The sequence below is a fragment of the Cherax quadricarinatus genome, chromosome 83 (genome assembly GCF_038502225.1).
Source record: "Cherax quadricarinatus isolate ZL_2023a chromosome 83, ASM3850222v1, whole genome shotgun sequence".
Lineage (NCBI taxonomy): Eukaryota > Metazoa > Arthropoda > Malacostraca > Decapoda > Parastacidae > Cherax > Cherax quadricarinatus.
Window position 1 is genome coordinate 3,362,549 of NC_091374.1, and position 144,179 is coordinate 3,506,727.

The following is a 144,179-nucleotide window of genomic DNA, read 5'->3' on the forward strand; positions in this document are numbered from 1 at the left end:
GGAGAACAAGCTTTTCCAAACCTGTTTAATAGCGACTTGAAAAAGTTTAGTCCCCCAGCGAAACGTTATATCAGTAAATATTTCCATTCTGGCGTATTCTTTTTATCAGGCTATCTCTTGTTTGTGGATTAAATTACCACGGGATAAACTAAGAGTTATTCCATTTATGAAATTTGATAACACAGTCCTGACACAGTCCAACGACCCGTTTTTATTACATGAGAAACCAGGAGAGGAAGAGAGATGTTGATCATTTTAAATACATACTGACTCATTTGATGTTGATTTAAAACTTGATTGGCACTAGTTATAATTTGTGTATATACTGCGTGTGGGCGCACACAAGAGAGCTGTCACTATTAATATGCATCCAGGCATGACGTGTGCATGACGTACTCACGGAATAAGAGTGTAATGAGGACGATTTAACCGAGATATGGCAGGCACTTCTTAATTCGCCGGTATTCTCCCGGCCCGGGTCTTTTCCAGATGGTGACCCGGCCTTGGCTCCCTATTTTGGGAGTGTCTGAGACCTATGTATGCCATGGGAGGAAGTACAAGTACCTCTTCATCTTCCGTGGCCAACTGTCCCCAGGCCTAGCCCTATTCCCTGCCCTCATGGGGCTCATAGGGAGAAGCTAGGCCTCTCTGGTATGCCATCTTCCCCGCCCCAGGTGGACTCGTGGGAATGGCAATCTTGTGAACTACAGGTGACAGCAAGCTCTGGCTCTGGCACCTTCCCCGCCCTAGAAAGGCTCATGGGAATGGTGTCCACCGTGATGATGGCAGGCACTGGTGTCAAGGCGGATATTTCTTAGCCACTAATGACATGCCGGAGAGCCCTTGAACGATACTACATTACGCTCTTTCTGCTGGTGAAGGGTCTTTTGCTCCACAAAAAGAAATTGAGCTACCCTTCCTCTTCCTTGGATCAAGTCTGATTATATTCCTTTCCTCAAACGTTGTATGATTCCTGCGGATTTAGCGCTTTCCTATGATGATAAGAATGATAATCTGCTCTCTCACTGTGGCTTTCTTCCAAGTAATGTACATCTTACCGTCATCCTGGAGACGTGAGTACAACACAGTATGACGACAGGCTTGCACATCCTATATAATAGCAAGGCCGGAAAGGGTAGTGCAGGAAAACACAACTCAGAATATAATTCCAACTGGCTTTATCTCACCACAAGAATAAATAAAATTCACCCATAGCAGACTGCATTATCACGGATTCATTCCAATTCGAGTTTTGGATAAGCGGACATAAGGCTGAGTCGTATTTTTGCGTTGTGGTGGGGGTTTGGGTAGCTTATATATACCGATAATTAAAAGAAAAGCATTTATTGAGGTGATAAAGTGAGTTAAACATAAACTCTTGCCAAGAGTATTGAAGCTTAAGATAGTAACGAGGAAGTCCAGAGATATATTGAACAGTGTTGTAGTTGTGGAAGTGTAGACCAGCGACCCAAGTCCGGACCTGTGGAAAAAAAGATATATTTCAGAATAAACTTTTATTAGTACAAAGTTTTATTCAATGTAGAGCTCTATTACTTAATAATAAAGCTCTATATTAAGTAGAACATTCTCCCAGTAAACGTTTGTCCTGTAACGTTTTTCATATATATATATATATATATATATATATATATATATATATATATATATATATATATATGTATGTATGTATATATGTATATGCAATAAGATCACAGTAAACAGGTGATTTCAGAATATGCAAAACAACCACTGTGAAAGAGCAGTGAAATTCCAAGCGCTTTCGTGACTACTCACATTGTCAAGGAACTGTGAAAGTAATACATCAAAGGAAGGCAATCAAAGGGCTTAGACTACACCTCACAGTCAACTCCCACAACAAAGAAACACCTGATGCGCGACAATACCGGACTCATAAGAAAAGAGGAACACTGCAGTAGGTCCGCTGGTCCAACTAGACAGGTCCTCACGACATCCCACTAACAAATTATTCTACCCAAGAAATAAGGTTTATTATTTGTCCAATGTATTATTAAACTCTAACCAAATTTTATGGCAATGGGAAATCCACTTTCACCTGTTCTTAGTAATCTATACATGGATTTTTTTGAAACAAGGTTGCTTAACACAATCCTCCCTAATAGAGCTAAATGGTTCAGATATGTTGATGATATTTTGTGTCTTATGCCCAAAAATGTAGATATACACCATTTCCTTGGAAAATTAAATAGCTTAGCCCATTCTATAAACTTTACTGTTGAGTTTGAAGAAAATAACTCATTGCCTTTTCTAGATGTTTTAATTATTAAGGGTAATAATGAATTCAAATTTAAAATTTACAGAAAACCTACAAATAACTGTTCCTATGTCCACTATTATTCCTCGCATCAAGATAGAGTCAAACTGTCTGTTTTCTTATCAATGTTTTTGAGAGCTTTACGAATTTGTAGTCCTGAGTTCATAGATGAGGAAATATCCAAAATTTATGAAATAGGTAATGATTTAAAATACCCAAGAAATGTAATTGATAAATCTTTTAAAGTTGCTAGAAATACTTTTTACAATCCAAAAAGGGACAACCAGCCTTATTCAACTAAAAATATGTTGGTTCTCCCTTACCATGAAAACTTGGTTGATATGCCTTCTCTTCTTAAGACTTTTAATATTAAAGTTGTATTCAAAAATCTTGATACAGTAAAAAAAACTTTTGATAAAGAATTCCCCCCAAAATGCTGATGGATGTGTCTATAAGATTCCTTGTAAAATTTGCGATAAAGTTTATTACGGTCAAACTGGTAAAAATCTCGAACTAAGATTAAAACAACATAAATATAGCATTAGAACTGGACAAGATTCCAATGCTCTATTTATTCATGTAAGAGATTTTAACCATCCAATTGATTTACAAAAAGTTGAGAAAGTAGTATCAAGCAAGTCCATGGTCGACACGAATCTAATTGAATCTTGTTTCATAAAAAGCAGTTTTGACAATAATATGAATATTTCCTTTGGTTTGTATAAATTAGATTCATTTATAATTAATAAAATTTGGTTAGAGTTTGCCTGTTTGCCTCCAGTGTCCTGTTTGCCTCCTGTGTCCTGTTTGCCTCCTGTGTCCTGTTGGTCTCCTGTGTCCTGTTTGCCTCCTGTGTCCTGTTTGCCTCCTATGTCCTGTTGGTCTCCTGTGTCCTGTTTGCCTCCTGTGTCCTGTTTGCCTCCTGTGACCTGTTTGCCTCCTGTGTCCTGTTGGTCTCCTGTGTCCTGTTTGCCTCCTGTGTCCTGTTTGCCTCCTATGTCCTGTTGGTCTCCTGTGTCCTGTTTGCCTCCTGTGTCCTGTTTGCCTCCTGTGTCCTGTTTGCCTCCTATGTCCTGTTGGTCTTCTGTGTCCTGTTTGCCTCATGTGTCCTATTTGTTTCCTGTGTCCTGTTTGCCTCCTGTGTCCTGTTTGCCTCCTATATCCTGTTGGTCTTCTGTGTCCTGTTTGCCTCCTGTGTCCTGTTTGCTTCCCGTGTCCTGTTGGTCTCCTGTGTCCTGTTTGCCTCCTGTGTCCTGTTTGCCTCCTGTGTCCTGTTTGCCTCCTGTGTCCTGTTTGCCTCCTGTGTCCTGTTTGCCTCCTGTGTCCTATTTGCTTCCTGTGTCCTGTTGGTCTTCTGTGTCCTGTTTGCCTCCTGTATCCTGTTTGCTTCCCGTGTTCTGTTTGCCTCCTGTGTCCTGTTTGCCTCCTGTGTCCTGTTTGCCTCCTGTGTCCTGTTTGCCTCCTATGTCCTGTTGGTCTCCTGTGTCCTGTTTGCCTCCTGTGTCCTGTTTGCCTCCTGTGTCCTGTTTGCCTCCTGTGTCCTGTTTGCCTCCCGTGTCCTGTTTGCCTCCTGTGTCCTGTTTGCCTCCTGTGTCCTGTTTGCCTCCCGTGTCCTGTTTGCCTCCTGTGTCCTGTTTGCTTCCTGTGTCCTGTTTTCCTCCTGTGTCCTGTTTACCTCCTGTGTCCTGTTTGCCTCCCGTGTCCTGTTTGCCTCCTGTGTCCTGTTTGCCTCCTATGTCCTGTTGGTCTCCTGTGTCCTGTTTGCCTCCTGTGTCCTGTTTGCCTCCTGTTTCCTGTTTGCCTCCTGTGTCATGTTTGCCTCCCGTGTCCTGTTTGCCTCCCGTGTCCTGTTTACCTCCTGTGTCCTGTTTGCCTCCTGTGTCCTGTTTGCCTCCTGTGTCCTGTTTGCTTCCTGTGTCCTGTTTGCCTCCTGTGTCCTGTTTGCCTCCCGTGTCCTGTTTGCCTCCTGTGTCATGTTTGCCTCCTGTGTCCTGTTTGCCTCCTGTGTCCTGTTTGCCTCCTGTGTCCTGTTTGCCTCCTGTGTCCTGTTTGCTTCCTGTGTCCTGTTTGCCTCCCGTGTCCTGTTTGCCTCCTGTGTCCTGTTTGCCTCCTGTCTCCTGTTTGCCTCCTGTGTCCTGTTTGCCTCCTGTGTCCTGTTTGCCTCCCGTGTCCTGTTTGCCTCCTGTGTCCTGTTTGCCTCCTGTGTCCCGTTTGCCTCCCGTGTCCTGTTTGCCTCCTGTGTCCTGTTTGCCTCCTGTGTCCTGTTTGCCTCCCGTGTCCTGTTTGCCTCCTGTGTCCTGTCTGCCTCCTGTGTCCTGTTTGCCTCCTATGTCCTGTTTGCCTCCTGTGTCCTGTTTGCCTCCTGTGTCCTGTTTGCCTCCCGTGTCCTGTTTCCCTCCTGTGTCCTGTTTGCCTCCTGTGTCCTGTTTGCCTCCTGTGTCCTGTTTTCCTCCCGTGTCCTGTTTGCCTCCCGTGTCCTGTTTGCCTCCCGTGTCCTGTTTGCCTCCCGTGTCCTGTTTGCCTCCTGTGTCCTGTTTGCCTCCTGTGTCCTGTTTGCCTCCCGTGTCCTGTTTGCCTCCTGTGTCCTGTTTGCCTCCTATGTCCTGTTGGTCTCCTGTGTCCTGTTGGTCTCCTGTGTCCTGTTTGCCTCCTGTGTCCTGTTTGCCTCCTATGTCCTGTTGGTCTCCTGTGTCCTGTTTGCCTCCTGTGTCCTGTTTGCCTCCTGTGTCCTGTTTGCCTCCTGTGTCCTGTTTGCCTCCCGTGTCCTGTTTGCCTCCCGTGTCCTGTTTACCTCCTGTGTCCTGTTTGCCTCCTGTGTCCTGTTTGCTTCCTGTGTCCTGTTTGCCTCCTGTGTCCTGTTTGCCTCCCGTGTCCTGTTTGCCTCCTGTGTCCTGTTTGCCTCCTGTGTCCTGTTTGCCTCATGTGTCCTCTTTGCCTCCTGTGTCCTGTTTGCCTCCTGTGTCCTGTTTGCTTCCTGTGTCCTGTTTGCCTCCCGTGTCCTGTTTGCCTCCCGTGTCCTGTTTGCCTCCTTTGTCCTGTTTGCCTCCTGTGTCCTGTTTGCCTCTCGTGTCCTGTTTGCCTCCTGTGTCCTGTTTGCCTCCCGTGTCCTGTTTGCCTCCCGTGTCCTGTTTGCCTCCTGTGTCCTGTTTGCCTCCTGTGTCCTGTTTGCCTCCTGTGTCCTGTTTGCTTCCTGTGTCCTGTTTGCCTCCCGTGTCCTGTTTGCCTCCTGTGTCCTGTTTGCCTCCTGTGTCCTGTTTGCCTCCCGTGTCCTGTTTGCCTCCTGTGTCCTGTTTGCCTCCTGTGTCCTGTTTGCCTCCTGTGTCCTGTTTGCCTCCTGTGTCCTGTTTGCCTCCTGTGTCCTGTTTGCCTCCTATGTCCTGTTTGCCTCCTGTGTCCTGTTTGCCTCCTGTGTCCTGTTTGCCTCCCGTGTCCTGTTTGCCTCCTGTGTCCTGTTTGCCTCCTGTGTCCTGTTGGTCTCCTGTGTCCTGTTTGCCTCCTGTGTCCTGTTTGCCTCCTGTATCCTGTTTGCCTCCTGTGTCCTGTTTGCCTCCCGTGTCCTGTTTGCCTCCTGTGTCCTGTTTGCCTCCTGTGTCCTGTTTGCCTCCTGTGTCCTGTTTGCCTCCTGTGTCCTGTTTGCCTCCTATGTCCTGTTTGCCTCCTGTGTCCTGTTTGCCTCCTGTGTCCTGTTTGCCTCCTGTGTCCTGTTTGCCTCCTGTGTCCTGTTTGCCTCCTGTGTCCTGTTTGCCTCCCGTGTCCTGTTTGCCTCCTGTGTCCTGTTTGCCTCCTGTGTCCTGTTTTCCTCCCGTGTCCTGTTTGCCTCCTGTGTCCTGTTTGCCTCCCGTGTCCTGTTTGCCTCCCGTGTCCTGTTTGCCTCCTGTGTCCTGTTTGCCTCCTATGTCCTGTTGGTCTCCTGTGTCCTGTTTGCCTCCTGTGTCCTGTTTGCCTCCTGTGTCCTGTTTCCCTCCTGTGTCCTGTTTGCTTCCTGTGTCCTGTTTGCCTCCCGTGTCCTGTTTGCCTCCTGTGTCCTGTTTGCCTCCTGTGTCCTGTTTGCCTCCTGTGTCCTGTTTGCCTCCCGTGTCCTGTTTGCCTCCTGTGTCCTGTTTTCCTCCCGTGTCCTGTTTGCCTCCTGTGTCCTGTTTGCCTCCCGTGTCCTGTTTGCCTCCGGTGTCCTGTTTGCCTCCTGTGTCCTGTTTCCCTCCTGGGTCCTGTTTGCCTCCTGTGTCCTGTTTGCCTCCTGTGTCCTGTTTGCCTCCTGTGTCCTGTTTGCCTCCTGTGTCCTGTTTGCCTCCTGTGTCCTGTTTTCCTCCAGTGTCCTGTATGCCTCCTGTGTCCTGTTAGCCTCCCGTGTCCTGTTTGCCTCCCGTGTCCTGTTTGCCTCCTGTGTCCTGTTTGCCTCCTATGTCCTGTTGGTCTCCTGTGTCCTGTTTGCCTCCTGTGTCCTGTTTGCCTCCTGTGTCCTGTTTGCCTCCTGTGTCCTGTTTGCTTCCTGTGTCCTGTTTGCCTCCCGTGTCCTGTTTGCCTCCTGTGTCCTGTTTGTCTCCTGTGTCCTGTTTGCCTCCTGTGTCCTGTTTGCCTCCTGTGTCCTGTTTGCCTCCTGTGTCCTGTTTGCCTCCCGTGTCCTGTTTGCCTCCTGTGTCCTGTTTGCCTCCCGTGTCCTGTTTGCCTCCTGTGTCCTGTTTGCCTCCTGTGTCCTGTTTGCCTCCTGTGTCCTGTTTGCCTCCTGTGTCCTGTTTGCTTCCTGTGTCCTGTTTGCCTCCTGTGTCCTGTTTGCCTCCTGTGTCCTGTTTGCCTCCTGTGTCCTGTTTGCCTCCTATGTCCTGTTGGTCTCCTGTGTCCTGTTTGCCTCCTGTGTCCTGTTTGCCTCCTGTGTCCTGTTTGCCTCCCGTGTCCTGTTTGCCTCCTGTGTCCTGTTTGCCTCCTGTGTCCTGTTTGCCTCCTGTGTCCTGTTTGCCTCCCGTGTCCTGTTTGCCTCCTGTGTCCTGTTTTCCTCCCGTGTCCTGTTTGCCTCCTGTGTCCTGTTTGCCTCCCGTGTCCTGTTTGCCTCCCGTGTCCTGTTTGCCTCCTGTGTCCTGTTTGCCTCCTATGTCCTGTTTGCCTCCTGTGTCCTGTTTGCCTCCTGTGTCCTGTTTGCCTCCTGTGTCCTGTTTGCCTCCTGTGTCCTGTTTGCCTCCTGTGTCCTGTTTTCCTCCCGTGTCCTGTTTGCCTCCTGTGTCCTGTTTGCCTCCCGTGTCCTGTTTGCCTCCCGTGTCCTGTTTGCCTCCTGTGTCCTGTTTGCCTCCTATGTCCTGTTGGTCTCCTGTGTCCTGTTTGCCTCCTGTGTCCTGTTTGCCTCCTGTGTCCTGTTTGCCTCCTGTGTCCTGTTTGCTTCCTGTGTCCTGTTTGCCTCCCGTGTCCTGTTTGCCTCCTGTGTCCTGTTTGTCTCCTGTGTCCTGTTTGCCTCCTGTGTCCTGTTTGCCTCCTGTGTCCTGTTTGCCTCCTGTGTCCTGTTTGCCTCCCGTGTCCTGTTTGCCTCCTGTGTCCTGTTTGCCTCCTGTGTCCTGTTTGCCTCCTGTGTCCTGTTTGCCTCCTGTGTCCTGTTTGCCTCCTGTGTCCTGTTTGCCTCCTGTGTCCTATTTGTTTCCTGTGTCCTGTTTGCCTCCTGTGTCCTGTTTGCCTCCTGTGTCCTGTTTGCCTCCTGTGTCCTGTTTGCCTCCTGTGTCCTGTTTGCCTCCTGTGTCCTGTTTGCCTCCTGTGTCCTGTTTGCCTCCTGTGTCCTGTTTGCCTCCTGTGTCCTGTTTGCCTCCTGTGTCCTGTTTGCCTCCTGTGTCCTGTTTGCCTCCTGTGTCCTGTTTGCCTCCTGTGTCCTGTTTGCTTCCTGTGTCCTGTTTGCCTCCCGTGTCCTGTTTGCCTCCCGTGTGCTGTTTGCCTCCTGTGTCCTGTTTGTCTCCTGTGTCCTGTTTGCCTCCTGTGTCCTGTTTGCCTCCTGTGTCCTGTTTGCCTCCTGTGTCCTGTTTGCCTCCTGTGTCCTGTTCATGTTGGCAGTAGAAAAAGGAGGACCTCAGAGGTCGTAACACACACTTCCACTTCACTTCACCATTTATGCCTCAGTTTTCATACCTATACTTTTAATCAAGGAAACAGTCATTCACGTATTTTTTTTTTTTTTACACAGGGTTTGACAAGGTTAAGGATTCCTAGCTTTATTGACAAGCTATTTACAGGTAAAGGATTCCTAACTTTAGTGAAAAGCTAAGAGCTGTTACCTACATCAGCTCATTTGAAAGCATTTTTATTGTTATGAGACATACAAGTAGGAAACAGGATGAAGTTGGAGCCATCTGTGGGCCAGCATTTTCATGTGATCAACTGACTTTATCTCGTTGACATCATTATGCTGTACGAATGTGTTCCATACTCGAGTCATCCTGGGTATATATGATCTCAGATGGAGTGATGTTCTGGAGAAGGGTACAGCCAGAGTGAAGTTGCTGCTTTCTGCCCGTCTTGTGGCATAAAAGCTTGTTTCACGCTATCCTTGAAGTGGATCCAAGTGTGGTACTTTGACAATATTGGCCTTGAACATAACAGTAAGGCCACCCACTTATCTTGACGGCTCAGCTTCTCACCCAATAGATCACATGCGATAACTTCAGAATACCTATTCTGATTAGTTTCAAAATTCTGGAGTATATTCAGTTTTAGTGCATCCTGCTTTTGGCTTGTATACGTCCAAATTTGCATATTAAATTAATGAATACAGTACAACCGTGTAGGGCCCTGCGAGAGCACAACTTTGTAGTACCCACAGTCAGTGACCAGGCTTCAAACACCTTTTATTGTACAGTAATAAAGGAATGGAACAGACTGCCTGCACATGTCAAAGCCAGTCATAACATGAACCAGTTCAAGACGAGAGCCAAAAGGTGTCTGATGAATGTAGCTACAGAAAGGGAGGGGAATTCTTTTTTTTTTAGCTAACACACACATACGCCCCTGGGAGCTAGTGATCATGTGGCTCTGTGCTTCGACTACATAGTTGAGCTCCAAGTGGAGAGAGTAGCAGGAATAGGGTGGGAAAAACCAAACTACAAAAGGGGGAACTACTCAGGCATGAGGAACTTCCTTCAAGACATTCAGTGGGAGAGGGAACTGACAGGAAAACCAGTACAAGAAATGATGGACTATGTGGCAACAAAATGCAAGGAGGCAGAGGAGAGGTTTGTTCCCAAGGGAAACAGAAATAATGGGAAGAACAGAACGAGTCCTTGGCTCACCCAAAGGTGTAGGGAGGCAAAAACTAGGTGTACTAGAGAATGGAAAAGGTACAGAAGACAGAGAACTCAGGAAAATAAAGAGATTAGCCGAAGAGCCAGAAACGAATATGCACAGATAAGAAGGGAGGCTCAGAGACAATATGAAAATGACATAGCATCGAAAGTCAAGACTGACCCGAAGCTGTTGTACAGCCACATCAGGAGGAAAACAACAGCCAAGGACCAGGTAATCAGACTGAGGAAGGGTGATGGGGAATTCACAAGAAACGACCGAGAGGTATGTCAGGAGCTCAACACAAGATTTAAAGAAGTATTTACAGTGGAAACCAGTAGGACTCCAGGAAATCAGAACAGGGGGGTACACCAGCAAGTGCTGGATGAGGTACATATAACCAAGGAGGAGGTGAAGAAGCTGCTATGCGAACTTGACACCTCAAAGGCGGTGGGACCAGACAACATCTCTCCATGGGTCCTTAAAGAGGGAGCAGAGATATTGTGTGTGCCATTAACAAAGATCTTCGACACATCATTTGAAACTGGGCAACTCCCTGAGGTATGGAAGATGGCAAATGTAGTCCCAATTTTTAAAAAGGGAGACAGACATGAGGCACTAAACTACAGACCTGTATCACTAACGTGTATAGTATGCAAGGTCATGGAGAAGATCATCAGGAGGAGAGTGGTGGAGCACCTGGAAAGAAACAAGTGTATAATTGACAACCAGCACGGTTTCAGGGAAGGAAAATCCTGTGTCACAAACCTACTAGAGTTTTATGACAAGGTGACAGAAGTAAGACAAGACAGAGAGGGGTGGATCGACTGCATTTTTTTGGACTGCAAGAAGGCCTTCGACACAGTTCCTCACAAGAGGTTACTGCAAAAGCTAGAGGATCAGGCACACATAACAAGAAAGGCACTGCAATGGATCAGAGAATACCTGACAGGGAGGCAACAACGAGTCATGGTATGTGACGAGATGTCAGAGTGGGCGCCTGTGACAAGCGGGGTTCCACAGGTGTCAGTCCTAGGACCTGTGCTGTTCTTGGTATATGTGAACGACATAACGGAAGGAATAAACTCAGAAGTGTCCTTGTTTGCAGATGATGTGAAGTTAATGAGAAGAATCAAATCGGATGAGGATCAGGCAGGACTACAAAGAGACCTGGACAGGCTACAAGCCTGGTCCAGCAACTGGCTCCTTGAGTTTAACCCTGCAAAGGCGGTGGGACCAGACAACATCTCTCCGTGGGTCCTTAAAGAGGGAGCAGAGATATTGTGTGTGCCATTAACAAAGATCTTCGACACATCATTTGAAACTGGGCAACTCCCTGAGGTATGGAAGATGGCAAATGTAGTCCCAATTTTTAAAAAGGGAGACAGACATGAGGCACTAAACTACAGACCTGTATCACTAACGTGTATAGTATGCAAGGTCATGGAGAAGATCATCAGGAGGAGAGTGGTGGAGCACCTGGAAAGAAACAAGTGTATAATTGACAACCAGCACGGTTTCAGGAAAGGAAAATCCTGTGTCACAAACCTACTAGAGTTTTATGACAAGGTGACAGAAGTAAGACAAGACAGAGAGGGGTGGATCGACTGCATTTTTTTTGGACTGCAAGAAGGCCTTCGACACAGTTCCTCACAAGAGGCTACTGCAAAAGCTAGAGGATCAGGCACACATAACAAGAAAGGCACTGCAATGGATCAGAGAATACCTGACAGGGAGGCAACAAGGAGTCATGGTATGTGACGAGATGTCAGAGTGGGCGCCTGTGACAAGCGGGGTTCCACAGGTGTCAGTCCTAGGACCTGTGCTGTTCTTGGTATATGTGAACGACATAACGGAAGGAATAGACTCAGAAGTGTCCTTGTTCGCAGATGATGTGAAGTTAATGAGAAGAATCAAATCGGATGAGGATCAGGCAGGACTACAAAGAGACCTGGACAGGCTACAAGCCTGGTCCAGCAACTGGCTCCTTGAGTTTAACCCTGCCAATGCAAAGTCATGAAGATTGGGGAAGGGCAAAGAAGGCCGCAGACACAATATAGTTTAGATGGCCAAAGACTGCAAACCTCACTCAAGGAAAAAGATCTGGGGGTGAGTATAACACCGAGCATATCTCTTGAGGCGCACATCAATCAGATAACTGCTGCAGCATACGGGCGCCTGGCAAACCTACGGATAGCGTTCCGATACCTCAGTAAGGATTCGTTTAAGACTCTGTATACCATTTACGTCAGGCCCATACTGGAGTATGCAGCACCAGTTTGGAACCCACACCTAGTCAAGCACGTCAAGAAATTAGAGAAAGTGCAAAGGTTTGCAACAAGACTAGTCCCAGAGCTACGGGGACTGTCCTACGAAGAAAGGTTGAGGGAAATCGGCCTAACGACACTAGAGGACAGGAGGGTCAGGGGAGACATGATAACGACATATAAAATACTGCGCGGAATAGACAAGGTGGGCAAAGACGGGATGTTCCAGAGAAGGGACACAGACACAAGAGGTCACAATTGGAAGTTGAAGACTCAGATGAATCAAAGGGATGTTAGGAAGTATTTCTTCAATCATAGAATAGTTAGGTCGTGGAATAGCCAAGAAAGTGACGTAGTGGAGGCGGGAACCATACATTGTTTTAAGGCGAGGTATGATAAAGCTCATGGGGCAGGGAGAGAGAGGATCTAGTAGCAATCAGCGAAGAGGCGGGGCCAGGAGCTGTGAATCGACCCCTGCAACCACAAATAGGTGAGTACAAATAGGTGAGTACACACACACACACACACACACACACACACATACACACACACACACACACACACACACACACACACACACACATACACACACACACACACACACATATATATATATATATATATATATATATATATATATATATATATATATATATATATATATATATATATATATATATATATATATATATATATATATATAACATACACACACACACACACACACATATACATATATATATATATATATATATATATATATATATATATATATATATATATATATATATATATATATATATATATATATATATATATATATATATATATATATATATATATATATATATATATATATATATATATATATATATATATATATATGTATGTATGTATGCGGGAGAGATACATGATTATATACACCTGGAAAATCCTAGAGGGACTAGTACCGAACTTGCACACGAAAATCACTCACTACGAAAGCAAAAGACTTGGCAGACGATGCAACATCCCCCCAATGAAAAGCAGGGGTGTCACTAGCACGTTAAGAGACCATACAATAAGTGTCAGGGGCCCGAGACTGTTCAACTGCCTCCCAGCATACATAAGGGGGATTACCAACAGACCCCTGGCAGTCTTCAAGCTGGCACTGGACAAGCACCTAAAGTCGGTTCCTGACCAGCCGGGCTGTGGCTCGTACGTTGGTTTGCGTACAGCCAGCAGTAACAGCCTGGTTGATCAGGCTCTGATCCACCAGGAGGCCTGGTCACAGACCGGGCCGCGGGGGCGTTGACCCCCAGAACTCTCTCCAGGTGAACTCCAGGTAAACTCCAGGTATACCAAGAATATAATTACTCTAAACTAAGATTTATAATATACAGATGTTCACAAAATTAATGATAATATTAATAATCTTTATTTCTGCAAGTACATGATACAACTTATGCGCTAATCTTATGTAATTTTCAGTATTTTAACATATAAGCTACATGGAATATGTATACCAATATTCAAGGAATATTTAGTGAAATATGTATACCAATATTCAAGGAATACTTAGTGAAATATGTATACCAATATTCAAGGAATATTTAGTGAAATATGTATACCAATATTCAAGGAATATTTAGTGAAATATGTATACCAATATTCAAGGAATATTTAGTGAAATATGTATACCAATATTCAAGGAATACTTAGTGAAATATGTATACCAATATTCAAGGAATACTTAGTGAGATATGTGTTGTAAACTACCAGCATATGTGCTTTGAGACATGATTGGTTAATTGAGTTTAGAATATATATACTGAAACATATATTTTTGGTATATAAAGGACAGAGTACTCAATATGGAATATTTAGTGAAATATGTATACCAATATTCAAGGAATACTTAGTGAAAAATGTATACCAATATTCAAGGAATACTTAGTGAGATATGTGTTGTAAACTACCAGCATATGTGCTTTGAGACATGATTGGTTAATTGAGTTTAGAATATATATACTGAAACATATATTTTTGGTATATAAAGGACAGAGTACTCAATATATATATACTATGTTTATTCAGGTATACACGAATACAGTTATATATATTATCATACATAGCACCAGTAGAACATACATTAATACCTAATATAGGGAATAATGTACACCCAGTGTACACACAGTGATACATGTTATAATGCATAAAGAATAGAGAGTATTGAGTCTATATAGTGATGGTAAAGCGTGAAATATTATTATTATTATAATCAAGGGGGAAGCTCTAAACCCGGAGGATTATACAGCGCCTGGGGTGGGGGTATGTGGAAGGCATTCAGGCTTAATTCGGGAAACTGGAGCACAGATCCAATTCCCTAAATCAAGAGCCCCTCACCAACATCAAGGAACCTTCCTTGAGGGGTTGAAGCATGAAGATGACTGGGAGTGTAGACGTGTTGGTGCCGGGGGCCTCCAGGCCACCGTACCAGGCAGTGCTGGTGGTGACAAGAGTCACCACCAGCACTGGTTCAGGCCAGGTAGACGAATAACGGTGTATACATGGTCTATGGTTACATCTCTATGCTTAACAAGAGTATGCGACGAAATGATATATATGTTAGCAGTTAAGTCAGATTAGGGAAAGGGTCAGGTCTATTGTATATTGGAGGATTAGCTGTTAAACTTATTTAGGCACTTTAGCAGCGCTGTATGACCCTTACAGGTTGAGCGCTTGGTTGTGATTATAATAATAATAAGTAGGCATAGGTACACATAAGTACAATAATCATAAATAGTGTAAATTGCCTAGGATAACCCAAAAAAGTCAGACTGATTTTCTTACTTGATTTTATGTTGTCTCTTACATGGGGTCGTTTGTGCATTGAGGCGTCTGTGGAGACCAGGAACGTTATCCATAGAGGCAAGAAGGGAAAGTATGAGAGTATAGTGGTATCAATACTCTTACATGGGTGTGATTATTATTATAATCAAAAAGAAGCGCTAAGCCACAAGGGCTATACAGCTACATGGGTGTGAAGCATGGGTTGTGAACGTTGCAGCGAGGAGACTGGAGAGACAGTGGAGATGTGTCAGGGCAATGTGTGGTGTGAATATTAAGCAGATAATTCGTAGTTTGGAGATTAGGAGGTACAGCGTTAATAAAACTGTCATCCAAAGGGAGGGGCTGTTGAGGTGGTTTGGACATTTAGAGAGGAAGGAGCCCTCGAGGGTAGGGATCGCCCTGGAAAAGGTTAGAGGGAGAGTGGGTAAAGGTTTTGTCTGCGAGGGACTTGGACATCCAGCAGGCATGGAGGCAAATGGTATTTGAGACTTGACAAACTGTTGGAATGTGAGCAAAGTAACAATTTATGAAGGGATTCGGAGAAACTGGTTAGCTACAGGTGGGAAGTACAATGCCTGCACTCTGAAGGATAGGTAGGGATATTTGCAGTTAGGAGGGGCATCTGAACTGTGGTATTGGCAAGACAGTGATGGAGTGAATTATAGTTTCTTTTTTCAGGTCACCCTACCTCAGTGGGAGATAGCCAATGTGTGTACTTGCCTATTTATGGTTGCAGTGGTTTTATAGCTCCTGGCCCAACCTCTTAGCTGGTCATTACTAGGTCCACTTTCTCCCTGCTTGTACTCACCCATTTGTAGTCGCAGGGGTCGAGTCACAGTTCCTGGCTTCATGTCTGTGCTCTTACGAAGACAAGTGAATATGGTATGCAGTTAAACAGCAAGGGTAATTAAAAAGATAATTAATCCTTTCCATATAAATCTTTCTCAGAGGCTAGATCATTCAATAGAATTGTTAGTGTTTAGCTTGTAAATCCAATAGATAAAGGGGAAATTTTTATGCCACCATGGTAAACCCTAGCATGTTCATAGAATTATCTAATGTGACTCACGAAATCGTAATGACACGATTGCAAACAAACCATACCACGGGCGGGGATAGAACCCGCGACGGTCTGGAATTCTGAGACTCTCTGATCACGGGTTCTATCCCCGCCCATGGTATGGTTTAATTATCTAACTTTTGAAGGTGTATACAGAAGGGCCTGCAGCTTCAGAGTAAATAAAAAGTCTTCAAGGAAATATCAAGATTTCACCTAGAAACCATTTGAATATTTTTTTTCTACCACTCTATTTTTTTTTTTTTTTTTTGAGGTAAGAATTTATTATATTTTCACATTCATATATGTAATAAATTATTATTATTATTATAATCAAGGGGGAAGCGCTAAACCCGTAGGATTATACAGCACCTGGGGGGGATGTGGAAGGCATTCCGGCTTAAATCGGGGAACTGGAGCACAAATCCAATTCCCTAAATCAAGAGCCCCTCACCAACATCACGGGACCTTCCCTGAGGGGATATATGTATCAAAATATTTTAAAATGAGGGGAGGAAAAATAATTCAGTTCCACACCTTAGAGCCCCTGACTGGAATCAAGGAACTTTCTTCAAGAAAAACAAAAGTTGCATAGGTGATGAAGGCAATATTGAAAATAAGATTTAACTAAAGGATACCTTCAAAGATATGCTCAGTGTTATTCATAATCTGCAGTGTTATTCATCATCTATTAGCTATTAAGTTACGAGTTGCCGATGTTTTGTGCTGTAATTATCACTGATGATTATGGCTCCAACTAATACCAAAACTGCCACTCAACCCAGTTGCTTGTCCATACTGTATACTTCCTCGATACTTGATATTCACAAGTCTGGCCCTTTGATATCCCTCCTGAATGATAATAATAACAACAATCAAACTAAATGCTAAACCTAAAAGGGCCATACAGCTTTGCAAGTAGGGATGTGCAAAAGAAGGAATGTGCAAAGGTGATAAAGGGCAGGAGTGAATGAGTGCAGGGGTTGCTAAGGGTAGGGGAGAGTGCAAGAGGAAAATTTGAATCACAATTGGTGTAACAAGTCAAGTTTGTTAACAAGCCAAACTGCATCAAAGGTGGGACTGCAGCCCTCCTGGAGTCTTATTTGTTCTCAGTAGGAACAAGTTAACATTAAAAAATGTTAGAGGAAGATAAGTAATCTGTAGGAGAAGGAAGGCGGGGTAGGGGTCGTCCTCAAAAAGGTTGGAAGGAAGGGGTAAGGGAGGTTTTGTGGGCGAGGGGCTTGGACTTCCAGCAGGCATGCATGAGCGTGTTCGATAGGAGTGAATGGAGACGAATGGTATTTGGGACCTGACGATCTGTTGGAGTGTGAGCAGGGTAATATTTAGTGAAGGGATTCAGGGAAACCGGTTATTTTATATAACCGGACTTGAGTCCTGAAAATGGGAAGTACAATGCCTGCACTCTAAAGGAGGGGTTTGGGATATTGGCAGTTTGGAGGGATATATTGTGTAATTTTATACGCATATACTTCTAAACTGTTGTATTCTGGGCACCTCTGCAAAAACAGTGATTATGTGTGAGTGAGGTGAAAGTGTTGAGTGATGATGAAAGTATTTTCTTTTTGGAGATTTTCTTTCTTTTTGGGTCACCCTGCCTCGGTGGGAGACGGCCGACTTGTTGAAAAAAAAAAAAAAAGTAATGCTCAACAAATTACATTCCCACTGTATTATTACTGCCACATCACATTAAAAAAATTAATTTATGTGGATCATTCAACCTGCAGGGTAATTTTTTTTAATCATTTGGGAAGCACTAAACATGTAAGGGTTCTATAGTACCTGAAGAATAAGAGACATTCATGTCTTATCCAAGTCAGGGGAGGACAAATCCAGTTCCTTGACTCAAATCTCTCTCTCACCAGTATCTAGGTACCTCCCTTGAGGAGGTCGTACAAGATAAAAGTTCTGACATTAAGAGTTAAGGTTCGTTAAAAAAAATTAAGTTATGAAAGGCAAGTGCAAGTGTGGAATAATCTGTCTATTACATTCACGGCAGAGCACTACACGTATATGGAAGTCAGCTCTGCAGGGTAAAGTGGTGCTTACATTTGAAGATAGAGCTATGGAGGGTTTGTGTAACTGAAAGAAGGAATGTATATTCACAAAATAGAATTAAATTCATATGGACTTTCAACACAGTCAGATGCAACAAAATGCAAATTATATGAACTTTCAACACAGATGCAACAAACTGCAAATTACTGAATCTACAATGTTAAAAGTTATTATGGGATGGCATTCACAGGCTAAAGGATACATATAAATAAAACCATCAACTAAAAATTTTAGTTCAAACGAACGGGAAAATTATTCTACTAGGCTTTAGTTACAAAATAAGTCAACTTATACACTAAGTCATTAATCATTATTATATATAGAGATGGTCAAAAAAAATTTCATCCATCTTTAATGCAACTGTCTATATTCTGTCTGCCACTTATCTATTGAATAAACACAGTATCTCATTCTTGTGCCTTTCCTTTCTGTCTTCTGTGCCATACTTCCACTGTGTTTTTTTTGGGGAAGGACATTTCATTTTTTATTTAACACAGATTTTTTTATTTAAAAGTTGGTGTTGTCTCTGGTATACTCAACTTAGATAACATTAAAGATAATGTTTTGATAATTAAAAATAAGAATTATGTAAATAATAGTGATGAATACAAAGACTAATAAGAGTAGTTATAGAAACTTGACATAAATGACTGCTGTATGACTGGTACTCAAACCAGTGATAAAGCACTTGGAGATGGTAAGTAACAAGGCTTCATAGAAGGAAAAAACAGGCCCAGTTTCTTGGAACAAAAGCCCTTCAAGGGCATCACGTTGCTTCTCTTGCAACAAAATATATTTCAAAAGACCAAGAATTTAAAAAAAATTAAAATATCAAAATAGTAAGTACTTAAGTTTAAAACACAAACAGTAAGAATGAGATGATGTAAAGATATATTACAAAACAGAGCTTGGGAATCCAAAACCAGCACACAACAAAGAGGAATGTAGTAAAACACAGGGTAATTTGGACGAATAGTTTATTCGATAAAAAAATAAACGTTTATAGAAAAATGTTCAGGCGTCTACCTAGTTTGGAAGAAGCGGGCTTCATGTGGTGGGGGTATAAACAACTGTTACTCTATTATATGGGTTTGATACTCTATAAACACTTGCCCAAAACTTATTTGCCTTATTTGACAAAAAACAGTATTAAAAACTTGTCAAATTTTTACTACTACACATCAGTTTCTTTTTCAATAAACTGGCCATATACCACTGAGGCAGGGTGACCTAAAAATAATGTAAACAGAAGGGGGTTACTAGCCCCTTGCTCCTGGCATTTTAGTCACCTCTTATGACATGAATGGCTTATGGAAGAAGAATTTTGTTCCACTTTCCCATGGAAATAGTTTGTATTATTACAAGTAATTTAAGTCCTTGATATCAAGACTAAATGGCAGATGCAACCGAGTATATTTTAATTGGTACACATACCCAAATGCACACACACACAAATTTGTTGCACAAGAATAAACATGCAAATTTATCTTATTGCACTGATTTAGCCAATGATTGTTGAGAAATAAGGGAATGAAGAGTTGATGTAATGGCAGAGGAATGATTACTGTGTCGTGTAACTGCTTTCTCTTGCTCCCCTAACTCCTCACACCTTTGTGATGCTTCTTCTGTTCGTTTTAGAACCTGGTAAAAAAATATGTAGGTTAGGTATTTACATGTATATCAGCAATGTAAAGCCTAAACAATACACAATTTTTAGTAGCACCTTTGCTTTTTCTAATATAGCCTAGCTCACTATAATAAATAATAAAATCAAATGAAGCACTAAATCTGACTAGCTTCCCTATAGCAAGTTTATTCTACTGTAGTACTAAATGCTGTACACGTACATCCTTTACAATTTCTTTTAAATTTCTATATTGGTACTAATCACTGCATAAATTTAATATATACTACAGTGGAACCTCAAATATCGAACTTTCTTCGGTCCAGAAGGCTGTTCAAGTGCCTTTACCGAATGAATTTATTCCCATCAGGAATAATGTAAATTAGATTAGTCCATTTCAGACCCTCAAAAATACTTATAAAAGCACTTACAAAAATACACTTACATAATTGGTCGTGTTGGGAGCAGTTCGATTTTTGAGGTTTCACTGTACTTTACTTACTTTACCTTCCTTATACATAAGTATTTTACTACTGGCTACCTTTAAATGCTTTTCTTTTCTTCTTTATGAATTACTCTTACTCTTACTTGTTTCACTTTACATACTACATTTACCACCATACCTTGAATAACCCCAGACTTTTCTCCCTCATTTGCTATTTTATCATTTTATAAAATAAAAAAACAATGGTTATAAATGACCATAATTTTTAAAGGGGTGGACCGGTAAGCCAGCGGAAGGCCTCGGTCAGATGACCAAAAGCTCCAAAGGCGGGTCATCATCTGACTAAGACCCGCATCAGGAAACATTTGTCCTGTTTCCTGACGAACCTTACCTAACCTAACCTATCATTTTATTGCCATTAACAACCTTGCAGAGGCTAAAACTACTAATCAAGTTCTTTGCTGTCAATAAAAAAGATATATATATTCATGATATTTCACTCACAGACTCTTCCTCTTATGTGATTCCTTCACATACACAGGAATAATTGAAGTGCTGTAACTGCACTTTTCATAATACTCACACCAGGCACTAGACATTCACTTGTGAAATAAATTACCTGAGTCAGTTTCGTTAGCTTGACATTGGATTCATGAACAAGTGGGCCTGTGTTAGGAAGTTCTAGCTGTGTGTTGGAAGTTGTCCACGGAGCAATATACAAGGAGTACACTCCTTGAAACAGCTCGTGCTGCTTGCTGAGATCAGAGATGCCCTGGCATACATTAGCTTGCAATTCATTTTGTTCTGTAGATGTCTGCTGTACTTTCCAGTGCTGTTATGATGAAAAAAAAGATTATAAATTGACACATCAAGAATCAAGTGTTTTACAAGAATAATTTCACCAGAAATGTGCATTATAACTATAATAGTAAGCATTGAACATGCTTGATCTAGTACCATCAATCAAAACATTCGCAGAATTCCCACTTCCTCTATTACTTTAGTTAAGAACCTACTTTCACAACTTCATTAATAAGCTTTACTCATTTCCATAAATTTTTTTCACTATCAATATTTTTTTTTTTTTTAATTTACAATACACATCCCTATACAATATAGTTTCCCAACAAAGGAGTCACCCAAAGAAGAAACAAATTTCACCATTGCTAGCTAGCTCTTTTGTAATCCAGCTTTGTATTGTACACTAGATGTACGTATACTCATATAAAAGGCTCTTCAGTTCATATTGTACTACAGTACTGTACACAAAAGATATCAAAAGAAGTCAATGTTAACCTCTTCCATGGCACTGTATTTCTCCAACTGTTTATTAAGCTGATCATGATTATCCTGCAACAAATCAGTAACTGGAATATATTGTCCATATCTGCACCACATTCGATATTTCTCCCTCAGGTCTCCTGGTATTACAGTTGTACCTCCGTCCTGAAATTATTTAGAAACAATTAATATTAAGGTTCAAACAAGCTGGTGAACATTCATTTATGAATAATAAAAAAAATCTCAGGTTTTCCATCAGGCATAATAATTAACAGCAGTCATAATAATGTGCAGTATAAAGATGGGAATAGGTTGGAAAATTGGTGATCAATGGCTGACGTAATAAAATGAAGTGACAGTTGGTGGGACCACATGGAATGTACAACTTGTTTTAGGATGCTTCTCTTGTAAGAAACATATCTATGGAGCCACATTGTACTCTCCAAGAAAATGTTCACAATTTTTTCCAAATAGAGAAAAACCTGTATGTACAAGGGTAAGTAAATGTAACATAATTATTATTATTTTATTTTTTATTAACACATCGGCCATTTCCCACCAAGACAGGGTGACCGAAAAAAGAAACTTTCATTATTATTATGGGGAAAACTAAATCAATAAGTCATATAGCATGTGAACAGGAGACTATCATGTTTGATCCAAAGAAGTGTAGGACAGCTACATTTCTTGAAGGATAAATAGAGCAAAATATATCATAACTTGTGCAATACAGTGGACCCCTGCCTAACGATCAGCTCCCAACTCGACCAATTATGTAAGTGTATTTTTGTAAGTGCTTTTGTAGGTGTATTTTTGGGGGTCTGAAACGGACTAATCTAATTCACAATATTTCTTATGGGAACAATTTCGGTCTATAACGGCACCCAAACAGACTTTTGGAATGAAATAATATCGTTAGGCGGGGGTCCACTGTATTTAGTGATCAAAGATTACTGCAAAATGCATTATCAGTCTATTTTTTTAATTTATAAATTATCAGAAATGCATTCCTGAAAATGCATGAAAAAAAAAAATTAGCATTTTATATTTTTAATAACTTTGTAAAAAATATAATACAGTGGACCCCCGGTTAACGATATTTTTTCACTCCAGAAGTATGTTCAGGTGCCAGTACTGACCGAATTTGTTCCCATAAGGAATATTGTGAAGTAGATTAGTCCATTTCAGACCCCCAAACATACACGTACAAACGCACTTACATAATTACACTTACATAATTGGTCGCATTCGGAGGTAATCGTTATGCGGGGGTCCACTGTATATGCAAATGCCAAAAATAGCAAAAGTGTTGACTTAAAAAGATTATAAACTAACTCTAGAAGCTGCAAAAGGAAACAAAATTTAACACAAAGTATAAAGATAACCACACACAATCAGTAACCTTGTGCGACTGTAACTGATTCATTCAGTATATTCCAAAGTATGCTGCTCGAGATGCAGAAAGTATAATGATATACAAAAAACAGTAACATAGTCCAACTGATCCATGCTCCAACCTTCAGTATTGGCTGTAGATAGGGAGAATCAGCCAGCTGATCCAGAAGGATACTTGAAGAGTGGGATTCTGATTCCTGATCTTTGACCGAGGTAGAGAAGCGACGCACATGGCTTATGCTATCTAAACACCTCTGCCAAAACTGTAATTGGGCTGCTGCCGGTGCTGTTCCCTGTGTAAATGTTAATGTATTTAGGTATATATTTAATGTATTTACGTAATATACTGTACAGTATATCCATAAATAAATATGTTCTCTACGATATCCCTAAATAAATACACTGTATATATACAAGTATAATATGAGGAAAGGGAATTCCAGGTAGCATCCTATGCGAGTCTTTAGGGTATTGCTCATTATTTGCTACCTAAACATCATACTATGAGTGTATATAACCTTTATGCAAACAATCTTACATTCGACTGACACTCATGATATTCCTTAGCCCTATCCCTACCAAAATAAAATTTAAATTCTTTCTCCAAATCTATAATGAGATCATCTCCTTATCTCAATACTGTCTGAGTGACCTTCCTCAGCACCTCCATATCAAAAAAGGCATACAAGAAACCAAATCTTATTCATGTGCTCTACATTTTTCTTTCCAAAGTCACAGGCAGACTAGGTAGTATCTAACATATAAATCTCATTTGGGCAACACCTGACATTGGGCAGCAAGGTCTATAGGCTATACAGGGTATGTTGCCATCATCATTCTTAATAACAAACAGGCTTGGTTCACCAGTCTCATTTTAAGTTCGTAAGAGAGTGAAATGTTGTTCAAATGTAGGCTACTGTAATTTGTTCTGCCTATAATATTATTGTATTCCTTCTTCTTTAGTTTATAAATACATGTAATTATATATCATAAATGAAATGCTGATGTAATTATGATAATGGCATATAATACCAATAAATGTGTTTATCATCTTGAAATGCTGAATTATAATACCATCTTAGAAAGATACTGCATAAGTAAAAAAATCAAGTACAGGTATTCACCTGAATAACTTCAGAATCTCCTGAGCGGCAGATTCCCATGCATGATAAGCACTGCAAAATTCCTGCAAGACAGACTGAAAGTTAGGTAAAAAGAGATAAATAACTCTTGAACTTTCTGATGAAGACACAAGCAGCAATTGTATAGTTTAATAAGAATACTTTTGACAAAGCCTGCTATGCATGCAATACATGGTCTTAATAAAGTTTTCAATTCCTGCTTGTGTCTTTATCAACAACAACGTGTCAGTATTCCCATACCATCTGTTATAACTCTCTGGCATAATGAATCCTCTATTATTATAGTCTTGAAATAAGAATCTCAGTATATATTTCTGTAAGAATCAAATTCTCTAAAGATCACCTGGACAGAACTACTGTATTCTGTAAACAAGTTGGAACAGCTCCGAACTTGTAAACTGCAGGGAGGGCAAAAAAGTACATTCAGACTTTAAAAAGTTAAAATCTGTAATACGTAGTGGACTAACTATAGTACATGAAAACAATGGGAAAAATTATGCTAGACAAATATGTCCGATCAACCAAGTCTCACTTTGAGTGTGTATGTGCGGTGGTGCTGTGGATATCTCTGCTGCCTCTGTGGGAACCAACTGACTCAGCACCCACAGCATAAGACTCTGCCTGGGTACCCCAGCAGTTAACAACACAGAGCGAACCCAGCTGGGCTCCATTGTCTCCAAGCCATTATAACTGAGGTACTAGAACATAATAAAGATGGGTTATCAAAACTGGGTAGTATTTTATTTAACAACAATCAACACACCACCCTATCACCACCACAATCGCTGCCACTGCCACTATAACAACAGAACAACAGTAGATGATGTAAAAGGAGAAGGGGAAGGAAGTACAAGAAGGAAGAAAAGTCATTAAGGAGGGAGGAAAATACAAATGAGAATAATTATAAGATTTATATAGCCTATATAATTTTTTTTTTTCAACAAGTCGGCCGTCTCCCACCGAGGCAGGGTGACCCAAAAAGAAAGAAAATCCCCAAAAAAGAAAATACTTTCATCATCATTCAACACTTTCACCTCACTCACACATAATCACTGTTTTTGCAGAAGTGCTCAGAACACAACAGTTTAGAAGCATATACGTATAAAGATACACAACATATCCCTCCAAACTGCTAATATCCCGAAACCCCTCTAGAGTGCAGGCATTGTACTTCCCATTTCCAGTACTCAAGTTTGGCTATATAAAAATAACCTGTTTCCCTGAATCCCTTCACTAATTATGTATTACCCTGCTCACACTCCAACAGATCGTCAGGTCCCAAATACCATTCGTCTCCATTCACTCCTATCGAACACACTCATGCCCGCCTGCTGGAAGTCCAAGCCCCTTGCCCACAAAACCTCCCTTACCCCTTCCTTCCAACCTTTTCGAGGACGACCCCTACCCCACCTTCCTTCTCCATGTCATTCTACTTTGATCCATTCTCTCTAAATGACAAAACCACCTCAACAACCCCTCTTCAGCCCTGACTAATACTTTTATTAACTCCACACCTTCTCCTAATTTCCACACTCCTAATTTTCTGCACAATATTTACACCACACATTGCCCTTAGACAGGACATCCCCACTGCCTCCAACCGCCTCCTCGCTGCTTCACACCCATATAAGAGTGTTGGTACTACTATACTTTCATACATTCCCTTCTTTGCCTCCATAGATAACGTTTTTTGACTCCACATATACCTCAACACACCACTCACCTTTTTTCCCTCATCAATTCTATGATTAACCTCATCCTTCATAAATCCATCCGCCGACACGTCAACTACCAAGTATCTGAAAACATTCACTTTTTCCATACTCCTCCTCCCTAATTTGATATCCAATTTTTCTTTATCTAAATCATTTGATACCCTCATCACCTTACTCTTTTCTATGTTCACTTTCAACTTTCTACCTTTACACACATTCTCAAACTCATCCACTAACCTTTGCAATTTTTCTTTAGAATCTCCCATAAGCACATTATATATTATACAGTGGACCCCGGTTAACGATTTTAATCCGTGCAAGAGGGGTAATCGTTATGCGAAATAATCGTTATGTGAATGAATTTTCCCCATAAGAAATAATGGAAATAAAATTAATCCGTGCAAGACACCCAAAAGTATGAAAAAAAAATTTTTTTACCACATGAAATGTTAATTTTAATACACACAAACTGAAAAAGGCATGCACACTTACATGACACTTACTTTTATTGAAGATCTGGTGATGATTGATGGGATGGGAGGAGGGGAGAGCATTATCTTCTTACTGTTTAGAAGGGGAATCCCCTTCCATTAGGACTTGAGGTAGCAAGTCCTTTTCCGGGGTTACTTCCCTTCTTCTTTTAATGCCACTAGGACCAGCTTGAGAGTCACTGGACCTCTGTCGCACAACAAATCTGTCCATAGAGCTCTGTACCTCCCGTTCCTTTACGATTTGTCTAAAATGGGCCACAACATTGTCATTGAAATAGTCACCAGCACGGCTTGCAAAAGCTGTGTCAGGGTGATTTTCATCCATAAAGGTTTGCAGTTCAACCCACTGTGCACACATTTCCTTAATTTTTGAAGTAGGCACAATGGATTCCACAACTGGCATAGGCTTCTCAGGGTTAGCCCCAAACCCTTCAAAATCTTTCTTAATTTCCATACTAATTCTCACCCTTTTTACCACAGGGTTGGCACTAGAAGCTTTCTTGGGGCCCATGGTCACTTATTTTCCAGAAACAGCACCGAAAACACTGTAATAATACGAAATATTCCGATTGTATGCTTGGATGTTATTGCGGAGGCTGGCTGGTAAACAATGCCACCGGCGGAACATGTGAGCGTGGCTCAGGCCGCACATTGGAAGCGTCTCGGACGAAAATCGGTAAGCGGGTTTTTAAGCGGTATGCGAGGCAAAATTTTTGCAATTAAAGTAAGCGGTATGCGAAATAATCGCTATGTGATGCCATCGTTATGCGGGGGTCCACTGTATATACATAGAGTACATGCAATTCCTGTGTCTTCTATTTAAAAAGAAATCTACTACTGCATCTGCATTATTATTTAATGAACATAAAGATAATATATATATATGTGACTAAAGATGCAAAACAAAGGGGAACTCAAATAGAAATGAAATAAGTACACGTATTCAAATTGACTTTCGTGGTTACCTTAGCTTAAATTTTTATAATTAATGTCAGTGATTTTATTGACTTTCACAAGTCGATCATTTAGAAGTTAACGATATTTTCCTGTTGGCAAAGAATTCTCCTAAATAAAATCTTAATAAAACTATCAACAAGCACTAACCTAAACCTAAATTATGTTGCTGAATAACCCATAGTTGTAGTTTAACAAGTCACCAAACCTTCTGACTGAATAATTAAGTAAATTCAATGATTTGAAAAGTTGATAAATTTGTAGGGCATGTTCAGTTATCACCAATGTTAACCTATAGTAATAAGCAAAAAATCTGCATGTAGGAAAAAGAAACTTACCTGGAGTTTACCTGGAGAGAGTTCCGGGGGTCAACACCCCCGCGGCCCGGTCTGAGACCAGGCCTCCTGGTGGATCAGAGCCTGATCAACCAGGCTGTTGCTGCTGGCTGCACGCAAACCAACATACGAGCCACAGCCCGGCTGATCCGGAACTGACTTTAGGTGCTTGTCCAGTGCCAGCTTGAAGACTGCCAGGGGTCTGTTGGTAATCCCCCTTATGTGTGCTGGGAGGCAGTTGAACAGTCTCGGGCTCCTAACACTTATTGTATGGTCTCTTAACGTGCTAGTGACACCCCTGCTTTTCATTGGGGGGATGGTGCATCGTCTGCCAAGTCTTTTGCTTTCGTAGTGGGTGATTTTCGTGTGCAAGTTCGGTACTAGTCCCTCTAGGATTTTCCAGGTGTATATAATCATGTATCTCTCCCTCCTGCGTTCCAGGGAATACAGGTTTAGGAACCTCAAGCGCTCCCAATAATTGAGGTGTTTTATCTCCGTTATGCGCGCCGTGAAAGTTCTCTGTACATTTTCTAGGTCGGTAATTTCACCTGCCTTGAAAGGTGCTGTTAGTGTGCAGCAATATTCCAGCCTAGATAGAACAAGTGACCTGAAGAGTGTCATCATGGGCTTGGCCTCCCTAGTTTTGAAGGTTCTCATTATCCATCCTGTCATTTTTCTAGCAGATGCGATTGATACAATGTTATGGTCCTTGAAGGTGAGATCCTCCGACATGATCACTCCCAGGTCTTTGACGTTGGTGTTTCGCTCTATTTTGTGGCCAGAATTTGTTTTGTACTCTGATGAAGATTTAATTTCCTCATGTTTACCATATCTGAGTAATTGAAATTTCTCATCGTTGAACTTCATATTGTTTTCTGCAGCCCACTGAAAGATTTGGTTGATGTCTGCCTGGAGCTTTGCAGTGTCTGCAATGGAAGACACTGTCATGCAGATTCGGGTGTCATCTGCAAAGGAAGACACGGTGCTGTGGCTGACATCCTTGTCTATGTCGGATATAAGGATGAGGAACAAGATGGGAGCGAGTACTGTGCCTTGTGGAACAGAGCTTTTCACCGTAGCTGCCTCGGACTTTACTCTGTTGACGACTACTCTCTGTGTTCTGTTAGTGAGGAAATTATAGATCCATCGACCGACTTTTCCTGTTATTCCTTTAGCACGCATTTTGTGCGCTATTACGCCATGGTCACACTTGTCGAAGGCTTTTGCAAAGTCTGTATATATTACATCTGCATTCTTTTTGTCTTCTAGTGCATTTAGGACCTTGTCGTAGTGGTCCAATAGTTGAGACAGACAGGAGCGACCTGTTCTAAACCCATGTTGCCCTGGGTTGTGTAACTGATGGGTTTCTAGATGCGTGGTGATCTTGCTTCTTAGGACCCTTTCAAAGATTTTTATGATATGGGATGTTAGTGCTATTGGTCTGTAGTTCTTTGCTGTTGCTTTACTGCCCCCTTTGTGGAGTGGGGCTATGTCTGTTGTTTTTAGTAACTGTGGGACGACCCCCGTGTCCATGCTCCCTCTCCATAGGATGGAAAAGGCTCGTGATAGGGGCTTCTTGCAGTTCTTGATGAACACAGAGTTCCATGAGTCTGGCCCTGGGGCAGAGTGCATGGGCATGTCATTTATCGCCTGTTCGAAGTCATTTGGCGTCAGGATAACATCGGATAGGCTTGTGTTAATCAAATTTTGTGGCTCTCTCATAAAAAATTCATTTTGATCTTCGACTCTCAGTCTGGTTAGCGGCTTGCTAAAAACTGAGTCATATTGGGACTTGAGTAGCTCACTCATTTCCTTGTTGTCATCTGTGTAGGACCCATCTTGTTTAAGTAGGGGCCCAATACTGGACGTTGTTCTCGATTTTGATTTGGCATAGGAGAAGAAATACTTTGGGTTTCTTTCGATTTCATTTATGGCTTTTAGTTCTTCCCGCGATTCCTGACTCCTAAAGGATTCTTTTAGCTTAAGTTCGATGCTTGCTATTTCTCTGACCAGTGTCTCCCTACGCATTTCAGATATATTGACCTCTTTTAGCCGCTCTGTTATTCTTTTCCGTCGCCTGTAAAGGGAGCGCCTGTCTCTTTCTGTTTTACATCTACTCCTCCTTTTTCTTAGAGGAATAAGCCTTGTGCATACATCGAGTGCTACCGAGTTAATCTGTTCTAGGCATAAGTTGGGGTCTGTGTTGCTTAGTATATCTTCCCAGCTTATATCGGTTAGGACTTGGTTTACTTGGTCCCACTTTATGTTTTTGTTATTGAAGTTGAATTTGGTGAATGCTCCCTCGTGACTAATCTCATTATGTCGGTCTGGGGCTCCGCACATACATGACTGAACCTCAATTATGTTGTGATCTGAGTATATTGTTTTTGATATGGTGATATTTCTTATCAGATCATCATTGTTAGTGAAGATGAGGTCTAGTGTATTCTCCAGTCTAGTAGGCTCTATTATTTGCTGGTTTAAATTGAATTTTGTGCAGAGATTTAAAAGCTCGCGTGAGTGTGAGTTTTCATCAGAGCTGCCTCCTGGTGTTATTACTGCAACAATATTATTTGCTATATTCCTCCATTTTAGGTGCCTTAAGTTGAAATCCCCCAGGAGCAAGATGTTGGGTGCAGGAGCTGGAAGGTTTTCCAGACAGTGGTCAATTTTTAACAGCTGTTCCTGGAATTGCTGGGATGTTGCATCCGGAGGCTTGTAGACTATCACAATGACTAGGTTTTGGTTCTCGACCTTTACTGCTAAAACTTCCACTACATCATTTGAGGCATTTAGCAGTTCTGTGCAAACAAGTGACTCTGCAATGTACAGGCCAACCCCCCCCTTTTGCCTGTTCACTCTGTCACATCTGTATAGGTTGTAACCTGGGATCCATATTTCGTTGTCCAAGTGATCCTTTATGTGGGTCTCAGTGAAAGCCGCGAACATTGCCTTTGCCTCTGCAAGCAGTCCACGGATGAAAGGTATTTTGTTGTTTGTTGCTGGCTTTAGACCCTGTATATTTGCAAAGAAGAATGTTATCGGACTGGTGGTATTGTTGGTACTGGGGGGGGATTTTTTTTCCGGCATTAGTATCTGTATCTGTTGGTTTGGAGTGGAGGCCATCGACTGTGGTTCCACTCCAGGAATGACTGGATTTGGTGTACGATTTCTGCCATTTCCTGCCAGTTTTTTTTCCTTCCTGGCACTAAAAAACCTCTCCCTCTTGAGTGGCTGTGGCTACCCAGGTTTTCCCATGGCCTGGATGTTTTGTATCTTTTTGTCCCCTTTAGATGGTATGCCTGGCAATTTAAGTTATAGCACAGTCTTTCCTGTACTGAAGAGGTACACAGTTCAGGGTGAAAAAGCTTACAGGAAGGGAGTTTGCATTTTCCTGTTGTCATATGGGCATGGCATTTCCTAGGGTGGTCATAGTTGCACGTCCCATCTGTTTTTCCAGATTTCCCATGCCAGCAGATACCGAGTGCATAGTATGTGCACAGGCTTGGTTTCCGTTTGCCTTGGGTTTCTGTGACTGTATTCCCTGTTGGTGCATGTTTCCCTGTCTTACTTCTATCCTCCCTAGCACCAACAATGGAGCTCCCACCATTTGTTTTTGGTAATACATCCTCACTATTGCTAGTGGAGTCCTCTTGTTTGCTATTTCCTGCGGTATTTCTAGTTTGCAATATTGGTTTTATCTTATCTTTGACTACACTTGTTTCCCTACTATGGCTCCTGTCCCCTATGCGGTCATTCATATGTATTCCTTCCTGCGTATAATTCCCGACTACCTGGACAAAATCTCCAGCTTCACCATTACTGTCTCCCAGGACAGCATCTCCAGCTTCCCCATTACTGTCTCCCAGGACAGCATCTCCAGCTTCACCATTACTGTCTCCCAGGACAGCACCTCCAGCTTCACCATTACTGTCTCCCAGGACAGCACCTCCAGCTTCCCCATTACTGTCTCCCAGGACAGCACTATCAGCCCCCCATTTACTGACTACCAGGACATCATCTCCAGTCCAGTTCGGTCCGAACTGGACCATTAACTATTAACACAAGTGCGAAGGGAAGGGAACCAGTATACATACAACAGGAGGCGGAGCTGGGTAAACAAGAGGAGGTAGTAGTAGTAGTAGTAGTAGTAGTAGTATAAAGATAGAGGTAGTAATCATGTGCTTAATGAAAATATTGTAGAAATTCAAAACAACAGTCTGTAAAAACAAATGTAATAACTGTGTGAGTGAAGTTCAACTGTTAGATTTAAATTAATATATGCTGTATGACTCACAGGGGTATACAATACCTGGAGAGTATTATTATTATAATCATAATTAAGTGCTAAACCCATAAGGAAGAGAGGATATTGTTATGAAGGGGAAATTGGATTTAATCCTTTGGATCAAGATTTCACCGTACATCAAGGCACACCCACCTCCTCTCCACGTGAAATTGTGATTATATTATTATTTACCTTCATGTGGAAGCGCTAAACTATCATGGGTTATTAATTATAATCACGGGAGAGTGCTAAACCTGTGTTATATAATATTATAATCATGGGGAGCTCTAAACCCGTAAGAATATACAGCACATGTGGGAGGATGGAAGGTATCCAGGCTAAATTCAGGGAACCGGAGCACAGATCCAGTTCCCTAGATCAAGAGCCCCTCACCAGCGTCAAGGAACCTCCCTTGAGGGTAAAACTAAATGGAGTCATTGAATGCCAGAGTAATGGGAGGCAACCAGGTTCGATCCAAGGAATGGACGAATGCCAAATTCCTAGGATCAAGAGCCCCTCATTAGCACCAAGGCGCCTCCCTTGGGGAGTAGTAATGTGAATTTATTATTATTATAATGGGGAAGCGCTAAACCCGTAGGCTTATACAGCGCCTGTGGTGGGGAGGGGATGGAAGGTATTCGGGCTTAATTCAGGGAACTGGAGCACAGATCCAATTCCCTAGATCAAGAGCCCCTCACCAGCATCAAGGAATCTCCCCTGAGGGGGTAGTAATGTGAAATACTCACCTCCAGATGAGTAATAATACCGGCAAGAATATCCTCCTCCCTCATCTTTGTGTTGTTGTTGGGAGTTTTGTGGGTCATCACAACTTCCACCTTGTTGATAAATGGCTCAGAGAACCAACAAGTTGATATATTACACACAACTGCAACACTTGGGTATATTTATTGTGTAAAAGTTTCGCTACACAGTAGCTTAATCAGTCCAATACAAAGAAGAATGGTTGAAGATCAAATCCCCCAATGGAAATAAGTCATTTTGACTTTTTGGGTTATCCTAAGTTCTTTACACATATGCTGTTGTGTATGATAATCTATGTAACTGTATTTGTGTTAACCTGAATAAACTTATTAATAACCATTCTTTTCCGTATTGGACTCATGAAGCCACTGTAGCTAAACATTTCCACAGTAAAGATACCCAAGTGTTACACATGTGTATAATTTATCAGCTTCCACCTTATTGAGTCTTATTCCTGGGATTCCGGAAAAAAAAAACATCTCTGTTGCATAAATCTGGTTGGCAGTTGACAAGAAAAAGTTTTCTCTTAGAAAAGAAACGGGAACAATTGTTTCCCGAGCAACAAACATGATAAATGTTAATGTGTCTACTCTGTTTGTTTGGCCTCCTTGTGATTCCCAGTTTTAATATTCATGAATAAATAAATAAATAAAAATATATATATATATATATATATATATATATATATATATATATATATATATATATATATATATATATATATATATATATATATATATAAGAAAGCAATTAGTTATTGCCCCATGGCCCAGTCCCTGGACCCATTACGTACCTCTGTAATCTGTAAATACCTTTGTAACTTGTCATGATTGTGACCAGACTTACCTGGAGTTCATTACCTTTGTAAATTGTGAGTTCATTACCTTTGTAAATTGTGAGTTCATTACCTTTGTAAATTGTGAGTTCATTACCTCTGTAACTTGCTCAGCTATCAAAACTTTGGAGTCCAGTCCCTGGACCAATTATGTACCTCTGTAATCTTTTGACTACCGCCCACAGGATGGGTATGGGGTGCATAATAAACATATTAAACTAACTAACTAACCCATGGCCTGGTGGCTAAAGCTCTCGCTTAACACAGCGACGTCTGGGTTCGATTCCCAGCGAGGGTAGAAACATTGGATGTGTTTTCTTACACCGGTTGTCTATGTTCACCCATCAGTAAAATGGGTACCTGGGTGTTAGTGGACTGGTGTGGGTCGCATCCTGGGACAAAACTGACCTAATTTGCCCGAAATGCTCTGATGTCAGCTATGGCCTGTATATCTTGTACATGTACTTGTTGTAATAAAGATATTATTATTTTAGCCTCAAGCTAGGTTTAAGTTTGCCTGAAATACTGTGCATACTAAGGGGCTTTCTGCATGCACGTCTAATTGTCACCCATCACTGTACACACATTGTATCATGCTGAAATAAAATTTATATTTATTATGATAAGTCTGGTGAAGCTCTTTCAGTCAGACAATTACTATCAAAACCAAGAGTCAATAACCGGCTTTTTACAGGCCTAGAAATTCGCAGTGGGGAAAGAATAGCTGGTGAATAGTCCCAACTGATTGTCCAGCCACCTGTGTATTATGTGTCCCGGGAAAAAGAAACAAGAGGGAATTCATCACCGATGCTTAGAGGAGAAGTAGAACGAGACGTCAGCATTCCACCCTAATGTTCCTTCATCTTCGTGGTTCATTATGTTAGTTTTAAGGGTTGTTACAGTTTGTACATATAGAGTCCACCTTCTGTTCTCGGGAAGACAATATTGCCCAAATATCGATCGTAAAAATTATAAAAAATAAGCGCTAAACCTGCAAGGGTCATAGCGCTGTCTACCATAAAAAGAAATAGCATCGTGCCTTTCGTCCATTTTATTATAATTCTTAGGGTTACCAGATCACCCACTAGTTACCTTGACGTTGGTGATGGGCTCTTGATCTAGGGAATTGGATCTGTGCTCGTTCCCTGAATTAAGCCTGAATACCTTCCACATCCCCCACCCACCGGCGCTGCATAATCCTACGGGTTTAGCGCTCCCCTTTGATAATAATAATAACCCACTAGTTAGCCTGAGTATTTTTCCCTTCCCAACATAGATTTACCCTGTATTTACATATTATTATTTATTATTCTTATTATTTATTACTGGGAACCATTAACCCCATGCTAATTTAGAGTGTCTGGGAATGGGAGGAAATCAGGTTGGAGCTAAGGGAAGGATAGGTCCAGTTTCTGGAATCAAGAGCCCCTCACCAGCATCAAGGCACCTCCTTGACGGGCCTGTAAATACGTTACAGTACTTTATATGACAAATTTAAAAGCTTATTAATTAATTTTCTTTAAATATTTACCAAGCCACTTCTTAAAGATGATGCAATATTTCACTTTGAACTGTTAAGTAAATAATTCAAGAGTATTGTATGTATAATAATTTTTTACATGTATTTTATCAAATTTATTAACTAGCATTTTATGGTAGTGGAGGGAAGGTGGGATAGGAGTCGTCCTGGGAAAGGTTGCAAGGAGGGGGTAAAGGAGGTTTTGTGTGCGAGAGGCTTGGACTTCCAACAAGTAAGTGTGAGCATTGTAGATAGGAGCAAATGGAGACAAATGGTTTTTGGGAGTTGACATGCTGTTGAAGTGTGTGCAAGATAACATTTATGAAGGGATTCAGGGAAATCGGCAGGCTGGACTTGAGTCCTGGAGATGGGAAGTACAGTGTCTGCGTTCCGAAGGAGGGGTGTTAATGTTGCAGTTTTATAACCGTAGTGTAAGCGCACCTCTGGCAAGACAGTGATGGAGTGAATGATAATTAAAGTTGTTCTTTTTTGGACCACCCTGCCTTGGTGGGAAATGGCCAATGTGTTAATTAAAAAAAAATATTTATGGTAGTCTGTGCTTCATTACAGGTAGGCATGGCTTACCTGGAGTTTACCTGGAGAGAGTTCCGGGGGTCAACGCCCCCGTGGCCCGGTCTGTGACCAGGCCTCCTGGTGGATCAGAGCCTGATCAACCAGGCTGTTGCTGCTGGCTGCACGCAAACCAACGTACGAGCCACAGCCCGGCTGGTCAGGAACCGAATTTAGGTGCTTGTCCAGTGCCAGCTTGAAGACTGCCAGGGGTCTGTTGGTAATCCCCCTTATGTATGCTGGGAGGCAGTTGAACAGTCTCGGGCCCCTGACACTTATTGTATGGTCTCTTAACGTGCTAGTGACACCCCTGCTTTTCATTGGGGGGATGGTGCATCGTCTGCCAAGTCTTTTGCTTTCATAGTGAGTGATTTTCGTGTGCAAGTTCCTCTAGGATTTTCCAGGTGTATATAATCATGTATCTCTCCCGCCTGCATTCCAGGGAATACAGGTTTAGGAACCTCAAGCGCTCCCAGTAATTGAGGTGTTTTATCTCCGTTATGCGTACCATGAAGGTTCTCTGTACATTTTCTAGGTCAGCAATTTCACCTGCCTTGAAAGGTGCTGTTAGTGTGCAGCAATATTCCAGCCTAGATAGAACAAGTGACCTGAAGAGTGTCATCATGGTCTTGGCCTCCCTAGTTTTGAAGGTTCTCATTATCCATCCTGTCATTTTTCTAGCTTATACAGCAAGTTGGGTTCCGGGCTACTGCTGTAAAGCAAATATCACTTTAAAGTGAAACATGACCTTTTTTTCGCTTTCAAATGCATATAAAAGCCTGATAACATATTTACACTAACATATATTAAATGAGCAATAAACTAGGCCTACAAAATGCACATACATTATGTACACATTACTTACCTTAAAATATTCTCATACTTTGCTTATAGTGAGTGAATATATTCAATGTAGGAAGCCTGAATAAATGAAGAATGGGTATAATAGAAAACTAGTGTATTAGAAAAACGCTGTAAAGCAGGGCCCTCTGTACTGACAAGAAATAAAATGTGTAGTGATCAAGACCCACAACTTCACTACAATTATCTAAACTCTGACAGGAAATGTGCAGTTTTTTCAGTCGCTTAAATTATATGATAACTTACTTTGATTATCAGGAATTAAATGAGTACAATTATGGATGTCTGAAATATATTTGCATATACAATAAGACTTAAAAGGTACACAAATAGATCAAGATACTATGAAGTGTAAATACAGAAAAGAAACCTGAATTAACCATTTAGCACAACAGACTTATTTACATAAAGAAGAATATAACATGAGTGATGTGTCTGATTTCGCATTCAGTAAACACTAAACAAATTTAATATGATTTTCCGTGATATCTATTAAGATATTTGTAACTTCAATTTATTGTCAATATGTACTGTATTACATCAAACGTTTTGATAACCATTATCCTGAGTACTGTACTTTGTTAGCAATGATTTGTTAAGTTTGTTAATAACCATTGGATTGAGTAGTTCGAGGTCTCTGTCTCATTTGATATACTATTTTTTTTGCCATTTAACACCATATTACATTTTACAAAATTACAAGAATTACGTACAGAGTCTGGATGCTCCACATCACTATCATATTCAAAATTTCAGTACAACGTGGGCTAAATATTTATTATTTAAATATTAAGATTTGTTTCTTGCCCAACATTCCTTCACTAGGCATGGCATTTTCAAGAGCAATATGGAAGCTTGAGAAAGGAACAAGAGTGTGATCTGGTGGCTTTAACTCACCATTTCGTGCAAGTTGAAATAATTCATCTAACATCTGATGACGTTCAGGATGGTTGAGGTGGTTACTGTTCCATCGTGTCATCCAAAAACCAAACAGCTTAACATCAGTAAAGATTAAAGCTCCTGTTGGCACAGCTATTGGCTGCAAAGTAAAAATTTAAAGGAAATTACTTATCAAATTAAATACTACATTCATTTTTTAATCTCTCACTTCCACTACCATCCAATCTCCTTTTTCTAGATACATTAACACACACCATTTAATCACCATTACAACAATGTGATACATCAGAATATTCTAAATACACTGTGCTAATGTCTAACACAATTTATTTTGCAAGTGCTTGGGAGATATTCTTAGTTTACATTTTTTTTTTTTTTTTCAACAAGTCGGTCGTCTCCCACCGAGGCAGGGTGACCCAAAAAAAAGAAAGAAAATCCCCAAAAAGAAAATACTTTCATCATCATTCAACACTTTCACCACACTCACACATTATCACTGCTTTTGCAGAGGTGCTCAGAATACAACAGCTTAGAAACATATACGTATAGAGATACACAACATATCCCTCCAAACTGCCAATATCCCAAACCCCTCCTTTAACCCTTTGAGGGTCGACAGGCCCTCTCCAAAACTCGTTCTCAGGGTCGGCCAAATTTAAAAAAAAAAAAATTATTTTCTCTTATGAAAAGATAGAGAATCTTTTCCCGATCATAACGACACCAAAAGTTTGAATTTTGATAGAAAACTTACGGAATTATGCTCTCGCAAAGTTAGCGGTCTCGGCGATGTTTACAGATCGGCGATTTTGCCGACTTTGAGCCCCATTTTCGGCCAATTTCACTGTACTAGTCGACAAAAAACATGAATATTTCGCTAGAACTCCATTTTTTCTATCGAATGGGTGCAAGAAACCACCCATTTATAAATTCAACTATCCAGTACAGTGGTCAGAATTTAGCAATTTTGCCAATTTCACACAAATTTCAAAAGATGCCAATTTCGGAATAGGGTCCAGAATAAACAAGAAAGACATTCCTGGCACTAAAATGACATTTCCTCTAGTCATTAGTCACGTCTCAAGGCCCCTCTTATATTCTTTTGCTTTCCACTTTGAATTTTTATTCTCACAAAAAATATAAGATTTACTGTTATGCAGACTACTGCATTAGTGTAAAAAATGGTATAAATATTATTGGTGCACTTGTGAAAGAATATTAGACTCACCAGTTGACGTGTATTGCACGCTTGGCACGATTTGTTTACTTTTGAAGTTTGGTAAAAATCGAACATTTCTGCTACTTTGAGCTCAATTTCAAGGCACCTTTCATTGTAAAACCAGTCAAAATCATCTCAATTTCAGTAATATGTCTTCCATTCTATAAAATGAGACCAAGAAAACTAGAATACAACAATAAATACCATACGAAAATACACTGCAAAGTCGCTGATTTATTAAAAAAAAATGGAAAAAGTTTTTTTTTTCTCATTATGCACTGTGTGCTGCAGGATTTTTTTTAGACTGTGCACACTGACCACATAGACCCATTCTTTCATATGAAGGCCTACCAGCTTTCTCCCACTAGATTTGAGGTCGCTAGAATTTATGAGTACTAGTATGTCAAAAACCCCTACGCGTAAGACGTACTAGTACGACGAAAACCCTCAAAGGGTTAAAATGCAGGCATTGTACTTCCCATTTCCAGGACTCAAGTCCGACTATATGACTATATGACTAGTTTGCATATACATGTATAATGAGAGCTCCAAATTATGATGTACATACTGGTAATTCTTTTAACATGCAAAGCTGATGCCAAAATTCCATGACAGGTGCACCACATCAAATAACTTCTGTTGCAACAATACTATTTTTTTTTTTCAACACATCGGCCATCTCCCACCGAGGCAAGGTGACCCAAAAAAAGAATCTTTCCTCCATAAGCCATGCGTGTTGTAAAAGTCAACTAAAATGCGGGAGCAATGAGCTAGTAACCACTTTTCCCATATAGCTTACTAAAAATACAAAGAAGAAAACTTTTATTTAAAATATGATCTTAATAATTCGGAACATACCTTATACTACTTATTCTACATCATTCAATTAGTGAACACCATTTTCCAAAAAATTCATTACTTGTTTCCATTATTGCATATTCCATTAAAAATTTCTCAAATTAAAAAAATGTCTACTGCTTAAATAGTTAGCAGTCTAACTAGTATACATCTTTTGTTTTAGACTTTCTATACATATACATAACATTTGGAAATAGTAATGACCACAGTCAATATTTTGTGGGATAATTTTGTGGGGCCAATTTCTCAGGTAAGGAAAGCTTACAGAGTTGAAAAGCACTGAAAATATATGCATAATGGTGAACAGAATAGTTACCTGTCTAGACATGCCTCCGTAAGTGACCATGACACCTTCAGGTGCCAGCTGCCTCAGTAGTTCTGTTGAACTTCGACCACCTACGCAGTTCAAAGCCAGACTTGGAGGTGGTAGAGCCTTTATTTCTTCACTTTTTCTAACCAAAAATACAGGATTTAGCATTTATTTATGAGCCTAATATATTGCTATGAAAATTAAAAGACTACTACTATGATTTATTATTAAGAACATGGTTTCACCTTTTTTATTAAAATTATTTTTATATTTTTATATCTATATTTTTTCCTAGGTAGTAGATTGGTAGACAGCAACCGCCCAGGGAGGTACTACCGTCCTGCCAAGCGAGTGTAAAATGGAAGCCTGTAATTGTTTTACACGATGGTAGGATTGCTGGTGTCTTTTTATTCTGTCTCATACACATGCAAGATTTCAGATACGTCTTGCTACTACTACTTACACTTAGGTCACACTACACATATATGTACAAGCATATATATACACATCCCTATGGGTTTTCTTCTATTTGCTATGTAGTTCTTGTTTTTTTCATCTTACCTCCATTGGGAAGTGGAACAGAATTCTTCCTTCGTAAGCCATGCGTGTTGTAAGAGGCGACTAAAATGCCGGGAGCAAGGGGCTAGTAACCCCTTCTCCTGTATATATTACTAAATGTAAAAGGAGAAACTTTCGTTTTTCCTTTTGGGCCACCCTGCCTTGGTGGGATACAGCTAGCTAGTGTGTTGAAAGAAAGAAAGATCTATATTTTTTCCTAGGTAGTAGGTTGGTAGACAGCAACCACCCAGGGAGGTACTACCGTCCTGCCAAGTGAGTGTAAAACGAAAGCCTGTAATTGTTTTACATGATGGTAGGATTGCTGGTGTCCTTTTTTCTGTCTCATGAACATGCAAGATTTCAGGTACATCTTGCTACTTCTACTTACACTTAGGTCACACTACACATACATGTGCAAGCATATATATATACACACCCCTCTGAGTTTTCTTCTATTTTCTTTCTAGTTCTTATTCTTGCTTATTTCCTCTTATCTCCATGGGGAAGTGGAACAGAATTCTTCCTTCGTAAGCCATGCGTGTTGTAAGAGGCGACTAAAATGCCGGGAGCAAGGGGCTAGTAACCTCTTCTCCTGTATATATTACTAAATGTAAAAGGAGAAACTTTCGTTTTTCCTTTTGGGCCACCCTGCCTCGGTGGGATATGGCCGGTGTGTTGAAAGAAAGAAAGATCTATATTTTTCATATAATTTACATTTTTCCTATACAAAATCCAGGTTCTGCTCTCTGAATGCTAATTATTATGGGAATAATGGATAAACAATAAATATGGTAATACAGTACTTTAAAAGGAAATTGTTTAATTTTTTTTTTAACAAGTTGGCAGTCCCACCGAGGCAGGGTGGGAGACTCAAAAAGAAAGAAAATCTCCAAAAAGAAAATACTTTCATCATCATTCAACACTTTCACCTCACTCATGCATAATCACTGTTTTTGCAGAGGTGCCCAGAATACAACAGTTTAGAAACATATACATATAAAGATACACAACATATCCCTCCAAACTGCCAAATTATTATTAAATTTAAAAAGAAAAAGTTTCATTTTTCTTTTTAGGTCACCCTGCCTCGGTGGGATATGGCCAGTTTGTTGAAAAAAAAATATAAAATTATTTAAGGTAAAGTTTGTCATTAGGTTACCTCAATTCACTTTCAGTCAAAACCACAGTTGCTCCCAGTTTGGTGAGGAATTGTTTCAACTCATTTATAGAGGGTCGATCACGTACCACATTGACTGTCTTGAGACCTAAGGCTGCTGCTATCTAAGTGGAAACAATAGAGTAAGAACACATTGAGAACTTCTATCACCTAACCTGACAGAAGGCAGCTAACATGGACAATTATATATCTGGATTGTACAAATGATCAAGGATTACCAAATCCTATTTAACCCGTAAACGGTCCAAGCAGATCTACGTTCACGTGTAGTGCTACAAAAGTAGATCTACGTTTTTTTACATATTTTAAAATACAGTGGACCCCCGCTTTACAATCAGCTCCCAATGTGACCAATTATGTAAGTGTATTTATGTAAGTGTGTTTGTATGTGTATGTTTGGGGGTCTGAAATGGACTAACCTAATTCACAATATTCCTTATGGGAACAAATTCGGTCAGTACTGGCACTTGAACATACTTCTGGAATGAAATAATATCGTAAACTGGGGGTCCACTGTATAACAAAAAAAAAGTAGATCAAAGTTTTTTTTACACATTTTCAAATGTAAAAAAACAAAAAGATCTACTTTTTTTACATACTTTCAAATGTTGAAGAAACGTATATATACGTTTGGACTGTTTACAGGTTAATATAAGAAAATGCATGATTCTGTTTTATACAAGGAAACAAGAATTGTGTTGAAAATGCTGCCATGTTCTTTGTTAAAGTATAAGACCTGGGAGTCTTAGCACATAAATTCTTGAATGTAGCTCAGTAACTATGAGCACATTAAAAAATAGAAGATAAACAAAGAATAAAAAGGCACAATACTATGAATGGAACAATACTCAAATAACCACACACAGGAGAAAAACCTATGATGACATTTCGGTAAAACTTGTACCATTAACTAGAGCGTGACTAGTTAATGGTCCAGGTCGAACTGAAACATTATCATAAAGTGTGAGTTATTTGTGTATAAAAGATAAACCTAACCAAGTTTGACTAATCAACTGCTCCCTTGAATACAGAGATAAACAAATTGTCCTCCTGCTCTGAATAGACAAATCACTGTTAAATCTAAGAATTCCATATAAATATGGACTATCAGATAATTTTTACACAGCAGTGGGGTTAACAAGTTGGAGGTACATGTATAAATTACCCCTCAGTGTGATACTTGAACTACAAGATGACTCCTTAATAATTTATGAAGAAATCATAGCTGAAGGTTCATAGCACAAGAGAAGAACAAAGATCATGGTGAAATCAATGCCATGGATTTTTGGGGTATACAAGAAAAATACATGCAGATTATTTAGCTTGACTCGACTGTATTTGTAGTAGAAGTACTATAAGTGAATTCTTAAAAAAAAAAAAGCCTTTGTCATTTTTGTGCAAATCAAGACACAAACCAACATGTGTCAGAATTGTTGATCAGTACTTACAAGAATATCTGTTAAAACCAAGGCATGCTAATGGGTACCTAACTCAAGACTCCAGTATCTGAATCTTAATCACTACTACAGATGCACTGCAGTAGAGGACTTCCAAGCTTAAGACTTCCAATTATTATTATTATTATAATCAAGGGGGAAGCGCTAAACCCGGAGGATTATACAGCACCTGGGGGGGGGATGTGGAAGGCATTCAGGCTTAATTTGGAGAACTGGAGCACAGATCCAATTCCCTAAATCAAGAGCCCCTCACCAACATCAAGGAACCTTCCTTGAGGGGATTAAGACTTCCAAGCATTGCTCCTGAATGGAGCAATGATTCTGAATTCAATTTACGTGCATACCTGTATAACAGCTTGTCCAACAGCCGAGTTAGCACCATTCTGAATTACAGTGTCACCACTAGTGAGAGGAACAAAGTCCTTTAGCATTCTATATGCTGTTCCTGGATTGACTGCAATAGTAGCAGCTGTTGCAAGATCAACGTCTGATGGAATCTGTAAGGTGATACATAAATTTATTAAGAAAGAAATTAAGAATGGTTCCAGAAGTGTCACATAGATGTGATTGTTGGTAATAATAAATAATAATTTATTTACAAAATATTCAGGACAGGTAAAATATGCAAAAACTTTCAATGATGCTTCCAACAGTAAGATATCAACAAAAAATCTTAGACTGAAAGATTAATCTATGGCATCTGGATGCCAAACTAGAAGTGATTAGCTGCAACTATTTATGGTGTTAAAAAAAAAAGTCTTATTTCCCACATTATTATGGGGTATATTAACAACTGCACCTACTCAAATCATAATTTAAGACTGAATAATGTGTGTAGTGAACTGGCGTAGCTCTATTTATCATTGCTATACAGTGGACCCCCGGTTTACGATATAATTTCATTCCAGAAGTATGTTCAGGTGCCAGTACTGACCGAATTTGTTCCCATAAGGAATATTGTGAATTAGATTAGTCCATTTCAGACCCCCTAACATACACATACAAACGCACTTACATAAATACTTACATAATTGGTCGCATTGGGAGCTGATCGTAAACCGGGGGTCCACTGTACGTATTAGGTTAAAAAAGATACCCTCAAATCTAACCTCTAAAACTGACCATGAGGGGTTACTCCTTCCCACCTCACAGTGCCATCCCTACTTTCTCACATCTCCCTCCCAGTCTCCACTGCCATCTTTACTCTCTCACCTCTCCTTCCCACCACCTACTGCCATCCCTGCTCTCTTACACTTTCCTCCCATCTTTCATTGTCATCCCTGTTCTCTCACACTACCCTCCTATCTTGCAATTTTATTCTGCACTCCCACATCTTCCCACCCATCACTACTTAACCTGCTCACTCACATAGTACACTCTTAGTGAACTCATTAATACAGCACTAGCAGTACCTTGATTAGTTCACTAGGGGTGGCCAAAGCATGTGTCCGCCATGTGCCAAAAGCAGTACTTCTGGGAATGACATAGTCTCCTGGCTGTAGTTCACTTCTAACCTTGTTGCCAACATCTAGAATCTCCCCAACACCCTCGTTGCCTGGTACACAGGGAGGCTTAGTCTTTACTGGATAAACTCCTTGAATAGTGTTAATGTCCGCTGGATTGACAGGTGCTGCAAGCATTCGAATCAACACCTGAAAATAGTCTATTATTAATGTATTGCACACAGTATCCTACACAAAACATCAATAAACAAAATGCTGGGTCAGTGGGAGATGGCCAACGTGTTAAAAAAATAATTAATGTAAATAAGTAAAACTAAACTTTAATCAAATTAGATTAGAAAATTTATTTAACCTCAGCTTGGTATGGACCATTACTCTGGACTTAGATTAACTGATTTTTCAGCTTCCTTGTCAGAGAGAAGCCAGCGTTACGGTGTCCTCAGCCTCGGCAACTTCAGCACAGAACTTAAGGTCTTGTAAGTAATGTACTGCCCACTTGTTCTCAACGTTGAAACAAGCATCACTTTTTCTAAGAAACTGCTAAATCTTAAAGAAGCTTCCCAGAAAAATATACACAAGCCCATACATGCTTAATATTGATGTTAAATTAAATACAAAAAAATTCCTGAAGTTTGACAAAAAAATAGAAGCCCAATATACCAAGTGTATGATACTTCTTAACCCTTAAACGGTCCAAACAGATCGACGTTCAGATTCGTAGTGCTACAAAAGTAGATCTAGTTATGACAAAAAAAAATGTAGATAAAAGTTTTTTTTACACGTTTTCCAAAATAGAAGATCTATATTTTTTTACATACTTTCAGATGTTGAAAAAACGTATATATACGTTTGGACCATTTAAGGGTTAAGTAATGCATGGAATATCAAATACAATTATAAGATATAAAAACTACTTACAATTGTTATTATTTTCACATAAAAACAAGATATGTATGTATTTTTAATACTAATGCAATGCGTGAGATCTGACCAAGACCTTAACTCAATATTAGCCAAATGTGTTCGATTCCCGGCGGGTGGAAACATTTCGACACGTTTCCTTACACCTGTTGTCCTGTTCACCTAGCAGCAAATAGGTACCTGGGTGTTAGTCGACTGTGTGGGTCGCATCCTGGGGGACAAGATTAAGGACCCCAATGGAAATACGTTAGACAGTCCTCGATGATGCACTGACTTTCTTGGGTTATCCTGGGTGGCTAACCCTCCGGGGTTAAAAATCCGAACGAAATCTTATCTCATCTTATCTTAAAGACTGCCCTAAATTCCATCTCAAAATTTGAACATATAATGTCAGGGGCCGAAGACTATTCAACTGCCTCTCAGGATACGTAAGGGGAATTACCAATAGACCCCTGGCTGTCTTCATGAAGGAGTTAGGAAGGTACCTAAAGTCAGTAATTGACCAGCCGGGCTGTGGTTCGCACATCGGTTTACGTGCGGCCAGAAGCAACAGCCTGGTTGATCACGAAGCCTGGTCATGGACAGGGCTACGGGGGCGTTGACCCCTAAAACACCCTTTAGGTACACTCCAGGTAGGGAAGCTCTAAACCTGTAGGGGGTTATAAGACGCCTGAGGAATGTAAAGCAACTGTGATACGAGGAAGGCAATGGTAGCTCCAATTCCTTGGAACAACAGGTACTTTACCAGCATAAAGGTACTAACTAACCTTAGTAAGTTTATTCAGGTATACACAAATACAGTTACGTATGTGTAGACAACCCAGGATAACCCAAAAAAAAGTCAAAGTGACTTATTTCCATTGGGGTCCTTTATGGCAGTATATATTATTATTATTCACACACCAGCTCATCAATTATTATTATAATCTGAAAGAAGCTCTAAACCACAAGGGTTATACAGCTCACCTGATCATCTTTCAGCTGCTGGGGGATGACAGTGTCTATCTGTTTAACAACTTTCAGTGGGTCTCCATACTCTTCATAGATTAAGGACGTCCCACCACCTGAAAACTGACTAATTCTCTGACTGTCAGCGACATAAACCCTGAAAGTACGAAGAAAAACCTGACGAGTCCTGCCCAACATCATCATCCTCTACCTGGTGTAGTGATTCTCTTGTCTTCCTTCACTCATGTCTCTTGGCCCCTCAAGGAAGGTTCCTTGATGTTGGTGAGGGGCTCTTGATTTAGGGAATTGGATCTGTGCTCCAGTTCCCCTGAATGCCTTCCACATCCCCTCCCCCCCAGGCGCTGTATAATCCTCCGGGTTTAGCGCTTCCCCTTGATTATAATAATCTTGGCCCCTCAAGGGAGGTTCCTTGATGTTGGTGAGGGGCTCTTGATTTAGGGAATTGGATCTGTGCTCCAGTTCCCCGAATTAAGCCTGAATGCCTTCCACATCCCCCCCCCAGGCGCAGTATAATCCTCCGGGTTTAGCGCTTCCCCCTTGATTATAACAATCTTGGTCCCTCAAGGGAGGTTCCTTGATGTTGGTGAGGGGATCTTGATTTAGGGAATTGGATCTGTGCTCCAGTTCCCCGAATTAAGCCTGAATGCCTTCCACATCCCCCCCCCCAGGCGCTGTATAATCCTCCGGGTTTAGCGCTTCCCCTTGATTATAATCTTGGCCCCTCAAGGGAGGTTCCTTGATGTTGGTGAGGGGCTCTTGATTTAGGGAATTGGATCTGTGCTCCAGTTCCCCGAATTAAGCCTGAATGCCTTCCACATCCCCCCCCCAGGCGCTGTATAATCCTCCGGGTTTAGCGCTTCCCCCTTGATTATAACAATCTTGGCCCCTCAAGGGAGGTTCCTTGATGTTGGTGAGGTGATCTTGATTTAGGGAATTGGATCTGTGCTCCAGTTCCCCGAATTAAGCCTGAATGCTTTCCACATCCCCCCCCCAGGCGCTGTATAATCCTCCGGGTTTAGCGCTTCCCCTTGATTATAACAATCTTGGCCCCTCAAGGGAGGTTCCTTGATGTTGGTGAGGGGCTCTTGATTTAGGGAATTGGATCTGTGCTCCAGTTCCCCGAATTAAGCCTGAATGCCTACCACATCCCACCACAGGCGCTGTATAATCCTCCGGGTTTAGCGCTTCCCCCTTGATTATAACAATCTTGGCCCCTCAATTGAGGTTCCTTGATGTTGAGGGGTGAGATCTGGCTCCAGTTCTAAGCCTGATGCCTTCCACATAGCGCTGTATAATCCTCCGGGATCTGATTATAATAATCTTGCCCCTCTCCAGTTGGCCTCTTGATTTAGGGAATTAAGTTCCCCGAATTAAGCCTGAATGCCTTCCACATCCCTTCCCCCCAGGCGCTGTATAATCCTCCGGGTTTAGCGCTTCCCCTTGATTATAATAATAATAATAATGTCTCTTGGATTTATGTCAACTGGCACACATTAAATGTTCCTAATGCTTTATATGGGCTTCTTTAACCTCGCCAGGAGCTTTATCATGTCACTGTGATAAACCTCCCGGCAGACATGTAACTGTTATATCATTATGGAGAAGTGCTAAACCCGTAAGGTTATACAGTGCAGGTGGGGGGGTGGAAGGTATTCAGGCTTAATTCAGGGAACCGGAGCACAGATCCAATTCCCCAGATCAAGAGCCCCTCACCAGCATCAAGGAACCTCCCTTAAGGGGACATATAACTTAAAAGGCACCTAAGTTCCCCTGTCTTCTAACATCATGTTCATTTTTCCACTATAATCTACCTTGTCCACAATTACTATTACATTTGTCTGTTTGGTAAGGTGAAGTCCAGGATCTTTCCTTAATTCACGGTATAAATTAACAAATATTTAACAAATATTTGTTAAGTTATACCATGAATTAAGGAAAGATCCTGGACTTCACCTTACGAGCCCCTCATGGACTGGTGAGGGGCTCTTGATCTAGGGAGTTGGAGCTGTGCTCTTCCCTGAATTAAGACTGAATACCTTCCATCCCCCCGCCACAGGCTCTGTATAATTCTACGGGTTTAGCGCTTCCCCATTATAATAATTCACCTTACGAAACAGACAAATGTGATATTAATTATGAATAAGATAGATTATGGTGGAAAAAATGAACATGTTATTAGAAGACAGGGATACGTAAGTGCCTCTTAAATCATATGGTGTTAAATTAGACACATGTGCAACTCTTGGGTATCTTTATTGAGGAAACGTTTCGCCACACTGTGGCTTCATCAGTCCATACTTACTTATTTACATTCTGTGACGGCACGTACAACACTGTATAAGTAAATAGGTTTATTCAGGTTAACACATACATAGCAGCATATGTGTCAAGAACATAGGTTGTTAAGTAAAAGGACAAAAGTGCAACTAATATGACATTTTCTTGTGGCAACGTTTCGCTCTCCAGGAGCTTTGTCAATCTTGATTAAGCTCCTGGAGAGCGAAACGTTGCCACAATAAAAAATCACATTAGTTGCACTTATTTCCTTTTACTTAACATATTGTGGATAATTCTACCAACATTAATACGACTATCGGTGGCCTGGTGGCTAAAGCTCCCGCTTCACACACGGAGGGCCCGGGTTCGATTCCCGGCGGGTGGAAACATTCGACACGTTTCCTTACACCTGTTGTCCTGTTCACCTAGCAGCAAATAGGTACCTGGGTGTTAGTCGACTGGTGTGGGTCGCATCCTGGGGGACAAGATTAAGGACCACAATGGAAATAAGTTAGACAGTCCTCGATGACGCACTGACTTTCTTGGGTTATCCTGGGTGGCTAACCCTCCGGGGTTAAAAATCCGAACGAAATCTTATCTTATCTTATCGGGTTACAATTACCACAGCCCTATAATCCAACAATAACAACGTGGTGGACACACCGGCAGTACGACGGAGAACTCCAGGTGGCCCTATAAACCCCAACAACAACAACAACAACAGCAACCTGCACTTCATCTCTGCTGCCGTATGGACGTCTGATTCTTGCCTCAGCATTGATGATAAATTTCCCTCGTTCCTTCTGGGACACATGTCCACATCTTATTCTGCCTTAGGTGAGGGTGTGGGCGTCCCGCTCTGCTGGAGACCTTAACCAGGCGTCCACTGGGAACTTAGTTTCTGCTTTTGTTTGCATGGGACTTTTATTCCCTTTCATCCCCCAGATTTGGACAATAAATGTCTTCCTCATACATCGGGAAGTAGATCTCAATATACCTGTCAGTGGCCCGTGAAGCCCACACCAATAAGATAAATGAAAATGTGGACCAGCTCTTATTTTTTTTACATTATTATTATTATAATCAAGGGGAAGCGCTAAACCCGGAGGATTATACAGCGCCTGGGGGGGATATGGAAGGCATTCAGGCTTAATTCGGGGAACTGGAGCACAGATCCAATTCCCTAAATCAAGAGCCCCTCACCAACATCAAGGAACCTTCCTTGAGGGTTTTTTTTTTATTTACAGCATGCTGTATCTCTTAGAAGATAAATTATTATAATCATAACTAAGCGCTAAACCCATAAGGGTCATACGGCTTTGTCTTAGAAGATGAAGAAATACAAAGTTGCACTGCATGTACATTGTTGGGCAGAGTAAGCCTCCTGGAGTATACCTGAAGGGTATTCTGAGGGTCAATACCCCCAGGCCCTGGGGGTAGATCAGGGCTTCAAGGAAGGTTTCTTGTTGCTGGCGAGAGGCTTCACGGAATTGGCCCCTAAAGGGAGGTTTCTTAATGCTGGTGAGGGGGCTCTTAATCTTGGGAATTGGATCTGTGCTAAGTAAGTAAGTTTATTCAGGTACACACAAATACAGTTACATAGAATCATCATACATAGCAGCATATGTGTAGAGAACCTGATATAACCCAAAAAAGTCAGACAGAGTGACTTATTTCCATTGGGATCCTTTTACCTTATTATTATAATATGAAGGTTATAATATTTTCTTATTATTCTATAATGAAGATAACATCTTATTATCATACTAAAAAGACTATCTACTACACGAGGGTCATTACTAGGAATGAGGTAAAATTTGAACATTAAAATGGTATAAAATACCGACAGGTTGTTAGGTAAGACACATATGCAACAGTTAGGTATCTTTATTTCGAAACGTTTCGCCCACACAGTAGGCTTCTTCAGTCGAGTACAGAAAAGTTGATAGAAGCAGAGTTCCACTTCTCCATGGAGATAAGAGGAAATAAACAAGAACAAGAACTAGAAAGAAAATAGCAGAAAACCCAGAGGGGTGTGTATATATATATATGCTTGTATATGTATGTGTAGTGTGACCTAAGTGTAAGTAGAAGTAGCAAGACGTACCTGTAATCTTGCATATTTATGAGACAGACAAAACACACCAGCAATCCTACCATCATGTAAAACAATTACAGGCTTTTGTTTTACACTCACTTGGCAGGACGGTAGTACCTCCCTGGGCAGTTGCTGTCTACCAACCTACTACCTTACATTATTATTATTATTATTATTATTATTATTATTATTATTATTATGATTATTATTTTCATCATTATTATTATTCTTTCAACAAACCGGCCGTATCCCGCCGAGGCAGGGTGGCCCAAAAAGAAAAACAAAAGTTTCTCTTTAATTTAGTAATTTATACAGGAGAAGGAGTTAATTATTATTATTATATTAATGTTAATCATTAATCCTTTAGGAACCAATGAAAGTTATGCCTTTGTCCATTATTAGAAAGAGATATTACTCTCTCAACCAAAACACACTGCAATTTGAAAGAATATGTAATTTATCAGAACATTAGTAGTACTATACATTTATTTTAAGTTTGATCTAGTTTATATATCCTTTAATAAATGTGCTACAGTACTTTAGTCACAGAGTTCAACATTGATAATCTATTTTTATTTTTCAGAAAATGGCAGGTTTTCAAGAACCACTTGCTAAAAGGCCAAAAATTGAAGGATACTGCAGATTTAATTCAAAATCAACCCACATACCTATACAGCAAAGTCCAGTGAGGAATGTGAATGGATACTTTGGTAATAAACAACACAGTAGTAATATCCCAGTTCCTAAAAGCATTAACACTCCTCAAGGAAAAGCTAATGGAAGTGGAGGTATTCACAGTAATAGAAATACTGATCATTTGAAAAATCTCTTTAAACAAAGATCTGCTCTGCCAATTTTTCCTGCTCGGTCAAGATTACTGGAAGAACTGAAAAAGAGTGATGTTGTTATTGTGATTGGTGAGACGGGGAGTGGGAAAACAACACAAATTCCTCAGTACCTGCATGAAGAGAGATGGGATCGCAAGGGAACCATCTGTATCACTCAGCCTCGTAGAGTGGCAGCCATAACCATAGCTAAGAGGGTAGCTGAGGAAATGAACACAAATTTAGGTGGCTTGGTTGGATATTCAGTGCGTTTTGAGGAATTGGTGTCACAGAGTACAAAACTTAAATATGTGACTGATGGTATGTTATTGCGGGAAGCTATTTCTGATCCCTTGCTCAGTAAATACAGTTGGATTATATTGGATGAAGCCCATGAAAGGACCATTAGTACAGATGTGTTATTTGGTATTGTTAAAGGTGCTCAGAAGAGTCGAAAAATAGTTGCAGGTGATCCCCTTAAAGTAATTGTCATGTCAGCCACAATGGATGTTGACCACTTTAGCAACTATTTTAATAAATGCCCTGTGTTGTACATTGAAGGTCGGCAGCATCCAGTAGAGATGTTCTATGCTAGAGAAAAACAGGAAGATTATATCTTGGCTACTATGAGTACTGTATTTCAAATACATAAAGAAGCTCCACCACAACATGATATTTTGGTGTTTTTGACAGGCCAGGAAGAAATTGATTCAGTGACACACAGTATCCGGCAGATTGCAAAGGACAGCAGCTTACAAGAATATCCAAAATTAAGAGTTTATCCATTATATGCAGCCTTACCGGCACTTCAACAACTTGATGTCTTTAGAGAAACAGCCTCTGGAGAGAGAAAAATAATAATTAGTACAAACATCGCAGAAACATCAGTAACCATTCCAGGAATTCGTTATGTGGTTGATTCAGGAAGAGCAAAAATTCGCACTTACATCCCAGGTAGTGGTTTTGATGTCTTAAAAGTGAAAAAAATTTCTCAAGCCCAGGCTTGGCAGAGGACAGGGCGTGCTGGACGAGAAACATCTGGTTGTTGTTATAGAGCATATACGTTAAATGAATTTAATGCAATGACTGTTAATCCAGTTCCAGAAATTTTGCGTTCAAATTTGGCTAGTGTAATTCTGCAACTTGTTGCCGTTGGTATAAAGAACATATTGACTTTTGATTTCATAGATAAGCCAAGTGCACTGCATGTCCAGCAAGCAGTAGAGCACCTGTCATTGCTTGGTGCTATCACCTTAAGATCTGAAACATTGGAATTGACAGAAACTGGGAAGAAAATGGCACAGTTTCCCATTGACCCTAGATATGCCAAAATCATCCTCAGTGGACCAGAGTACGGTTGTACTGATGAGGTCAGTAATTCACCCCTTTGTCGTTCTTCGTTTGAAGCTGATATTCTGTAGCTTCTATTAGCATGCTGATTTAGTAGTAACTGCTGAGAATCTTGTAAATGTCTGAGTTTTGTATTTAATTAAGCAATGAAGTATCACAGAATAATAGTTAAGGATGTATTTTGAATGTGCATAAAAGGAATGCGTATTTTATCAACAATTTTTTTCCATATTTCAGGATTAATAACAAAAATTGTAATTGTTTTACTTATAGATCCTGACAATTGTGGCTGTTTTGTCAAGTGAATCTATATACATAAATCCCAGTGGGAAAAAGGATGTTGCTGCAAATACAAGACGCAAGTTTACCTCTGTGGAAGGTGACCACATTACTATGCTTAAAATCTTCCGAGCATTTAAAGCTTCAAAAGAAAATAAGGTGAGAGAATACAGATTTGAGTCTTCACAGTATGCATTGGCATACCTCTGGCAAGACAGTGATGGAGTGAGTGATGATGAAAGTGTTTCTTCTTTTTCGGGTCACCCTGCCTCAGTGGGAAATGCCCGATGTGTTTAAAAAACAGAAATAGACAGTATGGGATCCAGTGAATTTGTATAATGTTACTAGACTTGTGAAAAATGCTGAACTAAATTCTAGATACAATATGTACTGTATTGCACATCAGTGTCATGCAGATGCCAGCTCAACATAGTCTTTTGGCTAATATGTATGAAAACCTTAAGAGTATGTGATCAATAAATTTCAAAATCTTACTTTTGCCCAGGCATGGAATCACCATTGAAAATTATTTTAAATTATACAGTGAACATATTGATGAAGATGAAACACCATGAGCATATATTGATTCCTGGAGCTACAAATAGATAGACAAATACAAATTTCAGCAGAAAATAACAGTGCTGTATTTAAGGGATCATTGTTCCCATGACCCAGGGTAATGATCCCCAGGAAACATTGCATGATAGGAAACACAAAAGAAAAGAAAGGCATGTACTGAATGAAGGTACAGAGAAGTTTGTAAGGTTAACTTGTCGTTCTGCATGCTCATGAGATGAAGGAATGACCAGCAATCCTGCCAAAGTGCAAAACTTTTAACAGGTTTCTGTTTCATATTCGTATGACAGGATGGTAAAACCTCACTGGTTGGTTATTGTCATTTAGTGTACAGTATGTTCCCTTCTACCAAAATTCCTAACACAGTTCAGAAGAAAGCTAATCATCTACTCTTGAATCATTAGATTCCTGCCATTACATTTGTGCCTTTTTGCCAGGAAGCTCTCAGGTTATGTGCCCCTTCTTATGTAGGGTCAAGTAATAAGAACATAAGAATGGAGGAACACTGCAGAAGGCCTACTGGCCCATACAAGGCAGGTCCTTATCAAAACCACCCCTTCCCAAAGCTACTCAAGAATTTACTCCCGTTGTTGCATTTTTTCCACTCCACAGTCACATAATGCAGCAAGTTACCATCATATAGATATCTTTCATTACAATTGTTATCTAGTCCTAAAAAGCAGTGTTTGTGGAGAAAATATTGTTAATGCTTGACCAGCCTTTCTGCAGAAGCTTATTATCAGCTATGCAAATTATAGTTGTCCTCACATTAAATTAGAAGTTTTTAGGAGGCATTTAAAACCTATGCAAAAAAAAATGTGTCTTACAAAATAACATATTGAGAAATGCTAAATACACAAGGTCCATATAGTGCCTGAGAAGTGGAAGGTAATCAGGTTTGATCCAAGGAAGGGGGTAATAATTCTAAATTCCTTGGACGAAAAGTCCTTCATTGGCATCAAGACATCCTTCTTGTATGTATTTAATAATAAGTATAGTAAGCATTGAAGGTTTTAATTACTAAAGACAATGTTGTAATTAGAAATTCTGCACCCTGCAGGTGTGGGCCCATGAAAACTACCTGAATCACCGCAACCTGATGTATGCTATTGCAGTGCGCAAGCAGCTGGTTCAGGTCTGCCAGAGGTGTGATATATCAATTGTGTCCTGCCAGCAGAACTTTGATTCAGTTCGTAGGTATGTAATCTTATTTATTTCTAGTTGTTTAGGAAATTTTTCCGAATTTCACCCCCAGATAAAAATCTAAGCCAAGGTATAGCGTCAAAACCACAAATACATGTATATGGGTTTCAGTTATTCATTATTTTTGTCTTAGTATTTACCATAAATATCCTTGTGAATGTTAATATTCAGATTAACTGAAGTTTAAAGAGAAATGTCCTCTGAAACACAAAATGAACTCATATCCATATTATTTGCAGAGCCTTTACAAATGTAACCCCCACAAATTTTTTGGTATGGCTGCACTTTTTTTTTTTTTTTAGGTGTAATATAACATTCAGAGAGTGGTGAAGCAATGTAAAAAGAGAGCAAATGAGAGAGTGGGTGAGATGTTATCAACAAATTTTGTTGAAAATAAGAAAAAGTTTTGGAGTGAGATTAACAAGTTAAGAAAGCCTAGAGAACAAATGGATTTGTCAGTTAAAAATAGGAGAGGAGAGTTATTAAATGGAGAGTTAGAGGTATTGGGAAGATGGAGGGAATATTTTGAGGAATTGTTAAATGTTGATGAAGATAGGGAAGCTGTGATTTCGTGTATAGGGCAAGGAGGAATAACATCTTGTAGGAGTGACGAAGAGCCAGTTGTGAGTGTGGGGGAAGTTCGTGAGGCAGTAGGTAAAATGAAAGGGGGTAAGGCAGCCGGGATTGATGGGATAAAGATAGAAATGTTAAAAGCAGGTGGGGATTTAGTTTTGGAGTGGTTGGTGCAATTATTTAATAAATGTATGGAAGAGGGTAAGGTACCTAGGGATTGGCAGAGAGCATGCATAGTTCCTTTGTATAAAGGCAAAGGGGATAAAAGAGAGTGCAAAAATTATAGGGGGATAAGTCTGTTGAGTGTACCTGGTAAAGTGTATGGTAGAGTTATAATTGAAAGAATTAAGAGTAAGACGGAGAATAGGATAGCAGATGAACAAGGAGGCTTTAGGAAAGGTAGGGGGTGTGTGGACCAGGTGTTTACAGTGAAACATATAAGTGAACAGTATTTAGATAAGGCTAAAGAGGTCTTTGTGGCATTTATGGATTTGGAAAAGGCGTATGACAGGGTGGATAGGGGGGCAATGTGGCAGATGTTGCAAGTGTATGGTGTAGGAGGTAGGTTACTGAAAGCAGTGAAGAGTTTTTACGAGGATAGTGAGGCTCAAGTTAGAGTATGTAGGAAAGAGGGAAATTTTTTCCCAGTAAAAGTAGGCCTTAGACAAGGATGTGTGATGTCACCGTGGTTGTTTAATATATTTATAGATGGGGTTGTAAGAGAAGTAAATGCGAGGGTCTTGGCAAGAGGCGTGGAGTTAAAAGATAAAGAATCACACACAAAGTGGGAGTTGTCACAGCTGCTCTTTGCTGATGACACTGTGCTCTTGGGAGATTCTGAAGAGAAGTTGCAGAGATTGGTGGATGAATTTGGTAGGGTGTGCAGGAGAAGAAAATTAAAGGTGAATACAGGAAAGAGTAAGGTTATGAGGATAACAAAAAGATTAGGTGATGAAAGATTGAATATCAGATTGGAGGGAGAGAGTATGGAGGAGGTGAACGTATTCAGATATTTGGGAGTGGACGTGTCAGCGGATGGGTCTATGAAAGATGAGGTGAATCATAGAATTGATGAGGGAAAAAGAGTGAGTGGTGCACTTAGGAGTCTGTGGAGACAAAGAACTTTGTCCTTGGAGGCAAAGAGGGGAATGTATGAGAGTATAGTTTTACCAACGCTCTTATATGGGTGTGAAGCGTGGGTGATGAATGTTGCAGCGAGGAGAAGGCTGGAGGCAGTGGAGATGTCATGTCTGAGAGCAATGTGTGGTGTGAATATAATGCAGAGAATTCGTAGTTTGGAAGTTAGGAGGAGGTGCGGGATTACCAAAACTGTTGTCCAGAGGGCTGAGGAAGGGTTGTTGAGGTGGTTTGGACATGTAGAGAGAATGGAGCGAAACAGGATGACTTCAAGAGTGTATCAGTCTGTAGTGGAAGGAAGGCGGGGTAGGGGTCGGCCTAGGAAAGGTTGGAGGGAGGGGGTAAAGGAGGTTTTGTGTGCGAGGGGCTTGGACTTCCAGCAGGCATGCATGAGCGTGTTTGATAGGAGTGAATGGAGACAAATGGTTTTTAATACTTGACGTGCTGTTGGAGTGTGAGCAAAGTAACATTTATGAAGGGATCCAGGGAAACCGGCAGGCCGGACTTGAGTCCTGGAGATGGGAAGTACAGTGCCTGCACTCTGAAGGAGGGGTGTTAATGTTGCAGTTTAAAAACTGTAGTGTAAAGCACCCTTCTGGCAAGACAGTGATGGAGTGAATGATGGTGAAAGTTTTTCTTTTTCGGGCCACCCTGCCTTGGTGGGAATCGGCCAGTGTGATAATAAAAAAAAAAAAAAAAATAACATTCATTGAATTTGTTGCAGGTGCATAGTAGCTGGACTCTTCACTAATGTTGCAGAGTTGCAGTTTGGTGGCAAGTATATAACACTCGACACAAAACAAGAGGCTACCCTTCATCCAACTTCTGTCTTGTTTGGTGGGAAACCTGCTTATGTCCTGTTCTCAGAACTAGTTGTGACAGGAAAAACATACATGCATATCAATTCTGTTGTAGATGCACAATGGTTATATGAAGTGGCACCAGAATACTTCAGAAAACGTCATATTAAGAGATGAAAATAAATCTTGGATGCACAGTATTTTATAATCAGTCTGACAGATTATATTAACAGAAAGTGCTAAGCCCATGTAGGTCATTTATTATTACCTGGCAAGGGTGAGAGAAGCAATGTTGCAGGGAGGATATCAGTTCAAAGAGGAAAAATGAGATCACAGTTGATACATCGTTATTTAAGGGTTAATAGAGAATCTTCATTAAATGTGGGATAGTAATCAATGACAATGATTGTGATACATATGCCATGTGTACAATATATTATTATTATTATAGACTATTGTAACATTTGGGGTAGTTTCAGACTCCTTTAGTGCTTAGCAGGCTATCAAAAAATTTTATTTGCCTCATTATATTATATTAACACATCAGCCATCTCCCACCAAGGCAAGGTGCCCCGAAAAAGAAAAACTTTCACCATCGTTCACTTCATCACTGTCTTGCCAGAGGCACACTTACACTACAGTTATAAAACTGTAACATTAACACCCCTCCTTCAGAGTGCACTATACTGCACTCTGCCTCATCTCCTAGTTTTTCGTATACAGCTTTGGTTGCACAGCATTTCTAGCAAAAACAAAGAAATTGTTTTCTGCTGGGTCCCTGGTTATGTGGATGTTTGGGACAACGAACAGGTGGACTCTGCTGCGTGGTCAGCTGTACATGACCTCCACGTTTCTTGTAGGGATATTCCATTCTCAGACTATTTTGCTGTAATGTCTAGCCACCTTCGCAACTGCACTCTCCCATCTTCATTTCGGGCACACACATCTCACTCACGGGTATCTCATGGAGAGGCACCCAGTTCCAATTTTTTGAGAATTGTACAGTTCTAATTTCAGTTTTCCATATTCTGTTAGACTATCCTCTCTACTACTGAGCATGCAGATTTATCTCCGACGTATTCACCAATCTGACACCATTACTTTATCTTCCCTACTCACTGAGGGCCCCACCTTTGACACAGACTTCCACTTTGACTTTTTTGTCAGCAACAGTTTTATTACACCAACTTTGATTATACTTCCTGCAGCGCTGCATGAACCTCATGGGTTTAGCACTCAGTTATGATTATAATATAGACAATTGGTAATTAATAATATAGACTATTGGTATTTAACAAAATAATCTTGTTCCCAGAATGTCATTGCTACTTACCATATGGTAAACACTGTAACAACTGATAGAGGCAAGTTTCCAGAGTACATATTGGCCTTTACAGCCAATTTTGATTACACATTAAACAATACCTATTCTTGTTATTAAATTAACATTAAAATACAAGGAATACAGTAACAAATTATGTAACAATTATCAGTGAACTACAGTGGGTGAAAATCCATTTCTCAAGTGCCAAGTTTTCAAGTTTATTGCATTTAGCTTGTTCTATTTGATTTCTATAGTTCATGATTTCTAGTTTAGTTTGGGCAAAGATATATTTTTATAATGTCTGTAAATCAGAATAAGATGGGAGATGGAGGAAGTTGGATTAATCATATGATAATAGATAAATTAGGGTTGTTACCTCCATCCTCTCTTTATCTAATTCTGTTTAGCCTATGATACCTCTTATCTGAATATGTGTATGTTTGAAGATATATTTAGATTCAAGCAAGATAGGTATAATATTATAATGCTATTCACAAGAAAGCACTAAAATAAGATCAGAATTATCATCATAGTCATGGGAATTTATAAAAGAACATAACGGATCATAAAGCGCTTGAAGACTCTGTCCTGCCTGACATGACTATTAAATGTCACTCCTCTCCACATGCTGTACATTTAATTCCTCCCATCTCTTTACTTTTGCCTCTTCACAACATACTAATACTTATTAATTATTTTTTAAGGAGAAGCACTTGATAGGAGTCATGCAGCACCTGGGAAATGGGACATGTTAGTTTGATCCAAGAAAGACAAACATGTCTAATTTCTTAGATCAAAAAGCCCCTTCCTTACCAGCAGCAAGGAACCTCCCTTGAAGGGTCTTTGGTCTCTTGTGCTAAGCAAACTTTGACTTTCCTTATTAACTCTTAAGTTCTCTGTTTCTCTCTCACTTATTACAGATCGACCATCACTAATCCGGCATCATTGGGACCTGTAGGGTGCCAGACCTGGCATGGTAAACCACAGGAATCTGTATTGTACCTTTGAAAGCCTTTGGATGTAAACTCTACCGATGATGCTAGCCAAAATTAGGGCCGGATTAGTGATGGCCGACCTGTGTTATCATCACCCTTCACACTACGATACTTACTTTTGCTGATAGGGTCCTTCTGTCTTACTGAATTTGTGATCTATATGGGTTTAAAGCATTTTATGAATACTGTATGATAGCATTAAGGCATCACCATTGAAGGGAGCAAGATCAGTAAATTTATTTGATTACACCATATTTTTTTTTCCTAAAAAGATTAACATGTTAATGGTAAGTCTTTCACTTCAGTTTAACTACAGGTTCCTGTGAATTTTTTTTACGTGTTTTGTAATTTGTGTAGGTTAAAAAATATATATATTTATGTAGAATTTATTTAAACCACACCTGACCAGTACTTACTAAAATATATATTAATATATGTATACCTGTACAAATATAGATAAATATTTCACACTTGTTCTACAGACCAGTATCCCAGTGTTTATCTTCATTATACCGGACACCAATATGTTAATTTTTCAGAGTATGCAAATAGTTATCTTTCTTGACATAAAAAAATTATTAGTGAAAATATATTCTCAGAAGTAAATGATAGATATATCCTATATGAGTGCTGCAGTGTTGTTTTTTACATGTTAACTTATGACCCTTGTAGGTTTAGCACTTCTTTATTACAATAATAATAATACTACACGTAAACTCTGGGGTGAACCATTACGCATTTTAATTACATATTGCTCTGATTTTTATCTTTAAAAAAGCTATATTCCCCATACATGTTAAGTGCATTTTTAAATCTAGTAATAACATACTAGTCAAAATAAATCGGTAAACTTGTATGGGTCATTCTGAACTTCTTTACAACATAAAATAGGGTCCTGATACTTATAGATTCTCCCAATGGAACTATTTCTGATGTACTAGATTTCAGAAAAATAAATAAATAAATAAAAGCACAGCAGTAATTTTAAATCTGACTTTACAAAATCTTATATAAAGGCTTTCTAGGAAGATAATTTATATACTACTATCTGGAAAATATTATATACACGTCAAGAAATTATCTTTCACAAGATTTTTGTAATGTGATTGAGACTGTACATCAAAGATTGAATAGTACATACTATAAGGGTTTTTCCACAGGCAATTCAATTTTACATGTATTTTCTCAATCACACTTACAAAAAGTCACATTATGTGGAGGAGCTTTATAAGAGAGAGGACTGTGTATAATTGACTTTTGCTTGCCACTTGAGAGCATTTTCAGAATTAAATATAACACTGCTGATCAAATGCTTAAGCTACCTTGATAATATATATATACATATCATAGATTTTTAAATCAAAATCCATTACTAAAACAATGTTAAAAGACGGTACTGGAAATTTAAACAAAATTAAAAATGTATATATACAACTAACAAAATATTTACTTTTACTGAATTCAGTTTCAGCAAATAATTTTGCAACTAAATCTTGTTTACATTATTTCAACAACAATGTGTTAACATTCAAATTCTCACAAAGTAGTGACTATACCCATATGTTGGTCCCACATGATCAAATAGCAAAAGGCGCATTGATTCTTCTATAAGAATTTTACGAGCACCTCACAATGATACATTTTAATCTTCCTCTACTGGTGCTCCAGTATCTTAGTTTCTTTTATTCAACCACATCTGCCATCCAGAGAAGATTAATGTCACCGCATACAAACCAGCTGCAATTCCACAGTTCTTTGCTATCTGCAAAAAACATGACAAAAAGAGATGTTAAAATTACGTGAAGAAAAGTCTCCAAAGCACTGCTTTGTAATTTGCCAAGAGTATTATCAGATTTCAAATTGCAAATATGCTAAGAACATGTAACAGTGCACCAATATTACTTCTGTACAGGAATCTGACAAACTAGGAGGTATACAGCAGTAGATTCTTTAAATGTAATCCTGTGTTGCACATTATCACAGCAAATTTATATAGTGTAGCTAGTAATGATAAAACTTTAAACAAGGAGATAGCAGTACTTTCCCAAAGCATACACATGAAGTTGACCATTATCCAGCATTAGGCAGCAGTCACAAGTGATTAAGTTTTTTGTACAATAATAACTACATGCCACAGTACTACAGTATAATTCCCCCTCATATCAATCATTACAAGAAATCATACATGCCACATTAACACTTTTCATTGTCAACAGGGAGAACCATATGAAACATTAAGTGTAATTTTTAATTTGAAATGAAGAGTAATTTCTATAATTAAAACAACTGCACTAAATTTTTAAGTGTGCAATTAACCAGGATATTTTTTGATCAACTATGGAACTTATTTTGCATCAAATTTTCAAAAAACATCATGATTAAATGAGCAACTGGGGCAACTGATATATCGGATCATTATTTAGTTGTAGCTACAGTTAGAGTAAGAGGTAGATGGGAAAAGAGGAAGGTGGCAACAACAAGTAAGAGGAAGGTGGCAACAACAAGTAAGAGGAAGGTGGCAACAACAAGTAAGAGGAAGGTGGCAACAACAAGTAAGAGGGAGGTGAAAGTGTATAAACTAAGGGAGGAGGAAGTTCGGGGGAGATATAAGCGACTATTGGCAGAAAGGTGGGCTAGTGCAAAGATGAGTAGTGGGGGGGTTGAAAAGGGTTGGAATAGTTTTAAAAATGCAGTATTAGAATGTGGGGCAGAAGTTTGTGGTTATAGGAGGGTGGGGGCAGGTGGAAAGAGGAGTGATTGGTGGAATGATGAAGTAAAGGGTGTGATAAAAGAGAAAAAGTTAGCTTATGAGAGGTTTTTACAAAGCAGAAGTGTTATAAGAAAAGCAGAGTATATGGGGAGTAAAAGAAAGGTGAAGAGAGTGGTGAGAGAGTGCAAAAGGAGAGCAGATGATAGAGTGGGAGAGGCACTGTCAAGAAATTTTAATGAAAATAAGAAAAAATTTTGGAGTTAAACAAGTTAAGAAAGCCTAGGGAAAGTATGGATTTGTCAGTTAAAAACAGAGTAGGGGAGTTAGTAGATGGAGAGAGGGAGGTATTAGGTAGATGGCGAGAATATTTTGAGGAACTTTTAAATGTTGAGGAAGAAAGGGAGGCGGTAATTTCATGCATTGGTCAGGGAGGTATACCATCTTTTAGGAGTGAAGAAGAGCAGAATGTAAGTGTGGGGGAGGTACGCGAGGCATTACGTAGAATGAAAGGGGGTAAAACAGCTGGAACTGATGGGATCATGACAGAAATGTTAAAAGCAGGGGGAATATAGTGTTGGAGTGGTTGGTACTTTTGTTTAATAAATGTATGAAAGAGGGGAAGGTACCTAGGGATTGGCAGAGAGCATGTATAGTCCCTTTATATAAAGGGAAAGGGGACAAAAGAGATTGTAAAAATTATAGAGGAATAAGTTTATTGAGTATACCAGGAAAAGTGTACGGTAGGGTTATAATTGAAAGAATTAGAGGTAAGACAGAATGCAGGATTGCAGATGAGCAAGGAGGTTTCAGAGTGGGTAGGGGATGTGTAGATCAAGTGTTTACATTGAAGCATATATGTGAACAGTATTTAGATAAAGGTAGGGAAGTTTTTATTGCATTTATGGATTTAGAAAAGGCATATGATAGAGTGGATAGGGGAGCAATGTGGCAGATGTTGCAAGTATATGGAATAGGTGTTAAGTTACTAAATGCTGTAAAGAGTTTTTATAAGGATAGTGAGGCTCAGGTTAGGGTGTGTAGAAGAGAGGGAGACTACTTCCCGGTAAAAGTAGGTCTTAGACAGGGATGTGTAATGTCACCATGGTTGTTTAATATATTTATAGATGGGGTTGTAAAAGAAGTACTAAATGCTAGGGTGTTCGGGAGAGGGGTGGGATTAAATTATGGGGAATCAAATTCAAAATGGGAATTAACACAGTTACTTTTTGCTGATGATACTGTGCTTATGGGAGATTCTAAAGAAAAATTGCAAAGGTTAGTAGATGAGTTTGGGAATGTGTGTAAAGGTAGAAAGTTGAAAGTGAACATAGAAAAGAGTAAGGTGATGAGGGTATCAAATGATTTAGATAAAGAAAAATTGGATATCAAATTGGGGAGGAGGAGTATGTAAGAAGTGAATGTTTTCAGATACTTGGGAGTTGACGTGTCGGCGGATGGATTTATGAAGGATGAGGTTAATCATAGAATTGATGAGGGAAAAAAGGTGAGTGGTGCATTGAGGTATATGTGGAGTCAAAAAACGTTATCTATGGAGGCAAAGAAGGGAATGTATGAAAGTATAGTAGTACCAACACTCTTATATGGGTGTGAAGCTTGGGTGGTAAATGCAGCAGCGAGGAGATGGTTGGAGGCAGTGGAGATGTCCTGTCTAAGGGCAATGTGTGGTGTAAATATTACGCAGAAAATTCGGAGTGTGGAAATTAGGAAAAGGTGTGGAATTAATAAAAGTATTAGTCAGAGGGCAGAAGAGGGGTTGTTGAGGTGGTTTGGTCATTTAGAGAGAATGGATCAAAGTAGAATGACATGGAAAGCATATAAATCTATAGGGAAAGGAAGGCGAGGTAGGGGTCATCCTCGAAAGGGTTGGAGAGAGGGGGTAAAGGAGGTTTTGTGGGCAAGGGGTTTGGACTTCCAGCAAGCGTGCGTGAGCGTGTTAGATAGGAGTGAATGGAGACGAATGGTACTTGGGACCTGACGAGCTGTTGGAGTGTGAGCAGGGTAATATTTAGTGAAGGGATTCAGGGAAACCGGTTATTTTCATATAGTCGGACTTGAGTCCTGGAAATGGGAAGTACAATGCCTGCACTTTAAAGGAGGGGTTTGGGATATTGGCAGTTTGGAGGGATATGTTGTGTATCTTTATATGTATATGCTTCTAAATTGTTGTGTTCTGAGCACCTCTGCAAAAACAGTGATTATGTGTGAGTGTGGTGAAAGTGTTGAATGATGATGAAAGCATTTTCTTTTTGGGGATTTTCTTTCTTTTTTGGGTCACCCTGCCTCGGTGGGAGACGGCCGACTTGTTGGAAAAAAAAAAAATTTACTATCCTCTTTTTAACAATTGCAGTACTGTATATAACTTGGATCACTCAACTAAAGTTAAACAGTTTTTATGCCATGTTCTCAAAAACTAACTAAACTAACGTAGCAACTTAACCTGCTAAAATTTCCTTATTATAAAATAGGTCAATTTATCTAACCTAACCTTCAGCTGTTTCCCTTGACAAAAGAGGACCCCAGGCTTTCTTTTAACCCATTCTAGAGCTGGACAATGAGTAATTTTGATGCAGCTGCTACCACAAGGAATAAAAAAAATTGCAAATAACAATAACACTAATCTAGCACAAAAATATTAAATAACTTACCGTCAGGATTTCCAATTGCAAGAGTGTAAAAACAAAATAATGTTAAGTATCCCATACACAAAGATAATGATCACCTGCAAGGTATTCAGGGTTATCTATCAACAAAACCTCTAAACTTATCAATTTAAAATATACGAACAACTACAGATGCACACACATGCATAGCCCTGGTCCTGTACTGATAGAGGTAATATCTATTGATATATCTATCTCACTCTCCCTCACTTGTCAAGCTATCACACTCACTCTCACTTTCATTAAACTCTCACTCACTTTCATTAAATCTCACTCACTAATCTCACACACTCACTCTCACTCAGTAGCAGCTCATCCATAGGAGCTACAAAGCTGAAGTCCCCCCCCCCCCGATGCTCACTGCCAGACGTATGACTTCATCAGCCTTACGCTAAAATAATTTGCAACTGACAATACATTACAGGAAAAATCTGTTGTATGTTGTTTTCAATGTACAGTGGACCCCCCGCTTAACGATCACCTCCCAATGTGACCAATTATGTAAGTGTATTTATGTAAGTGCATTTGTACGTGTATGTTTGGGGGTCTGAAATGGACTGATCTACTTCACAATATTCCTTATGGGAACAAATTCGGTCAGTACTGGCACCTGAACATACTTCTGGAATGAAAAAATATCGTTAACCGGGGGTCCACTGTATTTATAAGCAATTTTTTTGTTGTTGTTGAAACGATAAAAAATGATTAAAAATAGAAGTTTGATGCAGTACGATAGTACAGGTATTACTGGCATTACAAGCCGCCACTGCTCTGACTCCGTGTCACACACTATATAAAGAAAATATACTTTTTATTTACTTCATGGGGAAGTGCTGAACCTGCAAGAATCATAAGAGTGACTTGGAGAATGGGAAGCAGCCAGATTTAATCCAAGAAAAGGGAGGGACAGCTCTAATTCTCTGGATCAAGAATCCTTTGCTGGCATCAAGGCACCTTAAAAATTCAAGAATAAACTAGAAAAAAAAAATTAAAAAATCATCCTTTAATTTAGCATCCTGAACCCAGTCTGAAAAAATTCTTCTCAAATAAAAGGTAATACAACCATAGTAAAACTGGAAAAGAACTTATGGAATTATGAAAATAATACACACAGTAATTATGACAAGTTTCATTAATTATTAAATGTATGACTAGTAATTAAAAGGCAATACTTACCACTTCAAATGAATCGTTCATAGCTTGAAGATACTGATATGCGCCTTCCTCAGGGGTTAGATCGTGAGGATGCATAGCTTCATCAGGTATCTTCAGGTCTTCAATAAAGGCAGGAGACTTTACCCAAAAAAGGATTCCCATTATTCCCTGAAAAATTGATGTCCTACAATAAATAAAACAGAACCTAGGAATTTTGATAATGATACATTTTCTCTGGTGTAAATTGTGGGACCCATAGCCTCAGAGAAGTGGATAAAAAGGCTTCAAGGAAGAATATTTGGATTTCTTCCTGAAGCCGTTTGAATATTCCACTTCCCCTACCACCCCAATATTAACTTTTAACCCATTAGGCAGAGTGAAGGGTTTTTAATTTGAAGAACTGACACTCCCCTCATTTTGCTTGAATCAAACCTGATTACCACCTACCTGTCCTTTTCCTCAGAATGCATAACCCTTATGGGTTCTGAACTTTTCCCTTAGTTTAATAATAAATGCAAAACACAATACAGCAAATCATAACACACCATATGCAAAGTAATAGTAATCTACAGCTTAATGTTGAACCACTTAACTCTTAACCCATCTTTTATATACTCAGGGAAAGTACTAAACTTGTAGGATCATATGGGGAATGGGAGGGAATATAGTTCAATTCTAGGAAGGGGATGGGTCCACTTCAATGGATCAAAAGGGTTGGGAAGACGTATGTCAACTCTATTTATCTAAGAGTTTGTCGCCTGGTGTGGACTATCCTAGGGAAGGACCCCAATGGAAATAACCCATAATATCCTGCTTTCAATAACCTATAGGATATTTTTCTTCATCCACACATCAAATACAGAATAAGTAAGTTTATTTAAGCACATGTACACCTTTTTTTATTAACACATCGGCCATGTACCAGCAAGACAGGGTAACCCAAAATAGAAGAAACTTTCATCACTCACTCCATCACTGTCTTGCCAGAGGTGTGCTCATACTACAGGTACACATTGGTACAATTATCATAAGAACATAAGAACATAAGAAAGGAGGAACACTGCAGCAGGCCTGCTGGCCCATACTAGGCAGGTCCTTTACAATTCATCCCACTAACAAACATTTGACCTACCCAATTTTCAATGCTACCCAAGAAATAAGCTCTGATGTGCAAGTCCCACTCAAATCCAACCCATCCCACTCATGTATTTATCCAACCTAAATTTGAAACTACCCAAAGTCCTAGCCTCAATAACCCAACTAGGTAGACTGTTCCACTCATCTACTACCCTATTTCCAAACCAATACTTTCCTATGTCCTTTCTAAATCTAAACTTATCTAATTTAAATCCATTACTGCGGGTTCTCTCTTGGAGAGATATCCTCAAGACCTTGTTAATATCCCCTTTATTAATACCTATCTTCCACTTATACACTTCGATCAGGTCTCCCCTCATTCTTCGTCTAACAAGTGAATGTAACTTAAGAGTCTTCAATCTTTCTTCATAAGGAAGATTTCTAATGCTATGTATTAATTTAGTCATCCTACGCTGAATGTTTTCTAACGAATTTATGTCCATTCTGTAATATGGAGACCAGAATTGAGCTGCATAATCTAGGTGAGGCCTTACTAATGATGTATAAAGCTGCAGTATGACCTCTGGACTTCTGTTGCTTACACTTCTTGATATAAATCCCAGTAATCTATTTGCCTTATTACGTACGCTTAGGCATTGCTGTCTTGGTTTAAGGTTGCTGCTTACCATAACCCCCAAGTCCTTTTCGCAATCTGTATGGTTAAGTTCTACATTATTTAACTTATAAGTGCTAGGGTTATGGACACTCCCGAGCTTCAGAACCTTCGAGAATATCACGATTATGTTTATTCAGGTACAAATACACATAAATACAGTTACATGAATTAACATACATAGCAGCATGTATGTAAATTACCTACCAGGATAACCCCCCAAAATTCAAACAAAGCGACTTATTTCCATTGACGTCCTTGTAATATATTATCATTTTAACCTTAAAAGTTAAAACAGCTAAGTAACTCAACTGTGTGAATTATTATTATTATTACAATCAAGGGGGAAGCGCTAAACCCGGAGGATTATACAGCTCAACTGTGTGAAAAGCAGTTACAATACAAGAAGATATGGAGCTGGGTTGGTAGCGCACTCAGCTTACACACAGGTCTGGGGTTCGATCCCCGGTTCGGGTGGAAACATTAGGATGTGGTTTCCTTAAGATACCTGCTGTCCATATTCACCTAACAGTAAAATAGGTACCTGGGTGTTAGTGGACTGGTGTGGGTCGCATCCTGGGGACGAAATTGACCTAATTTGTCCAAAATGTTCTGCATAACAAGGGGCTTCCTATGTAGTATGTCACTGATGTCAGTTAGACTTGTATACCATGTACATGTACTTGTACAATAATAATATAATCAAAACTAAGCGTTAAACCCACCAGTCATACAGCGCTTGTCCTTAACAGAAATAGAGATTACTATTATTAAGGTAGTAAACTCCAGCACTACCACTACTCACCAGCTGAATTATTGCCCATACACTAAGCAAGGTGCAACATAGTGAGCACTTGGGACCACAAATTTTCAAGTTCATCTTGACCAAAAACCGTCGCGTCCTCCAGGATATATAAGAAGCTTCTCTCTGGTGTCACTCGTGATGCTTCTAAGATTGTTTTGATCTGACCCTTCCAGTCAGGACAAAACTTTCTCATATTAACTTACCTAAGTCTAGCTTGTGGGAGATAACTTTATTTTAAATGGTATTGCTGGTGGTAATAATATTTATTTTCTCTGTTCCGCATAAAATTTGGAGGTTGGCAGCTCGGATGGGGAATTTGGGCGGGTGTATAGTAGGGTTTTTGTATGTGTGTGCGTGTCATACTGGTGAGGATCACCTGACTTACTTACAGCTGGGGAGGGGAGAGGGGGGGGGAGGGGGCGGAGGATGGGATAGGAAGGTGGAGGAGGATAGGATGGGGAGGTGGAGGAGGATGGGATGGGGAGGTGAAGGATTGGAAATATAAACACAAATGCAGTATAATGTGATCCTTTATTGACAACGTTTCACACAGATCTGTGTGTGACTTGAAAAAGCCCACTGTGTGGGTGAAACGTTGTCAATAAAGGATCACATTATACTGCATTTGTGTTTATATTTCCATTGTGTCGGTATTTTATACCATTTATTTCCGAGGTGAAGGATTGTAGATGAATGGTTCAAAGAACCGACATGTTGTTAAATTAGACACATGTGCAACTCTTAGGTATCTTTATTGAGGAAACGTTTCGCCACACAGTGGCTTCATCAGTCTATACAAAGGATAAACTTGAAGAACACGAGGAGAATGAGGTAATCAGTCCCTCAGCCTTGAGTCGATGTGGTCAGTCCATCAATCTTGAATAAAATACGGCATAGGAGCGGAGAAGCAGCTTATAAACCGTATGGCAGGAGAGGTGTAGCAGTCATAGGTGGTGTCACATTTGTCCAATGTGGAAGTAGGTTCCTGCCTCCACTACATCACTTGGTAAGCTATTCCACTTCCTGACCACTCTATGACTGAAGAAATATTTTCTAATATTCCTTTGACTCATCTGGGTCTTTAATTTCCAATTGTGATCCCTTTTTTTTTTTTTTTTTTTTCTTTTTCGCCGGTATTCTCCCGGCCCGGGTCTTTTCCAAGTAGTGGTGACCCGGCCTTGGCTCCCTATCTGGGGAGTGTCTCGAGACGCAAGTCTCCCATGGGAGGAGATACAAGTACCCCCTCATCTTTGGGACCAACTGTCCCCAGGCCTAGCCACATTCCCCGCCCTCACGGGGCTCGTAGGGAGAAGCTAGGCCTCTGGTCTGCCATCTGCCCCGCCCCAAAGGGGCTCGTGGGGATGGCAGTCTTGTGAGCTTGTGACCCCTTGTTTCTGTGTCCCATCTCTGGAACATCCTGTCCTTGTCCACCTTGTCTATTCCACACAGTTATCATGTCTCCCCTAACCCTCCTGTCCTCCAGTGTCGTCAGGCCGATTTCCCTTAACATTTCTTCGTAGGACATTCCCCTTAGCTCTGGAACTAACCTTGTCGCAAACCTTTGCACTTTCTCTAATTTCTTGACGTGCTTGATCAAATGTGGGTTCCAAACAGGTGCTGCATACTCCAGTATGGGCCTGACATTGCGTATACGCACGTGTGCATCATGTACGTTTATATGAATGTACGTGTGTATTATGTACATTAATACGCATCATGTACATGTATACACACGTACATATTTATCATGTACGCAAATATACACATATGTATCCTGTACGCGAGTATCATGTATGTGTGTATAAACGTGTGTAGCACATACGTGTATATGCACATGCATGTGTATGCGCATACGTGCGTGCACATACGTGGTCTGGACATGGTGACGCCAGAGGAGTCGATCAATTACCAACTCATCCTAGTGACAACCTTGTGTGGTGAAACGGAACACATGTGCAGTGTTTGGCCTTTTTATTGAGGAAATGTTTCACCAGGAATAGCTTCTACAACTGGAGTGAGTTTCGGGGGGTCACCGCCCCTGCGGCTCGGTCCGTGACCAGGTAAGTTTATTTAGGCACAGGTACAAGTACAATTATCATCCATAGTGTAAATTACCCAAAAGGATAACACCCCCCACCCAAAAAAAAAGTCAGAGAAAGTGACTTATTTCCATTGGGGTCGAAGATTTGATAAGACACTTGTGCAGGGGCGTCATGAGTACGGTAAGAGACAACACAGTAAGTGTTATGGGTCCAAGACTGTTCAACTGCCTCCCAGCATATAGAAGGGGATTGATTACCAATAGACCCCTGACTGAGGGAGCTGGATAGGTACCTGACTTGACCAGCCGGGCTGTGGTTTGTACGTTGGTTTGTGTACGGCCAGCAGTAACAGCCTGGTCGATCAGACCCTGATCCACCGAGAGGCCTGGTCATGAACCGAGCCGCGGGGGCGTTGACCCCGGAAACATCCTCCAGGTATACTTGCTTGGAGGTCAATTTGTGTCTTGCCGCTGACCAGGGATGCAAGCTAAGATATTCGGCTTCTAACCACACACAGCCTCACACAAATACCTTCTTACACACTCATTTTTAGGGGCTTAGAGTTTCTGAGCATTGGCCTGCGTCATTACGTGGACTGTCATGTGACCTGCCTGTGTTATCCGTCAAGGAGGCATGACTGAAGTAGTCATCCTCGAAGAATGGGGTTAAAAAAGCAGTCTTCCATGAAGGACTGCCGGCAAAAGGGGGGCAGTTATCTTTGAAGGAAGCATTAGTTTTAGGGTAATGTTTATAATGTACCCCATACCCATCCTGTGGGTGGTAGTCACCACATACCCATCCTGTGGGCGGTAGTCACCACATACCCATCCTGTGGGCGGTAGTCACCACATACCCATACTGTGGGCGGTAGTCACCCCATACCCATCCTGTGGGCGGTAGTCACCACATACCCATCCTGTGGGCGGTAGTCACCACATGCCCATCCTGTGGGCGGTAGTCACCACATACCCATCCTGTGGGCGGTAGTCACCACATACCCATGCTGTGGGCGGTAGTCACCACATACCCATGCTGTGGGCGGTAGTCACCACATACCCATCCTGTGGGCGGTAGTCACCACACCCATCCTGTGGGCAGTAGTCACCACATTCCCATCCTGTGGGCGGTAGTCACCCCATACCCATCCTGTGGGCGGTAGTCACCACATACCCATCCTGTGGGCGGTAGTCAAAAGATTACAGAAACTCTCCAGGTAAACTCCAGGTACATAATGGGTCCAGGGACTGGACCCCAAAGTTATGATAGCTGAACTAGTTACAAAGGTAATGGACTCCAGGTAGATCTGGTCACAATCATGGCAAGTTACAAAAGTAATGAATCAGCCTCACTCCTATACATGGTTACAGTCATGAACAAATTACAAAGTAATGAACCACTGATACGTCCACACCTGGTCACAACCCACTTAATATTTGTATTTATAGCATTAGAGAAAGAAGCCATCTTTGAAGGAGGCATCAAAGACAGGAATCATCATTAAAGAAGACATCAAATAAGCAGTTATTCTCAAGATAGACATCATAGAGAGAACATCCATCTTTACGGGAAGATCCAATTACAATTACCCATCCTGGCAAGATACAGTATATACATCCTATCATTGTAATATGTACTCCAGAGATTTACAGCATTCCTAGACAATGAAGAGAAACAGCATATACACTAACATATGATAACAAAGGGATCCAATAACACACTAAAACAAATATAATCAGGTTGTAAGTGATGCGAGTGTACTGAGATAGTCTCAAGGCCATCATGTATAAACATCATGTTGGTTGAAGGTTGGGTAGGCAAACACTGCACTTTATAACGGGATCATACAGTAGCATCAGTGTGCTCTGTCTGTCGTCTTGAATTACTTAAGTTTATTCAGGTATAGGTACTTAGAAATACAGTTATATAAATGATCTTAGCAGCATATGTGTAGATTATCGAAGATAACCCCAAAAAGTTTGACAAGTGACTTTTTCAACTGAGTCCTATATATATGAACTTTGTAAAGCAAAAGGATACAAGTGCAACTATATAAACTTTATTGTCAGGTCACATAGACCTGCTAAAGCTTTTATTAAGGCGAAAATTGGTGTAATATAAAACGGGGCTTTGTTGTACGACTTTCTTGAGGGGTATCTTAGGTAATTTACACTATAATTATTGTATATACTTATGTGTACCTGTGTCTAAATAAACTTACTTTATATTTCTAGAAAGTTATTACACCAATTTCTTAAATGATTTTTTATCGGATGTAGAATGTACTTCCTTTCCAGCCAGGGATATGATCCCCGGACCTCAGCTATAAGAGCCAGGACTCTGACCACTAGGCTATATAATAATAATATCTTTGTTTCCTCGAAAAGGTTGGAGGGAGGGGGTAAAGGAGGTTTTGTGGGCGAGGGGCTTGGACTTCCAGCAAGCGTGCGTGAGCGTGTTAGATAGGAGTGAATGGAGACAAATGGTATTTGGGAGCTGATGAGCTGTTGGAGTGTGAGCAATGGGTAATATTTAATGAAGGGATTCAGGGAAACCGGTTATTTTATATAACCGGACTTGAGTCCTGGAAATGGAAAGTACAATGCCTGCACTCTAAAGGAGGGGTTTGGGATATTAGCAGTTTGGAGGGATATGTTGTGTATCTATATACGTATATGCTTCTAAACTGTTGTGTTCTGAGCACCTCTGCAAAAACAGTGATAATGTGTGAGTGAGGTGAAAGTGTTGAATGATGATGAAAAGTATTTTCTTTTTGGGGATTTTCTTTCTTTTTTGGGTCACCCTGCCTCGGTGGGAGACGGCCAACTTGTTGAAAAAAAAATCTTTATTTCTACAAGTACATGTACAAAGTATACAGACCATAGCTGAGATCAGTGAGATACTATTATATAGAAAACCTCTTGTTATGTAGATCATTTCGGGAAAATTAGGTCAGTTTTGTCCCAGGATGCGACCCACACCAGTCCACTAATACCCAGGATGCGACCCACACCACTCCACTAATACCCAGGATGCGACCCATACCCATACGCAGGAAGGAATACATATAAATGACCTCATAGGGGACAGGAGCCATAGTAGGGAAACAAGTGTAGTCAAAGATAAGATAAAACCAATATTGCAAACTAGAAATACCGCAGGAAATAGCAAACAAGAGGACTCCACTAGCAATAGTGAGGATATATTACCAAAAACAACTGGTGGGAGCTCCATTGTTGGTGCTAGGGAGGATAGAAGTAAGACAGGGAAACATGCACCAACAGGGAATACAGTCACAGAAACCCAAGGCAAACGGAAACCAAGCCTGTGCACATACTATGCACTCGGTATCTGCTGGCATGGGAAATCTGGAAAAACAGATGGGACGTGCAACTATGACCACCCTAGGAAATGCCATGCCCATATGACAACAGGAAAATGCAAACTCCCTTCCTGTAAGCTTTTTCACCCTGAACTGTGTACCTCTTCAGTACAGGAAAGACTGTGCTATAACTTAAATTGCCAGGCATACCATCTAAAGGGGACAAAAAGATACAAAACATCCAGGCCATGGGAAAACCTGGGTAGCCACAGCCACTCAAGAGGGAGAGGTTTTTTAGTGCCAGGAAGGAAAAAAAACTGGCAGGAAATGGCAGAAATCGTACACCAAATCCAGTCATTCCTGGAGTGGAACCACAGTCGATGGCCTCCACTCCAAACCAACAGATACAGATACTAATGCCGGAAAAAAAATCCCCCCCCAGTACCAACAATACCACCAGTCCGATAACATTCTTCTTTGCAAATATACAGGGTCTAAAGCCAGCAACAAACAACAAAATACCTTTCATCCGTGGACTGCTTGCAGAGGCAAAGGCAATGTTCGCGGCTTTCACTGAGACCCACATAAAGGATCACTTGGACAACGAAATATGGATCCCAGGTTACAACCTATACAGATGTGACAGAGTGAACAGGCAAAAGGGGGGGGGGGTTGGCCTGTACATTGCAGAGTCACTTGTTTGCACAGAACTGCTAAATGCCTCAAATGATGTAGTGGAAGTTTTAGCAGTAAAGGTCGAGAACCAAAACCTAGTCATTGTGATAGTCTACAAGCCTCCGGATGCAACATCCCAGCAATTCCAGGAACAGCTGTTAAAAATTGACCACTGTCTGGAAAACCTTCCAGCTCCTGCACCCAACATCTTGCTCCTGGGGGATTTCAACTTAAGGCACCTAAAATGGAGGAATATAGCAAATAATATTGTTGCAGTAATAACACCAGGAGGCAGCTCTGATGAAAACTCACACTCACGCGAGCTTTTAAATCTCTGCACAAAATTCAATTTAAACCAGCAAATAATAGAGCCTACTAGACTGGAGAATACACTAGACCTCATCTTCACTAACAATGATGATCTGATAAGAAATATCACCATATCAAAAACAATATACTCAGATCACAACATAATTGAGGTTCAGTCATGTATGCGCGGAGCCCCAGACCGCCATAATGAGATTAGTCACGAGGGAGCATTCACCAAATTCAACTTCAATAACAAAAACATAAAGTGGGACCAAGTAAACCAAGTCCTAACCGATATAAGCTGGGAAGATATACTAAGCAACACAGACCCCAACTTATGCCTAGAACAGATTAACTCGGTGGCACTCGATGTATGCACAAGGCTTATTCCTCTAAGAAAAAGGAGGAGTAGATGTAAAACAGAAAGAGACAGGCGCTCCCTTTACAGGCGACGGAAAAGAATAACAGAGCGGCTAAAAGAGGTCAATATATCTGAAATGCGTAGGGAGACACTGGTCAGAGAAATAGCAAGCATCGAACTTAAGCTAAAAGAATCCTTTAGGAGTCAGGAATCGCGGGAAGAACTAAAAGCCATAAATGAAATCGAAAGAAACCCAAAGTATTTCTTCTCCTATGCCAAATCAAAATCGAGAACAACGTCCAGTATTGGGCCCCTACTTAAACAAGATGGGTCCTACACAGATGACAGCAAGGAAATGAGTGAGCTACTCAAGTCCCAATATGACTCAGTTTTTAGCAAGCCGCTAACCAGACTGAGAGTCGAAGATCAAAATGAATTTTTTATGAGAGAGCCACAAAATTTGATTAACACAAGCCTATCCGATGTTATCCTGACGCCAAATGACTTCGAACAGGCGATAAATGACATGCCCATGCACTCTGCCCCAGGGCCAGACTCATGGAACTCTGTGTTCATCAAGAACTGCAAGAAGCCCCTATCACGAGCCTTTTCCATCCTATGGAGAGGGAGCATGGACACGGGGGTCGTCCCACAGTTACTAAAAACAACAGACATAGCCCCACTCCACAAAGGGGGCAGTAAAGCAACAGCAAAGAACTACAGACCAATAGCACTAACATCCCATATCATAAAAATCTTTGAAAGGGTCCTAAGAAGCAAGATCACCACGCATCTAGAAACCCATCAGTTACACAACCCAGGGCAACATGGGTTTAGAACAGGTCGCTCCTGTCTGTCTCAACTATTGGACCACTACGACAAGGTCCTAAATGCACTAGAAGACAAAAAAAATGCAGATGTAATATATACAGACTTTGCAAAAGCCTTCGACAAGTGTGACCATGGCGTAATAGCGCACAAAATGCGTGCTAAAGGAATAACAGGAAAAGTCGGTCGATGGATCTATAATTTCCTCACTAACAGAACACAGAGAGTAGTCGTCAACAGAGTAAAGTCCGAGGCAGCTACGGTGAAAAGCTCTGTTCCACAAGGCACAGTACTCGCTCCCATCTTGTTCCTCATCCTTATATCCGACATAGACAAGGATGTCAGCCACAGCACCGTGTCTTCCTTTGCAGATGACACCCGAATCTGCATGACAGTGTCTTCCATTGCAGACACTGTAAAGCTCCAGGCAGACATCAACCAAATCTTTCAGTGGGCTGCAGAAAACAATATGAAGTTCAACGATGAGAAATTTCAATTACTCAGATATGGTAAACATGAGGAAATTAAATCTTCATCAGAGTACAAAACAAATTCTGGCCACAAAATAGAGCGAAACACCAACGTCAAAGACCTGGGAGTGATCATGTCGGAGGATCTCACCTTCAAGGACCATACATAACATTGTATCAATCGCATCTGCTAGAAAAATGACAGGATGGATAATGAGAACCTTCAAAACTAGGGAGGCCAAGCCCATGATGACACTCTTCAGGTCACTTGTTCTATCTAGGCTGGAATATTGCTGCACACTAACAGCACCTTTCAAGGCAGGTGAAATTGCCGACCTAGAAAATGTACAGAGAACTTTCACGGCGCGCATAACGGAGATAAAACACCTCAATTATTGGGAGCGCTTGAGGTTCCTAAACCTGTATTCCCTGGAACGCAGGAGGGAAAGATACATGATTATATACACCTGGAAAATCCTAGAGGGACTAGTACCGAACTTGCACACGAAAATCACTCACTACGAAAGCAAAAGACTTGGCAGACGATGCACCATCCCCCCAATGAAAAGCAGGGGTGTCACTAGCACGTTAAGAGACCATACAATAAGTGTCAGGGGCCCGAGACTGTTCAACTGCCTCCCAGCACACATAAGGGGGATTACCAACAGACCCCTGGCAGTCTTCAAGCTGGCACTGGACAAGCACCTAAAGTCAGTTCCGGATCAGCCGGGCTGTGGCTCGTACGTTGGTTTGCGTGCAGCCAGCAGCAACAGCCTGGTTGATCAGGCTCTGATCCACCAGGAGGCCTGGTCTCAGACCGGGCCGCGGGGGCGTTGACCCCCGGAACTCTCTCCAGGTAAACTCCAGGTAAACTCCAGTCCACTAATACCCAGGATGCGACCCACACCAGTCCACTAACACCCAGGATGCGACCCACACCAGTCCACTAATACCCAGGATGCGACCCACACCAGTCCACTAACACCCAGGTACCTATTTTACTGATGGGTGAACATAGACAACCAGTGTAAGGAAATACGTCCAATATTTCTACCCTCCCTGTTCGTCCTGTCAGTTCCTCTTGGGTAGCTTTATAATAATAATCTTTCTACAATAATCTTTATAGTGGAAACGTTTCGCCAGCTAGTGTCTTCATCAGTCCAAAACAGAGAAGAATGGTGGAAGATGAGAAGGAATTTGAAGTAATCAGTCCCTCAATCTGGAATCGACGTGCTCAGTCCATCAATCATGAAAACGAGTTTTACTTTCATTTTTTTAATTAATGCCCCGAACACAGTATCTCCGGACTGAGGAATTGATTCCTTCAAAATTCTCATCTTCCACCGCTCTGGACTGATGCAGTCACTGGCTGTTTAGTTAGTGTCATCGAGGACTGTCTGTTATCTTTCCCTTGTGGTCCTTCACTATTGTCCCCCAGGATGCGACCCACACCAGTCGACTAACACAAAGGTACGTACTTGTTGCTAGGTGAGCAGGGATAGCAGGTGTAAGGTGACTAACATCCAGGCACCTACTTGTTGCTACGTGAACAGGAACAGCAGGTGAAAGGAAACATGCCGGGAATTGAACCACGGATACTTAGCATGTGAGGCGAGTGCGTTGCCTACTGAGCCACGGTCTTAACAACCTCATTGCATACCAAGGTCACCGGACCTTTTAATTAGGTTACTAGGACACTGAAAAGAATTAATGACTCTTAGTTCTGGACACAATATGGCAGGAAGAGAATCTAGGTGTTAATGGGGGGGGGGCTAAGAAACTTTAAAAATTAAACTATAAAAGAATCTGTAACAAATATTATATTACAAAGACCACAATGGAAATAAGTCTGACTTTTTGGGGGGTTTATCCTAAGTAATTTACTCGTTACTAATGTAAATTTGTGTAACTGTATTTATGTGTACCTGTATCTGAATAAACTTATTAAATTGGCTGGTTCATTGGGTTTAAAATCTATGACTTCAAGGATGTCACCTATACACCGCCAGCCAAGGATATTTTAGGCCCTAAAACACAGAATAACGTTTATTTCTCAGTGTACATACAAGTGAGAGAGATATATAGTGAGAGAGATATATAGTGAGATATATAGTGAGAGATATATAGTGAGAGAGATATAGTGAGAGAGATATATAGTGAGAGATATATAGTGAGAGATATATAGTGAGAGATATATAGTGAGAGATATATAGTGAGAGTGATATATAGTGAGAGAGATATATAGTGAGAGATATATAGTGAGAGATATATAGTGAGAGAGATATAGTGAGAGAGATATATAGTGAGAGATATATAGTGAGAGATATATAGTGAGAGTGATATATAGTGAGAGAGATATATAGTGAGAGATATATAGTGAGAGATATATAGTGAGAGATATATAGTGAGAGATATATAGTGAGAGATATATAGTGAGAGATATATAGTGAGAAAGATATATAGTGAGAGAGATATATAGTGAGAGATATATAGTGAGAGATATATAGTGAGATATATAGTGAGAGATATATAGTGAGAGATATATAGTGAGAAAGATATATAGTGAGAGAGATATATAGTGAGAGATATATAGTGAGAGATATATAGTGAGATATATAGTGAGATATATAGTGAGAGATATATAGTGAGAGATATATAGTGAGAAAGATATATAGTGAGAGAGATATATAGTGAGAGATATATAGTGAGAGATATATAGTGAGAGATATATAGTGAGAGAGATATATAGTGAGAGATATATAGTGAGAGATATATAGTGAGAGATATATAGTGAGAGATATATAGTGAGAGATATATAGTGAGAGATATATAGTGAGAAAGATATATAGTGAGAGAGATATATAGTGAGAGATATATAGTGAGAGATATATAGTGAGATATATAGTGAGATATATAGTGAGAGATATATAGTGAGAGATATATAGTGAGAAAGATATATAGTGAGAGAGATATATAGTGAGAGATATATAGTGAGAGATATATAGTGAGATATATATATAGTGAGATATATAGTGAGAGATATATAGTGAGAGATATATAGTGAGAGATATATATAGTGAGATATATAGTGAGAGATATATAGTGAGAGATATATAGTGAGAGAGATATATAGTGAGAGATATGTAGTGAGAGATATATAGTGAGAGATATATAGTGAGAGAGATATATAGTGAGAGATATATAGTGAGAGATATATAGTGAGAGATATATAGTGAGAGATATATAGTGAGAGATATATAGTGAGAGATATATAGTGAGAGTGATATATAGTGAGAGAGATATATAGTGAGAGATATATAGTGAGAGATATATAGTGAGATATATAGTGAGAGATATATAGTGAGAGAGATATATAGTGAGAGATATATAGTGAGAGATATATAGTGAGAGATATATAGTGAGAGATATATAGTGAGAGATATATAGTGAGAGTGATATATAGTGAGAGAGATATATAGTGAGAGATATATAGTGAGAGATATATAGTGAGAGAGATATATAGTGAGAGATATATAGTGAGAGATATATAGTGAGAGAGATATATAGTGAGAGATATATAGTGAGAGAGATATATAGTGAGAGATATATAGTGAGAGATATATAGTGAGAGATATATAGTGAGAGAGATATATAGTGAGAGATATATAGTGAGAGATATATAGTGAGAGATATATAGTGAGAGAGATATATAGTGAGAAAGATGTATATAAGTGAGAGTATATAGTATAGCTGAGCATGACGGGTAAACTGCCACGATGTCCACCACTACACTATCGCAAAGCTGAATAACCTAACTTTACATGCCAATAAATTAACCCCTGCACCGGATACCCACTCTTAAACCCATCGAGCGGCTAGAGGAAACCTTCATCTACAAGCAAGGGGGCACCTAGGGGACTCACATATATTATAAAGGGGTAAAAAAAATGGTAAAAGATGAGGTAGTGAGCGTGTGGCATGGAAGGTGAGGTAGGTGCGCAGGCGCCATGGTCGTCACTTCCGTCACACACACAGCTGAGTCTTCACCATGGTGCTGTCTGATGCTTTATACTTTACTCCCTGTAACCCTCTACTGATACTTTAAACTCCATTATACACTTGACCTCCCCTTCAGGTGTTTATATATTAAAGGTAAGGTTAATGGGAGTGGTTTAAGAGGCTGCCTCCTTACCCCTCCCTGTCTCCTCTCACTTGTCTATGTCATTATTTGTATTTGTAAACAATAAAATACATGCTAGGGAGGAATATTAAGTATAGATGTTGGTAATTCAGTGGCTGGTTTGGAATACGTGCTGTAAATACTGATAAAATGTAAAAAACAAATGTCTTGCTTGACACTTGATGTAACTTTCCAGGTATTGACATTTGAGTCGTTGTTGCATTTATTGCAAAGTTAATAGATATTATTGCTGTGGGTCCTTCACCAGGCCAGTAACTTGTTCTCTGCCCAGTTGGGTAACTTGGTATCATACTGGGCAGTTCTTCATGGCGAGGTTATTGATTGAAAAGAACAGAAACTGGGTCAGTAGAACAACTCTCCATAGGTCTACTGGCCTATACTAGGCCAGGTTGTTGCTCATAGTCGCTTCCTACTCCTTTATTTGTCTGAATCTTTGGCTCACAACTGAAAGGACTTGGGTTTGAACCCTGGGCAGGATGTATGGGCAAGTCTCATTGTTTCTATTCACCTAGGTACCTAGTTTCTTTAGGCACAGGTACAATTATACATAGTGTAAATTACCTAGGATAACCCAAGAGACCTGGAGTTTACCTGGAGAGAGTTCCGGAGGTCAAAGCCCCCGGGGCCCGGTCTGTGACCAGGCCTCCTGGTGGATCAGAGCCTGATCAACCAGGCTGTTACTGCTGGCTGCACACAAACCAACGTACGAGCCACAGCCCGGCTGGTCAGGAACCGACTTTAGGTGCTTGTCCAGTGCCAGCTTGAAGACTGCCAGGGGTCTGTTGGTAATCCCCCTTATGTATGCTGGAAGGCAGTTGAACAGTGGCTTATTTTCACTGGGGTTGCATCATGGATGGGGAAGCTGCAGGAGATATCTGGTGAAGTCTGAATTCTTAAGCACTAACATCAGTTATCTGAGCAGTTGGTTCAGTGACTTGGTAAAATATAACTCAGTTATCCAACAACATAATTTGGATTTATTATTGGTTAGACTAGAGCTTTCTGTTATTAAATTATATTTGAAATTTTTTGTGTAGGAAAGCACTGGAGACTTGACATTGGTGACTTGGGAATGTTGGTAATTTACACTGATACGGGTACTTGTGTATCTGTACCTTAATAAGCTTATCCTTATTGATTGACACTTTCTGTGTATTCTGCTGTTAAACCATTAATAATCCAGAGAAAATTGTGTTCAGTAAATGTTGACTTGTCTGCGACTCTTGCTGATGCTAGCCACTTGCTACTAAAACTAGACGTCATGATCTGACGTGGCTCTCGCTTAAAGACGACATCTGATGCATTACACGGTATCAGGCGAAGAAAGACTTTAGTAACTAATGTTAGCAAGGTATCCTAGCAACAGTTTGAGACTGGTTAAAATACTGTATAACCAGATAAAACCATGAGTTATCCAACACCTTAATTTAGGTTGTTAGTACCTTCTGGTAGCTCAATAAATTTGTGTATGGGAGAACTTGCTACCAGTAGTAGAACATCAGAGACTTCCAACATTGGAGACTTTGGAACATCTGAGATTACTGGTGTTCCCTTCTTGCCAGCATATTTGAATAAACTGCTCTGATATTTTAAGCACAAAAAATTTTATTTCAAGAAGCCATTTGTCCCTGCAAATACTGTACCTTAAACAATGGCATTGTTACAAATCCTTGTCTGATACACTAACCTTTTGTCTCACTCTTACAAGGTACTATAGCTCTCGGCAATGTACGTATTCCATATTTTTACACCATATCACATGCTTTTAAATTCATTGAGAGATGTGCCTTTATTCAAAGACAAAAACTGCACCTTTCTTATCTGACTATTGCTTTTTATGCTTAATATACAAAGTCATGCTTCCATCCCTTTCTAGAACATTTCATATATTAATTACACTCAAATTGCTATTATAATTAACATACTTAATCCTCTGTAATTCTTACTCTTGTTTGTTACAAAGTAATCATACCAGTTTTCAGACAAATAATCTTTTGCCATAATCACCATCCATGATAATACTGCCCACTTGCTGTTTATCGTAATCCTGTCCATTCCTCCTCCTTTTCTCCACCTGAAGCTTTCTTACTGCTTCATTCATTTACTTAATATTCCTGGCTTTTCATTCATTCTAATTTCATTCTTCCTTGTCTCGTGCATGAGGCCTGGTGTCAGACCGGGCCACGGGGGTGTTGACCCCCGAAACCCTCTCCAGATAAACTCCAGGTATATACATTGAGTTTACAAAATTATCTCCATCTCTAATACCTGTACTGTTTACAAATCCAGCATCTCTTAAGGCACAGATTGTACGGCATTTTCTCTTGCCGATATGCTGTGCTCATTGCCAATGACTGAATAAATTTTATATCATGTATAGAATGTAAATACTATAATTTACATTATTTTGCATGCCTTGTGATTTCTGTAATGTGACATTAACAGTCATGATGGAAACAAGTTGGTAATGATTCCAAAGTGGTCAGTAACTGTTTAATTAACCAAAGGTTCTAATGTTGTAAATCAAAGAAATAGGTAGTTCCACAAGTGATATACTAGTGCTGCTTGATTTTTTCATTTGCCCATATGCAAACTTTCAAGCTCTGACAATTTTTCTTGCATATGTATTGCTTTTTTTTTTTCTATTGTATTAAAAGTACTTTTAAAGTTCTAACTTTCTTACAATTTTTTTTACTTAATTCCCTTATTCATTTCCCTCTTCTTCCCTCCTGTATCTACAAACTAATCCATGCCACACTATTATTCTTACTATTATTCTTTATTATTCTTACTAGCCTTGTAGTTTATATGTAATTAAGGGATTTCTGTCACTTATTTGGTATTGCTAAGTTAATTTAATTTCTCTTCAGGATGGAACGGCTGCCACCACCAGTAATGAATGGTGGGGCTGCAGGGCAGCCACAGCAGCAGAGGTTTTCCTCTTTGCCTTCACTTAGACCTTTGGGAGGTTTTCAAAGTCCTCAGCCACCACCTTCAATGACTTTGAAGCCTTCCACTAATGTGGTCCCTCCACCAGGTCCTCCCAGGCTAGATGGTTCTTTAATGAATGGTCCACCATCAGCACTACCACCAAGAGTGTCCCTGGGAGGAAACTTCAGACCATTGTTTGTGAATGGTCAGCCTGGTCAACTTTCTGGCCCCCCAGCAAGACCTCCTACAGGTCCAGCCCAGAGGTCAGTGGTTGGCCATCTTGTTCCTCCAAATGTATCACCTGCTGGCCCACCACTAAAACCTCCATTAGGTTCAGGCCCTGTCACCACATCCTCGAGTCCTTTAATAAATGGGCACCAGAGACCATCTCCACCTACCAACTTACCAGGTAAAATAATAATCAAAGTACAACGAAAAATATTTATATCAGAAAACCAGTCTTATTTGCAAGCAACGGTAATTTTGTTAATATTCAGATTGGGAAATTTTGTTCTAAGGAATGGTGTAAATAATCAAGGATGCATTACAATAGTTATTTTGGAAATGTAATAATTTATCTATAAAAGTGAAGTAAAGCAAAATAAAATTTTGGGAAATATTAGCAAGATTTCATAATAAGGTATGCACCTTTCATAAAAGAAAATATTCTGTGCAGTTTCCTCTGCAATGTTGGTAAATGTTGCTCTTAAGTTGTGTAAAAGTTGGCAAGTTGTTATTCCTCAGCTGCTTCCCACAGCGACTACTTAGCTAATGTATCTAACAAACAAGACGTTGCTCTGTAGGAAAGAATAAGCGCCAAATTCCATTAAAGAAAAAAAAAACTCGGGCATGAGAGAGATTCACTATGATTCTCAAGTAACTATATTTATGGGAACACTGAGACTAGCCTACAGATGCAGAAGACAATATTTACACATTCCCACAGATGAAACTTGAGGAATACATTAATTTACGAATCTGGATTTTGGCCGCTGTGATGGTACGTGTCCTTTTCTGCTGATCAATGCAACCTATGCACGAACCCAAGTTAGACAGCGAGGCAAAACACACTCAAGGATATGGGAAACACTACAGTACTTCACTTCCTTCCGTACATATTAGCGACATTAGGAAAATATCCATTCAGTAAATCCTTGATATAATGTACTTTTTAAAATAATGGGTAGAATTTGCTTTTAACTGCTTTATTTTCAGTGTTTATTGCAGCATAACTGTAAATTGAGGATGCAGTACTATGAGGTGTCCAGTAGAATATTAAAGTGCTTTTTGGCTATTTCTTAATACTATTGTGATGTAACACACTTGGGCTCCCCCCTCCATATGTCTGTTATATCAAAGGTTTACTGTATTTCTTTACTGTATACTGTATTTCTTTACTGTATACTGTACTACTGTAATTGCATTAATGTTAACTATTTTTTTATGACGGATTGAATACTTTGGTGACATGAAAATTCATCATGCATTTCTGAAAATATATCATGTGGCTGGTTTTCAATTTAGGTCTGTGCTGCTTCAAACATTGTTCATAGCATGAGAATTTTTTTTTCGAATAAGAGAATGCACTTATTACATGGGCGTTAACTCTTTAGTTTTTGTCTTGAGATTACAATTTATATAGGTATTAATTATATATACCCATGTTACATTGATGTAACTTTCAACAAGAAGGTAATTTTAGTTTCTTAAAAGCTTGTGCATTTACCATTATGAATTGGGTAAGTGTTGGGATTAGTCTTTTTTTTTTTTTACTTGCACTCGTCCATTAGAACTGTTATGTCTCCCTCATGATTATCATTCTTGTCTGATTTGGTCTTAGTTCAGCTTGTTAGATGTATGATGGAATTTGTTTATATATTTTTGCCTTCAAAATTTTCTGTGTATTCTTGAAGTCGTACTTTCGTTGTTTTAATTCTATATTAGACATGGCTAATTAGTACGGCATTCTTGTGTAACATTGTTTATAAAATCTCTAACTTGTATGTATACATTCCTGTTAGACGAGTAGGTTTTGTGCTAGATTTTCTATTCTGATCATAACTCCAGAAAGACATTATTAGGAAGATATAATTGCAGTGTACTAATTAAAAACTGGAATACGTATATGTATATAAATGAATGACATCTAAATTGTCTTATCTGCGTGCCTCTGGCAAGACAGTGATAGTGTGAATGATGGTGAAAGTTTCTTTTTTGGGTCACCCGGCCTCGGTGAGAGACTACATTAAAAAAAAAAAGTTTGTTTTCTTCTCTAAGTCTAATTGTACTATTGGTGGATTCTCTTGGACAAAAAATTTGGGTGTTATACTGCACCACTTCATATAAAAATTAACACTTTGGTACAGTTATGCTTGCTTCTTCTTTACACTAGTATTCCTCTAGGGGTGTCATGGTAACTTCCAGGGACGAGATGAAAATATCCAAACTAGTATTTAAATAAGGCACAAGACACACCTAGAAAGCAACTGTAGGTGGCATGAGTGGTAGTGCTTCTCCACACGCATTGCTCTTAGGCCCAACTTGGCTCAGGGAAAACTCGTGGAATGGACTACCAAGATTTTGCTTATGAAGCATATTAACAAGGCTTTTCCAAATGCTGTGTAAACAAGAGGGTGCATTTTTTCAATTGTATTTGGCCAGAATTACTGTATTAATTGTATTTGAATTTTGGAGTTCTATACTGCAATACTGTTTCCAAATTTAAAAAATTTGGAACTTGTTTGGAAAATATTACTGAGGAAATTAGTTTTGTTTGCTTTTTTTTGTATGGTAGCCAAAGAAGTAACATTGTGCTCACTGGTGGTAGCAGTAGTAGTGCATGTATGTTAAAATTTGTTTGGGCATGGTTTACACTTAAGATAGGTTTCTTCTAATAAATCCCTTATAGCAGTAGTTATGCATTGAATTGCTTGCTTTGATTATTGTACAGTGGACCCCCGGTTTATGATATTTTTTCATTCCAGAAGTATGTTCAGGTGCCAGTACTGACCGAATTTGTTCCCCTAAGGAATATTGTGAATTAGATTAGTCCATTTCAGACCCCCAAACATACACGTACAAACGCATTTACATAAATACACTTACATAATTGGTCGCATTGGGAGGTGATCGTAAAGCGGGGGTCCACTGTATTGTATTTTTAAATGGATCTTGTTTTTTGTAATGTAGCTTACTAAATTTGTCCCTTTCCTCTGTGTTTGCTTGTAGTACACTAAACATGGTTGTCCTGTTAATTTATTAAATTGGTTGGACATGTCTTCTCGTCTACAGAGTCAATATCTAACCGATCGTCTAATCGGTCTTCTCGCCAGCCTTCCCCGATCCCTACTTCTCAGCTTGACCGCATGGAGATGCAGGCCACACCGGTCTCAGGCCTGAGTAAGTGGTTGCTTGCTCTAATGTATACTGATCTTGTTACTGCACAGCTGTTTTTTTGATAATTGTGGTTTTAATCACCTTGTTTGCTATGTTTATAAGTGTGTGCTTTATATATGTGCTCATTCTTGTATTTTCTCTTGGACAGTAGCATTGTGTGATCCGTGCATGTGGCTTATATTTATGTTTGTATTTATGTATATATAGTTGACCCTTGAACAGTGAAGGGGTTAGGGGCGCTGATTCGTTGTGCAGTCAAAAATGTGTATAACCCGACTCCTCAAAAACTTGACTATTAATGGCGTACTGTTGACTGGAAAGCTTACTGATAATATAAACACTCGATTAGCATGTATTTTATATGTTGTATACTGTATTCTTACAATAAAGTAAGCTAGAGAAAAGAAAATGTTTTTAAGAAACTCAAAAGGAAGAGAAAATAAATTTCCTGTACTTTTATCGATGCCGTAAATTTACGTTGTCTGTTACGAGATGAATCATCTGTCAGTAGCTATACATCGATATTGTCTTATGATACTAAACGCTGTAAATTTTATATGTATTACTAACATTAGACATCAGAAATGAAAAGATTTGTGAAAAAGAAATTACAGTACATGTATTTGACTTAATATTGCATCTTTATGTATTTTTACACTTCTCTAGACTGCGAATAGAACATGTACAATCTATAATTGTTTGTAAATAACAAAAAAGGCACAATACCATGACTGGAATGATACACAAATAACCCACACATAGAAGAGAGGAGCTTACGACAACATTTTGGTTCAACTTGGTCCAAGTCGGACCCAAACATTGTCGTAAGCTCCTCTCTTCTATGTGTGGGTTATTTGTATGTTGTGTCTGTATATTTTAATAAATTTTTTTACTTTTTTATAGTAATTTGATAAAGTAGGCTAGTATCTACATATTTTTGTGCCTTCATGACATGCCTAACTTTTCTTAATTTTTTTCGGTCGCAGATCTCCAGAAAATTTTCCAGTATATTTATTGAAAAAATCCCCGTGCAAGTAGACCCGTGCAGTTCAGACTAGTGTTGTTTAAGGTCAACTGTGTATATATAACTGTATATTTTTTTTCCCCAATACAGGAAAGTAATGCTCCTCAGGAAAAATAAAATTTACAGGTATCACACTGTTCTCTTCCTATTCAGACTTGAGTGGTCATAACCTTCTTAAATCTGAACTAATTTGTGACATTTAAATACAGTACATGTAATCAAGAAGGTCTTTGCGTCTAATACTACATTTCTGAAGGGACATGTAAACTGTCACAGAATTGTCTGCATTTGTGAATTTCATTTACCTAATAACAGCATTGCACACTACTGCTATACTGAGGAAGTAAACTACAACATGCCATTAAGCCCTAATAAAGATGTTTGTGAAAGGATAATCCTTCAGGGAAATAAGTCATGATACCGGGGAAGGGCTTTTGTTTCCAGGAATATGAGCTACCTTTCCCCCCTTCCTTTACGAACTCTGACAGTCATTGAAGCTAAATTTTCTTTAGATTTTTTCTAAAGTTTAATTTTGATGTCCCCTCGAAGGTTACCTGCTGCCAACGAAGGACTCTTGATCCAAAGACACGATCCATTGAACACGAGTTTTCCATCCTTGATTTAAACCTTACTGCATCTCACTCTCGAAGGTTCTTTGACCCTCCTATGAGTTTAGCACTCCCCCAGAACATAATTTTTGTGGCTTGATAGATATGCACCTCAGAATCATAGGATTTATTTTGCACCAAAATTTTCTTAAAAATTTACCTTTAAATATCTAATGTCAGCCAAAATTACTACTGTATATTGTATGATGGTAGTGTCCAGAGGGATCAAGATTAATCTTGCTAGTATGCTGTTAAAATTGCCGAGAGTCGTGCAAAAAAAAGACCACTTGATTTACTTCTTGGAGTTCTTGTTTTAAGGTTTTTGGTCATTAGTTTCACTATATATTTCTCTTAATCTTCTCTGCCAGTTTTTCATTTTTTTTTTTTTGTGTTAAATATGTCCTTATTGCATTTTTTGTTAAATATGTCCTTATTGCATATGTCTTTTTTTTATTCCTTTCATGCAATGGTATTGGTAAAAGAATAAAATTAAAGAACTGCAGAATAGGCAGATACGAAAATGTACATAAAAATCTCCCATATCTTCATGCATTAATTTTTTTTTTTTTATCACTCTAGGACTATTATATGTAAATACAGTACAGTATATGGATTTTGGATAACCCTGCTTCTAAGACTGAGTTGGACTGCATTTAAGTGCCACTATCTTGCTGCCAGGCATATGTTACCAGTTTATTTAATTATTGATGGTCAACTGTGTGTGTATACTGTAGATAAATTAGTGTTAGGGTAACCTAACTTAGAATAAATAACATTTAATTATAATTTCAGCTTATTGCATAATTTGATGCATTGAAACTGTGCAGTGTCTTTGGAGGGCACTAGGATTGTTTTGCAGTTTTCTGCAGTACGACTTTGATGCCTTTGACACTTTCTGCTCTCATTCCACAGTATTGATTTTTGTCTCCACTATGCACTTTTTTTGACATTTATAATTTTTCCACTATATAGATTTATTGGAGGCAATTACCCGAAGGACGTTTCTGGTGGTCAGCTTCCCCGAGGCCCAGAACGAAACGAAAAAACTGAAGAAGTCATGATGGATAGATACAAATGCAGTGTAATGTGATCCTTTATTGACAGTGTTTTGCCCTCACTGTGTGGCTGGATAAAGTTCACTGTGTGGGTGAAACGTTGTCAGTAGAGGATCGTATTTCACTGTATTTGTCTTTATCCATGAAAACCTAATTTAGAAATACAGTGGAACCTCGGTACTCACTTAATTCGTTTCAGAAGGCTGTTCGAGTACCGAACGAAATTTTGCCAACCAATTTTCTTTTGTTGGCTGTTATCACTAATCTTCTTAGGCCCCATGGTCACTTATTTATAGTACAAATAATATAAAAAAAAAAATTGTGAAGCACAAAATAGTTTACAGCGAAGTTCTGACAGGTCATGTTTGTTTGGTAGAAGGCCGAGCAAACTGTCTACTACCGAGCGATAATTTTTTTTTTTTTTTGATTAAAAATATAATTTAATTTCTCTGCAAAGGTTATAATGTGTGATTGCAGTTTTGATTTGTTAATTACTAAGAAAGCCATTATCATGTCGGGGCATTTTGGGCAGACTAATCCTGGTACAGTGGTACCCCAAGTTTCGAACTTATTTCATTCCAGAATGCTGTTTGAGTGCCAATACCGAACAAATTTGTTCCCATAAGGAATAATGTACATTAGATCAGTCAGTTTCATACCCCTAAAAATACACTTACAAACGCACTTGCACAAATACACTTGCATAATTGTTTGAGTTGCGAGCAGTTCGAAACTTGGGGTACCACTGTACGTACATAATTACTCAAGTCTTGAGAAGAAAGGTTATCTTTTTAATAAATCTTTATTTTAATACTAATGTGAGGTAGTCAGGTTCAAGGTTTATAAGAATAATAATCTTGAAGTTGCATATAATAAAAACAATATTACAATTAATGGTTCCAACAGTACTATTTTATGGATTGGCAGATCCATACTGAATTGTTTGAGTAGGGAGCTGTTCAAGTACCCAGGTTCCACTGAATGTTATCTTAAATTTCTCAGAACTGAATACCAGAAAATATTTTGCCTACAACAGGAAAAATCTTAATGCATCTATTTTGTGATTAGATTTAAATATCCACAAATTGGTTGTTGGCCAGATAGCCTTGCCCTTGCCCAGGACAAGCAAAGCAAGGGCTTCCTGTTGCAGTATTAAAAAAAAAAAAAAAAAAAAAAAAAAGGCCCCCATGCATCAAGGGTGAGGAGGAAAGGGACAAATTGTAGCATTTGTCTGTGATACACCTGCCAAATTTGAAATTCTAAACTTGGCTGTTGACAAAAAAAAAAAAAAAAAAAAGCACATTGGAGAATGGAACTTGACTACTTTCCAGTCCGACTTGGACTGAAACATCATAAGTTTCTCCTATGTGCAGGTTTTTTGTGTATTCTTTTTTAAACTTGATTCCATCAGCTGAACTTAATAGCCAACTTTCTGGAAGCTGTCATCTGTAGGTGGCTATTGCATGTACTGTTTGTGTCTACAAGTTTTCTTCCTACTATTGAATTGTAAATACTATTCTCGTTGTTGCAGCACCAAGTGGATCCTTAACCAATTTAAATGAGGGCTTTTGTCCGCCTACATCCCGATCCCAGTCTAGCTCATCTTTAGTTGATGAATCTGCAAAGATTTCGCCTAGGATGTCTCCAAGGATGTCCCCAATCACAACGACGACAGTGTCTGGACAGTCTTTACCAGTTAATGGCACCCCAGTTAGTATGTCTCTGTCTAGTGAACCATCTGTCAGTGGAACACCAGTTAGTAATATGCCATTAAACAGAACTGTTGGTTCACCATTCCAAAGCAGTGGTCAAGTAGCTAATCAAACACAGGTGCATCTTAGTGACTCAGTATCGTCTCATAGTAACTCATCACCCAGTACTGTTCAGTCATCTGTTAGTGGCCACATTTCCATGGCATCTAGTAATGTGCCATCCTTGTCAAGAAGACCTATTAGTGGTTCTTCAGTTAGTGGTAATCATTTAAGTTCAGCCTCTGGCACAGTTCCTGGAAAAATCACACACACTGCAAAACCTACAAGTGGGCCACAGTCTGGTGTCCCTTCAGTAAGTGGAACACAACACTTTATTCAGAAAGGTTCTGTGGGTCCTTCTTTAGCTGCCCAAACCCACCTAGCTACTTCTACAGTTCCTTCATCATCTGTGGCTGCTTCAGTTGCAAGTTTTGCTGCCTCAAATTCACCTCTGGTTGCTCAACATTCTGCTGTGGCTTCTGTTGCTCTCTCACCGTCAGTGGGAGCTAGACCAGCAGTTTCTGCCCCAATGTCCAACAATATTAGACGTTCAGTGGGGCCACTACCACCATCAGTTGGTCCTCCACTAGCATCCATGGGTCCACAAAGATCATTTGGTCCTCCATCAACAATGGACTATAGATTAACATCATTGGGCCCTCCCCAGACATCAATGGGCTCTCCACAGATGTTGATGGGACCTCCACAGACGTCGATGGGCCCTCCTATGCTGACGTCAATGGGCGCTCCTCGGCCATCACTGGGCCCCCCACCAACATCGATGGGACCCCCGCCAACGTCGATGGGACCCCCGCCAACGTCGATGGGACCCCCGCCAGCATCGATGGGACCCCTGCCAACATCGATGGGACCCCCGCCAGCATCCATGGGACCCCTGCCAACATCGATGGGACCACCGCCAACATCGATGGGACCCCCACCAACATCGATGGGCCCTCCAACATTGATGGGCCCTCCAACATCAATGGGTTATAGACCCACTGGTGTACCACCACCCATGAGTACTCAGGGGACAGCCCAACCTGGATCATTTCCACAATATCCTGGACAACAGCAGCAATTTCAGCCACAGTTTAGACCAAGTGGACCACCTAATGTCACTCAACTTTCGCAGCAGTTGGGTGGGTTGTCTGTGACACGTGATGGATGGAATAAAATTTGGGGGACTCATCCACTGGACTTGCTACAACAGCGTCAAGTGTTACCCCCTGAAGGTGTTGTGCCTCCTAAACCAGTGCTGGCTCAAGATTATCTTCCCAACTGCTCGCCTGATATATTCCGCTGTACTCTGACAAAGATTCCTGAGACAAAGTCAGTTTTACAGAAGGCCAGACTGCCATTTGGCATGTTAATACATCCGTTCAAAGACCTTGAGGCAAGTAATTTTTATTTTTTATGCAGCTGTAATATGTCAGGTAATGCAAGTCAGACTAAAATGTCTTTCTATGCATTACATATCTTTATACCCACTTGTTGCCCTAGTTATAGATATTCTCTAAAAGCTGTTTTTTTTTCCTCCAACAAACCAGCTACATCCTTCCAAAGCAGGGAGACCTGAAAAAGAAAAATTAAAGTTTCTCTTCTTAAAATTAGTAATGTATACAGGAGAAGGGGCTACCAGCCCCTTGCTCCTGGCATTTTTTTAATTAGTTGTATTATATGAAATTCATTTAAATTGCACATTTGGTACAGTACTTAGTAACTGCTAATTTTAATTTTTCCTGACCAGTTGCTGGCTAAACATTTCAAGGCATGTATACCCTGGTATTTGATATAAAGCTGAAATGTTCAAAGAATAAGATTGACATTTTACATGTTAACTCTGCTGCTCGTGCAACAGTGAGGTCTCCAAGCATCAGTGTCACCCTACAAAATAGTTTTCCATATAAAGTTATCTCCATAAATATATTTCCAGTGTGTTAAACATATTTGTACAAATGTTTATTGGAGTTTTGGATTATGCAAGTTAACTGTGCAAGGGGGATGACAGAAAAATGTACGCGGCATAAAAATCTGCAAAGCTGCTGTATTGCTCGGATCAGAATAAAAATGCTTACCGAAGACTTCTTCATAAATCTATGAAATAGTAAAAAGTGTTGGAAACTCTTAAACCAGGCACCTGTTTTTCCTTGATTGTGTGAAGGGATTATTAAGCAAAACAAAAAGTTTCTGTATGTTTTATTGAAGCAACAACTTGTGCATAGCTAATTTTTTTTCATAAATTGTTTTGAATACAGTAGTTGTGCAGTGTGTGAATGTTATCTGAATATAAAGCTTCTGTGTGGTTATTTTGCACAAATTCATTGTGGTAGATTTGTGTAGTACACAAACCAAAAGGGGCAATTATTCATCAAAAGTTTAGACTACTCTATTTAATTACAAGTTTATAATTTTTAAGGGGAATTGAAATGTTTTTGAGAGTATATGATGTTTCATGTAAGAGTCATCCAGATGGAACAAGGTATCGAGATGTACAGTAACCTGGCTGTTGTGGCATCTTGGAAAGGTTAGATTATATGGTAGATATACATTTTGGGTCTAGTTGTGGCTAAAGACGTGTCACAACCCAAAATTGAAAAAGTTTAAATTATTTTTAAATTGTTGTATCCGAAGTTTATTTAATGGTTTTTTAAGTGATTTTTTTTATAGATAAAAAAAAAGTCATGCAACATTATTTTCTTGACAGCACCTTCCAGTTGTAAGCTGCAACACTATAGTGCGATGCAGATCATGCAGAACATATATCAATCCTTTTGTGGTCTTCAAAGGAGAGAGACGTTGGGAATGTAACCTGTGCTTCAGGGTTAATGAACTTCCCGAAGAATTTCAGTATGATCCTGTAAGTGTTTTTTGTATAATATTAAACTACAGGGTGCATTTTTTTCTTAGCAAGATTATGAATATTCTTTTTCAGGTAGTAGCCATGTTTTCTGACCCCAGCACTTGTACTCAAGTCTTTAGCGTAATTTTTTTTTTTTGTACCTCTATGTAGTGTAATAATTTTTTCCTTGGCTTTGTTCTCTAGTAAAATTTACATACAGGTATCCCTGTAATTTTAATTATAATTAAAGTTGCAGGTATACCTGTAATTTTAATTATAATTAAAGCGTGTGTAATTTTACTACAAAAATTCTGGAGAACTAAATATTTTTAGTTCAGAAATAAAAAATAAAAAGGCACTAATAACCTGCATATGGGAGACACTTATAACTAACATTATGGTTCAGCTTAGACCATTAACTAGTCACTGTGTAACTAATTAATGGTCCAAGTCGAACCAAAACTTTCATCAAATTTGTCTACGTGCAAGTTATTTGTGCATATTTTACTGTAGTTCAATATCCTTTTTCATTGTCTTCCTGCTTGACTTTTTATCTCTACTTTTCCCACTGTAACCCCAGTAATCTTCTGATAACCTGGGTGATGCTAAAGAAGAATATGGATAAATGTGGTGGCCATTCTGACCTAAGATATTAAGAAAAAAAAAGTCCTAATTACGTAGCTTTCTAGTAAATTTTGAATTAAAGATTTTAATAAAAATCCATGTAATTAATACGGCAGGGCATCCATAATTGCAGAAGTCTCTGCTTCTGAGAGTTGGCTGAATGGATTTTAGTTGAACTGCATTTGTTTAGTGTCAGAAAGTCATAATTGTTATATTAAACTAGGTAATGAATTTTTTACAAAGCAGTGATGCACCTACTGAAAATAACCTTATCCAGAACACCCATTTACCATAGTTTCAGGAGTGATCACTGTATTTAAGTTTTTATAATGCCAAGCCTGTATCACTGAATTAATACATGTCACTACCTGAAAAGAGGAGACATGTCCGTTTAGAATAGTTGTTCATGGCAAAGGAACATAATGCTAATGATTTTTGCTTTTCAGGTTAGTCGAACATATGGGGACCCATCTAGAAGACCAGAGGTTAGGGAAGCAACAATAGAGTTCATTGCTCCACAAGAATACATGTTGCGACCTCCGCAACCTGCAACATATCTTTGGGTTTTGGATGTTTCTCGTCAAGCTGTGGACACGGGTTACTTGAAGGTGCGTGTTTTGCATATTTGTCTCCATTATTACAAATTTTGTATTTGTGCTTAAATTTATTATTCAGCCTAGAGAGCAACTACCCAAGGAAGCCCTAGTGTTGTGCTTGTGAAATGAAAGACAGTTTCACATTTTGCTCAAGGGCCAGATGGTTGGATTTTTTCTTACGAACACTTACGACTAGTAAATCTTACAAACTTCTACTGACATTCCATGAACACTGGATGCATGTGCCTGTGTATTCTGAATGTTATATTACTTATGAGTTAGTGGTGAACTATAGTTCTTGTTTCCAATTTAAATTATGGCTGACTTCAGGTAAATTAGCTGTCAGTTTTTAAGTTTTATGTTGCATTTATTTCAACAGTTATTGCTCAACTCATTCCACTATTTTTTTCTCTTAATTGCAGAAATACTTCCTGATATCTCTGCAATGCAGTTGGGCCTCTTAATTTCCAGCCATGAACTTTTTTTTGTTGCAACCTAGAAGAGCACCAATCCTCCTCCTATCCTGTCTTAATATATCTGCATTGCAAATTGTGTTGTAATTATCCTGTTGCATACTTCTGCACTGTCTCTGGTTTTTTAACATGCTTTTTTTTTTCAGGTATGGGTTCTATACTCGTGCTGTATACTCAGAGATGAGCCTAACGTGTTTTATATTGGGCCCGGAGTGCCTTGGTTGAAATTTCTGAACGTTACTCTTAGATTTACCAGATGAGCATTGGCTACAGAGGTCTTGGCGAGACCCTCTGGTGTTATACTGGGCACTATGTTCGCCCCTAGGTTTTTCTGAGTGATGTCTGCTACCTGTTTTCCCTAGTCTATACCTAGTTTCCAGTCTTCTTCCTCCTTCCCTATTCTTCATGAGCTTGCATTTACTGGAGTTGAATTCAGGCAACCATTTATCTGACCACTGTCCTGTTTCCTTTCCTTGCTCTCATCTTGTTTTATTCTACTCGCTAGTTCTACATCAGCAAATGGATATATCTGAATCTGTCCCATCTGGAATGTGTATTTTAGGTTTTGATTCTGCTGTTATTTTACCCGACTCATTTTACAGATCGTATGCGATGTCTTGTTGGCACATCTAGACAAGATACCAGGAGATCGGCGGATTATGATTGGGTTCATTACTTTCTCCAATAGTGTCCAGTTTTATCTAATGGGAGAAGGTAAGGCTAATACCAGTGGAACAGACTTGTTACCATTTTACATCTATTCAGTCAGTCCTCCAACTTTAATTTCTACACAATCAATGTATTTTTAATCAGTTTGGTTTCTTTTAACTAACCTCATTCCCCATCATCAGTTGTGTGTGTTATCGATACATTCTTGGTGTTTTCCTAAATGCACTCACAAGAGCACTAGATTATAGTACTGTACAACATCAGTTAGTGCCAGAAACCAAACATTAAACTGTAAAAGCTTATTTAATGTTTATGCTTAGGCAGTGTTTTAACTTTTTTGTAATGAAGCCACTTAAAAACATTATGCAGACAAAAGTTAGAAAGTAGGGGAATGTGTATAGGAAAAAATATTCAAAATAGTATTCTCACTGGTTTGTTGATGGGTAAGAGGAAAGTTAACCATGGCTCAGATATTCAAATACAGAAGTACTATATTATTGAAATTTAAGTAGATGGAATCCTCTTTCAAATTTGGAAATTTTTAATTAATGCACTTAACTCTTAAACTGTCCAAATGTAGATCTACGTTTACATGTGTAGCGCTCCAACCTTGATTTTCTCCATTTGAAAGCATGTAAAAAAAAGTAGATCTACTTTTCGAGCACTATGCAAGCGAACATAGATCTACGTTTGGACAGTTTAAGGGTTAAAGTACTTTTACTGCAAAACAATTTACACTATATTCTCGAAAACATAAATATGTATAAATTCACAAGACCGCTGGGCTACAATACATTCTCAACCACCGCAAAAATACACAGTAAGAATATTAACAACTCGTGCACTAATTGGTAAGGAAAATGAAAGAAGCCAACATATTAAAGGCAAGCATCTACAGAAGCAAAACTTTGGGACATTTGTGATGCCAGTAAGATTTACACTTGTTCTTTTAAGTAAGCCATCCTACTAAGTAAATGTCATTTTTGCTAAACTTTTTTCAAATGACTGTGACTAAGAATGTTGACTTTGTGCTCTTAAGGCTTTGTAGTGGTTGTTTCTTGTTCTTCTTTATGTATTATTGCATTTATTGGTGTTATGTAAGTTATAACTGGTTAAATTTGTTTAACAGACATAACTTAAATAGCATATTTTGAGAATGTTAAAAAATCAGTATTTGTTAGAATATGCTGTCTTGATGGCAGTGAAATGGGCAGGCCAGTTTCAACAATATATTAGAAAAGCAAGAATGGGAAATTCAATAAACACCCTATTAGGGGCTGCAGAAGAGAGTAAAAGGCAGATTGCATACAGTGTATGGTATTTTGACAAAAAAAAGCAAGTTTAATATCCTGAGGGTAAATATTATTTACACTATTACTACATATTCTTAACCACATAAATACATTAATGTTAGGATTTTCCTTATTTTATGTTATTTAAATTTTTTTTGTTCATCTCCGGTTCTTCGTACTCTAGCTAGATTTACAATTTTCAATGAATGTTCTGAAAAAAGGCCTTAAAAATGTTTTGTTATAGATTTAAATTTGAAGACCAGTAAATATTGCTCAGTAGATGTAAATGACAGAAAATTGAGTATACTGTCACACTCTTCCAGATCAGAAACATGTCCAGATGTTAGAAGTTGGTGAGATAGAGGAAATGTTTGTTCCGAATCCTGAGGATCTCTTGGTTAACTTGGAGCAAAGTCATTCTCTGGTCGAGGACTTCCTCTCGACACTCCCAGAAGCGCATGCTGCAACTTTCCAAACTCAGTCTGCACTTGGACCTGCACTGCAAGCTGCTTACAAATTAATGGTGTGTTAGTTACCGTATCATGAATAATTTGATCTTGCTGCTTATTACACTGTTCTGTAGTTTTTTTTAACAAGTCGGCCGTCTCCCACCGAGGCAGGGTGACCCAAAGAGAAAGAAAATCCCCAAAAAGAAAAAACTTTCATCATTCAACACTTTCACCTCACTCACACATAATCACTGTTTTTGCAGAGGTGCCCAAAATACAACAATTTAGAAGTTTTTTTTTTTTTTTTTTTCTTCTTCAACAAGTCGGCCGTCTCCCACCGAGGCAGGGTGACCCAAAAAAGAAAGAAAATCCCCAAAAAGAAAATACTTTCATCATCATTCAACACTTTCACCACACTCGCACATTATCACTGTTTTTGCAGAGGTGCTCAGAATACAACAGTCTAGAAGCATACACATATAAAGATACACAACATATCCCTCCAAACGTATAAAACGTATAAAAACACAACATATCTCTCCAAACTGCCAGTATCCCAAACCCCTCCTTTAGAGTGCAGGCATTGTACTTCCCATTTCCAGGACTCTAGTCCGGTTATATAAAATAACCGGTTTCCCTGAATCCCTTCACTAAATATTACCCTGCTCACACTCCAACAGATTGTCAGGTCCCAAATACCATTTGTCTCCATTCATTTCTATCTAACACGCTCACGCACGCTTGCTGGAAGTCCAAACCCCTCGCCCACAACACCACCTTTACCCCCTCCCTCCAACCTTTTCGAGGACAACCCCTACCCCGCCTTCCTTCTCCTACAGATTTAAATGCTCTCCATGTCATTCTACTTTGATCTATTCTCTCTAAATGACCAAACCACCTCAACAACCCCTCTTCAGCCCTCTGACTAATACTTTTATTAACTCCACACCTCCTAATTTCCACTCTCCGAATTTTCTGCATAATATTTACACCACACATTGCCCTTAGACAGGACATCTCCACTGCCTCCAACCGCCTCCTCGCTGCTGCATTCACAACCCATATAAGAGTGTTGGTGGTACTATTTCATACATTCCCTTCTTTGCCTCCATAGATAACGTTTTTTGTCTCCACATATACCTCAACGCACCACTCGCCTTTTTTCCCTCATCAATTCTATGATTAACCTCATCCTTCATAAATCCATCTGCCGACACGTCAATTCCCAAATATCTGAAAACATTCACTTCTTCCACACTCCTTCCCAATTTGATATCCAATTTTTCTTTATCTAAATCATTTGATACCCTCATCACCTTACTCTTTTCTATATTCATTTTCAACTTTCTACCTTTACACACACTCCCAAACTCATCCACTACCCTTTGCAATTTTTCTTTAGAATCTCCTATAAGCACAGTATCATCAGCAAAAAGCAACTGTGTCAATTCCCATTTTGTATTTAATTCCCTATAATTTAATCCCACCCCTCTCCTGAACACCCTGGCATTTACTTTTTACAACACACACAAAGTGGGAGTTGTCACAGTTGCTCTTTGCTGATGACACTGTGCTCTTGGGAGATTCTGAAGAGAAGTTGCAGAGATTGGTGGATGAATTTGGTAGGGTGTGCAAAAGAAGAAAATTAAAGGTGAATACAGGAAAGAGTAAGGTTATGAGGATAACAAAAAGATTAGGCGATGAAAGATTGGATATCAGATTGGAGGGAGAGAGTATGGAGGAGGTGAATGTATTCAGATATTTGGGAGTGGAAGTGTCAGCGGATGGGTCTATGAAAGATGAGGTGAATCATAGAATTGATGAGGGGAAAAGGGTGAGCGGTGCACTTAGGAGTCTGTGGAGACAAAGAACTTTGTCCTTGGAGGCAAAGAGGGAAATGTATGAGAGTATAGTTTTACCAACGCTCTTATATGGGTGTGAAGCATGGGTGATGAATGTTGCAGCGAGGAGAAGGCTTGAGGCAGTGGAGATGTCATGTCTGAGGGCAATGTGTGGTGTGAATATAATGCAGAGAATTCGTAGTTTGGAAGTTAGGAGGAGGTGCGGGATTACCAAAACTGTTGTCCAGAGGGCTGAGGAAGGGTTGTTGAGGTGGTTCGGACATGTAGAGAGAATGGAGCGAAACAGAGTGACTTCAAGAGTGTATCAGTCTGTAGTGGAAGGAAGGCGGGGTAGGGGTCGGCCTAGGAAAGGTTGGAGGGAGGGGGTAAAGGAGGTTTTGTGTGCGAGGGGCTTGGACTTCCAGCAGGCATGCGTGAGCGTGTTTGATAGGAGTGAATGGAGACAAATGGTTTTTAATACTTGACGTGCTGTTGGAGTGTGAGCAAAGTAACATTTATGAAGGGGTTCAGGGAAACCGGCAGGCCGGACTTGAGTCCTGGAGATGGGAAGTACAGTGTCTGCACTCTGAAGGAGGGGTGTTAATGTTGCAGTTTAAAAACTGTAGTGTAAAGCACCCTTCTGGAAAGACAGTGATGGAGTGAATGATGGTCAAAGTTTTTCTTTTTCGGGCCACCCTGCCTTGGTGGGAATCGGCCGGTGTGATAATAAAAAATCTATAAATATATTAAACAACCATGGTGACATTACACATCCCTGTCTGTATATTGTATGTTCTGTATATTGTATGTAAAATGGCTTTACATTAGTTTTTGTGTTGCATGAATAACATTCCTTTCAACTAATTTTTGTTTTGTACATAAAGGGCAGGGTTTTCCATAGGTGATTATACTAAGAGGTTAATGTAAAAGGGTGCAATATTGACTGAGCAGTACAACTGTAATTAGCAACTTTTTCACATTGCTAAAGAAACTGCAGTAGGAGTTGTCCTTGTGTATACTGTATATTACACAAATAACTCGCACATGGGAGAGGAGGAACTTCTGATTACTGGCTTGGATATACAGCAGGCATGTTAAGAGTGAGTGGAGACAAATGGTTTTTGGGACTTGACAAGCTGTTGTACTGTGAGCAGCGTAATATTTTGTGAAGGAATTCGGAGAAAATGGTTAGCTAGATTTGATGGAGTATTTGCTGTTTGGAATGACATCTTAACTGTCATCTGCACACCTCAGCAAAGACAGTGATTGTGTTTTTTTTTTTTTGGGGGGGGGGGGAGGGGTAAGCATGTTGGGAGAGAAAAAAAATCAGATTGACTGATCATACAATCTCTCCACCCTACTACACCAAGGAGTATACTGCACAGTATGAGCTACACTGCTGCCATATGTCTCTGGAAGCACACAAACCTTTTGATAGCATCTTGTAAACGTGTTTCACAGCATATATTATAAAGTGCAGCGATTTTAGTTTCTTTCTAGTAGAAAATTAATATAGTTTACCACATGTTCCAGAGCCCAATTGGTGGGCGCATTACACTGATGACGACTACATTACCATCTGTGGGACCTGGTGCGTTGAAAGCACGCGAGGACCCAAACCAGCGAGCAGGAAAAGACATACAAAATATGGGCCCAGCGACTGATTTCTACAAAAAGTTGTCTCTTGACTGCTCAGGCCAGCAAGTAAGAATCCCGTGTATCCATTACACTATAAAATTGTTTCATGGTAATACTAAAGTACCTTAATGTAAATATACTGAAATTATTAATATTTCTCTGGGGGTTCATGATTAATAGCTTAATGTCAAAGTTACTCTTTAAAATTAATAGTTTACAAACTATCAAGAATATAGCAGGGCCCCAACTGTTGATGCATCTCTTGGGAACCAATTGTAACTGTTTGGAGCTTGATCTGTTTTCCCATAGCTATCTTTGTTATAATCAGATGTATGTTCCAGAGATATAATATTCATATCTAATTTCATTTGTTATTTGCAATAAAATTAGAGAAAAAATGTTTCATACCTGGTTACTCTTTCCTTTCTCTTACCTTGCCTTCTGCCTCTTCTATTCCCTTAACACCTATAGTATCTGACGCACCTTTGCCCTACCATCCTCTCCTCGATGCATTCCAACCCTATATTATATTAGACCCTCCCATCCTTGCTGTGTTCTAAACTCCCCCCATACTGTATTAGATATTACATACACAGGTGTGTAGATATGGTCTGCACACCTTGCTGCTTGGGAACAAGCAAAATACAGCAGAGAATTATATTTCCTTCGCCAAAAATGAGCTAGTATTCGCAACACATATGTAACCTATGTACAGTATTGACAGCTATGTACAGTGAGGCAAATGCAAGCATAAAACACGGTAATCAGCGAGGCAAATGCAAGCACAAGACGCTGTCAAACCGTGGCGACTAGCAGTTGTTTCAAGAGTGTACCACGTCACTTCATAGTGTTGGTGGGCTTCCTTGTGATTGGTTGGTTGGATCGAGGTACTGGTATAACAATGGGTCTCCTTTTAACATTAAACCCTTAGCACCTGGTTCGCTGGTCGGGAGGCATGCCTATGTGGGTGTGTGATATTCGCGAAATAAAATGTAATACACTCTTTGCATTCCACATTAGACCTCACTGTACTCTGCTTCAGTATCATACTCAGGGTGTGGGTTGTGTACCCAAACCACCCCAATGCAGCGCCCTCCCATAGTGTGCTTTATTTCCCACACTACTCCAGTCCTCACATGGTATTCTGCCTCCCAGAAATGTACTAACCCCCCCTGTACCACTCTCACAATGTACTATGTCCCATTCCACTCCACCTCCTTAGTGGACTGTGCCCCCCCTAAACCCCACTCTGTATGTCACCCATACTACATCCATACTACTACATCCCACAAAGAACTATGCCCTGCTGCTCCACCATCATGTACTGTGCCCCTATACTACACCCTGCAGTGCACTATTTCCCCCACGCTACACCCATGCTGTTCTCCACTTCCCACATCTTGCTCTTATGACGGGTATATGGTGCCTGGCCAAGGTATGTGAATAAAATTCTCTAGAAATAAGCTTGGATAAGGGACAGATTATATGAGAGGTTATTCCTTTCTGTCTAGGGGCAGGACAAACAAAATAATTTACTTAGGTTTGCATAGTGATTTTGTCTTAACCTTCATCAACCTCAACCTGTGATGAAAATGCTCCATGTACATTTGTAACTGGGATTTTCCAACATTATATATGATCTGTAAATGCTTTCAGATTGCTGTGGATTTGTTTACACTTAACTCACAATATGTGGATCTGGCCACACTCACAGGAGTAAGCAAATTCTCTGGAGGCTGTATCCATCACTTTCCAAATTTCCATGTTACAAGGAATCCAGCATCTGTAAATCCATTTATGTCATGCCTTACACGTTATATTACTAGGAAAATAGGCTTTGAAGCTGTCATGAGGATCAGGTTAGTAGAATGATTAGTAACTTACATAAGTTTGTTTTGCATCTTCCAGAAAAAGCACTGTAATATCATAAATTGTTCAGCTTTATAATGATGTAAAGTGTTCAGTAGCAACTTGCCTCTAGTAATATTCAAATCTTATGAAAAAAAGGTAAAAACAGTATATAATTAAGAAATGATTTTACAGAGCCACCAGAGGTTTAGCGATTACCAACTTCCATGGTAACTTCTTCGTTCGATCAACTGACCTACTGTCCTTGCCGAACATTAATCCTGACGCAGGGTTTGGCATGCAGGTCAACATTGAAGAATCATTACACAATATACGTACTGCTTGTTTCCAAGCTGCACTTCTATATACTTCAAGTAAAGGTAAGGAAATGTAAGGAGTTGTGGAAGTAAACATACTAATTATACTAATAGCAGTCAAGTCTTATCAACATTTTCATTGATTGAGTCAGTCTTTCCCTCTTTCCCTTTCTTTTATATATACTGAAGCATTTTTGTTAACTTACGGATGCTTAGACATTCAGTGAGTGTGTGTGAGCATGTTAGGAGTGAGCAGAGGCAAGTGGCTTTTATGACTCGACATGCTGTTAGTGTGAGTAAGGTAGCATTTATGAAGGGATTCAGGGGAAACCGGTTAGCTGAACTAGAGTCCTGGAGGTAGGAAGTACAGTGCCTGCACTCTGGAGGGGTGGGGATATTTGCAGTTTTGAACTAGTATCTGTGCACCTCTGGCAAGATAGTGATGGCGGAGTTCCTTCTTTTTCTAGCTGCCCTACCTTAGGGATCAGGGCTTAGTAAAACTCTTGTTTGACCTTTTTCTGCATGTTAGTTTTATGAAATTTTTTAAAGATTGGTCATATTGAAAATTTAAATTATTTTTAATGGCTGTTAGTATCTTCGAGTGCCTGCAGTGTTCTTTACGTAAGTAGATTTATTAATATTCAACTGAAAATTACTAGTAGTGGGTAACAAGTTAGAATCTTTTAGTTAAATTTTTCCTGTTTTGCCTATTTTGGGGTAATAATAGTAGTGTAATGTCCTTAATATAAAAAGCTGATACTAATTTACAAAATTATTTTTTAGGTGAACGGCGCATCAGAGTACACACTCTGTGTTTGCCTGTTTCTCCAAACATGCATGAAGTAATAACAGCAGTTGACCAGCAAGCAGTAATAGGGTTATTAGCCAAGATGGCAGTGGATCGCTGTCTCTCGTCGTCTCTCTCTGATGCCCGGGATGCCCTGATTAATGCCTGTGTAGATGGGCTCACAGCCTTCAAGATAAGTCTTTCAAGCCCAGCACATGGGGCACTAGAAGTACCGCCCACATTGCAGCTGCTTCCCTTGTATACATTAGCTCTTGTTAAATCGGTAAGTTATCTTTCCATGCTAATTAATGCATTTCATTGTCTGATGACTAAAAGGACTATACTGAATTATTCAGATTAATATTTTTACTCTACCTTCACCTGCTCTACAACTGAAAAGGTATCTCTAAATTTTTTCTCATTTTTTAATTGCAGATTGCGTTCCGAGGGGGCTTAAGCACAAAATTGGATGATCGTCTCTTTGCTATGTGTGAACTTAAAACGCTACCACTTAAGCACCTCATAACATTCATATATCCAGACCTGTACCCAATCCATATGTTGTCAGAAAAAGGGGCTCTCAATGTAGATGATCAGGTATGGCAATTTAACCTAGTTTCAGTTTATTTAAAAAATTAATTGAAGTTAGAGCCTGTGGATAGTAGGACAAGTCAAGAATGACTTGAGAAGAATGCCATTAAAAAAAAAAAATTAACACTGGGTTGTAAAAAGGTGCAGCAAGGAGACTGGAGGCAGTGGAGATGTTATGTCTGTGGATGGTGTAAATATTGTGCAGAGAATTCATAGTGTCAAAAGTAGGTGTGGATTTAATAAAAGTATTATTCAGAGGGCTGAGGAGGGGTTTTTGAGGTGGTTTGGTCATTTAGAGAGGATGGCACAAAATAGGAAGACTTGGAGAGTATAAATCTGTAGTGGCAGGAAGGAGGGGTGGGGGTTGTCCTAGGAAAAGATGGAGAGAAGAGGTAAGAGGTTTTGTGTACGAGGTGCTTGGACTTCCAGCAAGCATGCATGAGCTTGTTAGATTCAGGGAAACCAGTTAGCTGGACTTGAGTCCTGGAGGTGGGAAGTACAATACCTGCACTTTAAAGGAGAAGGAAGGGTTTGGGATATTGGCTGTTTGGAGTGACATCTAAACTCTCGTATCTGAGCGCCTCTGCAAAGACTGATTATGTATGAGTGATGAAAGTTTTTTTTTTTCTCTTTTTGGGTCACCCTGCCTCATTATATATATATATATTATTATTATTATATTTATTTATTTTTTTTATTATCACACTGGCCGATTCCCACCAAGGCAGGGTGGCCCGAAAAAGAAAAACTTTCACCATCATTCACTCCATCACTGTCTTGCCAGAAGGGTGCTTTACACTACAGTTTTTAAACTGCAACATTAACACCCCTCCTTCAGAGTGCAGGCACTGTACTTCCCATCTCCAGGACTCAAGTCCGGCCTGCCGGTTTCCCTGAACCCCTTCATAAATGTTACTTTGCTCACACTCCAACAGCACGTCAAGTATTAAAAACCATTTGTCTCCATTCACTCCTATCAAACACGCTCACGCATGCCTGCTGGAAGTCCAAGCCCCTCGCACACAAAACCTCCTTTACCCCCTCCCTCCAACCTTTCCTAGGCCGACCCCTACCCCGCCTTCCTTCCACTACAGACTGATACACTCTTGAAGTCATTCTGTTTCGCTCCATTCTCTCTACATGTCCGAACCACCTCAACAACCCTTCCTCAGCCCTCTGGACAACAGTTTTGGTAATCCCGCACCTCCTCCTAACTTCCAAACTACGAATTCTCTGCATTATATTCACACCACACATTGCCCTCAGACATGACATCTCCACTGCCTCCAGCCTTCTCCTCGCTGCAACATTCATCACCCATGCTTCACACCCATATAAGAGCGTTGGTAAAACTATACTCTCATACATTCCCCTCTTTGCCTCCAAGGACAAAGTTCTTTGTCTCCACAGACTCCTAAGTGCACCACTCACTCTTTTCCCCTCATCAATTCTATGATTCACCTCATCTTTCATAGACCCATCCGCTGACACGTCCACTCCCAAATATCTGAATATATTCACCTCCTCCATACTCTCTCCCTCCAATCTGATATTCAATCTTTCATCACCTAATCTTTTTGTTATCCTCATAACCTTACTCTTTCCTGTATTCACCTTTAATTTTCTTCTTTTGCACACCCTACCAAATTCATCCACCAATCTCTGCAACTTCTCTTCAGAATCTCCCAAGAGCACAGTGTCATCAGCAAAGAGCAGCTGTGACAACCCCCACTTTGTGTGTGATTCTTTATCTTTTAACTCCACGCCTCTTGCCAAGACCCTCGCATTTACTTCTCTTACAACCCCATCTATAAATATATTAAACAACCACGGTGACATCACACATCCTTGTCTAAGGCCTACTTTTACTGGGAAATAATTTCCCTCTTTCCTACATACTCTAACTTGAGCCTCACTATCCTCGTAAAAACTCTTCACTGCTTTCAGTAACCTACCTCCTACACCATACACTTGCAACATCTGCCACATTGCCCCCCTATCCACCCTGTCATATGCCTTTTCCAAATCCATAAATGCCACAAAGACCTCTTTAGCCTTATCTAAATACTGTTCACTTATATGTTTCACTGTAAACACCTGGTCCACACACCCCCTACCTTTCCTAAAGCCTCCTTGTTCATCTGTTATCCTATTCTCCGTCTTACTCTTAATTCTTTCAATAATAACTCTACCATACACTTTACCAGGTATACTCAGCAGACTTATCCCCTATAATATTTGCACTCTCTTTTATCCCCTTTGCATTTATACAAAGGAACTATGCATGCTCTCTGCCAATCCCTAGGTACCTTACCATCTTCCATACATTTATTAAATAATTGCACCAACCACTCCAATACTATATCCCCACCTGCTTTTAACATTTCTATCTTTATCCCATCAATCTCGGCTGCCTTACCCTCTTTCATTTTACCTACTGCCTCACGAACTTCCGCCACACTCACAACTGGCCCTTCCTCACTCCTACAAGACGTTATTCCTCCTTGTCCTATACACGAAATCACAGCTTCCCTATCTTCATCAACATTTAACAATTCCTCAAAATATTCCCTCCATCTTCCCAATACCTCTAACTCTCCATTTAATAACTCTCCTCTCCTATTTTTAACTGACAAATCCATTTGTTCTCTAGGCTTTCTTAACTTGTTAATCTCACTCCAAAACTTTTTCTTATTTTCAACAAAATTTGTTGATAACATCTCACCCACTCTCTCATTTGCTCACTTTTTACATTGCTTCACCACTCTCTTAACCTCTCTCTTTTTCTCCATATACTCTTCCCTCCTTGCATCACTTCTACTTTGTAAAAACTTCTCATATGCTAACTTTTTCTCCCTTACTACTCTCTTTACATCATCATTCCACCAATCGCTCCTCTTCCCTCCCGCACCCACTTTCCTGTAACCACAAACTTCAGCTGAACACTCTAACACTACATTTTTAAACCTACCCCATACCTCTTCGACCCAATTGCCTATGCTCTCATTAGCCCATCTATCCTCCAATAGCTGTTTATAGCTTACCCTAACTGCCTCTTCTTTTAGTTTATAAACCTTCAACTCTCTCTTCCCTGATGCTTCTATTCTCCTTGTATCCCATCTACCTTTTACTCTCAGTGTAGCTACAACTAGAAAGTGATCTGATATATCTGTGTCCCCTCTATAAACATGTACATCCTGAAGTCTACTCAACAGTCTTTTATCTACCAATACATAATCCAACAAACTACTCTCATTTCGCCCTACATCATATCTTGTATACTTATTTATCCTCTTTTTCTTAAAATATGTATTACCTATAAATAAACCCCTTTCTATACAAAGTTCAATCAAAGGTCTCCCATTATCATTTACACCTAGCACCCCAAACTTACCTACCACACCCTCTCTAAAAGTTTCTCCTACTTTAGCATTCAGGACCCCTGCCACAATTACTCTCTCACTTGGTTCAAAGGCTCCTCTACATTCACTTAACATCTCCCAAAATCTCTCTCTCTCCTCTACATTCCTCTCTTCTCCAGGTGCATACACGCTTATTATGACCCACTTTTCGCATCCAACCTTTACTTTAATGCACATAATTCTTGAATTTACACATTCATATTCTCTTTTCTCCTTCCATAACTGATCATTTAACATTACTGCTACCCTTTCCTTTTCTCTAACTCTCTCAGATACTCCAGATTTAATCCCATTTATTTCCCCCCACTGAAACTCCCCTACCCCCTTCAGCTTTGTTTCGCTTAGAGCCAGGACATCCAACTTCTTTTCATTCATAACATCAGCAATCATCTGTTTCTTGTCATCCGCACTACATCCACGCACATTTAAGCATCCCAGTTTTATAAAGTTTTTCTTCTTCTCTTTTTTAGTAAATGTCTACAGGAGAAGGGGTTACTAGCCCATCGCTCCCGGCATTTTAGTCGCCTTATACGACACGCATGGCTTACGGAGGAAAGATTCTTTTCCACTTCCCCATGGACAATAGAAGAAATAAAGAAGAACAAGAGCTATTTAGAAAAAGGAGAAAAACCTAGATGTATGTATATATATATATGCATGTGCGTGTCTGTGAAGTGTGACCAAAGTGTAAGTAGGAGTAGCAAGATATCCCTGTTATCTAGCGTGTTTATGAGACAGAAAAAGAAACCAGCAATCCTACCACCATGCAAAACAGTTACAGGTTTCTGTTTCACAGTCATCTGGCAGGACGGTAGTACTTCCCTGGGTGGTTGCTGTCTACCAACCTACTACCTATATATATATATATATATATATATATATATATATATATATATATATATATATATATATATATATATATATATATATATATATATATATATATATATATATATATATATATATATATATATATATATATATATATATATATATATATATATATATATATATATATATATATATATATATATATATATATATATATATATATATATATATATATATATATATATATATATATATATATATATATATATATATATATATATATATATATATATATATATATTGGTCATATATATATATATATATATATGAGGCAGGGTGACCCAAAAAAGATTGCTGGTTTCTTTTTCTGTCTCATAAACACTACTTACACTTTGGTCACACTTCACAGACACGCACATGCATATATATATACATACATCTAGGTTTTTCTCCTTTTTCTAAATAGCTCTTGTTCTTCTTTATTTCTTCTACTGTCCATGGGGAAGTGGAAAAGAATCTTTCCTCCGTAAGCCATGCGTGTTGTATGAGGCGACTAAAATGCTGGGAGCAATGGGCTAGTAACCCCTTCTCCTGTAGACATTTACTAAAAAAGAGAAGAAGAAAAACTTTATAAAACTGGGATGCTTGAATGTGCGTGGATGTAGTGCGGATGACAAGAAACAGATGATTGCTGATGTTATGAATGAAAAGAAGTTGGATGTCCTGGCCCTAAGCGAAACAAAGCTGAAGGGGGTAGGGGAGTTTCGGTGGGGGGAAATAAATGGGATTAAATCTGGAGTATCTGAGAGAGTTAGAGCAAAGGAAGGGGTAGCAGTAATGTTGAAGGATCAGTTATGGAAGGAGAAAAGAGAATATGAATGTGTAAATTCAAGAATTATGTGGATTAAAGTAAAGGTTGGATGCGAAAAGTGGGTCATAATCGTGTATGCACCTGGAGAAGAGAGGAATGTAGAGGAGAGAGAGAGAGCAGTGAGAGAGTAATTGTGGTAGGGGATCTGAATGCTAAAGTAGGAGAAACTTTTAGAGAGGGTGTGGTAGGTAAGTTTGGGGTGCCAGGTGTAAATGATAATGGGAGCCCTTTGATTGAACTTTGTATAGAAAGGGGTTTAGTTATAGGTAATACATATTTTAAGAAAAAGAGGGTAAATAAGTATACAAGATATGATGTAGGGCGAAATGACAGTAGTTTGTTGGATTATGTATTGGTAGATAAAAGACTGTTGAGTAGACTTCAGGATGTACATGTTTATAGAGGGGCCACAGATATATCAGATCACTTTCTAGTTGTAGCTACACTGAGAGTAAAAGGTAGATGGGATACAAGGAGAATAGAAGCATCAGGGAAGAGAGAGGTGAAGGTTTATAAACTAAAAGAGGAGGCAGTTAGGGTAAGATATAAACAGCTATTGGAGGATAGATGGGCTAATGAGAGCATAGGAAATGGGGTCGAAGAGGTATGGGGTAGGTTTAAAAATGTAGTGTTAGTGTTCAGCAGAAGTTTGTGGTTACAGGAAAGTGGGTGCGGGAGGGAAGAGGAGCGATTGGTGGAATGATGATGTAAAGAGAGTAGTAAGGGAGAAAAAGTTAGCATATGAGAAGTTTTTACAAAGTAGAAGTGATGCAAGGAGGGAAGAGTATATGGAGAAAAAGAGAGAGGTTAAGAGAGTGGTGAAGCAATGTAAAAAGAGAGCAAATGAGAGAGTGGGTGAGATGTTATCAACAAATTTTGTTGAAAATAAGAAAGTTTTGGAGTGAGATTAACAAGTTAAGGAAGCCTAGAGAACAAATGGATTTGTCAGTTAAAAATAGGAGAGGAGAGTTATTAAATGGAGAGTTAGAGGTATTGGGAAGATGGAGGGAATATTTTAAGGAATTGTTAAATGTTGATGAAGATAGGGAAGCTGTGATTTCGTGTATAGGGCAAGGAGGAATAACATCTTGCAGGAGTGAGGAAGAGCCAGTTGTGAGTGTGGGGGAAGTTCGTGAGGCAGTAGGTAAAATGAAAGGGGGTAAGGCAGCCGGGATTGATGGGATAAAGATAGAAATGTTAAAAGCAGGTGGGGATATAGTTTTGGAGTGGTTGGTGCTATTATTTAATAAATGTATGGAGGAGGGTAAGGTACCTAGGGATTGGCAGAGAGCATGCATAGTTCCTTTGTATAAAGGCAAAGGGGACAAAAGAGAGTGCAAAAATTATAGGGGGATAAGTCTGTTGAGTATACCTGGTAAAGTGTATGGTAGAGTTATTATTGAAAGAATTAAGAGTAAGACGGAGAATAGGATAGCAGATGAACAGGGAGGCTTTAGGAAAGGTAGGGGGTGTGTGGACCAGGTGTTTACAGTGAAACATATAAGTGAACAGTATTTAGATAAGGCTAAAGAGGTCTTTGTGGCATTTATGGATTTGGAAAAGGCGTATGACAGGGTGGATAGGGGGGCAATGTGGCAGATGTTGCAGGTGTATGGTGTAGGAGGTAGGTTACTGAAAGCAGTGAAGAGTTTTTACGAGGATAGTGAGGCTCAAGTTAGAGTATGTAGGAAAGAGGGAAATTATTTCCCAGTAAAAGTAGGCCTTAGACAAGGATGTGTGATGTCACCATGGTTGTTTAATATATTTATAGATGGGGTTGTAAGAGAAGTAAATGCGAGGGTCTTGGTAAGAGGCGTGGAGTTAAAAGATAAAGAATCACACATAAAGTGGGAGTTGTCACAGTTGCTCTTTGCTGATGACACTGTGCTCTTGGGAGATTCTGAAGAGAAGTTGCAGAGATTGGTGGATGAATTTGGTAGGGTGTGCAAAAGAAGAAAATTAAAAGTGAATACAGGAAAGAGTAAGGTTATGAGGATAACAAAAAGATTAGGTGATGAAAGATTGGATATCAGATTGGAGGGAGAGAGTATGGAGGAGGTGAACGTATTCAGATATTTGGGAGTGGACGTGTCAGCGGATGGGTCTATGAAAGATGAGGTGAATCATAGAATTGATGAGGGGAAAAGGGTGAGTGGTGCACTTAGGAGTCTGTGGAGACAAAGAACTTTGTCCTTGGAGGCAAAGAGGGAAATGTATGAGAGTATAGTTTTACCAACGCTCTTATATGGGTGTGAAGCATGGGTGATGAATGTTGCAGCGAGGAGAAGGCTGGAGGCAGTGGAGATGTCATGTCTGAGGGCAATGTGTGGTGTGAATATAATGCAGAGAATTCGTAGTTTGGAAGTTAGGAGGAGGTGCGGGATTACCAAAACTGTTGTCCAGAGGGCTGAGGAAGGGTTGTTGAGGTGGTTCGGACATGTAGAGAGAATAGAGCGAAACAGAGTGACTTCAAGAGTGTGTCAGTCTGTAGTGGAAGGAAGGCAGGGTAGGGGTCGGCCTAGGAAAGGTTGGAGGGAGGGGGTAAAGGGGGTTTTGTGTGCGAGGGGCTTGGACTTCCAGCAGGCATGCGTGAGCGTGTTTGATAGGAGTGAATGGAGACAAATGGTTTTTAATACTTGACATGCTGTTGGAGTGTGAGCAAAGTAACATTTATGAAGGGGTTCAGGGAAACCGGCAGGCCGGACTTGAGTCCTGGAGATGGGAAGTACAGTGCCTGCACTCTGAAGGAGGGGTGTTAATGTTGCAGTTAAAACTGTAGTGTAAAGCACCCTTCTGGCAAGACAGTGATGGAGTGAATGATGGTGAAAGTTTTTCTTTTTCGGGCCACCCTGCCTTGGTGGGAATCGGCCCGTGTGATGATAAAAAAAAATAAAATATATATATATTATAAATAAAATAACTTTAAAATACTTGAAATTTTGGAAAGTTTCCAGACATAATGGGGAGATGAGGTGCTCATATAGCTCACGGAGAATGTAAAGAAACTAGGGTGGGGTGTGGTGACCATATTAGAAAGTCAGGTAGGGGGAGCCGTATAGCGAGTTTGTCATAATTTGAAATGTCTGTATTAGTGGGATGCCGTTATGCGGGGCCCCTACTGTACGATATATTTTTTTCCTGCAAAGATGGTAATATAATATCTAATAGCATAGCAGTTGGAGAAATTGGAGTGAAAGAGATGAAGAATGAAATGCAACCATTAGAAAGATGTCTAGAACTAAGTCTGAAAACTGGAGCAGAAATGTCTTGTGAATAAAAAGTGAACACAAGTTTTGTGAATATGTAGTATCTTTTAGAGGCATGAATTAGTATCCCATTGTTACCACCGGTGTGAATAAAGCCGGTGCTGGAGGTCTATACCCACACCTGTCCTAATGTGGTTGCAGTATATGCATCTATGCATTTAATACTGATTGGCTGTTGAGGTCTCCTGTCAACTCTGGGCACAGTTGGGACTTGCTTGGAAAATGGTCATTGAAAAATTCTTTGGGAATAATTTTAAGATGTTTAATTTTGAAAGTACATATGTTAATGCTTTAAAGAATGTTAAAACACTGGCTAGAATAATTTGCAACTACAGTAATCCATAAATATTAAATGAAAACTGGATTATTTATTTCATCTGTGCTTGACCAGAGAAAATGGGTCCAGGATGAGCCAAAATGTTTATCAGTGTTCATCTTCAATTTATGGGTTGGTTGTGAAAGTTGTGCTTTATCTGTAGGTGATTCCTCAACCTGGACGCCTTCATTTGTCTGCTGAGCGTTTAGAACGGTGTGGAGCATATCTGATGGATACAGGAACTACTATATACATATATGTGCGTTCTGGAATTTCCTCAAACTGGGTTGAAGGCACTTTAGGAGTACCTAGCTATGCAGTCATCCCTCAACCTTTATATGAAGATGCTCTTCCTGTTCTGGACACCATGGACTCTCAGCTTTTGTGTAACTTTGTCTCTCATCTTCAAAGAAACAAGCCTTATCATGCCCCTGTTTTAGTTCTGAAGTAAGTATTACGTGCCAGAGTGTTTTAAAGATCCTTTTTTTTTATTATTATTAATATACTGAGTAATACTGTTATGGATGAATAGTCACATGTTATGCATTCTTAGCCTGCCACAACTGGATCTTCAACTAATCTTCATATTTTTTACTTTTCCGTGTGCAGTTATTGAGGCAGTGTTCCTCATTCTCGCAAGCATTATTGTATTCTAATGTCTACTTGTTTGTTTTTATGGCAGTACTCCAGGCTTTTACTTACCCTTTTAATGTGCTCTTTTTCATCAACCCTAAGTTATGTGAGGAATCTTAAACAAATGCCTAAAATTTAGTAGTTTAACTAAAAATTTAACCCTTCAGCTAGGTATAGCATCATAACACTGCAGTATGAGGAACTGGCTACAGTGTGTAGTATATGTACTGAACATATTTTGGATGTCTAGTAGAATAGTAGTAGTATTTATGGAATGAGAGCACTGGGTTTTTGTATAACCCAGGGGTTAGGGGCACCAACCCCCCATGCAGTAGAAAATCCATGTATAACTTTTGGCTCCCCCAAAAACTTTACTAATAGCCTGCTGCTGATCTGAAGTCTGATAACATAAACAATGGATTAACACACAATTTGTATTTTTTTTTCTTCAACAAGTCGGCTGTCTCCCACCTAGGCAGGGTGACCCAAAAAGAAAGAAAATCCCCAAAACGAAAATACTTTCATCATTCAAAACTTTCACTATCACTCATAATTGCTGTCTTTGCAGAGACATTCAGATATGACAGTTTGGATCTCCCTCCAAACTGCCAATATCCCAAACACCTTTAAAGTGCAGGCATTGTATTCACTTATCTACTTTCCAGTACTGATATTTAGTTAGTAATTATTTGTTTATTTACTTATTCAGTGACAGTGGTTATTTATCATATATTCATATTCAACTGAAGATATTTTGAACTTACGGTGGGTTCATCAGAACGTAACCCCATCATAAGTCTAGGAGCATCTGTATATAGCTTTAGAAAAATGTCCAGAAAATAAGTTGCTACCCTGCAAATCTAAATGGATGTAAATAGAAGCCTGTATTAAAGAATCATTTGATTTTTTAGTGTATTCAACTAAAGGAAGTTCTAATACATTCATACTTAAAGCAATCATCTTGTTACTAGTGCTGGGAGAGTGGAGATTTAGTTGACCCAGCAGGCATTATCTACTACAGTGGCTGCTGGCTAGGGTCAGACAAACTACTATTGCCAACGTAGAACTTCTTTACACAGAGCAGGCTCCATTTGCAAGAGGAGCCTTGCTCTTCTGGGTCTCCACAATGAAGTACCTAAAACAGTAGCTTTTGTTCTAGTGTAGGTAAACATTCAAACCACTAGGGGCTGTTCAGGAAGCTTTTTAAGGATGCAGGAATCCCCTGGATTCTGATCAGGTGATATGGAGACATTAAATTTCATCTCATGGTTGCCATTGCAGTGTGGGCAAAGGCAAGATCCACAATGGTGTCAGTGCTGGCTGGTCACCCAGCTAAGTGCTGATAAACCCCCAAATACCCTGTCTGTTGATCTATGGCTCAGTGACTTCTGTCAGTGTAAAAAGGCTAGAGCAGTATACTATACTGTCACAAAAAAATATGAATTTAATAAAATACCCATAAATGCTTTCATGGATGTCCATGGTAAGTTGGCACACTGCTTGGCATAATACATGTTGCAAATCAAATTTTTCACTGTACAAAAGCTCTTCCTGCCCTTAATTTTCAATTATCCTTTAAAAAAAATTGTACATTTCCAACTCTATTTTTAGTTCGTTTGCTATTTAACTGCTTGTATTGTTACAAATGTAAGATGGAAAGGACAGACCTACATTTTAATTTTAATGATTGTGTGTGTAAAAAGATTTTTTGTCCTAAATGTGTTTACTTTCCCCAGGGAAGACAACCCAGCTCGTATGATGTTTATTCAACATCTTGTGGACGACAGAACAGAAAGCTCACACTCTTATATTGAATTCCTTCAGTTTCTCAAAACTCAAATAAAGTAGGAATTTTAATCGAATGTAAGTATGGAAGGAAGGGAAGTGCAATTTCTTTGAATTTCTAAATCTGCATCTCATTTTGAGTTATGGTATGTAGCCAATTATTTAATACTGTTCAGTGTTGAAAAAATAGCAGTTAGTGGCACTGGATTATAAAGTTGTATAAAAAAAAGGTGCATGCAGGCAGTTTCTGGGCAAGGCAGATAAAACTGAAAAATTGTTATATCCACTGATAGTTACCAAGTTTTAAGGGGATATTAGTGGTTTCATTTCTTTTATAACTACGGATCTTGAAGATTTTGTAAACTGTAGGTGTTGAAGATTTGGTTTTGCATTGGACAGTTGTAATTTGATTCCTGTGGTCTGCCAATTCATTTTATAACATACCTTCATTGTATGGAGAAAAGTTTTTATGTGATCAGTAGTAGTCAAAGATTTTGAGAGACATTCTATTTTAAAGCTATCAGGTATATGTATGATAGGTTATCCTGTATACAAGTGAAAAATATCTATATTGTCTTTCTTTACTATCCAGATTGTAGATTTTGTATGTGGGTTTGCTGGTATTTTTCAAATTTTATATTTGATAGGATGCATTATATTTTAAATAGTGCAGAGAAACGCACTCATAACGCATTTTAATTAGCCAAGAGTGAAGCGAGTATTCAGAACAAACTGTCTTTGAATCCATCACCAGATACTGTTATTAAAATTCAATAGGGGCAGTTTGTTTGAATGACCTCTGCACATATGGCAATTACTTGTTTTCATAATGGATTATACATAAAATTAAACAGAAAATGTATTCAGAGTATTTGCAACTAGTCTGTTAATGTCAGGTTTTTCCTCTTGTATACTATTGGATTTTGTTAAGCTGTTTATTTTATAAACACATGTTCAACATAATGTTTGCAGTTGATTCCTGGAGCAAATTGTTAAACATTATACTATTATTTAGAAAAATTGGCATGCATAATCTCCTAGATGGCCCCCCCCCCCAAAAAAAAAAAAAAGTGTAATTATCTTATGAATTTGGCTCTCCTGTTAAGATATTTATTATACTTTTAACTTCCTAAAATGTCATCTGTAATATGAAGGGCAGCTTCAGGATCTTAATCAAAAGAACTTTGCTTAAAATTGGTATGATAGTCACAAGTTTGTACCTATTTAATGGTAATTTAGATTTTTAGATGTCACTGATAATAAGATTTTCAAAAGTTCATAAAAATTTTTTCCAACCGTCAATTATATTTAAGCTTTATTCATAAATGCAATTTATGAGAGGAAAAATAATGGTTAAATAATAAATAAGATTGTTGACAGTAAATATATATTTTTTTGTTTATAATTTGTGTACTTGTAAAATATTCCTATGCTCAATTCCTTTTCTGTAAACATGTCTTGTGTAACCTTTTCTTGGTAGTTTGTATTATACATGAACATATGTGTACACACACACACACACACACACACACACACACACACACACACACACACACACACACACACACACACACACACACACACACACACACACACACACACACACACACACACACACACACACACACACACACACACTGCTTTATAGCTCGAGTGGTCAAAGAAACCTAATTTTCTTAATTTATTTTTCCATATGAATTGATATTTATATTTTAATCTTTTTAGAATTTACATAACATAATCCTGCACAGCCTATTTAGAATCAGCCTAAATTTTGTATTCAAAATTATTTGTGATCACATATTTTTGCCAAGTTATAGCAAAAATGAATATATGCTCTCCTTGTTTGGCATAACCATCCTTTCTTTATAAGCAAAGGCCACAGCGCTGTATAGCCCTTGTGGCTTAGCGCTTCTTTTTGATTATAATAATAATAATAAGCAAAGGCCAAGAATTCTGGCTAAAAAGCATGACATACTACTGTATATACATGCCGTTGTAGTTGCCGAAGCATTTTATATGAAGCACAGGCAAATGACTGGCTACAACTATACATAAAAATCTTTATTTTCATTGGTTGAAACTGGAACACCTCCCCCATTTGAAGCAAATTCGATAATTTTCCTTGTAAAAATATAACTCGAGAAATCCAGCTGCCTTTTAATGTCGGGAATGTATGTATTTAGTCATCTGTATATATACATATATAGATATACAAACTGTTGTAGAGCTTCCTCAGGCATGATATTTGTAGGTCTGAAGTATGGTATGGACAAATGGAAACATTTTTACACCTTTATACAAGTTGACCAAAAGGAAATATGGCATTTGAATCAGTGGTTGCAATGCATCATCAATCATGGGTTATAGCCAAACAAGAGTGAATGTGATGTCTGGCTGTAAATTGTTGTAAATAAACCCAATTCTTTTAGTTTTATATACACATATTAGCCCATTCCTGGAATAACCACTGCAAAGGACAGTTGTATAATTATTTTGTTCTAAGTATTCTATCAGGTTCATTGTAAGGGCCACACATTTTTCCAAGATAGGTCTGCACAACTGTTGCCTGATGTACATTTTCAAATTTGAGTAAGGCAGTGATGGCATAATTTTATATACATATATATATTATATAATTATATAATATATATTATATATATACTTGCAGATGTTGCAAGTATATGAAATAGGTGGTAAGTTACTAAATGCTGTAAAGAGTTTTTATGAGGATAGTGAGGCTCAGGTTAGGGTGTGTAGAAGAGAGGGAGAATACTTCCCGGTAAAAGTAGGTCTTAGACAGGGATGTGTAATGTCACCATGGTTTAATATATTTATAGATGGGGTCGTAAAAGAAGTAAATGCTAGGGTGTTCGGGAGAGGGGTGGGATTAAATTATGGGAAATCAAATACAAAATGGGAATTGACTCGGTTACTTTTTGCTGATACTGTGCTTATGGGAGATTCTAAAGAAAACTTGCAAAGGTTAGTGGATGAGTTTGGGAGTGTGTGTAAAGGTAGAAAGTTGAAAGTGAACATAGAAAAGAGTAAGGTGATGAGGGTATCAAATGATTTAGATAAAGAAAAATTGGATATCAAATTGGGGAGGAGTAGTATGGAAGAAGTGAATGTTTTCAGATACTTGGGAGTTGACGTGTCGGCGGATGGATTTATGAAGGATGAGGTTAATCATAGAATTGATGAAGGAAAAAAGGCGAGTGGTGCGTTGAGGTATATGTGGAGTCAGAAAACATTATCTATGGAGGCAAAGAAGGGAATGTATGAAAGTATAGTAGTACCAACACTCTTATATAGGTGTGAAGCTTGGGTTGTGAATGCAGCAGCGAGGAGGTGGTTGGAGGCAGTGGAGATGTCCTGTCTAAGGGCAATGTGTGGTGTAAATATTATGCAGAAAATTCGGAGTGTGGAAATTAGAAGGTGTGGAGTTAATAAAAGTATTAGTCAGAGGGCTGAAGAGGGGTTGTTGAGGTGGTTCGGTCATTTAGAGAGAATGGATCAAAGTAGAATGACATGGAAAGCATATAAATCTATAGGGGAAGGAAAGAGGGGTAGGGGTCATCCTCGAAAGGGTTGGAAAGAGGGGGTAAAGGAGGTTTTGTGGGCGAGGGGCTTGGACTTCCAGCAAGCCTGCATGAGCGTGTTAGATAGGAGTGAATGGAGACGAATGATACTTGGGACCTGACGATCTGTTAGAGTGTGAGCAGGGTAATATTTAGTGAAGGGATTCAGGGAAACCGGTTATTTTCATATAGTCGGACTCGAGTCCTGGAAATAGGAAGTACAATGCCTGCACTTTAAAGGAGGGGTTTGGGATATTGGCAGTTTGGAGGGATATGTTGTGTATCTTTATACGTATATGCTTCTAAACTGTTGTATTCTGAGCACCTCTGCAAAAGCAGTGATAATGTGTGAGTGTGTTGAAAGTGTTGAATGATGAAAGTATTTTCTTTTTGGGGATTTTCTTTCTTTTTTGGGTCACCCTGCCTCGGTGGGAGACTACCGACTTGTTGGAAAAAAAAATATATATATATATATAATATATACACACACACACAATATTTACTATATATTTTTATTGCAAAGAATGATGGACATCATTTCTTTTTTTAATACTACATATTAAACAGAGTACAGTAATCCATATCAATGCAAATATAAAATGTTTTGTTTAACAGATTAGTGATTTATCTAGAGATCACACTTTCTGGGAAGCCAGTCACATTGTACCATCTTGGGATTTCATGCTCTGTGTCAGCCCTGTCAAAGAGTATTTCACCAGGGTGATGAAACCTGAATAAATGTTGCTGCAATGTGTTTCCATGCATGGAGGCTTGTGTGTACCTTGGCAGTGTACACAAACTGTTCTCAAGGTGGACTCTTGCTTCTTTCATGGTTACTTCCATACATCTTAACCTTTGGGGCTGTTAGTATATGTATATTTTCTAGTTAGGCCTTGTTGTGGAAGGAGCATTTTTTTTTTTTTTAAATCATCCTTGTGCTCTGTGGCGAGCTGGAAAACCATTGTGTGAAGTAATGCTGTTTTGCTTAGTCCATTTAGACTTCTGAATGTGGCACTGGTTGAAATAAGAGGGATCTCTGAATAATGAAGGCAATGAGGACAGTTATGATTGACTATGTAAACAGATGGCTAAATATCTAGTAGTTACAGAATTGAAAAATTAGCTGTACTCACTGATTTGCTAAATAGACAATTGGTGGCAGGCATAAGTTTGGTGATGTATAAGTATTATTCAAGAAGTACATGGGGTAAGCATCAGTGGAACCCAAGCCATTCCAGATGACTTGTATACAGGATTTAGTTGCTGGAGGATGATGCTGTTGGCTCAGGTACAGACGATAAGTACAGGGCCTAATCTTAACAGGAGTTTTACGAAGGCCACGTTGCAGTAAGAATCTGCTAAATAACCATGCTTGGTACTATTGTTTTAAAAAAACGTTTGCTTTTTGACTTGTCAAAGTTTTAAGAACAATATAAAGCATGGTTGTCTAGCATATTTTAACTTCAACTTGGTATTAGTAAAATTGTCTTAAGTAATCCTGTGTGTAACTTGACCCCCCAACTTGGGAGCATCCTCTCATATTATGTGGCAGTGTTGACGTATATATAGTCCGGCTGTGCTCTTGCGTTCACAAAATGCTGAGTTCATGAAGGTTTTTCAGTGCTGCATGACGGCACAAAGGTGTAGCTGGAGTCATGGTGAAAAAAATTGGCTGACACTCTTCGTTAATGGTGGCACTTTGCAACACAACCTACCATTGCTCATAGTGCAATAGGCACCAAATGGTATTTCCAAAGAATGACAACACAAGGATGGCCAGATAACCAAAGTGGCTGGAAAATAGTTTGCGGGTTATAAATTGGCCAACCATTGATTGTGCAAGGTAGTAGTCAGTTCCTTCAAATCTCCCTTCCCTGTTCTTAGGGCAATCCTTGTAGGACAGTTAAATTTATTGTCATAGTTTTCAGTCTCATGGATTACAAAACCTGGTATGCATTTTGTAATGTGATTGTAATAATGGGGGTTTGCCCCCATTACCCAGGAAATTTAGCTGATTTTTATTATTATTATTATAATCAAGGGGGAAGCGCTAAACCCGGAGGATTATACAGCGCCTGGGGGTGGGGGGGGTTGTGGAAGGCATTCAGGCTTAATTCGGGGAACTGGAGCACAGATCCAATTCCCTAAATCAAGAGCCCCTCACCAACATCAAGGAACCTTCCTTGAGGGGGGCTGATTTGTAGCTTTTGATGTGGATTGGATTTTGTAATCCTTTTGATGTGGATTGGATTTTGTAATCCTTTTGGTTCTAAACTATAAAACTGAATAGATAGAAATTGACTGGTTTTAGTATTCAAAACATGAAAGGATTTCTTTGTACAATCAGCAGGGAATGGAGGTTGCCATTATTTTTTTTAGTGGTAATTAGAACAGTGGAATAAAATACAGCAATAAGATACCACTAGAAAGAAGATGGGGCAATGTCATATCTACAAAGTTTATAAAGGTTTTAAACCAGTCACCTTATTTATATACCAAAGAAAGATTTAGTCTTTTATTATGTAACAAATGGGATCATTTTAAAGGCAATTTCACTTAATAACAGTATAGTAATTTATTCTGGATTAACATTTAAATGGTCATTGGCGTAGTTTTTGCAACACCTATGTATATAAACGATTTCCTGTACATCTTTTACAAAATTAGGATAGAAAATATAAAAAAGTTATGGTTATAAGCCAACAAAGCCGTGTGGTCAAGTTCACTCATTCGTGTAACGGACATCCTGAGAGAAGCTGCAGCCAGATCTCTGAATGATCTCTGTTGCTGCCCAAATTCCGCATTTGATGCAAGCCTCTATTGTCTTGCCTTGAATCAACTGTGCCATGAAACCTGAAGATAATAGAGGCTTTGTTATTTTATTCATGTATGAGCACTAAACAAAAGTCATGTAGTGCTTGGGAGGCAGTCAAAATCAGAGGAAGAGGAGCAGGTAAAAAAATTTATGGTTCCTTGAATCAAATTATATTATTATAATAAAAGAAGTGCTAAGCCTCCTTGAATCAAAGATGACTGCCTCTCATTCTTCATGGATTGTATGACCCCTAACAGTTTGGGTTTTACTTGTAAATTATAATCTGCAATTATGAAAAAGGTGCAAGAGGTATAATACTTGGAAAATAATGGTTTTATGAAAGCTGATATGCAGTTTATATATAATCTAAGGAACTGGGCTTAAACTCGCATTCTTTGGATCAAGTCTGTAGGTCTCCCAGCTATTGTATGATCCTTGGTAGTTTAACACTTCCCTGTGGTTAAAATTAATGAAATATGGGCTGTACTTATGAGCAAGCGACAACTGTCAGTTGTACTATCTTTTTTCCCTATCAAGGAAGGTGCCACGATGGGGAGGGGGGGTGCCTCCTAATCCAAGAAACTGGATTTTAAGTGCTAAACCCTTGAGGGTCCAAGGAATGAATTATCCTTACTTTCCTTGGGCTGTATAAGCCTAGTGGGTTTAGCACTTCGGTCTGATCCAAGGAAACTTATCAAAACCAACTGATTTCCCACTATCTATGCATTATATGACTAACATGGGTTTAGTTATTTGAATGGGGGGGGGGGGGAAGAGAGCATGAGCAGTGTTAGTATATTGTATGCTATAAATTCAGAGCTAAACAACTCTGTTAAAACACCAGGGATGCAAAATAATTCATAAGTTGGGGGAGGGAGCCTATATATTTATATGATGCAGTTTCAATCCCAAACCTGATTGCCTCCTATTCTCCAAGAACTGCATTACCCCTGAGTTTACAGTATTATATTTAGGGGGAAACTGCTAGTGTTATTTGTTTTCACAACTTAAGAAGCTTATTTTTGTATCAGATTCAAAGAAAACCATTTATCAGACATAAACCCTTTCAATGTCTCCTATGCTGATTGTTACTGACACCAATAAGCTTAACACTTGGTTTTGATTGTAATACTACTGATGCCAGTGTCGTTCACGTAGATCTACATTTTAAGCACACCACCCTCAAATATGCAGCAAGATATAAAATTTGGCCTAAACATGAGATAATGGGTCTGCAGTGCATGTGTGTGTAGCAGCAGCAGCAAAAAAAAAAAACCTAGTGATATATACACGAATCTGTAGTGTCACACCAGAAATATTTTGAGATAGGCCTCTTGGAAATTTTATTTTTAGTGATTCCTGAGAAAGGGTTGGGACCCCCTGGTCTGTTGAATGGGTTTTTACTATCTCCAATTGTATCGAGTAGACCTAAACCATGACCAATCATTCTTGGTCATATTTTTATCAGAGAAATGGGTAAAAAAAAGAGCAAGTGGTATATAGAAGGGGCCTGGGGACATGATTAATGAACAGGGGAAAGAATGATTTAGTGGCTGGAATACCTACTGGGATTAAGTGCACAACTGGCCAAGTACTGTGCACTTTGTAGGGTAGGTCTGATAGTTGAATGTACAGTTTCTTCCTCTCAATCAATAAAACTGAAGGCATATTAGTGAAATAACTAGGAAGTGGTCAAACTGAGGAATAGGACAAAGTGAGCAAAATTGTCAGTGCATTAACTTTGTCACTGTAATTCTACAGATTTTCCATCAAATTTAGCATTTTTGGTGTTGCCCTGTTCTGAAATGTGGAATTTTTTTACTACAACAACAATGGCACTTTATTTTGGGTGTCAAGAGTGAAAGGGTTAAGCTCAGTGGTGTAGCCAGGTTCTAAAGTTATGGGGGAGTGAGCACATAGAAAAAAAAAAGTCATGACACGTACCGAATAATTTTAAATTTGTTATACATTTTGTTTTTCAAATCAAAATGCAAGGAAGATGGTTTTAACCCCTAAACTGTCCAAGCGTAGATCTATTTTTTTTTTACATGCTTTCAAATGAGGAAAATCAAGGTCAGAGCACTATGCACGTAAACATAGATCTACGTTTGGACAGTTTAAGGGTTAAACGAACCACATAACTGTTTTGTATTTAAAATCAAAATAAAAAGTTTAACAGTAAGCTCTAAACATAAAAACTATTTTAATTTTAAATGTAAAATTAAAAATTAAGCAATGTGAGAAATGTATTAAGTAACTAGTCTTTTGTTTAGGCATTCTGGCACCACCTTTCATCCGGACTCTCTCATTGACTTTTTGACAACAACTGACTTACTTCACAAATTCTGATACCTTCAGCCCTTTCTACTTCAATCTCTTGCTACCCTCTACCCCCGTACTATCCGCTGTTTTCTGTAACCTACTGATCGTCCCTCCTCCCTTCTGCCATCCAATACCCTCGCCTCCTTCCCTAACCTGCAGCGCTGTATAGCCCTTGTGGCTTAGCGCTTCTTTTTTATTATAATAATAATCATTCTGGCAAAGTTATCTATTACTTTATTAATCCAGCTCAGTAGCCAACTCTTTCAATGGATTGCCAAGCAAAGCTAACCCAGACAATCTATCCTCACCCATTGTAGAACCAAGGTAGGACTGTTTGAGCCCAGTAAAGGATCATTCTGCAACTACACTAGTTAATGGTAAGGTCAGAAAAATGTGGTACATTGTGGACAAATTAGGATAAATGGAACACGCATCATTGACCCAAGTGAACTAAAGTGTTAAGAAATTGTTGAAAAGGCGCCAGGAAAGCAGTCATTTCCCTTGCTCTCCCTCTAACTCCACCAGTGGCTAAGCTACTTCACAGCCAAGTTCTTAATTTGTTATACAGTGCACAACTAAGTAGAATACTGCATTATAAAAAATGTCAATTTCATTACACTCTTCCATGAAACTGATTAAAAAAGAAATCTTACTTTAATTTCAATAAACCACACTGCATTTTGCAAAACTCACTTAGAAGGTGCCTAACCAAACAATCATGGCTTACCTCCAGTAAATGCATCACCAGCACCATTAGTATCTATTAGTTTTTCTTCAGGTAATTTGATTGCCGGAAACTCTGAGATTTTCCCATCTGCAAGATGCATATATTAAGACACTATACAGAAATTTGAGAATTGATATATGTATAATTGGCCTGATTAGTGATTTACACCTCCAAGGGGGGGGCTCCTTGGCGTGGTGAAGAGGCTCTTGGTCTGAGGAATTAGCCCTGTTGGTCTTCTTCCTCAGACCGAACCTAATCACCCCCCCATTCTCCCCTCCCCTATCCCATTCTCCCCTTTTTCCATTCCTCCTCCTCCTCCCCACCCCTCCCTTTTGCCCTTCCTCTTTTTGGCCTTTGGGATTTCTCCCACAGGCGCGCTAGTTCCTAGGTAGGGGAAAGGACAATGGGGTCCATCCCATTCCGTTGAGGTTCTTGGCGGTGGCATAGTTTGCCGTGGAATCTGGATCGCCTGGGGATGTCCCGATCCCTCTCCGGTATCCCGGAGTAGCTTTGGGTGTCTTTCGGGCAACAGGTGTATCTCTGGAAGCCACCTTTCGGATTCCGGGGGTGGTGGCCGAAGGAGGTATGCTTTGTGGCGGATATCCGGCCGCCCTCTCTTTTGTCCACCGAGGTAGCTCGGCAAATGTGAGGTTGCTATCCCGGATTGCTGGTTTACTGGCATGAAGGGTAGGGTATGGCACGGGTTCCATGCTGCATCTGCGCTACTAGCGGTGTTGAGGTCCTCTTGGGCGCGGAGGGAGATTTCCGGCCCTTTCATTCCTCCTGGGAACTATTCCTCCCTGCTCCCCCCCCCTTAACCCTTTGACTGTTTTTTTTTTTTTTTTTTATCCTGCAGCACACATTGCGTAATGAGAAAAAAAAAACTGATCGTTTTTTTGGAATAAAACGCCGACTTTGAGGTGTATTTTCGTATAGTATTTATTTTCTTTCTTAGGTGATAAAATGGAAAACATGTTACAGAAATTTTTTTTCTTAAAAACAAAAAGCAAAGGAGTAACCTAACTATGGAGAACCCAATCCATGAACCCACTACCCCCGGGCCCCTTCTTGATACCGCACCCCATTCTGACCCTGCCTTGTGTTTAGACCACTCTTTGGACACTCCTGATGCCCCTGTACCTCTTGCTGGTGCTGTTTCCTCACCTGCTTCAGGTACCGGGGCTTCGACTGACTCCTTCGATTTGTCTGAACTCCGCTCTCCTTTGACTATGCTTCCAGCTTCTCCCTCTACGGTACGGCAATTTTCGAATCGCCCGCCCATTTCACGCCGGACCAACTCCGGTCCTACTCCTAAACGCCAACGTCAATCTCCTGATGATGCTCCTTCGTTACCTTCCCATTCTACTCGGAAAAGACCGACACGTCAAGCACTCCCTCTCCACGCTCAGTTTCGGACCACACAATGGACTAAATTCTTTACTTTAAGACAGACTTCTTCTTCTGCCTACCTTTCTGACCATAGTATTGGCAAAGCGCTCCTGTGTCATGTTGGTAGAGATATTTCATTTCATGCTCTCGAGCGGTATGCACATCGTCACTGTCCAGAATGCTACCCAAGCTCATGATCTTTCTCTCCTTTCGAATATCGATACTACTCCTATCGCTATTGAAAAACATCTTTCTCTCAATTCTTGTAGTGGTACTGTCATTCTGCCCCATACCATAGTCCAACAGAATTTCCAGTCATGTGGCAATGACATTCTTGAACAGCTGGAACTCCAGGATCTCCCAATCCTCAAAGTAGACACTTATGTCCTTCCTGCCCGGGGGCGGAGACGTTACCCTTGCAATGTGGCTCGTTTAACATTTGACAGCCGAGAACTCCCGTCCTCTGTATATGTCGCGGGACATTGGTTACAAGTTCGAAAGGTGATACCTACACCGCAACAATGTAGAAATTGCTGGGGTTTTGGCCACCCAGCGAAATATTGCAGATCTATGGCCGAATGCCCAGTCTGTGGTGCAGACGACCATTCTAATACATCTTGCAGTCAACCTCCATCTTGCCTTAATTGTAATGAAGCTCACCCTTCGTACTCCCGCCATTGCCAGGTCTACTTAAATGAACGTGAAATCCGTTGCCTCAAAGAGGCAAAAGGTCTCCCTTATGCTATGGCAGTTACTTATCTCCGCCTCCAAGGGAGACTACCCAGTGTTTCTTATTCTCGTGTTTCCAAACATCCCCCTACTTCTGGGGTCCCATCTTCTGCAGCCTCCTCTGTTGTTACCCCTCCCATAGCCACTCCGGCATCTAATCCTTTTGCTGTCCTTGGCTCTGACGTCCCGACTACAACTCAGTCTGTTCTCACATCTTCGCGTCCTTCCTCACAAGCCCCAGTATCGACAAGACCTTGTACGACACCTAATACCAATCGCCCCTCTACTTCTCAGAAGTCCAAAAAATCCACATTGCTCAAATCTTCTTTGCCCCTTCCTTCCCTTCTTCCACCTCCACACTTTACCTTTCCAGTCTCTGTACCTAGTTCTTCCCCTCTCTCTGGCTCTATTACAAGTGTGGAGATTCACCCTCCTCCTCGTACTATGCCTTCCACCCCCGTCCCCTCCCAAGTTTCTCCCTCTTCTGCCACCTCCCAGGTTTCTGCCTCTTCTGTCCCCCCCCCCCACACTTCATCTCCAGTCCCTTACACTCTTCCCTCCCCCTCTACTTTGGTACAGTCCATTACTGTCCCAATCTTTACTCACCCTCCTCCTTCTATCTCCAATATGGTCTCCCATACATCTTTGAATTCAGAAACACTTGAAGCCATTTCAGAATATATTGCAGAGACTAAACCTTCAATGGACACTGATTCACTTCCTGTTCCTTCTCTTCCCTCTCCTCCATCTTCACAACCCCATTCTTCGCAACGCTCCGTTCCTTCGCTGCTTGAACGTCTTCCAATGCCACCACACGTTGACTTTTCTAACCCCTCTAGTCCGTAGGTGCCTTTACCTACAGATTCCTGGTATTTTCTTCATCGCCAATCATGGCCTATTTACAGTGGAATATCCGCGGCCTCAGGGGTAATCGGGGTGAGCTTCAGATGTTGCTTTCCAGGTTTTCCCCTGTTGGTGCTTGCTTACAAGAACCAAAATTACACTCGGCTGTTTTCCAACCTATCTCAGGCTATAATTTATTGTATTCTTCGGATCCTTTCTCAGATGGGACCTTTAATGAAAGTGCCCTTCTTCTACGCAATGATATTCCGTACTGTCAACTATTTGTCCATACCTCGCTGCATTACACTGCAGCCCGTATCCACTTGAATAAGTGGTTTACAATATGTTCTTTATATCTCTCTCCTTCTCGAGCATTTTCTATCCCAGACTTTGCCTTTCTTGTTTCATCCTTACCACCACCACTTCTGTTACTTGGTGATTTTAATGCCCACCATTTCCTCTGGGGGGGGGGTCTCATTGTAACTCGCGTGGCATCCAGTTGGAAGCCTCTCACCCCCTCCATGTTTTAAATACGGGTACTCCCACCCATTTTGATCCTCGTACTCATACTCTCTCTTGCATCGATCTATCAGTCTGCTCTTCCTCCACTGCACTAGACTTCACCTGGTCTGTTCTACCGGACTTACATGACAGCGATCATTTTCCAATCATTCTTACTTCTCCTTCCTATTCACCACCTTTCCGTAGCCCTCGCTGGCAATTTGATCGGGCAAATTGGGATCTTTACTCACGCCTCACTGCTTTTAGTGAGGTTCCTTCTTCATCCTCCATTGATGAGCTCCTACACATCTTCTCGACGTCAGTTTATACCGCAGCTTCTCATTCTATACCCCAAACCTCAGGCAGGCATTCTCAGAAGTGCGTGCCTTGGTGGTCTCCTGCTTGTGCTCGTGCAGTACATTTGAAACGCGCTGCATGGGGCAGGTACTGGTACAATAGAACCGCTGAGAGACTTCTTGATTTTAAGCAGAAGCGTGCGATCGCTCGCCGTGTCATCCGTGAAGCTAAACGCACTTGTTGGCGAGACTATGTTTCCACCATCACCTCTGCTTCTTCTATGAGTGCAGTCTGGAAAAAAGTGAGGAAATTGAGTGGTAAATACTCTCCTGACCCGGCTCCTGTTCTACGGGTCGCTGGTGTTGATGTAGCAAACCCTCTCGACGTTGCCATTGAACTTGGCACACATCTGGTCCGTATTTCCCGAGGGCTCCATCTATGCCCCTCGTTTCTTTCCTCAAAGTCTGCCAGAGAGTTAGTACCCTTGGACTTTTCTTCTCTCAGAGAAGAACAGTATAATGTGCCTTTTACACTTCAAGAACTAGAGGCAACGCTCTCAGCTTGCCGATCATCGGCAGCTGGGCCTGACGACATTCATATTCGTATGTTACAACATTTACATCGGTCAGCCCTTGTAGTCCTCTTACACCTCTTCAATCTTATTTTGGCACAGGGAGTTCTTCCCCAGCTGTGGAAATCTGCCATTGTTCTCCCTTTCCGCAAACTGGGTACTACAGGACATGATGCCTCCCACTATCGTCCCATCGCTCTTACTAGTGCAATTTGCAAAGTGATGGAATGTCTCGTAAATCGACGTTTAATGTGGTATTTAGAGACGCACAACAGTCTCTCCGCTAGTCAATATGGCTTTCGTAAGGGTCGTTCTACCATAGACCCCTTACTACGCTTGGATACGTATGTTCGTAATGCCTTTGCGAATAATCACTCGGTTATTGCCATATTTTTTGACCTTGAGAAGGCATATGACACAACTTGGAGGTATAATATTTTGGCCCAGGCCCATTCCTTAGGCCTCCGAGGCAATCTACCATCCTTCCTTAAGAACTTTTTAACTGACAGACATTTCCGTGTTCGAGTCAATAATGTTCTTTCCCCGGACTTCGTCCAAGCTGAAGGTGTCCCTCAGGGATGTGTTCTAAGCACAACACTTTTTCTCCTTGCTATAAATGATTTGGCCTCTGTTCTTCCACCCAATATTTGGTCATCACTCTATGTTGATGACTTCGCTATTGCTTGTGCAGGCGCTGACTGTCATCTTATTGCAGTTTCTCTCCAGCATGCGGTCGACCGTGTTTCCACTTGGGCCACCACGCATGGGTTTAAATTTTCAAGTACCAAAACTCACCAAATTACTTTCACTAGACGCTCTGTTATCTCCGATCATCCTTTGTATCTCTATGGCTCCCGTATCCCCGAACGTGATAGTCAGGTTTCTAGGCCTTCTCTTTGACCGTAGGTTATCCTGGAAACCTCACATTACCTCTCTGAAGGCAACTTGTCACAGCCGGCTAAACCTTCTTAAAACCCTTGCTCATCTTTCCTGGGGAGCTGATCGTCGAACTCTGCTTCGCCTACATTCAGCTCTCGTTTTATCGAAACTCGATTATGGTGACCAGATTTATTCCGCGGCCTCTCCTGCTACTCTCTCTAGCCTTAACTCTATCCATCACCAAGGATTACGTTTGTGCCTTGGTGCTTTTCGCTCTTCCCCTGTTGAGAGCCTCTATGCAGAAGCGAATGTTCCATCCTTGTCTGATCGCCGTGATGCCCATTGCCTTCGCTACTATGTACGCTCTCACGATCTACACAATCCTTCCATTTATAGAATGGTCACCGATATTAGTAGACATTCTTTATTCGTTCGCCGCCCCTGTTTGCTCCGTCCCTTTTCTCTTCGCCTACATTCACTCTTGTCTTCCCTTCAGTTACCACCTTTATATGTTCATGTAGCATCTCACTTTTCCCTACCCCCCTGGGAAGTTCCAGCTGTTCGGGTCTGTTCTTTCTCACTCCCTTGCTCGAAAGCTCAACTGCCTATGGTGGCTTCCCGCTCTCTTTTTCTTGATCACTTCCACTCCCATTCTCATGCCACCGCTGTGTACACAGATGGCTCTAAGTCTTCAGACGGCGTCGGATTCACAGCAGTGTTTCCGGACAGCGTCGTGCGGGGGCATTTACTATCTTCAGCTAGCATTTTTACTGCTGAACTGTATGCCATTCTTGCAGCACTTATTCGTATCGCATCTATGCCTGTGTCATCAATTGTAGTAGTCTCAGACTCCCTTAGTGCTCTACAGGCTATACGAAAATTTGATACATCTCATCCCCTAGTTCTCCGTATCCAACTTTGGCTACGCCGTATCTCTACCAAACAAAGATATTGTTTTTTGTTGGGTCCCTGGTCATGTCGACGTACAGGGCAATGAACAGGCAGACACTGCTGCGCGGTCAGCAGTACATGACCTACCAATTTCCTATAGAGGTGTTCCATTTCTGGACTATTTTGCTGCAATAGCTACCCACCTTCGCACCCGTTGGCAACAACGTTGGTCAACTCTGCTCGGTAACAAACTTCATTCTATTAACCGAGCATAGGTTACCGGCCGTCTTCTTGTCATCAGTGCCGAGGTTGGGAGACCACTCTCTCCCGCCTTCGCATTGGCCACACTCGTCTTACTCATGGGTATCTCATGGAGAGGCACCCTGTTCCTCTCTGTGAGCAGTGTCAAGTTCCAGTATCGATTAGCCACATTCTGTTAGACTGCCCTCTCTATCAACGAGCACGCAGAATTTACCTCCAACGTCGTCTTCGTTCTACTACTCTCTCTTTACCTTCCCTTCTTGCTGATGGACCCTCCTTTAATCCTGACTCTCTCATTGACTTCTTGACAACGACTGATTTACTCCACAAACTCTGATGATACTTTTCGCACTCCCCTCAGCCCTTTCTAGTTCAGTCTCTTGCTGCCCTTTACCCTTTCACCATCCACTACCCTGCTGTTATCCGTAACCTATTACTCATCCATCTCCCTTTTGCCACCTGATGCCCTCGCTTCCTTCCTGCCCTGCAGCGCTGTATAGTCCTTGTGGCTTAGCGCTTCTTTTTTATTATAATAATAATAATAGTGATTTACAGATACCTGACCACAAAAACTAACTGTAAGATGAAGTTTATTGTGCCTACTGCATATTACAGTTCACTATCAGTGAACGTTGTAGTTGTTACTGAAAATAGTGCATAATAAAAAAAGTAAAATGAACTGAAGAATATCTGGGAATAGAGTTGGTCATTAGGCCCCCATAAAGTCTTAAGGGTTCCCTCCCCAGCCCCAAAGACTACAGATATACTGCAGTGCTTACCGTTTGTTACATAACTCCACTGTATATAGATACACAATGGAACTATACAATAAGGCATGGGAATGTATAATTATGGTGTTTTATGACCTATACCAGTTGATGTTTTTTGTGAAAACAATATTGGGGATGAAGAGATAGTGTAGGGAGTATCCCAGAAGAGGTGTGAGGAAAGATTGAGTGTTAGGAGCCTTGAGCATTCCACTCTGACTTTTTGACAAAAGCAGATTTATTCATATTAAACAATAAGCAAACCCTACCCTGCAGTGCTATATGACCCTTGTGGGTTTAGCACTTAATTTTGATTATAATAATTGAGCATTTCACAGGCATGCATGAGAGAAATAGATCAAAGTGGTAACAAGAAGTATTGAATTTAGCATGCTGTTTGAGTATGATCAACGTAACATCTACAAAGGTATTCATGGAAGCCAGAACTGAGCTCTGGAGATGGAAAGTCCAGTACCTGTAAAGGGTCATTTGAAAAATGACGTCCACATACTTCCGAAAAACAGGTAAATAATGAGTGAGTGAAATTTTTTTCTTTGGGTCATTTTAACTTGGTGGGAAATGGATAGAATAAAAAACACCATTACAAAACAAAGTACATGTACATGAAGAGACTGCCACCTATATAAATCTAATCCTGGGTATTTATAAACTTATGTACTTTATAACAACAATAATTAGATATGTTGTAATGTTTAAAACCACACACAGGTAAAGAAATGCTGGAGTCTTATAAGCAACTTGCAAATACTTCTCTTTAGAAAAATAACATTGAAACAGTAGAAGTTATTGACTATATAGAAATACTACTCACCTTTAGCAAGAATAACATAAATACGGGAGGGTCTAATCAGTTACAGGCAACTAATTGACTTTAATGAGAATAACAAGCAAAATACTTACCTTTAGCGAGAATAACATTGTCAGCACCCTGAGTAAACACAACAACACGTTCTCGTTTGGTGTTCTCCTTTTCTAGAGCTGCAACTTTGAGAGCTATCTCCTTCACGTCTGTTACACCCAGCTTTTGGACCTCAGAAAATTTGGCTGCCTCCTGTGTTAGTAGAATATTTGAATGGCAAACATTAGATAATTTATCTAGCAACTTTATATAAAAAATAAAATACTAAACATGAAATCAAAAATATGTTACCTTCAAATGAGGGGGATATGATTTGATGCTGGAGAATGGTTCTTCGCCTAAGAAAGTGGAGCTACTTTTCCCTTTCTCAGATCAGACGTTACTACCTCCCAAGCACTGTATGATCTTTAGGGTCATGCTAGGTTTAGCACTTCATTTTTTATTATAATAACCTTTTACACATGTCTTTTGCAATGATATTTTAATAAATATTTTAGTTCATACAGTCTTTGGGTAAATATAACAACTACCCTTACACAGATGTACAATAAATTAGCATTGTCAAACTGAAGTACAATGGAACCTCTGTTTTCGTTTGCCCTGGTTTTCATCGAATTCGGTTTTCGTCCGTCATACCGAAAGTGTCCGCCTGCCCACTCACACATTCTAAGTCGAGTCTGGCTTTGTTTCTCGTCGAGTGAACATAATCCTGCACATTCATACGAAACATTTCGTTATAGTAATCCATTTTTTTCTGTGCTTGTTTATTGAATGCAACTGCTAAATAAGCCACCATGGGGTCAAAGAAAGTTCCAAGTGCCAGCCCTTTGATAAAGGTGAGAAATACAATAGAATTCAAAAAAGAACTGGTCGCAAAGTATGAAAGTGGCATACATGTGGTCGATCTTGCCAGGAGGTACGGGAAGTCCTCGTCAACGATCAGCTCCATCCTGGCGAAGAAAAAAGAAATCAAGGAAGTTTATGTTGCGAAAAGGGTAAATGTGCTAACAAAACAGATTGCAAACAATCGAAGATGTTGAGTTGTTGTTGTTGGTATGGATCAACGAAAAACAGTTAGGGGGAAATAATGTTGTGGAGGCAATAATTTGTGAAAAGGCAAGACAGTTGCATGCGGATCTCATAAAGAAAATGCCTGGAACGAGTGCTGCTGTTAGTGAATTTAAGGCCAGCAAAGCCTGGCTCGACAAATTCAAGAAGCGATCTGGCGCACACAGTGTGTTAAGGTATGGCGAGGGTGCAAGTTCGGACAAACTTGTGGCCGAAGAATTCGTTGATGAATTCAAGGAGTATGTAGACGCTGAAGGATTCCTCCCCAATAAGTCTTCAATTGTGACGAAACAGGCCTCTTTTGGAAGAAAATACCAAAGAGGACCTATATCAAGCAGGAGGAAAAGGCACTGCCAGGACACAAACCTATAAAGAATAGGTAAATTGTGTGTGATGTGGAAGGCTAACAATAAGGCCTGAGTGTGAAGAAATACCACTCGAGTGCCTCCTGGTAATGGACAATGCTCCTGCTCATCCTCCAATTGTTGGAGTAGTTTAGTTTCATCACAGTGAAGTTCTTGCCCCCTAATACTCCTCTCATCCAGCCCATAGACCAGCAGGTCATTTCAAACTTCAAAAACTCTACACCAAAGCAATGTTTCAAAGGTGCTTTGAAGTGACCTCAGACACTGAATTGACTAAGAGAATTCTGGAGGAATCACTTCAATATCCTCAATTGAAGTGATTCCTCCAGGAAGTGACTTCCAGGATGATGAACTTTGCTTGGAGAAAATTGTAGCCAGAATGTGTCCAAGAGAAGGATTTTGAAGGGTTTGAGGCTGACCCTGACAACCCTATGCCTATTGTGGAATCTATTGTGGTTTTGGGGAAGTCCATGGGATTGGATGTGAGTGGCCAGGATATGGAAGAGTTGGTGGATGACCAAAGGAAAGAGCTAGCCACTGAAGAGCTGCAAGACCTTCAACTGGAACAGCAACAGATTGAAGCTGAGGAAATTGCTTAGGAGGAGGAGGAAGAGACAGGGAAGAATGTGCCTTCTTCAGCGATTAAGGACATCTGTGGAAAGTGGAGTGAGGTGCAAATTTTGTGGAAAAATATCACCTTAACAAAGCTGTTGCAAGCCGTGTCTGCAACATGTTCAATGACAATGCCCTGTCCCATTTTAGGCAAATCATAGAGATGCCAGAAACACACCTCTCTGGACAGATTTTTTGTGCAACAGGGTACAGTGACACTCACGCTGGTCCTATTGCCAAGGGAAGTAACCTCAGATAGGGCCTTGATACCTGAAATCCTTATGGAAGGGGATTCCCCTTCCAAACAATAAACTCCTCCCTCTCCCCTCCTCGCTGTCTTCCATACGCCAACAAGTCTCTTCACTAAAGGTAAAGGTGATTTAAATGTTCATTTATCCATTTCATTAGTGCTTTATACTTATTTCTCCCCTCATGGAAGGTTCCTTGATGTTGGTGAGGGGCTCTTGATTTAAGGAATTGGATCTGTGCTCCAGTTCCCCGAATTAAGCCTGAATGCCTTCCACATCCCCCCTCCCCTGGGCGCTGTATAATCCTACGGGTTTAGCGCTTCCCCCTTGATTATAATAATAATAATATACTTATTTCTCATTGTTTTCTGTATGTAAAACTATAGTTATTCTCTATAAAATGTATTTTTTGTTAATACTTTTGAGTGTCTGGAACGGATTAATTAGATTTACATTAATAAGAAAAAAAGGCGCAATACCATGACTGGAACGATACACAAATAACCCGCACATAGAAGAGAGGAGCTTACAACGACGTTTCAGTCCAAGTCGGACCGAAATGTCGTCATAAGCTCCTCTCTTCTATGTGCGGGTTGTTTGTGTAGATTTACATTATTTCTTATGGGAAATATTACTTCAGTTCTTGTCGAATTCGGTTTTCTTCACTCTCTGGACCTAATTAAAAACGAAAAGTGAGGTTCCACTGTATATTAAAGTAATTCCAGATTATTAATTATTGGTAAATAAGCAATGCAGTGTACAACTTATAAACTGTACAGCCGACAGAAGGCATTCAATGTCACCAGTCGCTGGAGGTTAAGTATTTACGAAAGACATCAAGTGCCATATGCAGCCTACATGCACGTTATTCATCCTCAGGTTCTAGTGTCTTTAGAGTCTACTGGACATTTTTTATGAGCCCTGCAGGCAGGGGGTGGCACCCAAGGAAAAAATGTAAGGGGCTGAAGCCCCCAAATAACAATGCTGCTGCTTCAAGATAAGTCCCCTAGCCCCCCCCCTACTTCTTGTAACAGCACTGCCACCCATAAGCCCCTCCTATATAAAACTTTTGGAACCACCCCTGAGAATGCATTTAGAGCTTTCTCATGAATATACAGTAGTAAGTTACTACTGTATATTCATGAGAAAGCTCTAAATGCATTCTCAGAGGGACTATAAATGTATTAATTCAAGGATTATGTGGAGTAAAATAAAGATTGGATGTGAATAGTGGGTTATAATAAGTGTGTATGCACCTGGAGAAGAGAGAAGTGTAGAGGAGAGAGACAGAGATTTTGGGAAATGTTGAGTGAATGCGTGGGGAGTTTTGAATCAAGTGTGAGTAATGGTGGTTGGGGATTTCAATGCTAAAGTGGGTAAAAATGTTATAGAGGGAGTAGTAGGTAAATTTGGGGTGCCAGGGGTAAATGTAAATGGGGAGCCTTTAATTGAGCTATGTGTAGAAAGAAATTTGGTAATAAGTAATACATATTTTATGAAAAGAGGATAAATAAATATACAAGGTATGATGTAGCACATAATGAAAGTAGTTTATTAGATTATGTATTGGTGGATAAAAGGTTGATGGGTAGGCTCCAGGATGTACATGTTTATAGAGGGGCAACTGATATATCGGAATATTATTTAGTTGTGGCTACAGTTAGAGTAAGAGGTAGATGGGAAACGAGGAAGGTGGCAACAACAAGTAAGAGGGAGGTGAAAGTGTATAAACTAAGGGAGGAGGAAGTTCAGGTGAGATATAAGCGACTATTGGCAGAAAGGTGGGCTAGTGCAAAGATGAGTAGTGGGAGGGTTGAAGAGGGTTGGAATAGTTTTAAAAATGCAGTATTAGAATGTGGGGCAGAAGTTTGTGGTTATACAAGGGTGGGGGCAGGAGGAAAGAGGAGTGATTGGTGGAATGATGAAGTTAAGGGTGTGATAAAAGAGAAAAAGGTAGCTTATGAGAGGTTTTTACAAAGCAGAAGTGTTATAAGAAGAGCAGAGTATATGGAGTGTAAAAGAAAGGTAAAGAGAGTGGTGACAGAGTGCAAAAGGAGGAGGCACTGTCAAGAAATTTTAATGAAAATAAGAAAAAATTTTGGAGTGAGTTAAACAAGTTAAGAAAGCCTAGGGAAAGTATTGATTTGTCAGTTAAAAACAGAGTAGGGGAGTTAGTAGATGGGGAGATGGAGGTATTAGGTAGATGGCGAGAATATTTTGAGGAACTTTTAAATGTTAAGGAAGAAAGAGAGGCAGTAATTTCATGCACTAGTCAGGGAGGTATACCATCTTTTAGGAGTGAAGAAGAGCAGAATGTAAGTGTGGGGGTGGTACATGAGGCATTACGTAGAACGAAAGGGGGTAAAGCAGCTGGAACTGATGGGATCATGACAGAAATGATAAAAGCAGGGGGGGATATAGTGTTGGAGTGGTTGGTACTTTTGTTTAATAAATGTATGAAAGAGGGGAAGGTACCTAGGGATTGGCAGAGAGCATATATAGTCCCTTTATATAAAGGGAAAGGGGACAAAAGAGAATGTAAAAATTATAGAGGAATAAGTACTGAGTATACCAGGAAAAGTGTACGGTAGGGTTATAATTGAAAGAATTAGAGGCAAGACAGAATGTAGGATTGCGGATGAGCAAGGAGGTTTCAGAGTGGGTAGGGGATGTGTAGATCAAGTGTTTACTTTGAAGCATATATGTGAACAGTATTTAGATAAAGGTAGGGAAGTTTTTATTGCATTTATGGATTTAGAAAAGGCATATGATAGAGTGGATAGAGGAGTAATGTGGCAGATGTTGCAAGTATATGGAATAGGTGTTAAGTTATTAAATGCTGTAAAGAGCTTTTATGAGGATAGTGAGGCTCAGGTTAGGGTGTGTAGAAGAGAGGGAGACTACTTCCCAGTAAAAGTAGGTCTTAGACAGGGATGTGTAATGTCACCATGGTTGTTTAATATATTTATAGATGGGGTTGTAAAGTAAATGCTAGGGTGTTCGGGAGAGGGGTGGGATTAAATTTTGGGGAATCAAATTCAAAATGGGAATTGACACAGTTACTTTTTGCTGATGATACTGTGCTTATGGGAGATTCTAAAGAAAAATTGCAAAGGTTAGTGGATGAGTTTGGGAATGTGTGTAAAGGTAGAAAGTTGAAAGTGAACATAGAAAAGAGTAAGGTGATGAGGGTATCAAATGATTTAGATAAAGAAAAATTGGATATCAAATTGGGGAGGAGGAGTATGGAAGAAGTGAATGTTTTCAGATACTTGGGAGTTGACGTGTCGGCGGATGGATTTATGAAGGATGAGGTTAATCATAGAATTGATGAGGAAAAAAAGGTGAGTGGTGCGTTGAGGTATATGTGGAGTCAAAAAACATTATCTATGGAGGCAAAGAAGGGAATGTATGAAAGTATAGTAGTACCAACACTCTTATATGGGTGTGAAGCTTGGGTGGTAAATGCAGCAGCGAGGAGACGGTTGGAGGCAGTGGAGATGTCCTGTCTAAGGGCAATGTGTGGTGTAAATATTATGCAGAAAATTCGGAGTGTGGAAATTAGGAAAAGGTGTGGAGTTAATAAGAGTATTAGTCAGAGGGCAGAAGAGGGGTTGCTGAGGTGGTTTGGTCATTTAGAGAGAATGGATCAAAGTAGAATGACATGGAAAGCATATAAATCTATAGGGGAAGGAAGGCGGGGTAGGGGTCGTCCTCGAAAGGTTGGAGAGAGGGGGTAAAGGAGGTTTTGTGGGCAAGGGGCTTGGACTTCCAGCAAGCGTGCGTGAGCGTGTTAGATAGGAGTGAATGGAGACGAATGGTACTTGGGACCTGACGATCTGTTGGAGTGTGAGCAGGGTAATATTTAGTGAAGGGATTCAGGGAAACCGGTTATTTTCATATAGACGGACTTGAGTCCTGGAAATGGGAAGTACAATGCCTGCACTTTAAAGGAGGGGTTTGGGATATTAGCAGTTTGGAGGGATATGTTGTGTATCTTTATATGTGTATGCTTCTAAACTTTTGTATTCTGAGCACCTCTGCAAAAACAGTGATAATGTGTGAGTGTGGTGAAAGTGTTGAATGATGATGAAAGTATTTTCTTTTTGGGGATTTTCTTTCTTTTTTGGGTCACCCTGCCTCGGTGGGAGACGGCCGACTTGTTGAAAAAAAAAAAAAAGTAAGTTTACCATACAATACAATGTTACATATATGGTCTCCCCTCAAGGGAGGTTCCTTGATGCTTGTGAGGGGCTCTTGATCTTGGGAATTGGATCTGTGCTCCAGTTCCCTGAATTGAGCTTGAATACTTTCCATCTCCCCTACAGGCACTGTATAATCCCTATGGGTTTAGCACTCCCCCATGATTATAATACATATATGGTATTGTAGGTAGTAGGTTGGTGGACAGCAACCACCCAGGGAGGTACTACCGTCCTGCCAAGTGAGTGTAAAACAGAAACCTGTAATTGTTTTGCATGATGGTAGGATTACTGGTGTCTTTTTTTCTGTCTCATAAACATGCAAGATTTCAGGTACAACTTGCTACTTCTACTTACACTTAGGTCACACTACACATACATGTGCAAGCATATGTATGTGTTTTCTTCTATTTTCTTTCTAGTTCTTGTTCTTGTTTATTTCCTTGTCTCCATGGGGAGGTGGACCAGAGTTCTTCCTCCGTAAGCCATGCGTGTTGTAAGAGGCGACTGGAATGCCGGGAGCAAGGGGCTAGTAACCCCTTCTCCTGTATATACAGTGGACCCCCAGTTTACGATATTATTTCATTCCAGATGTATGTTCAGGTGCCAGTACTGAACGAATTTGTTCCCATAAGGAATATTGTGAATTAGATTAGTACATTTCAGACCCCCAAACATACACGTACAAATGCACCTACATAAATACACTTACATAATTGGTCGCATTGGGAGGTGATCGTAAACCGGGGGTCCACTGTATTACTAAATTGAAAGGAGAAACTTTTGTTTTTCCTTTTGGGCCACCCCACCTCGGTGGGATGCGGCTGGTGCGTTGAAAGATATATGGTATTGGTATCCATGATTAATGCTATACAGGAGGACCCTGCTTATACAGCGGGTTAGGTTCTGAGCTACTTTTGTAAAGTGAAACATAGTTTTTTCACTTTGAAATGCATATAAAAGCCCGATAACATTGTTTGCACTATCATACATTAAGTAAGCAATAGAGCTAGGCCAAAAAAAATGCATACACAGTACACACATTACTGACCTTAAAATATTTTCATCCTTAGATTACAGTGAGTGGTGAATATATTTATTGGAGGAAATACGAATAAATGAAGAATTGGTATAATTGAGAACCGCTGCATTAGCGAAATGCTGTAAAGTGAGGCCCTCCATCCCCCCATAGGCGCTGTATAATCCTACGGGTTTAGTGCTTCCCCCTTGATTATAATAATAATAATAATGTACTGCATTTCAAGCTTAATTAGAAAAGAATTGCACAGACCAATGCAATCACATATTTACACCAAGAACACCATATTATGAAATGCAATTTCTTTATGCCTTTGAAAGAATTGGAATTAGCTTCCCATTCCTTGAATCAGTATTGATTACCTCCCAGGATTTAGCACTTACCTTTGAATGTAATAATAATACATAAATAGTGTACTTACTGTTTCGTTGCCGAAAATAATATCGACGTACTTGAAAGCATCCATCATGGGGCCTCTATACAAGTCGCAAAGGAATGGAGCAGAAAGGTTCATACAAAACATTTTATTATTCTCACACGCATGTTTTCCAACCATCATGATGGAAGCTGGAGATACTGTTAGGAAGAAGCCCTGCCAAGGAAGAAATATCATTAGTTTATGATTAAAGAAAAATGAAAGATAACTGAATATGATAAAGCATATCCAGCAATAAGCTTGCACAACAATTGTCTAGTTTGTGCCACTGCTGTGTAACCAACATGAAAAAAAAATGAAAATTAAGTCTGACAGTTGGTACTGAAAGACAGTATGCAGACAAGCTTTTACTGGGTTTACATGTCATAAGGGTTAGGACAGAAATAGTATAGATTAAAAAAAAAAAAAAAAATCCAGTATAATGCAATCCTTTGTAGACAATACTTTGCCCACAGAGTAAGTTTTATCAAGTCATAAATAAAAGATCAGTTTGTGACTTGATAAAGTCACTGTGTAAGAAAAACATTGCCAATATACTGCATTTGTTTTTCTTTTTCACTCCGCACTGAGCTTTATAAATTAAAAAAAAAAAAGTTACAATAGAAGATTTTTCTGCATACTGTCTTCATACCTTTGACTCTGAAATTATAACCCTACATCCACCTAAATTTATGCACCTACACAATGTATACACCGAACATAAGAAAATCAACAGTCACATATTGTTGAAGAAGGGTACAAAGTGATGCCAAAGAAGATAAACTTATATAATGCAACAAGAAACAAAGAAAAACAATAATTAACTTGAGTGCCATATTTCATCTGGTTTGCAGAAAATATGAAATATTTGGGTAAAAAACACTGAAAAATACAGAAAAATATTATGCAGAAATAACATTACAAGAAATCTAGCTATGTAATCACAGTTGTAACTTTTATTAACGCAATTTTGTTTCCATATAATCACCTGCGATGCTCCTAAATTCCGCTAATTTTCCCGAATACGAAAATGCACGTGAATAAAAAAAAAAGGAGCAACTCTTTCCCAGTGCAATATCCACACCAACTATTTCAACTACACATTGAGATTACTTTCTCCTCTAAGGCATTGCAAGTCAATATTGGGCATCTATAAAGCCCAACCAGCAAATTAACATCGAAAGCCGTAATTAAAAACAAAAAAAAAAAAAGAAGTTAATACAGTATATGCAAGCCTGTTAAATATTTTCATGAAGCATTTTTTGCACAAATTCTTCCCTAGAATGTTACATTGTTCATATGCACTGACAATAATTGTTAGGTAAATGGACACAGATGCAACTAATGCAACATTATTGTGGCAACATTTCACTCTCCAGGAGCCTTGTCAAAGTTCCCAGAGAGTGAAAGTTTGCCACAATAAAAATATATTGGTTGCATCTGTGTCCATTTACCTGACATTGTCGGTAATTCTACCATTACAATAAATATTACAAAATGAACATAATTAAAAGATACAACTAAAATAGTAAGTAAAAAATAAAATTTCTAGAAGTCTTGAATATTTGTGCAAATATTTAGTGCACTGGACAGCAAAAATTCTTTGTCAATATAAGCCCATGGGTAAATAAGCTTTGTAGATGAATGGTTCAGAGAACCAGCATGTTGATAAATTAAATAAGCTGATGCTATTTTAGAAGGATACCGCCCTTGCATTTTTCAAGCTCTTTAGTGATCCTCAAGGACTATAACAGCATAAAAAGCAGTAAAGGATGGTAAGAATTCAAAGCAGAAGAGGATAACAATAAGTGCAAGAAACAATGAAATGAGAAATGATAACAAAAGTAGGATATGGGAGGCAAAGGAAAGAGGGAGAACAAAGAATGAGACAAGGAAAAAGGTATGATAAGGAAAGTGGCAGACATGCAGTGACAAAAACAGTGCACAGAGAATAGACTACTAAGATTTCATAGTAGAGAAAAGAGAGGAAGTGGCAAAAAGGAAATTGAAAAGAGTAAGAAAAATAGAGATAATTAATGTCTCTAAGTGGTTACGATTATAATCATTCAAGAGATACAAATGTTTAGCGTGTGCTCCATAAAGGGTCTACTCGGTAAACAGTGACCTTCAAAATATATCTAGTGATCTTAATTCACTATGGACAAAGTTAGAATAACTCGTTTATTAGTACAATTAAAGGCTTCACATTCACTTAAAAATACAGATGTGTAATGGGGAGGAATCTAGAAAAAATATGTTGATAAATAAACCCCATCACAAGTATAAACCTTGAGCAATGGAGGCAAATGCAAATTAATAGGAATAGCCCCCTTTAAAAAAATTTTCACCACTTTTAATATATA

General features: G+C 39.8%; 7 protein-coding genes across 23 annotated transcripts in view; 2 read left to right on the forward strand and 5 right to left on the reverse strand.

Moving 5' to 3' along the window:
• Positions 1-1,098, reverse strand: part of LOC128702125 (uncharacterized) — a 6,105-nt gene extending 5,007 nt beyond the window's left edge. Inside the window, exon 1 of the mRNA XM_053796159.2 lies at positions 1,059-1,098. Coding sequence (XP_053652134.2) covers positions 1,059-1,064 — 6 coding nt within the window. The 5' untranslated portion in view covers positions 1,065-1,098. The remainder of the gene's footprint in view (positions 1-1,058) is intronic.
• Positions 1,099-18,730: 17,632 nt separating this feature from the next.
• Positions 18,731-32,392, reverse strand: LOC128702126 (uncharacterized). 2 transcript variants are annotated; one of them, XM_053796160.2, is made up of 7 exons: positions 32,187-32,392; positions 24,190-24,355; positions 23,640-23,701; positions 22,638-22,808; positions 21,136-21,285; positions 20,459-20,671; positions 18,731-19,411 (listed from the first exon to the last, which is right to left on the reverse strand). In XM_053796160.2, exons 1-7 carry the CDS (start codon positions 32,262-32,264, stop codon positions 19,259-19,261), a joined length of 993 nt encoding a protein of 330 aa, XP_053652135.2. In that variant the 5' UTR covers positions 32,265-32,392; the 3' UTR covers positions 18,731-19,258. The 2 variants fall into 2 exon arrangements, with proteins under 2 accessions (XP_053652135.2, XP_053652136.2); XM_053796161.2 differs by lacking the exon at positions 21,136-21,285 and having other exon boundaries at positions 32,187-32,276.
• A 4,024-nt stretch (positions 32,393-36,416) lies between these two features.
• LOC128702127 (enoyl-[acyl-carrier-protein] reductase, mitochondrial) lies at positions 36,417-46,138 on the reverse strand. The gene is made up of 6 exons (XM_053796162.2): positions 45,814-46,138; positions 43,876-44,115; positions 42,808-42,960; positions 40,989-41,110; positions 39,278-39,413; positions 36,417-37,026 (listed from the first exon to the last, which is right to left on the reverse strand). Exons 1-6 carry the CDS (start codon positions 45,997-45,999, stop codon positions 36,766-36,768), a joined length of 1,098 nt encoding a protein of 365 aa, XP_053652137.2. The 5' UTR covers positions 46,000-46,138; the 3' UTR covers positions 36,417-36,765.
• Positions 46,139-48,762: 2,624 nt separating this feature from the next.
• ath (ATP-dependent RNA helicase DHX33) lies at positions 48,763-59,499 on the forward strand. Of its 2 annotated transcripts, none has more exons than XM_053796164.2 (5): positions 48,763-48,842; positions 50,775-52,385; positions 52,639-52,803; positions 54,281-54,417; positions 56,858-59,499. In XM_053796164.2, exons 2-5 carry the CDS (start codon positions 50,778-50,780, stop codon positions 57,108-57,110), a joined length of 2,163 nt encoding a protein of 720 aa, XP_053652139.1. In that variant the 5' UTR covers positions 48,763-48,842; positions 50,775-50,777; the 3' UTR covers positions 57,111-59,499. The 2 variants fall into 2 exon arrangements, with proteins under 2 accessions (XP_053652139.1, XP_053652138.1); XM_053796163.2 differs by having other exon boundaries at positions 48,772-48,930.
• Positions 59,500-59,626: 127 nt separating this feature from the next.
• Positions 59,627-68,513, reverse strand: LOC128702129 (ribonuclease kappa). The gene is made up of 3 exons (XM_053796165.2): positions 68,354-68,513; positions 65,820-65,966; positions 59,627-61,014 (listed from the first exon to the last, which is right to left on the reverse strand). The coding sequence occupies exons 1-3, from the start codon at positions 68,426-68,428 to the stop codon at positions 60,925-60,927; spliced, it is 312 nt and encodes a 103-aa protein (XP_053652140.1). The 5' UTR covers positions 68,429-68,513; the 3' UTR covers positions 59,627-60,924.
• An 821-nt stretch (positions 68,514-69,334) lies between these two features.
• Positions 69,335-118,566, forward strand: LOC128702131 (protein transport protein Sec24A). 3 transcript variants are annotated; one of them, XM_070102707.1, is made up of 15 exons: positions 69,335-69,359; positions 83,429-83,898; positions 86,781-86,888; positions 91,104-92,719; positions 94,031-94,183; positions 95,236-95,397; positions 96,461-96,572; positions 98,143-98,342; positions 101,643-101,813; positions 103,404-103,606; positions 103,791-103,975; positions 104,696-104,982; positions 105,135-105,296; positions 114,160-114,443; positions 116,366-118,566. In XM_070102707.1, exons 2-15 carry the CDS (start codon positions 83,430-83,432, stop codon positions 116,475-116,477), a joined length of 4,224 nt encoding a protein of 1,407 aa, XP_069958808.1. In that variant the 5' UTR covers positions 69,335-69,359; position 83,429; the 3' UTR covers positions 116,478-118,566. The 3 variants fall into 3 exon arrangements, with proteins under 3 accessions (XP_069958808.1, XP_069958807.1, XP_069958809.1); XM_070102706.1 differs by lacking the exon at positions 69,335-69,359 and adding an exon at positions 80,351-80,509; XM_070102708.1 differs by lacking the exons at positions 69,335-69,359; positions 86,781-86,888 and adding an exon at positions 80,351-80,509.
• A 3,979-nt stretch (positions 118,567-122,545) lies between these two features.
• Adk2 (Adenosine kinase 2) overlaps positions 122,546-144,179 on the reverse strand; it is a 97,100-nt gene continuing 75,466 nt past the window's right edge. For all 13 annotated transcript variants that reach the window (XM_070102716.1, XM_070102711.1, XM_070102709.1 and 10 more), the window contains 4 exons: positions 141,823-141,993; positions 133,909-134,059; positions 125,860-125,946; positions 122,546-122,848 (listed from right to left, as the gene is read on the reverse strand). In XM_070102716.1, coding sequence (XP_069958817.1) covers positions 122,718-122,848; positions 125,860-125,946; positions 133,909-134,059; positions 141,823-141,993 — 540 coding nt within the window. In that variant the 3' untranslated portion in view covers positions 122,546-122,717. The remainder of the gene's footprint in view (positions 122,849-125,859; positions 125,947-133,908; positions 134,060-141,822; positions 141,994-144,179) is intronic.

Excerpts from the sequence above, each read along its gene's own strand:
- LOC128702129 (XM_053796165.2), bottom strand. The coding sequence starts at position 68,428 with ATGAACTTGAAAATTTGTGGTCCCAAGTGCTCACTATGTTGCACCTTG. Across the intron at positions 65,967-68,353 it reads TATGGGCAATAATTCAGCTG|GGAATAATGGGAATCCTTTT; the intron begins GTGAGTAGTGGT and ends TCAATTTTTCAG. Across the intron at positions 61,015-65,819 it reads TGAACGATTCATTTGAAGTG|ATAGCAAAGAACTGTGGAAT; the intron begins GTAAGTATTGCC and ends TGTTTTTTGCAG.
- LOC128702126 (XM_053796160.2), bottom strand. The coding sequence starts at position 32,264 with ATGACCCACAAAACTCCCAACAACAACACAAAGATGAGGGAGGAGGAT. Across the intron at positions 24,356-32,186 it reads GTATTATTACTCATCTGGAG|TACCTCAGTTATAATGGCTT; the intron begins GTGAGTATTTCA and ends ATTATGTTCTAG. Across the intron at positions 20,672-21,135 it reads AATACAGTGCCATGGAAGAG|CACTGGAAAGTACAGCAGAC; the intron begins GTTAACATTGAC and ends TCATCATAACAG.
- ath (XM_053796164.2), top strand. The coding sequence starts at position 50,778 with ATGGCAGGTTTTCAAGAACCACTTGCTAAAAGGCCAAAAATTGAAGGA. Across the intron at positions 52,386-52,638 it reads AGTACGGTTGTACTGATGAG|ATCCTGACAATTGTGGCTGT; the intron begins GTCAGTAATTCA and ends TTTTACTTATAG. Across the intron at positions 52,804-54,280 it reads AAGCTTCAAAAGAAAATAAG|GTGTGGGCCCATGAAAACTA; the intron begins GTGAGAGAATAC and ends TGCACCCTGCAG.
- LOC128702131 (XM_070102707.1), top strand. The coding sequence starts at position 83,430 with ATGGAACGGCTGCCACCACCAGTAATGAATGGTGGGGCTGCAGGGCAG. Across the intron at positions 95,398-96,460 it reads TGGACACGGGTTACTTGAAG|ATCGTATGCGATGTCTTGTT; the intron begins GTGCGTGTTTTG and ends CTCATTTTACAG. Across the intron at positions 98,343-101,642 it reads AAGCTGCTTACAAATTAATG|AGCCCAATTGGTGGGCGCAT; the intron begins GTGTGTTAGTTA and ends CACATGTTCCAG.
- LOC128702127 (XM_053796162.2), bottom strand. The coding sequence starts at position 45,999 with ATGATGATGTTGGGCAGGACTCGTCAGGTTTTTCTTCGTACTTTCAGG. Across the intron at positions 42,961-43,875 it reads CCCCTAGTGAACTAATCAAG|ATTCCATCAGACGTTGATCT; the intron begins GTACTGCTAGTG and ends ATCACCTTACAG. Across the intron at positions 41,111-42,807 it reads TTGGACAAGCTGTTATACAG|ATAGCAGCAGCCTTAGGTCT; the intron begins GTATGCACGTAA and ends GTTTCCACTTAG.